Consider the following 116,293-nt stretch of genomic DNA (forward strand, 5'->3'; position numbering starts at 1 on the left):
ATAAAAAATAATTTATTAAACATAAAACATAATATTATAAGCTTATTATTATAGCATATCAGCTTACATAACCACCAGAAGTTGGTATTAATTTCTCTCTCCTCGCATTCATGACACTGCAGCCTGAGCAAATCCAAACTGATACCACTAATTATTCCAATTGAATACACACGAGCAACTGCCTCCGAGTGAAGGCCAAACCGAGGGGATTACATGATCGCAAAGTGGCCTAGCTGGAGGGCAGGGCTCGGATCCGGCTGAGGGAGTGCCAGTGCCCCTGGTGACATTTAAAAGCTGCAAGTGCATTAGTGTGAAACAAGGATCGAGGCGCCGTCTAAATTACAGTCACCAGATTCTGCCTCTTGGTTCCCCCAAAGGGAAAGAGAGAAAGAGATGGGAGAGAGGAGTCATCGCGATCAAGATCAAGTACCATTTTCAACGCTTCCTTTGGCGCCACAGTTCTGGGCTCGGGGTTCGAGCACCCCTTCCCCTTGCCTCATCTCCAGCTCATTTTGCCCAGGTTGCATTCCGTGATGCAAATGCGCCGGCGGCGGGGAATGGGTAAGTCTGCAGCTCGGCCGATAAGCAAAGGCACAGAAATATGCGGAGGAGATGGGACTGGCACTGGGACTTGGACGGCGACTGCGACTGCAACTCCTATCCTGAACTCTTTTCGGGCTTCATCTTTTCGGTCTCTGCCTTCCTCCTCGATAAGCGCCGCATCTTCAATCTTCCTCCAGCGGCGGCGTCTGCGGAAAGCGACAAGAGAGCGGCCCATCATCATCATCGTCATCTGTGATATGTTATACCATATAGCGACTGCCTGTGTGGATGTGGATTGGGATGCGGCATATCCATTAGCTGCGTAGCCATCTCGGAACGGAGAATGGAGAACGGAGAACGCAGAAGATAATGTGATTTCGGGTCCGAGAGCCGAGAACCGAAACCCGAAATGGAACGAGACGCGCGTGAGTTGTGATAAGGGCGTAGAGACAAGGGAATACCTTAACCCATATCCCCCATCCCGGCTCTCGGCCTCTTCCAAGGCAATCGCATTTTGTCTTTCGTGTGAATTCTTGGAATTTCGATATTTTTTCCTAGAACTCGAAACTCATTCGACTGTTCTGGCTGCAACTCTTGTGACGTCACTGGATCTCTGGGTGTGGTGTGTCTTCTGTGTACGATGATGACTTTGGCTTGAGGATGGGACAAGGAGCTTGTGGTTATGACCCAAGGTAATGAGCGGGAGTGGTTAATAATAATATTAATAACAATTTTAATGGAGATAAGAGAAAAAGTCAAGTAAGAGTCTTCTAGAGATAGTTTTTCAGAGAGTAGTAACAAAGAGGCTTCTAAAATCTTCATAATTCTGGTTTTTAAGTAAATGGTAAGTTTCTACATATATTATCTGTAATATATATATATATTTGCCAAATATTATTCATAGATCTTACCCTCTCATATGTAGAAAGATAATAAACATTCACTTATATATCAGAAATCTAATCAACTTCAGGCTCCTAGCATCAATTTTTATGTTATCTGAAGAGGAATGTTTAAAAAGCTTAAATATATAAGTAACTAATAGAAACCATTTTTTATTTTAATCTGCCTGTATTAGATCGGTCGAGCTTTGGCCAAAAACAAAAAAATTATACACCCGTTCTCAGGGCCCTCGTCCCGCTCCTGGCTCCCTGGAAAACCCAACGCTTGGGCCTGCCTTGGCTGGCTTGCGGCGGCGTCTGACTATCGGCTTTTATCTATTTTAACTGCGCGTTGTTAAAGCGCATTTTCGTGTCGTTTGTCGATTTGTAATGCCAGCCATGAAGATGACGCTGGCGATGATGGTAGCTTGCAGCCCCGGAGAAGATGCCCGCGATCCACCACCGAGCTGCTAAGCCACTAAGCCACCAACCAAGCCCTGGCTGCGGCTGCCCCTTTGAAGTTGGCTAAGTGGCGCCTCAGAATCGGGATCGGGTTCGAGTTTGAGTCCGAGTTCGAGGCGGGTTCAAGAGGCCGCCTTGCTAGGTGGTCAACGCTGGCTAATTAAATGCACCGAGGGAATGGGGGAGTTGAGTTGACAGTTTCAACTTTATGTTGGCTTTTATGCCGAGATGGGATGACCCGTGCATCTGAAAGACCATCCAGATCATATCTGGAAACAATCGTTATTCGCGGCGGCTTAACTGTTATTGGACATGAGCAAATGCGCGTTCGCCTTGGCCAATTGCAATTAACTTAATAGAAATTCAAATGCATGCAAGGCTCCGGAGATTAGCGGTTTCCCGCGTTCCGTTCGCCGCCGTCGCACGTCTGTCATAATTCCAGCGATAATGTCCGAGGAGCGTTGTTGCCAGTGATGTCAGGTGATGGGAGCTCGGCGGAGCGGTGCCTGGCGGGGAGTGGCATCTGAAAAATGGCGCCCGCTGTCGTATCTTGTTGCCTGTCACATTGAATTATTATTTTACAGTCTCCCCGCCTCGCCTGCAATTGGGAAATGGAACAGGTTGGCCAGCACTGGCCTGGCCCGATCCGCTGCTAATGTTTCAATCCGATGACGCCGCCGAGGATGTGCCGCCTGGCCACAGGTGCGGCGGCAATTAGTGGTACGCTTATTATGGACAGCGAGTTATTAAAGCATAAATGCAATTGCGATTCCGATATACATTATGGCTCCGACGAGGCTAATTAGCAAGCGTATTCCGGTAGCAGTTCTTTCTAGGGTGATTGTAATAAGGAAAAGGGTTTAACTATATCATAACAATCTTTAAAAATATTTAGGTGTAAAAAGTTTTTTAAAAGCTCTTAGTAATATGTGCTAAATTTTTAAAATAAAAAAGTCGTAGATTTAGGGATGATAAAGCATAAGAAAAATAGGGTATAAAGTTTAGATATTGTTATTACCATTCTTTCAATGAAGAAACAGTAAAAGGAATATTATTTATGAGTTGTATCTTTATCTTACCTAGTATACGTATTCGTTTTTACTTGGTTTCCTTAGGATTTCTTTGGTAAAATGGGTAATACATAGCTCTATACATAACGAGCTCAAGTTTTTGCCTAAAGCTCCTAATCCATTTGCTGGAAATGCCCAAAAATAGTACTTACCAGAGCACACCAGACCAGGCTAGTCCATTTCATTCCAAGCCATTCTTCCATTCCATTCCACTTGCACAACTTGACGCTGCGCACATAATTTTTGCCAACACATTCCATAGCTGCCGGGTGCTGGGACCGCCGTCTCATTACTCATTCGCACCCAGTACCCAGTCGCTGTCCAACGGAGGTCTCCTCTTAAGCTCGGACTCCGTCTCGTTCTGCGTTTCGGTTAACTTGGAGCGCCGGCCAGAGCGGACGCTAATAAAAGCGGTCGTAAAACAAGTTTGCCTAATTGATCGAGCGTACGCCAAAAACAAAAAGAAGGCTCGGACAAAGAGCGACGAGCCCGAGCGAAGACCCCTGGCCAAGGCGTTAATATTGTGCCTCCTTTGGGGGTTCGGGGCTCCGAGGAGAACTGGATTTGGGACTCCATCTTCGGGCGGCCGAGTCAGAGTCGAAGTCGAAGGCAAAGCCACAGCCACAGTCAGAGCATTTTTGCCATACCACCGAAAGCAGATCAAAGGCAGCGGCTGCAGGCGGTGGCGTTACTCGGCGGCGGCGTTGTGCGTCGACAGGCTTTTAAGCGATGACACCAAATCGCTATTTAGACACTGCTCCAGGGTCTCGCAACTGGCATCTTGGCTCTCTGATCTCGGTCCAGACTTGTTGGGGTTTTACGGTCTCGCTCTGTGGTCCGTGGGGGTCATTAAAATTAATTTGGATCAATTTGGCTGGCTGCCAAATTGTTGACAATGAAATATAACCAGGCCGGACGGACAATGGCTTTCGCGTCCTGGTAGAGCCATCAACGTCCCGCGTCTGACTCTTGCGTTTACAACTTATTTATTTTGTAGAATAAAAAGAGCGGCTTAAACATACAAAATCGTAGGCTTCTTTATGGGCTCGTGCTTCATTCGCTAAGCTACCTCTACAGTACTCGATCCCATCCGATCCGACGTGATCCTAAGTGGTTGGCACAAATCATTTCCATCTATTTGCTGACTAACTAAGGAGGAAGCCGGGCTGGGAAACCAGGAATCTTTTCAAGCCTTTCTCGTGGCCACATCTCCTCCTCCTCTTAACTGGGACATTGGTCTTTACATCGCTATATTCTAGGGCTAGGGCTTAAATAAATATTTTGGCAATCTTGAAGTTTTGGTTAGGTTTACGTTAAATTAGTTTAGTACGGAGTTAGGCGTAGATTAGCTTAATTATTCGAAGATCGCTCCGGCAGGCCAGTGCGCGTGATCACGCTGGGGGTCAGCTCGCTGTTGGCACTGCGCCCGCTCTCGATGCTGGTTACGCTGTGGGACACAAGAAGGAGAAGTCTCCATTAGAGATCGCTCAGGAATAGGATGTTCCTTGGACTTACGGCTGGACTATCTGGCGATTTATAGTCACCGTGCTCGGCAGATGCGGTGACTGGCTCTGTGGCGTCGACTGCTGGCTGTACGGCGAGTGGCTCTCACCGGTCACGTGGTGGCGAGCGGACATGTTCAGGGATCCTTCCGAGGTGGGCGGTGCCGCCGAGTTCAACGGAATGGCCACCACCCGGGGTCCACCAGCTGGTCCCGTCACCGACATGTCGTGCAGCTCCGGACTGGCATTCTGCTGGCCACCGCCTAGCATGCTAGGCACCTGTGACGGATAGAGCGGACTGTTGGCCATCAGATTGACACCCTGCGCCATGCCTGCGGTGAAGGGAAATCGGAATAGGCCAAGAGTTGGAATTAGTCTATGGTTCACTTAGGGTTTCTTTGGGAACACTGGCTAACCACTCTTTATGGGGACACTTACTTGGCAGCGGGGCCCGGTGCATGGGCGCTCCTCCGTTGTTCTTTGGCTTGCGCTTTCGCTTCTGGATGCCTTCCTTCTTCATTGAAAGCGGCCGGTTCATGTTGTGGAGCTTGAAGTACAGTCCGCAGGCATTGCACACGGGATTGCCCTCGTTGTTGCGACGCCAGAGCGTCGTCGAGTTGGTCTGACAGTTGGCACAGGTCACCCCGTTGCGCCGGTTGTTGGGGGCGGCGGCAGCCTTGGGCTTCGCCTGCCGTTGCGGCATCCTCGGCGGCATCCGCATGAATGGCGGGCAGTTGGGGCAGAAGTACTCGGAGGTGCCCTTGCGCATGAACGGCGAGTGGCAGTTCTCGCATTTGAGCTCATGGTTCGGAGACGATGTCGCCGAGGCGGTCACTAAACTGGCATCGTACTGGCCGATCCCGCCGGCGGGTGACCAGTGGGTGTTGGGCATGTTTCCGGACGCATACTCGTCGATCACCTGTGGGTGGAAGTTACCCTGTATAGAAAGGATGTATTTTTAAGGCTGAAATTGAAATTTCCTCGAAAATACTCACGAAGGGCACGTTCTGGTACTCCGGTGCGGCTGGCGACGCCCACAGGGTCTCGATGGTATTGCCGCCATCGGGAAATGATATCGCCTGGAAGGTGGTCGGTCCTGCCTGGCGCAGAGAGTTGAGTCCGGACTCGGACTTGGTCAGGAACTGCCCGGTTCCTGGCACAGTGTAGATGGTGTTGGTCTGCTGCAGGGCTGCCGCGTAGCTGTTGCTGCTGAAGCTGGAGCTGGACGGGAAAGAGGCATAGGCGTTTCCCAGGTCCGCATATGTCTTGGACTCGTTGGCATGGACGCTGCCCTCCACCACAGGCGCTTCGTAGTACAAGGTCGAGGCTGAGGTCTCCGGACCGGCGGTTCCAAATCGTCCATCCTCCGTCACGAAGCGCACAGCTCCGCCGTGTGAACTGCTAGCAATGTGTACAGCGGCCGTCTGGTGCTGGTGTGGCTGGTGCTGCTGCTGCTGCTGCTGATGGTGGTGATGCTGCAGTGCCTCCGCTTCGCTGCTGATCACCAAGGCTTCGCCGTAGCTGCCTCCGTTGGGCGTGGGGCACTGCTGCTGCTGTTGCTGCTGGTGTTGTTGCTGCTGCTGGAGCTGCTGCTGCTGTTGTTGTTGCTGCTGCGACTCGTTTGTCACCTCGCCCTTTTCAATCGTTTCGATCTTGATGGCCGTTACATCGTCTCCACTGCAAATGATCGGACCGGTGGAATACGCGTACAGGGTACCCGCAGGTGCTCCAGATGCCGTGGTCACCTGCTCCGGCACCTCAGCATTGCGGGGCGCCATCTGGACGTAGTGGGTAGCCCCGGGAGAGTGGTGGGAACCTCGCTGGAACTCGATGTGGCTGTCGGGTGCAGATCCCGAACTGGCGTTGCTGGCGTTGTTACTTGGCTCTCCTTCGCGGGCTTCGTTCAATTCACTAGGAAAATTGGATTGCAAAATGTAGGCACCCAAAACTCTAAAGAACTCCATAAGAATTCCCCCCAAAGGGATTTAGTACAGGATTTGATTCCTGTAATTCAAAATTACTTACAGTGTGCCCGCTGTGGTAAGAATGCGCCTCTGGATGCGAGGCACCACCACGTACTGTTCCTCCGGCTCGCTGACGCCCGCCTGGCTGGTCTGGACCACCACGCCCACACCCACTGATGTGGGAGTCTGCTGCTGCTGTTGCTGTTGCTGTTCCTGCTGATCCTCCAGTGCGCTGGCTGTCTGCTGGGAGAGCTGCTCGGCTCCGTTGCTGGCCTCTAGCTTGATCTTGTCCAGCAACTGGAGCTGCTGCTTGGTCAGGTTCTGCTGTTGCTGCTGCTGCTGCTGTTGCAATTGTTGCTGCTGCTGCTGCGTTGTCTGCGCTTCCATCTGCAACGAGCAAGTGACAAGTGTTGAATGCTCCGCTCGACATGGCTGAAAAGTGTGGCTCCAGTTCCGGCCACACAGTGCGAACTGGCCGCCCCGGTTTCCGCCACAAAAGTCAACAAGCCGCGGTCCGGGCCCAAGCCCTGGCCAAGACGACTCTGAGCCCGACCTGGACTTCAAACGGGGCCGCCGCCCGCTCTCGAGTCACAGCTCAATTTGTCGCCTACAACCATAAAGTACCAGAAACGGAGACGAACGCCTCTCCCGCTCAGTGTCAACATTGTCGAACACATTTTTCACTTTTATTTCACTTCATTTCCACCAGAAGAAGAAATGTTTGCTCACAGAACCCTAAACGCAATGCGGCCCGGTCTCCTCGGTTTCGTTTTCATTTTTTGTGTACCTATACGGGGTTTTTTTCTTCTCTTGTTTAGTATTTGGTATTGGGTTTTGGCGGAAATAAAAGCTGGCCATAAAATCGTTTTGCCTTCCCCGCCGCACGTCACTCACATTCGGTTTATGACCTCATTTCATTGGGGGTGGCACTTCCACCTCCTCCAGCTCTTCCACTTCCACTGCGGCCCCATCACAACCATCCCAAAGCTTGTGTCAACACCTGCGATCGTCACTGTCACCTGATTCACCACAGGCCTGTCTTCACAAGAGTCATATAACGCAAGGGCTTTCAGGTGAGTTTGTAACAAAACTATGACATAGGGGAACCATAAACTATGTTAGAGTTTATGCTAAGTACATACTAATTCGGGAATACCTAATGCAATGTTTGGGGACAGCACTTATGGAGAATTGCGAGTGCAGTTTTATCCAAGAAGGTATGTTTCTATGTAAGCTTTATGTTTCAACTCATACATCAATTTAATTTCTAAAAGCTACAAAATATTTTGTTTTCTCTCCATCCATATTTTGCAATAATTTCCAGCTTAAATGAAAGCATGATATTCATTTAAATAATTTGAAAAGTTCGAGAAAAAGGGAGTTTCCTTTTCAAAGGCAAAGAATAAAACCCACTGTTTAGTTATATTTTTGCAAGTTTCTATGCAGGGCAGGGCAGGAAGAAATAAGGCAGAATAAGTAACATATTTTCATTTGTTTTCGTAAGTTTGTAATTGGTAAAAATGTACTGTTGACCTTCTGTTAAATTATAATTGATTCATTTTACGCGGAAAGTTCTGTTGACTTTCCCGAAATGATTGATACATATTCTGTGCATGAATGGATACAGACTAAGGCCGACCGTGATTCATTGAACTCGTGGATGAGTTAGCAGGTCGTTAAAATGAAAAATTACCCGCTTGCTAAGTACAGTCCAAAGTCTGGCTGCTTTGAGCACAAGAAATGAGGCAGGAAATGGGGTTCATGGGAAATTTCGTATAAGGTTATGACGTCTAGAGAATCTATTACGAATTTTAGGCTTCTTTGGTCAAAGTTCGGAGAATTCCCTGGATGGCAAGAGGGCGAGATAAAGTGGTGCAAACGTCACTCTGACAATCGGCCGTCCAACTGCAGATAAACCCGACTTTGAGTGTGTATATAGTAGTACGATAGGTATGGGTATGGTATGCACGTGCCATGCTTCGCTGGGCCCATGTACCGCGAAAAGTTAAGATACTACGGCCGAACGATACGGACAATATCTTATCCGGCGCTATCAATGTACATAATCAGCTGCTGCTGCTGCTGCTGCTGGAACTGAAACTGAAACTGAGTCTGAGAGGTCATGGTTTCCCTACGTCATCGATGGGCACAGATAAATCCAAGAATTACAATAAGTTGGGCAAGCTCCGTCACCTTCTGAGGCGAGTGGCATGTGCTATTTGCTTGGCTTAGTCAAGACTCCGTTGCGAGTGAGTGCCCCAACTTATGAATGAAATCGCCCCAGTCACACCCACAGCCACACAGATACATATGTATGCCCGGACTTTATCTATATAAACAACAGATATTGGCTATATGTAATCGCACCTCGTTTCGCTTTCGTTGAGCTTGGGTTTGTGGTTGAGCAAATCTCGAAGGCAAAAGTGCAGGTCTGACCCAACGTTACTCTATTTATAATACCTTGGGTCGATAAAGTCTCAATATATTTTCATTATTATTTTAATTACAAAGGTAATAAAAAAAAAATGTCTTGTAAAGTTTAAGGGACATTATAAAAGCTTTAAAATGTATACAAAATTAAATAAATGTTATTATTAATAGAATTATATATTTAAACAAAATGTTTAATAATTTCAATGATTTCTTTTGATTTTAAAGCTTTGAATTATTATTTATTCACACGCCTTGTAAGGCTTTCTTATAAATATTTTTATACCCTTGCAGGGTATTATAATTTCAGTCAGAAGTGAAGGAGGCGTTTCCGACCCTATAAAGTATATATATTCTTGATCAGCATCAACAGGGGAATCTTTCTAGATATGTCAGGAAGAAATAGATTTTTTGGCCATTTTTGCAAAATTTTGTAAGGGGTTACATCATTAAAATTTTTAATTTTGATAATAAATTGAATTTTCAAAATTTTTAAATGAAGTATGCAGATTTATTAACTGTAGAAAATCTTGCACAGAACAGTTTTCCGATTTAAAATTATTGCTTTTTTGGCCGAGTTATTATATTTTTAATTTAAAAAAAAATCAAGAAGTTTTTTAATATAAAAAATCAGATTTTATAATACAAAATAATATATTTCTAAGTCAAGAAATCATTTCCGACCCCATAAACCATATATATTCGTGATCAGCATCAACAGAGGAATCTTTCTAGACATGTCCGAAAGAAATCGATTTTTTGGCCATTTTTGCGAAATTTGATAAGGGGTCATCATTAAAATCAGCAAAAATGGCCAAAAATTTTGATTTCTTAAAATTTTAAATTTGGTATGCATTTTTTTTTAATTAATAAAAACTAACACAAAACTGCTTTCCGAATCGAAATTAATGCATTTTTGGCTTAGTTATGATATATTTTAATTGTTACCTGCAAGGGTATACAAACTTTGGCTGGCCAAAGTTAGCCTTCTTTCTTGTTATATATATTTTTGATCCAAGTTCCAACGCATTACTTATCCACTTTAGAAATAATGGTTATTCAATTGTATAAAATTTTTATAAAGACCATTTATGGAAGTCATTTTTTGCGATTACAAATTCATTTTAATATGAGTAATGTGCAGTAGTTTGTGAAAGAACATCGGATATTATTAAATGGTTTTATTTAGTAAAAGCAAGAAAAATAGTAAACTCCGGGTAACCAAAGGGACTACATATATCCAGCTAAATTTAGATACAATTAAAGGAATTTTGAAAATAACGTAGAAGATCTATTTGAAAATAAACTAAAACCAATTCCTTTTTTATACCAATGTCAGACATGGCCCTGCTCTATCGCTGGAAGATCCCTCCGATTAATTAAAGTCCATTGCAGTTGGCTAATGGAAGAGCTGAGCGATAAGCGGTAACCCTTGGACAGCTGCATTTACGGCTCTATTAAAGGGCCATCAATTGCATCGCATCGCAACCTTTGCCCCGAGAGCCCTTTCCTATCGCTATCAGCTAGCGCCGTCAACTGGCGACGCGTGTCTAATAAAAGTATCTGCAACTGGAACTGCAACTATCGATGCCGCCATTGAGCGTCAGTTAAGGGACTGGCCTGCCATTGGCCAGTTTTTCACTTCCGGCTGGGAAAGTAACCCCAAATGGTCCCTGCATTCATTCACAAAAGCCACCCCAACCCCGAAGGATAGGCACGGAGCCAGGACTAGGACCAGGACCAAGGCGAGGTGATAAGATTGACATAAATTTCACATTATCCGTGCTGGCGTTAGGTAAGGCCCAACAAGGAATTGTCCTTTTTTTCATGAATGAAACAACTGACCGGCGACCGGCCAAAAGCAGGCCTTGCGTGTTTCACATTTTATTTTTCGTTTCGTTTTTTTCGTTAGTTTTGTCAAAGGTATTTTGACGCCACCTCCTCCGCCGATCGCAGCTGAATTTTTGGCCTCATAAAGATTAGCCATCTTTCCACATTTAACTCACTTTTTTGTTGCCTCGTTTTGGGTTTCGTTGCCTTAATGGGTTCTATTCGGTTCGGTTTTTCTTCTTTCAAAAAAGGTAAGTGTCGCAGTTTTGCCGCTGCATCCCAGTTGCGTTCAGTTAGATGAGTCATTCATTATAAATCAATTTGTCTTATCTCGTTGACGAGCCCCGTTCCCCGGCGCTATAACTGAAAAGTCCCAGCCAGCTGCCGTTTAAATTAAATGGCCCGAAATCGTTTTCAGATTTATTGCATTAAAGGACACTGCCTTTAACTGGAATCTCCTTTGAAAGCCCTTTATAAACCATGAATTAATACTTAAATTATTATATATTTATTGGAGCTTGGCGGCTGATCTATAAACCTTAAGAGTCTGGTTTTTATGACTCTATATATATATGGCTTGTCTCTTTAGCTTAATGAACTTGTGTGAGAAAACGTTAAAAACTTTTTATGATCTTGTCTTTTTAACAAAGTTGAAATGATAGATAGGCTTGTAGAGATCTCGTAAATTGAGCCTCAAAAAGATATTTAAATGTGTGTTAAAAGAGTTCACGATTAGTTGCTTAATTTTCTCAAATGAGCCACTTTGAATTCCCGCCTCATTAATGGCGGTTTTACATTAATTCTGTTATTAAAAAAAAAAACATCAAGAGATATTAACAGATACGAAAAAATAATTTAAAAGCTAACTAGGTAAGAAAGGACTGTTCTTTTTCATATTTTCTTTAATTCTGGATTCACTTGTTATTTAATATATATTTCTTAGAGTTTTTGTTGCTCTAATCAGTTATAATATTTTAATTTTCAAGATTTGGTGTACTACCCACCTTAAGCTGCATTGTAACACCCGTTGAGATCGTTTTGCAGACCATTAAATTCCGTTCTCAATTTTTGTTTTTCGGGGATTGTTCCTGCCAGCGTTTTATCTAAGTTTCGTCTTTATCACTTGTGTGTTGTGTTTCTTTACTCGACTTTTTTCTTTTTCTTTTAGAAAATTATCACATGCACTGCGGTGTTTTGGGGGTGTCCAGTGTTTTGGCGGCACTGCTGCCTTTATCAATGCGGAGCTGAAAAGTGGCGCGAAAATGCGAGGAAATCGTTGTGGGAGCTGCAATATCGATTGTATCATCCGTGGCCCGCGCGCAACCTTTAGCGAGTGCTATTTTTTCGAGACCAACTCTGGCCGGGTTCTGAGTTAGGGGTACTGTTTTTTTCTGGGTTCTGGGTGCTGCTGGGTTATGGGCCCGGGCTGGCTGAGCACCTCCTCGCTGGCTACGACTGGCGACGACAACAACGACGACGACGGCAACGACGACAACGCACTGCGGTGCCCGCCGCGCGTTCGCCTTTGCCGCCCAATTAGCCGCACACACAGACGCGGTACCTTCGCGCACATAGCACCTCTGCGGTTGGGCGGACCCACACCTGTGTGGGTGCCGTTCTGCATCTGTATGCGTGCGTTATGATTTATTCCGAGCGGTATTGGTTATCTTATCGCTGCACACCGCAGCCGGAGCAGATAAGGTGCCAAAGATAAGTATCCGTGAGCTACAAATTGCGCCTGCGTGCTCGGCTCCGAGGTGCCGAGGCTCCGAGCTCCGAGTTCCGAAGTTGATGTTCCGAAGAGTGGCGTCAAGAGCCACCAACCAACCGGCATAGAACCCATCCCCAGCCCCATTCCCAGCCCCATCTCCATCCACATTCCCATCCGCCCTGTTTGTCAATTGTGCAATTTAGTCTAGCGCATTTTCTAATTGCGCCCATAAAACACTTTTCTGGCAAACTAATAAACACACACGGCCAGGCGTTAGTCAACGTCAACAGAATGCCTTTGGATTGGGCTTGGGCCTGGGGCTCCGAGTCCGAGTCGGTCCGGAAAAGTGGGTCTCCACAAGGGGACCTGTCGCCGTCTGGGGCCTTATATGACCCCTTCCTGCACGCTCTCGAATGTGGGCCGCTTTGACAACACGCTCCAGTCCGCTGCGACTTCGCTCCACTTTCCCACTTCAGCACAATCGTTGGGCTCTCGAGTGTTGTAACTAATGAAATCGACAGATACACATACTCAAACGGATCGGGACAGCCACACGTGGTCGAGGATCAGGTGCTGGGAACAAACATATATTGCAAAACGCCTGAAATGTCAGATCGAAGCTGGCGATTTCGAGCGAGTGAAATGGAACTGGCACAGATACTTTGTACTTCAGAGATACTTTTGATTTATCAATACTTTTCCTTATAGTAAACTTTCTTAGATGAGGAAATCTGTTTAAATCATGATCAATTGCTTGTATTCCCCATCAACAGTTTAGCTTTCACTGCTTGGAACATCCGCAATCTCGGTGTTAGCCACATATCTGGGACACCCATCCGAGCTGGCACAGCTCCAGCCCAGCAAATCATAAATTGTTTATAGTTAAAGCCATAAAGCAAGCAGATATATGACGGCCATTAACATGCAAGAGTCGTCCCCCCCAAAGAGTTGCTTATAATGCCACAATTACGGGCAGCTCCTCCTCAACCGCGGTGTCCTCCTCCTCCCGTGAATGGAAATCACTTGGTGCGATAATTTTAATTGTTGCAACTCATGTGGCGCATAAATCATGGCGAAATCTTAAGAGCAAAGCCGGCAGACAAAAAGTATCTAATAGCTTGCCGTTGCAAGTAGTAGCTGCTGCTGCGTGTCGCAAAATATCTTCGCAGTGATTAATCACTCAAAAAGCTGACAGCAATGCAAACCAGGCCCCCGTCGTGCCCGAATCATTCGCTCATTCGATACCCAAGCCTGACAGCCCCGAGTCGCCTTACAAATGGCGCTACACGAATTCAACATTACAAGCGATTAATAGCGGAGTACGAATCGACTTCAGGGGCCCCTAAAAAAGAGCTGCACCTAAAGAAATATATATTTTGAAATGGATATCTATATCTAAATATGGGAATTATATTATATATTTTAATATTGATATAAATTTAAGAAAGTTTTAAAGTATAAAAGGCTTCGGACTCAATTCTCAGCATTGTCTATTCATTTTGTTCTGTGTAGAACTTGACTTCGATCGCCCTCTAAGTGAAAATCTAGAAGACCAGAACTGACTCACTGCCGAGGCTTTAACCTGGCAGAGCCGGGGCAATTAATACCCTAATTGATGGCACCGCCTCGCCTAGCTTTTGGGCGCTTTGCCGGCGAATTTACGACCCTAAGACACAGGACTTAGGGGCGGCAAACCAGACAGAGACGGAGACTTAAGATTGCTGACCGCTCCGCTCCGCTCCATATCGTGTCCGGGGAATCGCACACCCTTCAACTTGTCCATATCCGTGCAGTTTCAAGTGGTGCGCCAGCAAGCCAGCGAAGCCAAAGCCCAAAAGTTATCTGCCCATATAAGTGTTCTTGGCCAGGTGACAGTATCGCCGATCAGTGGCTGGAATGACGCTAAGGAATTTAATTTATATATTGTACAATTTACCTCACTTGTATTCTGTCATAATAATATTATATTTTTGTTTTTTTCTACGTTCTTTCCACTTTGTTTGGCGGTCGAACCGGACCGATAAGGGGAAGAACTCTTTGGAAATTAAACGCCGAGCGCCAACAAAGGCGTGCGCCATAGTTTTAATTATAGCCGACGGCAGGGGTGGAACGTATGTACGTACCGATCCCACCCCGATTTGTTGCCCAATCCCGGCCAGGCCGCAATGGCGTGGCTCAATCAAATAAAATGGGAATGGAAGTGGAAATGGAAGTGGAAGAGCTGTAATGGTTCTCCCCCTCGGTGGCCCCCTGCATTCTGCGCTTTTGGACGCAGGCAAATTGGGTTCATGTAAATTCTATTAACCCGCCTGGGTCTGCCCAGGGTCATAAATCATCCGGCCCAAGGCACGCTACCGACATTTTAGACATGAGTTATGAAGATTGGAATGAGAGCAGGAAGACAGGAGGAGCAAGAGCAGAAGCAGGAGAATCGGCTCTTCGGGAGGAACCAAATGTTAAGCTTTCTTTGTTTACGCTCCCCAGAGTTGTCACTTGGTTAACGAACCTTCATTCCGTATATTTATGGATTGGGTGGCACTCGGACATTGATGTATCTTTCGCGTGACTCAGGAGAAAGTTCAGATATCGAAGAAGAAAGGAGAGTTATTGTGCAAGTTCTTGATGGAAGTCAAGGGAAAATCATATTTTCATCAAAATTAAAATAAATATAGTGTAAAATGTATCTTAAATTATATTAATATTATATCTCATCTAATGTTTATAAGGTTTTAAATAGGGTTATACTCAAAAATAATATTAGACTTAAGAGGTTATAAAATATATTTAAAATATCTGAAAATGCTTTAAAAACTCAAACTTTTTCTGAGATAAATAAATAAAGTAAAGAATAATCTTGCCCCCAGAGCAACGCATTGACGTACGGCCATTCCTGTTCTGGGTATATCTACTTAGCGCTGACTTAGTATGCTATAAATGTAAATTAACATATGTTTCTGTACGAAAATAGACCCCATACAGGTTCCGCTTGTGTCCCCTGTGAGATGGCTTCGTACTCCACTGCCATTGGCAGTGTCTCCTCTTCTGTGTGTGTTCAATATACGCACCTTTGTTTGCCAGCGAGGCCAGGCCAATGTGACTCATCATTATAACTGGCAATGGCAATCCACAATAATCCGTAAGAGGAGCTCGGTGCGGAGAGGTGGCTGCTGCTGCTGCTATATTGTGGCTTTTGCACGAGCCAACGACGTGGGAAGTGGTAAGCGGGACGTGCCAGGGAGGCGACATCGACGCCATTAACGTTAACAATCATGGCTACTGGGGTTGATTGGGATCGCCACTGGGAGTGGGTAGCTGGTTAAACGACGACTCGGGCGACCCCAAAAAACATTATTTATTACTTATGAGAGCCGACATTTTGTGGCTGTTCGCCTTTTGTTTCTATTGAAGCCTCCAAACCGAACCGAACGATAAAACCGAGATGTTTCTAGCCCTGAGAGATTTATGGCCGGACTTTTGGTGTTACTGCCACCGATTTGGAGCCGGAGTCCGAGTCGCAGCGATGTGCCTTTTCCGCGCCTGCCCGAGGAAATGCTCCTCCGGAAAGCCGGGAAACCAGGGAAACACTAGCGCTGATTGCTCCTATCAAGCAAAGTGATTTTTCCTATCGTCGCCCCGCATATAATACGGCCGTATATATACATAGGTGTACGAACATATCGAATATCTGAGAATAGATAGTGGCCTTAGATAAGTTAACGTATCTTACCGCAGATTTCGACTCCCCAACTCTGGCGGCACTCGGCGGCGGGCCAGGCCCCCAACAAACCCAAATCGTAAGTCAATCGGTGGCGGCTACTTAACCCAGGTGCTGCTCCTCCGCGTGGACAAACATCCAGTGCGGAGGGCAGGAGCAGCGAGCAGGCAGAAGGGAGCTGGAGCATTTGCTTAACCGATAATGCTTGACGGGGGGGGAACTCTATCTGTGACGTCGCCGATTTCTTGGGGGGATGGGGACACGGCCGGGGTTGACCCAGCTAGATAAAAGTATCTAATCTTGGCTTTTTAGCGATACACGACCACCAATGCAGGCGCATTTATAAGATAATGAAGATTTGCTATCAATTCCTGGCGTTGACTTTGTTGTTGCTGCTGGTAGGATATCGGTATCAGTTTGGGGTATCTGCAGCCAGTTAGAGCTCCAGCTCCAGTCCCAGTCCCAGTCCCAGGTCGGGTCTGGGCTCTGGGCACATGGGCCGTGGGCATGGCGCTCTCTCCGCGGTCTGTATCAGTATATCAGTGTTTGAACTGATAATGTCCCAAGATAATAAGCGATAATAATTTGAATTTTTCAGTAATTCCTTAAGTTTGGACGCCCAGCGGCATGGAATCTAATCACAGTTGGTGAGTGTAACTGGGATTTTCAACATGGAAACATTGCCTCTGCGCGCGTTCCTCTCGGCGAGAAAATCGACAAAACGGAACTCATTTAGGGCTCATACTTCTGAATATTCCAGAGATCTGTGTATATCCCACTTAATATAAACAATAAAACCCAGAAGTGTAAAGTGAATAGTGGCCAATTTTTGGAATACTTGCTGAAAGCTATCTGAAAAGTGTGGAAAAAACAAAATCAGCACTTTATGTAAGAGCCAAATGGACAGTTATTGCTTTTTGGGAATGGAAAATTTGATCTTTGGCTCTTTGATAAGATACTATACTTTTGTGTGCGTATAAATTTCAGCTGCCAAAGCAGCGCTCAAGTAACACTTGAAAAAGCGAAAGTCAACTTTGGAAGTTAATTAACGATCCGCTGATTAGATTAGAGCATATTCATATTAACTGTGCTGCTGCCGCTGCTGATACCATGAAAGTACCCGGGCCAAGAATTCCGACGAAATCGCCAAAACTGCGGTGCCCCTAGGTGCAGTTTCAGTACCGAAAAAAAGCTTCTATCGATCTTATCCAGCCCCGGTGATCTATGGCCGATCGAGGTCGCTGTCTAGCCCCTGGCAGGGTTGTATTTCCCGCGTTCAGCGATGACATTATTACCAGTATTTTCATTCGAGTCCGATGTGAACGTGTACCGTGTACCCCCGACCCCGACTGTTGCCTGTGCTTCTGCCTCGATTTCATTATCTTAAGTACACATTCTGAAGTACAAACGTCAGTTGGCGATAAGGCCTCGAAAAAAACAGCAACGGCAACGGGAACGGCAACGTAACCACCCGAAGAAGACATCAAAAAGCAGTCAAGTCAACAACAAACAGAAAAGAACAGAGACGAGCGGTACGAGGGGCGGGGAATATATGCTCTAAATGCAATCTGTTTGCACAACTCAGACCCGGAACGCATACCATACTATTATATATATGTTGAGTTACCTACTCGGCCCGAAATCATAGCATTTTCACGCTAAATAAGTCCCCCGGCCAGCTGGCAAACATTTAATTAGGTGCACCACAAGGAAAACCCAAGGAAAAACCAAAGAAACTCTTATATACTATAGGTAGTATGTAGAAATATATCTCGCAGAAACTCGCAGCGACTTACATAACCTCAGGCTGCTTCGGTTTCTGCATATGGTAAATACCATTATCAAATCATATTATCTTATTTATAAGCATTATCGTGCCACAGATACAGATTGCCTATCTATGGAATGGGCATGTAAAAAAATCATATATACTCAGATATCTTACCGAGTGTGGTTATTTTGTGGCTGGCACAGTAAGTTTTGCACTTTCCATTAAAACGCGCTCCGTTCCCAGTCCAAGTCGGTGGCGCACTTGTAAAATAAAAAAATAATAATTATGGATTATAACCCTGGCGGAGGACGAGAGGAGGTAGGTCCAGATCGTAAAGTGACGAACCAGAAAAGTGCGAAAATAAAAACAAGTTGAGCAACAACAAAACGCATCTAATAAAAAAATTGAGCCATAAAATGGCGAGCGTCAGGCCGAACATGAAATCATCATAAATTACGGACTACAAAAAGTGTGTGTACTCTATATAAGCAAAGGCGGAGTGTGGATATATAATATAGTTAGCCTGAGGCCAAGAGCTTACAATTCTGACAGTCAGAGCTTCTATCTATATCCTTTTGATATGAGTGAAACCCCTCGAATTGTCAGAGAAATTAATAAATAAATTAAATGTCCCCTTAACGATTTCTGTATGCATCAGATGGTTGGTATTCAGTGCCAGTTCGCTTTCCAAGAAGTCTGCCGATAAGAACTTATGTGGCAGAAACGTGATAAAATGTATTTCTGAATCTCTGTAGCAGGTCTAGCAGATTTTTCCTATATAATAATTCAAGAACTCTTTATAAATATTAGTGAGTGGATACATATTACTTATATACCCTTTGTATGGTATCTATCTAGCCTAGTTTGCGCACGAATCGCTGACTTGTTTGCCAGAAGCAAACATTAAAGTCTAAGCTCTCATGAAATTAAAGTCAACAAATTCTGGCTGCAGGCTTAACGATTGCCAAACAATGATTCAATGTTGCTTAGACCTACAAAACAAATAACTAAGAAAATAACAAGGCCCTAATATAAGATACATACATTTATAGGAGCTTTAACAGGAAGCTGTAGAAATGGTTAGAAATTTATAGTAAAATACATTAGGCATTATCCCTTATTAAGGATTCTTGGATACCACGTTTTATTTCAAATTAAAATAAATATAAAGTTGTTATTTAGAATTCTTGGATACTATGTTTTAATTCATATTTAAATATAGATAAAAGTGATCAAATCGTTTTTAAAAATAATGTATTAAATAATTGGCTTACTTTTTAAAAGCTTGTCTATATTATTTACTTTTTAATATATATATTTTCAAAAGATTACAACTCAAAACATACATAAAACATATCTTATCAGGATTTGATATCTTATGTATTAAAAGACAAGGCTATCTGGTTGGCACTACCAATTCTTTATCTGGTCAAAACTTACTCTCTCTCTCTGATAGTGGCACCTTAGCCCGGCGCCTAAAAATAACAAATCTTACTAGTGAGAGTTTTTTACGAATAAATCTGTGCCACAACTGATTAGCCCAAGATTATGCTCTTAGCCAGAAAGGCGATGAAGTGAACCAATTATTAAATGAGAACAGCTGACGTTGAGCAGATGGTAAATCGAATTGGAATTGGTTATCATATGGACATTTTCACGCGGACGAAGGCTAATCGATCGAGGTATCAATCAGGCCGCTGGACGGAGCGGAGTAAGTACCTCCTCCACGGCGCACACCACCACTTGAGCGGTGCACGAGCGGCCCCAGCGACATGCGACACTTTTGTACAGTCACGTAGCCAGGCGCGGTTCCCCGAACCACAGCCAGTCCGCGAACCACAGAACCCCAATCCCCGCCAGCGCCGCACACCCTCCTAGCCTGTGAATCCCCACCCTCGACGGGCGAACAACCCTAGCAATAAACAAAAACTGTTTTGCCATATGAAATGACTTTCAGATTTTGTTGGTGTTGTCGTTTTGTAACGCGTGACTCCCATATAAAAAAACAACAGCTACAACAACAAGAAACACCAACGTACTGAAACTTTATTAAAAAAGAAATAGAGCAAAAAAAAAATATAAATAGAGGGACAGGGAGAGCAGGGGAGAGGGCGAGGGAGTGACAGAGACAGAACGGAGGGGCCTCAGCAATGCGACGTTATCTTATCACTGAAAATGTCGCTTTCGTAAATGGCGGCGCACAAAATAATAAAATACACACACAGCCCCCATACACATCCCCCACACACATCGCACAACACACTTTTACATACATACACAACACAATTAAACACAGACTCGCCGCTATATTGTTTTGTTCTTGCCTGTAATTGTACAATGCTAGGGTGGCACTTGGTTTATCCCTTGTCAAGGGTTCATTTATCCATTGAATATTAGCGAAATTTAAGTAAATTGTTATAAAGTATATATATTTTTATATTATTTATATATTTGCAAACTATAGGAGTATGGTATGATTCCTAATGTTTTTAATTAGATATGGTCTAAAGATTGTTATAAATGTCCTTTAACATTTGTATTTTTAAAAATTTTTATTTTTCTACTTGAAAACCTATAACCTATATAAACCTATAAAAACGTTTAACCATGAGGAAGGGTATTCATGTGGCTTTATTTTCATTTACTAGGGAACGGTGATTTATCAATAAAACAAAGAAATATAGGACCTCGTAAGATATAACTATTTCAAATCGCTTTTATGGAATAGGAACTGTTATTCAACTTGTTCTTTGATAAATTAAAAAATAAAGGTGCTTTTCAAAAAATGTTTTAGTTTGTATGGACTTAAATTTTATTTTTATAATGTAAGGATATAAAACAATTTTGTTCCTTTTTATTTACACATTTAATATTTTTACATGCTTAATAATAGCGACCTCTTGCGATGACGATCCACTTTGAGATTCATAGATATATAGCGATGGTAGAAGTGCCTCCAGAATGTTAAATACACAAGATATTATTCAAGGAATTTCTTACTACTGCCTTTAATATAACTTTTTAAATCAACGGTTTTTATAAATTAAGTCAATTAAATAAAAAATGTAAAATTAATAGTTTTCATTTTTACAAGTGAAAAGTAAAGCCTACTTCTTTGGGCACAACTCTTCAGCGTTGCAAATTGTGTTGCCTATTTTCAGGGGCCTGTCATATATTCAAGCAAATTCAGCGCTTACCAACACTAAAACGTCATCGCACGGAAGGAACATTCCACATACGCCCCATAGACTTCCTGTTGTTTTCTTATATTTATTAAAAAGTATTAAAAAACAAGCTTTTTGGGAAATATGTGACAGTCGTCATTTATTTGTTCAAAAGAAATAAAATTAATATTGCAAAAAGAGAATGTAAGAGGCTAAAACTTAAATTGCTTTAAATATTTATATCGATAATGGTATAAAAAATATATAAATTACTAACTAAATTGCATGAGATTGTTGGTTACTTCGATTGTTTTTGTTTTTGCTTTTGGATTTTTGTGTGTCTTTTGTCTTTGTTTGCTGGCTTAACTAACAGTAAAAGCTAATATCTAGGTGGAATTTGATTGTGGGAAATCTCAAAGGGTATTCGATTGGATAACAAATTTGGACTAATCTAGGGATCGAATCGCTTTTTGATGCTAGCTAGCATTGTGCTAAGAATTAAACTAGTTTTTAAATAACAAATTTTCGAGTAGTAGGCGGATTCGTACTTCGCCAAAAGTGGAAATGTCAATCAACTTGCTTAGGCGCTATGTACAGATAATGATGTAATAGAGTTTTTGATTGGCGGCGGTTGGTTCTTGGAGAACGCCTCCCTTGGTATACGTGCGAGACTAAGGGCTATAAATTCTTTGGAGCTATGAGATTTATGATGTAACAGCAGTTTCTTTGGTCCTGGTGCAGGGCAGCTCTCGCAGCCTCCTTGTGCAGCGTGGCCTACTCCATCTTAACCACCGTTTCCCGCTCCACGCCAAACTTGCGCTCCATCTCCTGCAGCTGCTGCTGTGCAGCGTGCATGGCATAGTTGGTGGCGGCCACATGCTGGTCATGGTGTCCCATCTGCTGCTGCTGGAGGTGCTGCTGCTGCTGCTGCCTCTGGAAGGCGGCCAGCTCGTAGTGCTCGTCCAGCGAGGTTGATCGGTTGAGCATTAGCTCTCCGTGCTGTTGCTGCTGATGGTTGTGTTGGTGATGCTGTTGATCAATCTGCTCCTGCTTGATTAGAGCCGGCTGCTCGTCCTCCTCCGCCGTCAGGTAGTAGGGCGGTGAGCCGTGTCCCGGCTTACACAGCGGCATCGCCGCCTGACCGAGTCCCAGCTGGTGATAGGGATTCTGCAGGCTAATAATGCTGTTGCTGCTGATGCTGTTGTTGAGGCTCAGCGAGGATAATGTGCTCGATGCCGTGGTCGGTGTTGACGTGTTGCCCACTCCCGCCGACGACGCCACCGTGGAGGATGGTGCCTGCGAGGTGAGCGACAAGGCCTCCGACTTGATTGTGTTGATCGCCGCCGCTGCCGCTGCCGCTGCTGCTGCTGCCGCCGTAATCGAGCTCGGCATGAGGTGCGCCAGCAGCTGATGCTCGCTGCTCCCGCTCCCGTTCCCGGTCCCGCTGCTCAGCTGCTGAGCTTGCAGATATTTCTGTATGAGTTTGTTGTTATTCTCATTACTACTATGGTTGTTGTTGTTGTTGAATAGCGTGTTATTGTTGTTATTGTGAAGATTATGTGTGGGAGAGGATGCGTTGTAGATGGAAGTGGGCGTGCCGGGCGTGCAGGATTGCTGCTGCTGATGATGATGATGTTGCTGCTGCATGTTGATGGGTGACATTTGGTAGGACGAAGTGGGCGACATGTCCAGTCCGGAGCAGAGCTGCTGCTGATGCTGGAGCGAATGCGTCTGATGTGATGTGGCTGAGGGCGATAATGAGGATGCCATGCTATGAGGCGAGCTGGCCGCCGATGAGTGCTGATCAGCCAGCAGCTGCTGCTGCTGCTGGAGTTGCTGCTGCTGCTGCTGAAGTTGCTGCTGCTGCTGCGATGAGTATGGCATGTATGGTTTCATTTCTGTCTGTGGTTTCATATCTGAGCAGGTGAACGGAGAACAAAAAGAAAGCAAACATCACGAATTAGGCATGCACTCGGACTGGCAAATCACCGAGGAAACTCACCATCATTCACATCCATCTGGCTGCTGTCCATTCCCAGGCCAACATTGTGGCAATTGACCGACAAGGAGCCACTCTCCAGCGTGGAGTTCAGGGCGCTCTTCATCTTGGACTTGGACTTTTCGCCCTTGGTACCCTTAGGCTTGCGCTTGCGTTTCTGTAAGGCAACGAAAATACATTATTAGTTTTGAATTTATTAATTGTAAATAAAAGTTAATGAAGTCTAAATTCATTTACTCTAAACTGTTTTAGGAAGGTCAAAAGCTTGAAAAAGACACTTTGATTTATGCAAGTCAAAATGTCTTTATTTTATTGAAACTAAAAGTTATAAGAGTTCCTTAAGCATACTTTCAGACTTACCTGTATGGTGTCCTTCTTCATGGTCAAAGGTCTGGCCACGCTGTGCAGCTTAAAGTACAGACCGCAGGCATTGCACACGGGCTCCCCGGCGGGATTGCGTCGCCACAGCGACGTGTAGGTGGTGAGGCAATTGGAGCAGGACAGTCCGGCTCGCTTTGTGGCACTCTGGAGGTGGGGAAAGATCGGAGGATTAGTTAATTCTGTACAATTAGGTAGATCGCAGTAGCTTTCGTGTGGAACAACTTTTCTATAGAAACACCAGTGGTGAATTTACGGATTTACAGGTTAGTCAGTGATTAGCAACGATTAGGGGCTAGGTTAGTGGCTCTACTCGTTCTACTTTTTCTCTGTTAGTGGGATGGCTTCTGGGAAGGGGTTCGGTGGGGAGTTTCGGTTGGTTTGGCTGGGTTTGGTTGGGTTTGGCTTGGGTTCTTTGGTTTCGGTATCGGTAATTAATGAGCGACCTACCAAGCGTCTCGAATTGGCGCGACTAACATGCTCGTCGAGCGTTGTGGCTGCAGTCGTTCCCGCTCCCGTTCCCGACGCCGCAGCCGCCGTTGCCGAGGTCGCACCCGAGGCTGGACAGGAGCCGGAGGCCTGCGAGCTGGCGGCGCTCGTGCTGGCCTTACTACGGCCACCGCCGGCCACATTAAATGAGTAGTTCTTATAGAAATCCCCGCCTGATTCAGCGGCCACTGGAATTGAGCAATCAGAATGGTTGTGGTTGGTTGTAATACACAAGGAGCAGAGGTGTCTACAATGTCTCGTTTCGTTACGATTCGATTCGATTGATTGGTTTTCGCATATTAAACTAATTGGCATTTCGTAATATAATAAATTCAATTAATTTTTGTTCGTTTCTCTCTTGGAGCTCTTGGGAAGCTCTTGAGGGTCTTGAAGGGGGCGGGCTGACTCTGGCGGATGCGGATTTCTATAAGGCTTCTCCCACTAAGAGACTAGAGACACTAGGTTCGCACACAGAAATTTTGTTCCACACAAAAGCGTTTCGATTTGATTGGTTTTGGTTAGTAACAATTGTTGGTAGTTTGTTTGGTTTGGTGTATTGTTTTTTATTTTTTGATTTACCAATCTTCGAGGCTGTTTAATTAGGGGTCGATTCATGCCGTTCATTTTCATGTACAAGCCGCAGGCATTGCACAGATAGTGTCCCGTGTTATCGCGTCGCCATAATGGGGTTGAAATCGCACCACAATTGACACATTCGCGCCCCTCAGTGAAATAATCGGCATCGAGAAATGCTTCAAAGATTTACATAGAAATATTTGAAATAAGTCATACATTTTTGCTATGTGTTTTGTTTGTTTTTTGTTGCTGTTGCGTTTGTTTTTTGTGTGTGTTTAATATTTAGATTTGTATTTCTATGGGTGGTTGGCTTTTTGTGGTGTTTTTGGTTTGCTTTTATCTCAAGAGTTGAAATAAAATTAATTGAATTTATTATAGAGACGTAGGCTTACAACTAAATAGATATATGTGGTATATATATAGACTTAAGGCTAGTCTAGAGAAATGAAGGTTATGAGGTGATAGGCAAGGAGGTATTTGGACAACAGCTGCGTTTGCTCAGGCTGTGCAAATAACTAGTGGCCAGGAGACGGGTTTCCTTCTCGCCTTGTGTGCTTGCTCACGAGGCTCTAAGGTTCTACATAAGACCCTGTGGCAGGCAGACGTAAAGGATCTAGGACCCGAAGTGCATAGTTCAATGAGTGCAAAGAGTAAGTAATCCTAGCCTTAGTTTATCTCCTACAACCTCATTCGACACTTACTTGCTGAGAGCGATGCCGAGGCGGACAGGAAGGAGCCCGGATCGACGCGACCCGTGCTCCCGTCCGCAGCCGCTGCGGCTGCTGCATTGGCCGCCGAGATGGCTCGTCCGTTTCGTATCACATTGGTGACCACTCCGGCTCCAACGCCCAGCTGGCCCTGTCCAGCTGCCTGAGAGTAACTGAGGGGATCAAACCAGCCATCGTTCTGTAAGAGAGTGCGGGGAACCGCGGTTAGTTAGTGGCTCAAACTCGGTATCCTTTAACGGGTAGAAACTCACCTGACCGCGGTAATTGGCCAGCGGAGCGTAACGATCGGCGCCACTGACTGGCCCATTGGCCACGCTGCTGCCATATCCACTGCTGCTGGGCACGATGCGCTGGAAGCCGGGTAAGGTGCCTCCACTGCCATTACCACTGCCTCCGCCCCCGCTGTGGCTGCTCCTCGGTGATCCGTAGCCATCCTCCAAGGAGCTGTTGTGGCCATTGACCGCCGCCGTGGCCGCTGCTACTGCTGCTGCCGCCGAAGAGCTCGAGTGGAGCAGACCCACTGGCCCGGGACTGCTGCTGCTGGAGTTGTGCTGGTGCTGGTGGTGCTGATGCTGATGTTGCTGGTGATGCTGATGTTGCTGCTGCTGGTGATGCTGCTGCTGCAGATGGGCGTGATTGTGGTTGGGCGACTGCATCCCGTACTGCATGCCATTGGCCGCTTGGGTGAGCAAAGGACCCGCGTAGACAGAGCTAAAATAAAGAGAAAACAAATGTGAATATTAATTATAAATGCTAAAAATAGGTTATTCTTTTAATTGTCCTCTTCAACTGATGATAAGCACATTAAAAGCTAAGAAGGGTCCAGCAAAAAAAACAATTTCAAGTTCAAGCGAAGGTCTTATTTGTTCTTTTATGACTTATCAGAAGTTTTTTCCATATATAAAATAAATAAAAAGAAATCCACGTTCCAGGAATCTTAACAGCGTTTCTAAAATTGTATTTATACTCATTAATCTGAACTCTAATGACTTAAACATCAATTTATAGCTATACAAATATTTGTTATATTCGGAGTGCGATAAATATTATCAATAAAATTCGCTTAAAATTTATTAAAATTGTTTGAATTCTTATTTTTAGTTTTCCTTGCTTTACCTATAGCAATAATTCTTCAGATACATGTTATTGTAGTTGGAGAAAAACATTTTTAATCCGCCTTTAAATTCCCTTTTTTAAATGAAAACTTTCGGGGCGTTTTAAAACGCTCGCGTTTCGGGGGCGTTTTTCGTTAGCAGCTTCTGTTAAGTGGCCGCTGTTATCGTCTCACTGGCACTGTTAGGAATACATTAAAAATTAACAATTCCTTGTTTTTGTTTACTTTACAAGAATGAGTTGTTGTTGGTGTTTCTGTTATTGTTGGCGGACCACCAGGCGGTCAGTTTTTGGCATGTTTGCAGTTGTGCCTGCGCGGAGGGTGTGGCCATAAAACTCTTAATTAAAAAATAAAAGTGTTTGCTTTGTTTACACACTTTGCCGAGCAAAAATTTACGTAATGCTTGTTGCTCTCTTTTTTCTCATCTCTGCTTTATTTTGTTTTGCTTTTGTTTGTTAGCCTTTCTTCACAGAAGCCTGTGCAAATATTTTTGCAAAAATACGGCAAGGCTTTTAGTAAACAAAATTAAGGGGACAGTCTTTAAAAAAATACAAACAAATTTGTGTATTAATTTTTTTTAGAGATCTTAAAAGTACTAATTAGCGATCAAGGATATCAAGATAGTGACATTGAAACTGCACAATTAAGACATTTAAAAGGGAGGTATATCCTGATTTCACTTGACACACATTTCGCCGACGTTTCTTGTACTTTCTTTACTTTTTTTAATCACTTCACAGATATTATTTTTGAATTGCCACAAAGTTGAGATTTTTTTGGGTAAAGACCGGATGTACTTGATAATGTAGTTGTTTTTATTCGCGAAATCAGGCCATTAGTCACACCCTCAACAACAAAGTTTGCCCAAGTGCAAACAATTGAAAATCCATCAATTAATATTTTCCATCGTCTTGTATAACCCTTTTTCTTTCTTGTTTTGTGTTTTTGAAAAAATACAATATTCTATTTATGATCGAACAGCCACTCTGGAGAGACGCGGAAGTGCTCAGCTCGAATTTAGCAGTTTCATTTTCGCATTGATTTATTTTTATTTCGGTTTTCAGTTTTAGGTCTTTCGCTTTTAGTTTTCAGTTTTGTTTCTGGCTTAGTTCTCTGGACGAGGCTGGGAGACGGAGTCTGATTCGGAGACGGAGTCGGAACGGAGAAGAAACCACAACCGAATCGGAGCACGCGCGTTTGCATAATGACTTGAGTCGGGTTTAGTTTTATGCCAGTGCAGTTGCAGTTGCAGTTGTCGACGCTGCTGCGACTTTTGCTTCTGCTGCTGCTTTACTATACTCTGCGATGACTGTTTGCCCAAAAGAAATCTCGGCGATAATGTGACAGAGTAAACTAAGCCAAAAAAAAAAAAGAAATGAGCCCTATCGTCATATGTCTTCATACGGCTATCAAACAAGCTGGCAAATGGCTTGCAAATAATTCACCCTTTGTTGCCAGAAATATTAATACGAGCAAAGAGTTTCCAGCAGATGCTCACGCTTCCCGATAACAGCGCAGATGCCCCAGCTATGGCCAATATATGTGCCCATATATGTGTTATATGCGGCCATATAGGAAGTCTGAGTGACAACAAAAAATGCACGACAACGATATAGTTTTATCACCATTTCTGTTCAGTTCAGTTCTGAGCTGAGCTGGGCTGTACTGTGTGTGCTGTTGTTGTTTGTTGCAGGTGAGTATTTTGCGTCGACTTCTTGTTTTTCACATAAATAGCTCGTATGTATGCGCCATTCGGCATGTGAGCCGTGATATCTTCTTCTGGTTTCTTGCCGCCGCTAAGCGAAACTGGCCAAAAAGTCACATACGAAATGGCGAGCACATCATCGTCACCATCATCATCATCCATCCGGAGATCATCGGCTCTGTTACCAGATATGCATATTTCCGTCTATGCGAAACCGTGAAACAGTTGGGGGAAAGATTGGGCAAACAGAGCGGGGTAAGTTTCACATTAAGCAGAGAAATTGAATAATATTGGTTTTATTAAGATGAATTATTATTCTTCTTGAGAAAAACTTGAAAACCACTTTTAAACGTTTATGATTTCATTATAACTTTGCAGTAAGATCGCCTCTTTTCAACTCTTTTCAACTATTTATAAAAACAAAAAAAAATAAAATCTGAAATTCTTAAAAGTAATAAGCCTGACGGGCGGCAAAGCTTTATTCTAAGCTCAAATATTATTCGATTTAAATATTTCAACTAAAAAAGCAAGAAATCTACCTAATGAATTCGTCTCAATTAGTTAATAAATAAAGCTTAAGTTTTCACCCCCTTTAATTCCTCCCTTGACTTCATAAATTTTAACTCAATGTGCATTCATGCCTGTTTTCATATATGCAAAACACGTTTTCAATTTAAATAACAACATAAGAACGGCAAACAAAACAGCCAAGTGAGGTGCAAAAGGTGGAAAAGCGAGGAATACATCACAGAATCGACAATGTGCGGGTGCTTTGGGTCCGCTGCCGCCCAGCGATCGCCGGAGAATTACCCCATTTACCCCTTTCAAGCCCCCTCCTCGAATAAACACCTAAACACTCCGAGCCAAAAGGCTTGCTGAGTCAGCTGCGGCTACCCTGAGAGAGCACAGAACCCAAGCCGTGGAGTTAAGCGAGGCATTTGAAGCAGCTTTGCCCGGTTTCTGAATTTGAGTTTCGCTCGGGGGTTTCTATGTCACGGGATCGGTTTGGGTTACCCCGCACTGCGCACACTGAGGTGTCCTCACACCGAAACACACCGAATAGAACTTGCAACCGAATACCCAAAACAAGCTAGAAAAATGCGCTTCAATTGCAGTTTGCGTTTTCATTGCGGCTCTAAAAATTACAGAATTTGGACTCGCCTCGATCAAATGCGGGTCACGCCCCCTTTTCTGGGTAGTTTCGGTGGGTTACTGCCTCAGTTTGTGGCACGTGTTGATGCCAAGCCAAAGGTGGCAACAACCTGGACACGTGTTGGCCACAGTCCGGGCCTCATCTAATGCTGGTTGGAAGCAACAGAGAGGAACTTAGCCAAACAGTTGAGACCCTTGGTTCTGCTCGGACAGAGATCGGCCTACGGGAAAACTCATGAGTCAGAAAAGCCATGCGCCCCTTACGTCAATAATTAAGACATTGCATATTCTTGTTTACGAAATTTGAGCGGCAATTTGTATATTTTTTCGCTGAGTTTCGGGCTTGCAGAAGAAGATTTCTTGACCAGGGCTTGGAGGAGACGACGCTAAACTGCCAAGTGCGAGCACAGAATGGGCTGCAAAAATGGTATTTATGTTTATTCTTGACTTGGACAAGGTTATTTTTGGTATAGAAACATAAGACGGAATTAAAATGCTACAGAAATCGCAGAAGATTGCAAAAATGACAAGATTTTAGACAGATAAAATATTATTTAAAGACTAACTTTAAATAAATAAATAAGAACTGAAGTAATAAAAAAATAAAAATTTCCCGAATACATTAATACCCTAAATCCCTAATCAGTCTTGCCCCACTAACGACGAAGACGTCATGGCCCGAAACATTTTCCGCATGGGACATCTGCGATGGGAACCCAACTGTGTTTTGTTTATGTTTTCATTCCGAGCGCTTGAAACACATTCCTCGGACGCAACTAACTAACTAAGTTGCTGCTCGCAAGTCGCAAGTGGAACAGATTTTTGCATTCCGCATATTGAGGAAACCACCTGAGAATGCCATAACGCCATAACCATAACCGAATGTGTTTGGAACGGATATTTGGACTGGGATTCGGACTCGGACTCGGATCTGTGCCTGAGCAAAGTCCCCGAAACAATGAGCACAACTCATGGGCCCTCCCGTGGGGTGGTTAGTTGGTTGGTTCGTCACTCCGCCAGAGAAACCGATCCGAAGCGGGAGAATCATGAATCAGCCGGTGGCGGTTCTCTGTGTTAGGTGATCGCTGATCGCTGATCGGCGCTCCCGATCATGACTTTTGGCGGTGTCGCGAAGCGCTCGAAAGGCACGTGCGCTGGCGGCTTCGTGATAGTGAGCTCATTGCTGGCCGGGAAGACTCACCTGTTCTGCATGCTGGGGCTCAGCTGCGTCGCCCCGAAGTAGCCGCCGTGCTCCGCCGGCGAGAGACTGTCGCGGTGGGTGGCGCTGGTCAGCTGGGTGAAGCTCTGCAGCGAGGATAGCGCATGCGAGGAAGAGGGCGAATCGCCTCCCACGGAGCTGGCGGAGTTGTTGTGCTGATGCTGCTGTTGTTGGTGGAAGAGTTGCTGCTGCTGATGCTGGTGCTGTTGCTGCTGCTGGTGATGATGGTGCAGTTGCTGCTGCTGTTGCTGCATGATCTGGTCGTGGGTCAGCGCATAGGCAATCCCGGACACTGGACTGGCCTCCTTAAGTGTGTGCAGGTCGGAGACGGAGGTCAGCACATGGTAGTTACTGCTGTGTCCATCGTCGAAGCACTCGTCCTTGAGCGTGTCCTGGATCACTTCGTCGATGTTGGGCGTGGAGCTCTGGGCGGCTGCTGCTGCCGCTGCCGCCGCCTGGGCTGCTGCCACCACATGCTGGGGCAGGGACTCATGACTGGGATCACTAACGCCTCCCCCTCCACCGCCGCCGCCACCTCCGTAGAAGCTGTACAGCGCAAAGTTGTTCCGCATTATGGGATCCGTGCTGGCGGCGTAATGCTCGTAGAGCTGTGCGGGCGGGTGACTTGACGGATAGTGGGACAAGTGGCCGAAAAAGTGGTGCGAGGCGGCCAAGGCGTACAGGTCCGGCTTGTCCGCTCCTGGTACCGATACCGCTCCTGCTCCGGCTCCCGCTGCTGCTGCCACCGCCGCTGCTGCCGCTGAACCGCTGGTCAGATCGTAGGCCAGCCAACTGGCTGCCGGATGAGCCTGATGCTGTTGCTGCTGCTGCTGCTGCTGCTCCTGGACCAGCTGATGTTGCTGCTGTTGCTGCTGCTGCTCCTGTTGGCTTAGAAGTTGCTGGTTGAGGAACTGCTGTTGCTCGTATATCTGGTGGTGTTGCTGCTCCTCTGCCTGCTGATGCGCATAATTGATCACTTTGATTTTATTATCAACACTTTCACTCGCGTCGTTCTCCGGCTGATTAGGATTTATCACACTTCGATCGTCACTGATTGCCGCTCCGGAATCTATTGCTGTTTCTGTGGCTGGTGCTGTGGCGTCAACCGACTGCTTCGTTTCGCTGTCAACTGCTGTGTGAGCCTGCGAACGAGTCTCAAGTAACGATAAATTCGCCGTCGTCGTTGCTGCTGACTCTGCCTGTGGCTCTGCTGGCGTCGCTGCCCCGCTCGCTGCCTGCGTCGCTGCCTCGGGCTGAGCCTCCGTTACGATCGCAAGTGCCGTCTCTTTCGCGCCTGTGGCTGATCCTGCTGCCTGAGCAGTTGCCGCTGTTGTTCGTCCTTGCTGCTTGGCCTGTTGCTGATGCTTGTTGTTATTGTTGGACTTGGCCGTGAGGATCTTCATATCGGCCGCCTTCTTCAGAAGATTCCCCCCTGCTTTGGGCCCCTTGTCCTTGGGCTTACTGGTCTTGGTCATACTTGCAAGCCACTGGCAATGCACGAACCACCCTGTTAGGTGCACTTTACTACGATGCCGACTCCGATTCCGATTCAATCGATTCTCCGGGATTATCCGCCGCAATCCACGTACGTGTCCGTGTCCGGCGCGTTTTTTAAACAAACTGAGGCGATTTGATTTGAGCGATCGACGAGCGCGGCGGCGTGCGCTTTAAATTTCGAAATACGGAACAACAAAATATAATAAAATCGTAAAAATGTTTTTTAGATTCCCGCACACACTGCACGCAAACGAGAACAAATCCCAGGGCGCATCCTCTCCCACTCTGTACCGCTCTCCCCATTCAGGCGATTACAGTTGTGCTCCACATGCCGTTACACAAGCGCCGCTCACAATCATAATCATCATGTACAGCTTCAAATTCAAATGCTGGGGAGCTCTCCCGGTCCCCAAAGCTCTCCCTCTCTCTTTGGGGGCTCTCCCCACTCTCTATATCTCTCTCTTTAAGCCCACTCTCCCCCTACTCTCCTGCGCGGTCGGCTTTGGGTCTGCTTCTGCTGTAGCTAACCTTATCGCACGCTTGCCTTTGCCTACTGGTGCTCGCTGCCTCTCGCTCTGGCTCATGTCCCTCGCCGCTGGTTGCCAGTTTTTAGCTACGCCTCTCAACACACAGCAACAACAACAAGCGCTGGCCAGGAAGGGGGCGGACAGGCGTGGGGCAGGCCGAAGCAGAGGCCATGCCGGATGGTTGTTGTTGCGGCCTGAACTGTTGCTCGATTGGTGTTGTTGTGGCTGCTGTTGTTGTGGTTGGCTGGCAATTGCCAGCACACAAATCTGAAAAATATTAAAATTACGAATGCAAAAGCTCAAATAAACAAACTACTAAAATTCCAAGACATATTTAAAATGTAGCCTCAAATCTACTTTAGAAATAACTAGGAAGCTAGGGAGGTGTGGAATTCAGCGTGAGATCATCAAGCTGCAAAAAATCTATAAATACCAGTACACTAGTGCAAAATTCTAGAATATTGTAAGAATCTAGAAAACAGATGTAAAAAACAATAACTGTATGGTAAAACTACAACTATAAAAATGAGTAAAAATCCTTAAATATAAGAAATATTAAATTTATAAATTAATTACCTTAAGCACTGTACAATACTTAATTTTTTTCAAGTAATTTTTACACATTTTATTGTTATTTATTTGTTGTTTGTTGTATTTGTTTAGAAAATAGTTTCTTTAGTTATCCATACTTAATACACATCTAATGACATTTAACAGAAAAACTTAATTCTTTCACAGCAAGGTAGTAATTTTGTTTTTATTATTAATGTTTCCCAATAAAAATAATTTATAAAAATGAAATAAAAATATACATTCGAATTATTTCTTATCAATCAATTAGTTTTCAGCTCTTTCAAATAAAGTTGATCAAGCCAAATTAACTTGGTGACCTCAGGGGCACTGAATAAGCAGCAGTGCTTTGGTTTAAGTAATAGTTGATTGGGCAAAATTAATCGATTCTCACTTCAACCTATTAATTTCGTTGTGGACAATAACCCCTCTTTACGCACTGATAAAAAAAAACAAGAATTTTGGTCATAAAAACGAGATTTTTCGGTCACGAAAATGGCTTAAGCATATTTTGGTCTTCTTTGGATATTTTCGGTCATCTTTTAAGTACTTTTTCATTCTACATTTGAGATTTTTCAAATATTATTTCAATCCTTAAAAAAGTTTAAAATAAGAACGATAAACGACCGAAAATCTTAAAAAATGACCATAACAAGGCTTAAATTAAGAAAAAAAAAAAAATACTACTAAACATTCGTAATACCAAACATTTTAAATTAAACATTATTGTGAAAGAATTTTTATAATCTGTAATTATAGAGCTAGAAATGATTATTGTAAATTAAATTAGTATTAGAAATTTTATTAAAAGCTACTTACATTTTTTTTCCCGGCTGGGATCCGAACCCATGTCTCAAAATTCACAGACCGACCGCTTACCAACTGGGCCACTGAGGCAAATCAAACACTAATGTCGGGAACGTGAATACATACAGTTCCAAGGACAGAGAAAACAAAAAAAAATGTATCTCCCCTCTGAGCTAAAAATAGATTTTTTAAGAATGGTCGTAAGAGCGAGACGGCACTATGACTTCCATTTTTGTGTGAGAAAAAAAGAGACAACACTAGAAGCCGTCTCTTCTGAATTTTTAAGATTAACAAAAATCTTAATTTACGATTTTTATTTCTTAAAATGAATCATTTTCGGTATTACTTTATGATTTTTTTTTCTTCTTATTAGAATATTTGGTCTTTTTTTAAGATTTTTTTTTTAAGAATGCCAAAAAATGTGCAAATCTTAAAAGTAGATTATTTTGTTCGTAAATACACCCTGAAAAATCTCCTTTCTAGAATTTTTGGTCTTATAGTAAGATTTTAAATTAAGAATGCGCAAAATCTCAAAAGAAGATTTTATTTTTTTTATCAGTGCGGTAATTCCTACTAATCGAATGTGAAATCTACGCATAAATCAGATCGAGTTATGAGTGAAGCGCACCCAGAAACCAATATGAAATTTCTTTAAATTTCAAAATAACATGCGTGTAGGATGGAGGGGAGCCTGGAGCCCAGGAACACTTTCATGCCTGTCGCGAGAACGCGAACATTAAAATCCATACGAGAAGCGTGTAGAATTTCAGGACCGGGCCAAAGGACGTTCCTCGGGGCGAGACAAGTGATCGCTGGAGCCGCGTCGTGAGAAAATCCTAGGGAAAGGCCTTTCCCCGAGACTAGACTGAGTCTCGTCGTTGGATCTTAGTGGCTCCGTTTTCTATTGCAAATTCCCGAGGCGACACGCCAAAAAATATCCAAAGAGGCTCGTAAAATTACGAACTTGAGCTGGGCTCTAATGGCTGGATTAAAAAATTGTTACAGTTGAACCAGGACCAGGAGTCGTAAAACGATTTTCGAGTGGAATCTGGGGAGGCTCGCTCGGTGATTTTATGGCATTTTTATCGTCATTTGAATAGGCGGCACCAACGATCTGTTTGGACATTTTGAGAACATTTTTACGATTTTAACGATCGTTGGTCAATTGGAAAAGTAGGCGACTCTCAAGTGGGTCGGCGTGGCTCCAAAACAAATCGGAATACGTATTCGAATTGAACACGCCGACGTTCATCTTGACATGCGTACTTGTACATAGACATAGATCGCATAACCTTTGTGGCCATTAAAACCAAATAAGTGTATGTTATTAAATATTCGAAAAATCGAGCTGATAACGTGCTCTTGGGATCGCTTCAGCGCCGCACCAAAGTGGGGGACTAGACCGGACCTTTCCCTAGACACATGGGGACTGAGGTTGACGCCTCGCCACTTATATAGATTTTTTCATTTATTTCTACATATAATTTTATTCGCCTTTGGTCGCCTCAACACTCTCGATCGGGAACGAAAAAATTCGAATTTTTTAATAAATCAACAACAAGTATTTTTAAATGTTCAATTTCAGCTCGTCTGTTGCATGTGTCTGGGCTCCATGGGGAACTTTGACCTTGAATTTAATAAATGCTAAGCTTGAAAAACTTGCATGGACGTCACAAGGGTGCTCGACCCAGTCTAACATGCGATTCGCGCATGTTGACCGCCTAAAAATATCACGAATACACAATATTCGAATTATTTTATTGAATCGGGAATTAAATATTTGTATAATTTACATTTTAAATATTTACAGGTATTTTATCAGATTTTTATTCTATATTTTATTTTAGATCAAACTAATTTATAAAATTTAATAAAATGATAGTTATTAACTATCCTGACTTTGTAAAAGGTCATGGGTGTTTTATATAACCCATTCACAACCCAAATATATGGTTATAAATTCCTTATTTAGCTACCTACACAATGTAATGTTTTAATGTAATGTTTAATGTAATGTTTAATCCCAAAACTGGAAACTTTCTCACACTTGCCTTCCAACTCCACCTTCTTGTAATGCCCAGCAAGCCCACTCTTTGTTCCTCCTGTTACCCCAAGCTGGCTATGTTATGCTTAGTTAAGTCTGATAAGTTTGACTATAAACGAAATGCATTGAGTACAAATGCAAATAACGGTAAGCGGCCTCAAAACCCCAACTAGAATACGCCTCAAAATGTGAGTCAGGGCTGAGTGCCCATGACGGGCTTGGAATTCTGAAGAACAGAGAACATAGAGCACGCATCCGTGTGTGTGTGGCGGAGTTTCGGAGGAGCCGAGTGTCAACAAACAAGAGGATCCCTCATAGACCTCTCCCAAACCTATAAATCACACAGCCAGGCAATGGCGATGCTATGCTAATGATGTGATTTATTACAAGTCCTCATAAAAAGGATAATCTTGTGGGTCTGCGGGCAAGGAGGTGCCCTGTTTCACACTCGATCTCCGACTGTCAATGGGCCGTGGCGGAGTTCTCCGGTTTTGTCAAGGGGAACTCCAAGCCAAACATATCGAATGCCCGATGTTTATGTTTATGGCGAAAAGTCGTTTAATAGGTTTTATATATGGATAAAGTACCCAGAGCATTAGTAAACCACTGAGGGCCAATTCAAACAGCAACCATACATAGTATTTGAATATCCCACGAGACCAAAACCAAACGATCACGTACACACGAGCCGGAGTGTTCTCCGTGGTACAAAGTTTGGCTTGAAATTATTTTGACATATTTATAGTGCCCGAAAATGGGTTGTGTTGTGCTCAAGCAAGCAAGTGTCAACTGCGGCGGGCAGTGTCTCACATATCAGGATGGTTTCGGTGCCGATGTATTTATGCATTTTTAATATTTTTGTGTACATCGCGATCATAAATATTGCCCTGGTAATCCAATACGCCACGGATCCATTTCATGGCAGGCTCTCTCGGTCGAACGAGAGCCTTATTCTTGATCTGAGGATAGAGTCCTTAAGCGCCAATTATCAGCATCGTTATGTGGTAGGAATTCGAATAAAACTCTTGCCATAAACCGGAGAGGCATCCAATTCAAGTGGCCTGCGGTCTGCCAAAGAGTTCTGGTCTTATCAAAACCCATTTAATGGCCTTTGAGAACATGTCTTTAACACTCTTTAAATATAGCGATAACAAAGTCAATTGTTTTGCTTTATCTGGGGAACCGGCTCGTGGATAGGAGAATGTGTTCATGGAGTTGGGATCCATTTTAGTTAAGTTTAACTGCTTTCATTTCTCAGAAGATTATATATTTTCTTTAAGAAAATTTTTAAAATATTTTTTATGGGCTGACTCCTTAAAATTTCAGTGTAATAGCAATTTCCAATTACTTACTAATATATAAAATCTTCCTATTTAACAAATAAAAACATTTTCTGATATGTTTGCTGTAAAAGTTTTTGAAATTTAAACAAACACAAGTACACATAACATTTAAAAATAAAATATCCCATGCTATCCATATGTCCTCCAGGAGTTCCTCCTCAGAGTTCTTTAATATTACATGACTTTCTCAGCTAATTGGTTAAGTAAACTCTGGCACATGCGGCTGAATTAACTAAATAAACACTTAGGCCACTATTAAGTAATATGGTCTGGAGCATTTGATGCAACAATCCCGGTAAGAACACATTTCATGCACATTTCCTGCGACCCTGAATTGTTTTTCCCACCGCCAGGACAAACAACAGGACCGGCAATTGAACCTATTTAAATAGACTTTATATTGGAAACTGTCAAGAAGCCACGATTAAGCCGCACTGATCAGTGCTAATCGGCCCGGCCAAGCCGCAGACGGCTGCCATTTGCCCCGGTGTCCGCACAGGTAGAAGGTATCTCTCATCATCACAACATCCCCTAGGTAAGCGGGGTCGTCTTGTGGTGGAAAAAGGTAAACAAGGACAAAATGGAAACACGCGCCGACACGATACAAATTGATCGTGACAAAGGAAGAGGACGACACTCTCAAAGGATGTTGTTATTGTTATGATGGTTGCCGCATCTCGTGCTCACTTGGGTTCTGCGGTCCCTTCGCTCTCTCGGCTTCAGCAAATAAACAACAATACACTTATGACTATGTTTTTGCTGGCCATGTCAGGGAAAATATCCTTTGTTGGGTTATATAATTTTTGGAAAATATGTTTTTACTTTCCTTCATCTTCATCCTCGCCCTTTGTCACGTACCTGGCGCTGGCGCTTTCTAACTAGGGCGTCCACTTAAAAAATATTTCATACTGTCTATTTGATGATTTTTTAATGGTCCGCCCAAGTGATGACATTCGCCACGGGAGGGCTCCAATCATGGGGAAGTTGTCGCAGGCAACAGGATAGGAAAGTATTTCTAGTTCTTGAGCAGCGAGGTATAAGGAAGACATAAATAAATATCCTCTAATAAAGAGTAGTTTAAAGGTATAAAGTTATAAACGTGACTTGATACAGTTTAGGTGCAGCCAAGTCCTAGATGAAGGGTTTAATAACCCATTTCCTATACCTTCAAGGATAGACTGCCACCGCTGGGAATTTATCAATCGAACAAATGGACTTTCCCCATTAAAAACCAATCCAAAATAGATGAAAAAATAGCGTTCCCATTCATGAAAAGAATGGCAAATGAATCAGCAGTCGGGAATTTCCCAGCCGAAACCCGAAATTTATGAATGGAAGCCGGGCTCCGGGCACCGAGTCCTAAACTCATTAATTTTTATGCAGCAAACAAATGCGGACAGTGAAAGTAAGGTTGGGCAATTAAAGTTCCGCAGTATAGAACAATGCAAGTCGGAACGATGACGGGGCATGGGTCTGGTAGTGGGACTGGGTCTGCGACTGGAACTGGCAACTGGGAACTGGGATTGGGCCTGGGCATATCCTGTCAAACACACATTACGCCGAAGGAGGACAGGTAACCCAGGTACCCCGGCAACAGGTACTCGCTGAAGACCCAGTTAAGAGACACGCGCTGATACCGCTCATCCTCCGCCCTGTGCACATACTCTAGGCTATGTTTATATGGAGTAGGTGCGGTTTTTCCTAGACTTTGGCGCACTCTCTGGCTGGATGTGTGCAGAGCACGGGCAAAGGGAATGGAACTGGAACAGGCACTGGGACAGGGACAGGGGACCGGGACATGACCAGAGCAATTAACGATTAAGACAAACACAAGTGTCTTGTATCTTGTATCTTGTCTTTGGCCGATTGTTGTTTACCGTGCATTATGTTTGCGTTTCGGAATTTCACAAAAATTCCTTTTATACTACAATTTCAACTTGGCTTGCTTGGTGTTTTTTTGTTAATGTTTAATGTATATGACTGTCTGTCACTGTCGGTTGTTTGTTCTTGGTTTTGGTTTCGGTTTTTGCGGTGTTTGGTCGCGGTTTCCTCCTCCATGGAACCCAAAAGCAAACCTCGCCTGTTTGCGGATGCATTTCGCCACGTACATAGATGCACGTGTCCAAGGGGGAGTTCTGAGAGGAGCAGGGGATCTAAAGGCTGGATTCCCTGGAAAATCACCAGGCTGAACAACAAAAGGCAATTGTCGGTTGCTAAATGCGACAATTAACTTACATATATTTTTTTTTATAATTAATTTCCAATATGGCTGACCTATGGCAGGAAGTCTTGGGTGTGTGCATATACATATATAAGCATGAATTTATATATAGTATAAAGACCCCACTACATTTATTTCTTTTGTTTTGAAATTCTCTTTGCAAACGCTTATTTTCTTCAATAAGTATTTCTTTTTATTTTTTTCCCCATATATTATGTGTGTTGTAGGGGCTGTTGATAAGGCCTGCGTTGTTGTCGCCGTCGCCGCAACTCAACGACCGCACAGGCAAAGTGTAGCCACCAAGGAGTGGAGGGCAGTGGGCAGTGGGGTTCGGGGATCGGGGCCCCAGCATTTGACTCGCATTTTGTTTTTCTGTTATGGGCACAAGTAATGCTCGTACACACTGCCAGCGCTCTATATACCGCCGTACATGGTCTCATTTTAAATGGTATATAGTGTGTATGTATGGCCACTTGTTGGGTGACACTGCCTGGAGCCCGGAGGCAATGCCCCCGCCCCCTTGGACGAGGAATGGACGGGGCCCAGAGCCAGAGTTTTGTACTTTTTGGGTTCGTTGATCGTCATGCTGGTTTCATGTAATCGTCATAATTCTTCCAGCTCTTCCTTGGCTGTCCCCCAGTTTTCCTTTGCTTTCCATGGCTACTGTTTCATGGTTTTCCTAAAGATATCTATAGTTATGAAAAGCCAACTTCTGTATTGGGGCTTTTAGGTTTTACTATGCTTAAGGTTTAAGTTGGTTAAAAATATATAATATTTTATTTTAAAGAATTTATATGCCGTGATTTACATATTAAACATTGTTTTATTCATAGAAAATAACCAATAAATATGTATGTTTACAATTATATAAGGAAGGACGTCAATATGACTTTAAAATTATGTATCCTTAGAGACCAAAAATTTAGAATTTGTAGGTAAGTCATATATAGAAAAGTCTTTTAACTGAACAAATAAAAATTGTATATATTACATTAAGCAAACAACTATATTAATGCATAAATAATGACTGAATTGTCTAGTTTTGTTTCGGTTTATACAACTGTTTTAGATTACTCAAGGTTTTTGAGCTTGATTTCAAACCACATAAATTCAGTCTCGACTAAAAACAAAATTATATAACTCTGTGGTTTTCGAATAAATTCACTTACCACAAAAATTCCTGGAACTTACCATAATATATAATAAATATTGTTATATAATATATAATAAACATTGTTTACGAAAAGACACGAATCAAGCTATGAATATCATAAGATTGGTTGCATCTACATAAATATTTCATCTTATTTTTACGTAATGTCTATATAAAGTTATGACAAATATACTAATGCAGAGCAGACCCAATGGTCAGCTCTGGAGAACTTACACATGGAGCTGTCTGGATTCCCTATTCCATATTCCGAGAGCCACAGTGATCTCGCTGCGCTCATTATGAGGGGCGTTCGGCACATATGGCTTACCGCAATGATGACCGAAATCCGGCTCGGAGGCCGGGGCATCTGGCTGCCGCACTAAGCATCCGTTAAATTTCGATTTCGACCTCAAGTGGGCGTCAACCCGCCAAATGAAAGTGTCACACAGGTCACGCCGCCGGATTGCAACTCTTTCGGGGGCGGTGAGTCCGCTCCGGGAACGGAAACGGGAACGGGGAACTTCCCGGGCGCCCGGCTTGGCCCATCTCTCAACCCATTGTGTTGGTTAAACTCACGCCGCTTTTGGTGGGTAAACACATTTAAAGGATTTTCCATGCGCCGGCGCAACTTTCCTACCGCTTTTCCGATTTATTTCATTTTTTTCATTGGATTTTCTTTGGTTTCACGCCCAGCGAGAGGGAGATACGGAGAGATCACAGTGATTATTGCCGGCCACGCCCCACGGATACCGGACCGCACCGTAACGTGTCGGAACGGACTCGACTGGACCCGCATCCACATCCGAGCTCCGACCTACTACTACAACTTTTCAAATGCTACTCGGTCGGGCCCGGAGCCACCCAAAGCAATATGCGAGTAAAATATTCTTGATTAAAACTTATCAGAGCACATTTCATATCACCTTTTCAAAAACGCAACAACAACAACAATTACACATCAGCAACGACAACAGCAAAGTAACGATTGTACTTATTATCGGCGACGCAACCATCGGTACTACTCATTGCGCCCCGTGTACTCGCACTTTGGCGTAGTTTGGCCGCTGATTGGCCGGCCCCAGCCAAGATATGGCTATCTGAGCCGGGTCCGGCTCTGAGACTGACAGCCCCAGCCACATCGACGCCATCCCCAGAGCAGGGAGCGAACAGGATTGCGCCAGAGATAGAGGAAGTGGGACGGGCGCGGGCGACTATGGGCGATACCAAGGCCCGATTTGATTAAGTTGCATCACGCGTCGGTCGCGCGACTATCCTTATCGGGGCACCAACGCAACTCTCCGGCACAGCCGGAGTATATGCCGCCAGGCGGCGGCCTCGTCGAATCCCTATCAACGCTCCCGTGCACGTTTGGCCAGATTTCAATTTGGTGACGACAAACTTAGCCGATTGCCACTATCGCTCCAGATGGCAGGCTCCTCCAGTCGATCATCTTAAGGGAGGTAATGGGAGAATAGGAATCGATTTTCAGCAAGGAGTAGTATAGTATGTAAAGCAGAGGATTAACAGGGATCAGAGCCAAGTATATGAATGAAATAAAATGAAATCAATTTATTAACAAAAATCCCAAGCTCAAACCATTTTGGAGATTTTATAAAATCTGTATATTGTTATTGAATATTAGCTAAAGAGCTTTACTAATAAAATAAAAATAAAATGATATCTTTGAAATTAAGAAACTCCAAAGAGTCCTTGACCAATGCGGATATCTTAATAAATACTAGGATAAAGATATAAAAGCAAGGTTTATTGCCAAACTTGTACTAAACTTTAAATACATTTTACGGTCAATTAAAATATTATTTTGAACGGTTTCCTTGTATCCCTATCTTGGGGCTTCATAAGCATTTAAAGTTTAAGTATAAACTAAAAGTCGGGAAGTTAAGATAGTCTACAAATATAAACAAAGTTAAATATTTATGTCTGAGGCTCTGGAAATTCCATCCCCTTCCTAATACTGATAACCAAGTAGCCAAGTAAACGACCTTGCCTTGTCTATCGCACTCCTTTTTCTGGCTCACTCCCCTAGTGATAAAGTGCGGCAACAACAACAAAATATAAACAACAATTCCACCAGGAGAACGCCAAACTGTCTGGTTAGGTTTGGTGTACAACAACAAAAAACTAAAAAAAAAAAGCAACTTCCAAAAAAAAAACAACGATAAAAAAGTGTCAAGAAATTCCTATCAAATAACAAAATGACGGTTCTTGTGACGTCACTTAGATTGATAACAGCCACAATAATCAGCAAAGAAAAGAAAAAAATATAAGAAAAACAAAAAAGCGGAGAACAAACATATTGCAAACAGCAACATTGATAAAAACCGAACGAATCACAAGCCAGTTGAGAACAATGCTGGTGCGATAAGGAGGTAAACAACCTGGTGGAAAACTTTAAGCCGGCGCCTATCCGTCGTCCACTGAGCCAGATCCTCGATCCCATCCCAGATCCGACCCTGTCAGGAGGAGGGGCTGGCCCTGGGGTGCTGCGGGTCGCGCATGCGGGGAGGAGCCAGCCAGCGCAGGAGGATGAGGACGCCGAGCGATAAAGATGCAAGGGTGCTGTGGTGCGGGTGCGGGTGTTGGCTATAGTTCGTGGTTATCAGCAGAAGCAGTAGCAAAGTCCGGAAGATGCCTTTTGGTCAAAAGATAAAAACGCCAGAGAGTGGGTAGGCGAATACACTTAAAGAAGTCTGCTAAGATATTGGGTTAAGTGGATGAAAATATATCAAAAAATGTATTAAAATTATCATCTTAACTACATATATGGACTTCTATAAATATATAAACGTAGTTCTACAGAAATAATTTAAAATGTACAATTTAAATCTATTCTTTATTACCTTTGTTTTTTCTTAATTACTAACAAAAATTCGGAAAATCAGATAAAACAGAAAATCTATTAAAAATCTTTTGGAAAGGTATTTAAGAGTATATAATATGAGGTAAATGTAATTTTTTATAACATTCCTAGTGATTTCTAAGACACCTCGAATAATATAGATATTTCAATTTGCAAAGCAATCATTAAATTACTTTAATTTTCGTGATGTATTTTGTTATATTATATTTATGTATTTATTTTTAAATAATTCAGAATTATTAAGGTATTTTTCGTATTCTCCCGGCTTTTCTTTTAGTGTACGAGTGGCGAGAAAATTATTGTGGCTTATCTGCTTCTGACTTTAGCTTGGCTTTGCTTTTGTTTTGTTTGAGCTGAGCCGAGCATTTAAATACACCATATTAAGGCCCATTTAAAAGGAATTTATATGTACATATATATATAAAAACAAAAAGGGGGAACCGCTCATAACGATAGTAGCGAGATAAGCCTATCCTGGACCAAGCACACAGCAACCAACTTAAGCGTGCAGGAATCTTGAATGCTATAGGAAAATTGAAAAACAGGCTCCATTACGATCGGGTCGCGTTTAGCGCCCCGCATAGACATAAATAATATGGATTTGAGTTATATGAAATAGTCCGAAGCCACATCATCGTGACGGCGCAGAGATAAGCCGGGATTTATACAAAAACAAAAAATACAAAAAACTACAGAAATTGAAATATAAATTGTGGATGCTGTGCGGTAAGAGTTCTACTTCATTTACTAGCTGAAGGCACCCTTAATGGTTGATAGCCCCATCAAATTCAAGGTGCTCGGGTCAGAGACGGACCGATCCGAGCGAGAATCGAGCACTAGCCAAGCAAACAGTGCCATCGATAAATGAAACACAGAATCGAACTCAACGGATCAGATAAGTTGTGACATTATAGAGTACATACTCTCGGGCCATTAGTCAATACAAGCAATAAAGTCCCAGGCGGGAGAGACAAATAAATGATAAGCGCCCAATTGGGCGCCCAATTGTGGGAGAAGAGGAAAAATATTTACTGACAAATAATAAATCTGTTTGGCAAACATTGGTATTTGCGATGATAAGAATTATGCTTTGAATTTACCAGCAGTGTACTTTGAATTTTAGATATGTATGTATATGGTGTACCCCAATACACCCTATAAAAATATTTCCATATTTATGGAACCATAAATTCAGTGGCTACTGTAAGTCAACGCTTGTTAATTCCTTTTTCGCCCAAAATTATGCACCTTTATTTTTTGTTTTTGGAGCAAATGCACTGAGAAAAATTGCAGGTAAAAATTATACATTTAATATATATTACTAAACAAAATTAACTGAAATATAAAATGGTTCACATATTAATTAGATATTAAAATTATTTGAATACGATTTTAATAATTTTGAATGATAAATGTAAACTGTGTGTTTTCGATTGTTTTCCCTAAAAAGTCCAAAAGCAATTAAAAACCAATTTCTTCCTAAATATTTTGTGGGGCACTTTACTGACTTATCTTATTTAGATTTCAGTTAGAAGTGTATAAAGTATATTCCATGTCCCTCTGTCCGTTTATATGAAAACCAGTCTTTCAGATTTTTGGCTTTGTAAATTAAACTTTGCAGATAGACATCTATCTAGTATTGGCAGTTTATAATTCAAAACGGTTTTGTCTACCCAAAAACAAACAAGCAAAGCATTAATTTAAGTTTTAGACTTTTGTTTTATTAATTATCTCTAAACTTTCCTGTTTTGCGATTACAAAGGAACAGAAGAAAAATTACATCCCAAAGCGCTGCCGAAAAATAAAGATATTCGGTTTGCATTTTAACTTTTTTAAAGTAGCCTAGAGAAGAACTCTTTACTGGAAGTCTTGAAGTGGGAAGCGGTCGTCTCTACTTTTTTAGTGCCTGCACAAAGTTGCCCAGATCGTATTCCTCCTCGTACTGATGCTCGGACCACAGCTCTGGCAGGTTCTCGATGATGGTGTTCATGGAGACGCCAGTGGAGCCGGATACAGCTGAGCCCTGCGGCTTGCCAGCATTGTCCTTGCTGCCGTTGAAGAGGTCAAAGATTTGCGAGGTGCCCATGGTCTGGAGTGAGGCGTTCTCTGCACTCACCACCGTATTGGCGGTGAGCAGCTTGAACTTTTGCAGCCCCATGATCTTCTCCTCAAGTGAGTTTCGCGTTATAAGCCGATAGACATTAACCACCTTCTTTTGGCCAATGCGATGGGCACGGTCCATGGCCTGCAGGTCCTTCATGGGGTTCCAGTCGTGCTCCACAAAAATAACGGTATCGGCTCCCGTTAGATTTAGACCCAGGCCACCAACCTAAAAAATAAAACAGTAAATGAGAAGAGTAATGAGAAGAGTAATAGTTTACTTACCAGTGTGGTCAGGAGCAGGACATCGATGCTGGGGTCGCTGTTGAAGTTGTTGACTATATCCTGGCGCTGGGAGGCGGGCACACTGCCATCTAGCCTAAGGTACGTGACGCTGGGCAAGTGTCTTCGCAGCAGATCGTGCTCCACAATGTCCAGCATCGCCTTCAGCTGACAGAAGATGAGTGCTCGGTGCTGGCTGACCGACTCTGTCTGGACCCCGATGCCGCAGTCGAGAAGGAGTTGTCTGCGGTAAAAATATAGAAAATATGAGAATCATGGAATATATGTATACTTTAGGATGTAGACTTACTTGAGTGCAGGCAGCTTGGCCGAGTGCTCTATGTCGTCCAGCGAGCTGTTGCCTTGGGCCAGCTGAGCGGCCACCTGGGTGAGCTCCTCTGACTGTCGCAACACCAGCTTGGGGTGGTTGCACACGTTCTGCAGGTAGCGCAGCGCCTGGAAGATGTGCGTCTGGGAGCTGAGATTCTCCGTCACCCTCGCCGGTGTCGACGAGTCGCCCAGCTTGTCCAAACAGTCTTTCAGATGCTTATTACTAAAGTCTTCGTAGAGGCGCAGCTGGAGCGGACTCAATTCGCAGAGCAGATCCTGTGTGATTTTCGGCGGCAGGTCCTTGAGCACATCCTCCTTGACGCGGCGCAGCAGGAAGGGCAGAACTTGGCGATGTAGCGCCTCCATGGCCAGCACTCCGGCCTCTTGTTCCTTGGCCGAGCTCTTGGCGTCCCGCGAGGCCAGAATGGGGCGGGAGAAGCGTTGTATAAACTGTTTCTCGGTGCCTAGGAAACCCGGCATGAGGAAGTCGAACAGCGACCACAGCTCCAGAACGTTGTTCTGGATGGGCGTGCCGGAGAGTATTAGTCTGTGGTTGGCCTTCAGAAGCTTGATGGCCTTGGAGCTCTTGGTCTTGCCGTTCTTGATGATGTGACCTTCGTCCAAGACGCAGTAGTTGAAGTGAATGCTGCTAAAGAAGTCAATGTCCTTCCGCACGGTGTCGTAAGAGGCCACCACGAGATTGCAGCTCGTTCCGATCTCGCTTCTCAGCTTCTCGCGGCCCACCGGGAATCCAAAGTAGTGCAGCGGGCGCAGGACGGAGTTCTGCGTAAGGAACTTCTCCACCTCGTACACCCAGTGACCCGTGAGGGTGGGCGGGCAGATGACCAAACTGGGAAGGTTGGCCTGCCTGGTGGCTTGACGATGCAGATGATCGCCGGCCAGGATGCAGATGGTCTGCAGGGTCTTGCCCAGACCCATGTCGTCGCAGAGAATGCCGTGCAGGTTGTACTTGTTAAGGAACCACAGCCAGTTGATGCCCGCCTGCTGGTAGCAGCGTAGGTCCACGCTGATCGGCACTGGCACCTGGTAGTCGGGAATGCTCTTTGGGTTGAACAGATAGTCTAGGAATTCGCGGTCGCGCGTCTTCCGTGCCTGCAACGGCTCGCTCTTCAGTTGCTCCGCCTTGCCATCCAGCGGCATTAACTGGACAAGATTGGCAAAACAGTGGGTGGCCAGTAGGCGCACCGACTCATCCGGATCGCTCATGGCTCCCAGCAGGGGCACCACCAACAGCACGATGTACGGCACCACTTTGATCTGCAGGCGGCTAACCACACGTTCGATGGCCTCCATCGCTCCCTGCCGGTCAATCAAGTACTCGATCTTCCCCAGCTGCGGCACCATGTCCTGGACCACAAACTGCATCGTCAAACAGGCATCGATATCCGCCAGCGCGGCAACGCACCGGGCGGCCATGTGGCGAACCGCTTTCAGGGGATGACGAACAATGTATCCAAGCGGCGACAGCAGGTCGAACATCTGGGAGTGTAGGGCGGTATGCAGATGCGGGGCGGCTGTCTCGATCAACTGGAGGGAGGTGATCAGCTCGTTGCAGGCTCCCAGCTCCGGCAGAGTGTTGGCCAGCCGCCACTCGTCCATTTCCCGCACAAACTGTGGCACCTTGCTGAACATCAGTTGCTGGAAAACGGTCACCTTGTCCACTATGTGCTCGCCGAAGGTGCTGCACAGCTTCTCGATGGCGCAGGTGGCTCCCAAGCGTTGGATCCGACACTGCCTGGCCTCCGCCTCCTTGGCTTGCTGGGCTTGCTTCAACTCAACGCTGGAAGCGGCGATGATGGCTGTGGCTAAAACTTCGCCGGCAGGCGGTCGTCCGGGACCACGGCCAGGAGTGGTGGTCGTTGGTGTGGCTGCTCCGCCTCCCCCTCCCCGAGAACTGGTGGATGCCACCGCCTGTTGCAGGGCCAGAGTCAGGATGCCGTAGTAGACACAGGTGCTGGTGACCCCCGGCGAGGGCGTCGTCTGGTGCAGTGTCTGAAGCGGCATTACCAGCATGGGCGTGTGCTCGGCATCGCTCCTCAGCAGGGTGCAGAGGTTGCCCAGGATCTTGTTGTTTGGACTAGGATTTCTATCACAGACCTGATCCATTAGATGGACCAGGAACTCTGCCGAAAGCTGCTGCAGCTGCTGGCACTGCTCCCGCTTGATGGACTCCATCAGTGGCTTGACCACTGGATTCAGCTTTTCGGGCAGGCAGTGCAGGGCACAGATTGCGCCGGCCAGCGCTGCCTGAGCACTGACATGGTAGGCACTCTGCTCGGTGGTCGTCTGCTGGTACGATGAATACAGACTCCTTCGCCGCTCCTCTAACATGTCCAGCATCTTGGGTTTAAGGGGATAGATGCGTAGATTTTCGGTCAACGTGGTGGCTACTGCTTCGATCTGCTCCAGAGTCAGTATTTTGGAGTTGTTAAAGTCATTGATCGGTATCTTGTTTTGCTTGAGTGTGGCTATGAAGTCCTGCGCTTCTTGGAGCAGTCGGGTCAGCGAGACGGCCACCTCGTCGTAGTAGACGTACTCGCTCACACACTGGTGCAGCTTCTCCTGGAGATTGGGCGGTCCTGGACGCACTGGCTCGTCCTCCAGTGCCCAAAATGCAATAATCAGGCCGCACACTATCCTCTGGACAGCCGAGTGGGCATTGAGATGACCCAGCAGCACCTTGGTATAGCACTCCGTGGGACTCTCAGTCTGCGGCGTGTAGACCACTCCCGGAGCCGGCTGCACTAGGTAGTGGGAGAGGGCTCCCAGGGCCCGCGATGAGGCGATCCGCGCTCGCATAAAGTTCGCCTCTCGCACTTCCAAGGGTGTCGCCTCGCTTCCGCCGAGGTACAACTTGAGGGTGGCATTAGAGTGGGCCAATGTGGCTCCGCCCAAGTCGTCACCGATGCGGGGCGTTCGTTTCCTAGAGGTGCCAGGATCTCCGCCGGCTTTGATAAGCACTCCCGGGTCGAAAGCAAGTCTGGGCGGCTGCATGGAAAGGCAGATCCAGGAGGAGACGTACGGACAGGCAGCGTGAAGCAGGGCACCTAGATCAGCATGTTCGATGAGATTGGACCAAACCTGACGGGCTAGGGCCTGGATATCCGCCTGTGGCTCCACCAGGATACGCTGGTATATATGACGTAACGCCTGCTGCAACAACTCCCACTTCCAATCGCCGACTCCAAAGTTTAACTTCATCATTTGCTGATCCGCCTGGACCTGATCCTTGTTCTCCTCCTTCTCCTCCACCTCCTTCTTCGGCTCCAATTTCACTTGATCGTGGACAGAGGTCAGAGTCAGAAGCGTCTTCAGAGTGGACCTTCGCACAGAGCTGGTGCTGTGCGAAAGGAAAGGCCACAAGCGGGGCACCAGCGTGGCCATGGGCTCCATTTGCACCCAACTGGCGGCCTTTGGCAGGCAGAGAATAGCAGCTAGCAGGCCCATAAAGCTGTTGCACGCCGATGTGAGCTCGTCCTGGTCCAAGAGAAGATCCCATAGCATCTTGACGATCGATGAGACTTGCGGTGGAGTCAGCAGCTTGGGCAGCCAGGAGGAGACGGGTATAAGGGTGGCCGCAGCCACAGCTCCCACATCGTCCACAACGTCCAGGAGGCCGATGAGGATGTTGTTAATGGACAGCGGCAGGTAGACGGGCAGTAGTTCCTCGCGCACCACAAACACATACTTCAGTCCCAGGAGTCCACCATGTCGCACCTCCCACTCGTTCTTGTGCTGGATCAGCTTCAGCAGGATATCCACGATCCGCTGCACCTTGGCCGCTTCGATCTCTTTCACCAGGGTGCCCAGCACTTGGGCGCATGTCTCGCGAACCGGTGCCACCACCTGATCCGAGACAAAGTCCCCGAATCGATCAAGGCACAGCACGCAGAGCAGGCGCAGAGCAGCATCCTCAAGCCAGCGGCTGTGCGCTTCATCCATTTGTTCCCGGCTTTGGTGTACCGCCTTGCCCGCTCCATGGGCATGCTGGTTAATCAGCTCCCGCAACGCGGTGGCCGCTCCATGGCGCACCTCCCATTTGGCATGAAAGAGATCAATAAAGAGGCGCGAGCAGAAATTTTCCAGTGGCCAAGATACGGCATCTACCCAAGTACCCGTGACATCTGGCACAGCAGCTGCAGGAAAAAGAAACTCCTTAATTATTTGGACTGCAGCCTTTATGACTGACCTTCCCCACTTACCATTTAAACTATAGAAGATTTCCTGACGATCCGTCGCCTTTAGTTTCTTCTTCTCTGGTTCATCCAGCGCAGATATGGCCGATGTGGGTCCGCCGTTGTTGCTGTGGTTACTGCCCGTGCTGTGGTTGCTATTTGAGTTCCGCCGGCTGCAAGTGGGCGTGACCACCGAGGAGGCAGAGGCAGAGGCTGTGGTATTCTGCCGGGCCTTGCGCTTGGCCCTGTTCATTTCCCTACAGCTGAGTTGCGCCTGACCAGCCCCATTGGCAGCTGTTTTTATGTTCAGGATTTGCTCCACGGGCGTTTTCTCGGCATTCACATTGTAGCTGCTGCCGCTCCTAGCCAGGGCCACGTCCTCATCTGTGATCATGTCGGTCAAATTGACGCCCAGCTTGGCGGCCGTTGTCAGACCCAGTTTATCGTTGAGCACCGCCCGCTGTCGACTGAGGCGACTGGCGACACTGTGCTCCTCCGCTCCGCCGCCGCTGGCCGGCTGCTCTTCCTGGACATCAAACTCGTTGCCCTCGGACCCGATGAGGCGAGCTCCCTTGTGCAAAATGTGCTGCAGGTCGAACTCGTCAAAGCTCAGCAGCCGCTCGCTGGCCGTCGTCGAGCTGGAGCCACTGGATTGACAGCTGTCCTCTTCGACGGCAGCGGTGTTGGCATCGTTGCCCGAGCGCTCCTTCTTCGGAACCAGCTGCTGTTCTGGCTGCCAGGGCGGTACCTGCTTCAGGATAGCCTCAACCGTCTGGGCCGCCGCAATGCGCGTCTCCCAGGATGAGCTGTGGAGGTAGCCCACCAGCCGGTTGAGCAGCGCATGTAGTTCTTGTGGATAAAGCTTCTGGACCTCGCCGATCTGTTTGGCGGCCGCCTGTCGTGTGGCCGCTGTAGAGCCGGATTCAAGTAGGATGAAAAGACGGTCGAGCCTGAATAAAATATAAGAGTTATTCAGCTGATTCAGGATTTCACAATTCACTTCTATATTTACCTTGATGTCATTATACAATGGTTATTTGTGATACGCTTTGTGATCGGTCGATCTAGTCTAAGTAACTAATCTGAAAATGAAAAGAGAAGGTAAGTTTAATTTTATTATAATACAGAATTGATGAATATACATTATAATCTAATCTAATCTAATCCAATTTGCTTTTCCCTTAACGATTCTACTTCACGTATGAAGATAATTTACTCAAATCTATAGTGACTGCCCCAAATATATATATAACCCTAGTTTAGACCTTTTAGATTTTATGTACGCAGTTTCAGATAAAAGGGTTTCAATCGAGATAACGCCACTTAATACTGCAAAATATGGCTAGTATTGTTTTTTTATTATAAAGAAACGCCGCTTGAAGGCAATGGAAATGCCATGACAACCTGTCAAAAGCCACCACGAGTACAGTGCGTTTCCTATGTCGTTTCTCTGAGAAATCCCTACTACTCGTTTTATTGTCAATTTAAATGAAGCTACATTACTTAATTAAACCATATTAATTAATTGTGAAGCTTGACGACTGCTAATCTCAATTGATGGAGAGGCTATTATTAAGATTCTTCGGTCTGTTATTAACTGTTGGGGCTATTAGGCAGTGACGCACTGTACAGTGACCGCATATAGCAGAGCGTCTGGCGCAATCGGAAAGCAAACCCTTCTCAGAGCGCAACTTAATCGACCAATAAGCACCGGACACGTGGTCGGATAAGACCGCCGTCGTCACCAGGCAGGGATGGGTTGGGTAGGATTTCCTGCACAGGCTAGGGTAAAAGGCTCTGTGTAAATTGAGTCACTCAACGTGAATGGTTTAGCGAATAATGGTTTCGTTTTGTTGCCGCTGAAGCGTTCTTAACAGCTCGGGGCAGAACGTGACAATTGAGCAAATTACGCCATTTCCATATGTGTATTCCGGGACAAGCGCAACCGTATTACGTACGTACGTAAGCCTACGGTAAATCCAATTTGACGAGGACTGAAACCGGCTCTAGAGATCGTTCTCCTCCGCTAATACCGATATTTCAAAGTGACAAGTACTTTTACTCTCTAAGCGTTCAGGTTTTGGTTCTCTTATCAATGCATCATCGTGTGTTGTGTGCGCCAGATAAGCATTCGTCAAAATCACAGGTTCACTGAACCACGGCCAAGAACCCAAGCAGTCACAGTCGCAGTTACAGGTGAGAAACCAACAACACCTACGCTTAGAATGAGCCACAAAGCAAGCCACAATGGTTGTTTGCGAGGCACGTGTAAATTTATTGTCAATGTTTATCCCATAAGTAATCAAGCCATTATTAATAAGGCAGGCAAGTTGCATAAATAACAACGAAACAATAATGAAAACATTTGTATGGCATGTCGCATATATCTGACTGACCAACCAACCATAAAGCCAATCTATTGCCCACAAATCTGTTGTACTTCGATTTGTCAACGACCTTGTTGACGCCACCCATCAGCACCCACCTACTGAGAGAATCGGATGATCGGCTTGGCGTGGACCTCTGGAGTCAGGAAAATTCCGCTCAGACTGGGTAATTAAATTTCCATTAGATGAACATCGACAGAGGCGAAATTTTGCAATCGCAATCATTGATTTTACCAATTGTTGTGTGTGTCGCTGCTGTTGGGTCGCGTCGCGCATTTATTTATACATTTTCCAACCAAAGATAAGCCATGAAATGTGCACACACTTTTTCATTATCACCAATATGCTTGAATGGACGATTAAGTGGAGGACAAATGTATTTCGATTTTTGTGTTTTTCGTTTGGAATGGTTTTTATAGTACTAGCTATAGAAGGTTTTTGGTGTACAGAAAAGTATTGGGGTTGAGGCATTCAATCCATTTTATTTCAAACGGGAATTGCCCATTGAACAAATAAATGTACATAAATAGCGATAAGTTATAGCCATGATTCACTTGAAGAAGGGCTATTTTTCTAGAGTTTAGAATCTAATCGCAAAAAAGCAAATAAAGTGTTCAATTAAGCCTATATTTCTAGTAATATTGATTATTTTCATGCCCAGTTTCAGAATATTTCAGCTTAATTTTTAATATTTATAGCTAAGAGTTTATGGCACATTTAAAATAAGAACAATATGCCTAGCACTTCACATTATTTCTATATATTTTATTTCAAGGAATTGGTTAATGTCTTTCTTGGGTCATCTGAATTATTGCTTTGTTTAGTTGAAATTGGCACATTTCGAGGTATTTGTGTTTGAACTCCGGAGAGTTCAATATTTATATATTTTCAATGGTATTTGGCTAATATTGTGACAGCTGTCGCTGTCTCGATCGAGATCGGGATCGGGATCGAATTTATCGACGGAGCTGCTGTTGTTTGCACAGCACACCGATGATAAACGACTCTGCAGAGGTGTTTAATTTAGCCTCATCATCGTCATCATCATCATTATCGTTATCGCCCCCCAGTCAAGTTCTGCAAGTGAACTTTGCGTATTTAAATGTTCTCGACGAACAAACTGTGACGACAAAGACTCACAAATGTTGCGAACTGGGGGGAAAATGGCAAACACGAAAAGAGCACACAAAGCACAGCGAAAAAGCGCTGAAAAAGCCGAGCTCCCCCGTTTGAAACTAGTTCAAGTGCCCTACCCCAAGAGGGGTCGGCGGAGGCTGCAGTCGATTACGGCAGCGAACCATAAATAAATACAGGTGCTTGCTTGTACCTGTGCCGCCTGAATATCGTATTGTGTTTGTGTTTTTCTTGGCGAGCGCGCAATGTGGACGCTGGATGGTTTATTCCATACATTCCGCCCACTGAAATCGGAAAAAGAGCCCAATGAATGGACGACACAAATAGCGGACGGCAAGCAAATTGAGCAATGTGCTGCGACTAAAAATACGCGCACTAGAACGAACGGGCTGCCAAGAATAGAGGCTAAAACAAAGCGCGAGTGATTAGCTATGTTTTGTGATATTCTCTACGGTGCATGAATCCCACTCTCTGGCTCCCCTTGTGTAAGGATTTGAGCTACTTTGCTGCGTTGGCGCTCTCCATACTCACAATTGAATTAAACGCTCTGCCTCTCGAGAGGCGGATCCGCTCTCTTATCACAACACAGCGTGTCCCTTGGCCCCACGCTCGGCTGCACGCACCCATGCATGGCCGGAAGCGATAAGAGATTCTCCCCCTCCCCCTTAAAATGCAGTCGAGGATAAGGGATATGGCGGTCCCCGAGTGTTGTGTCACCCACCTTTGGCAATGGTTGCGCTCGCCTCTCGCTCCCTTCCCTTTCCGGTGCGGCAGCAGTCAGCTTTCGTGGGACTGCCACAGTAGTTCATGCGCTCTGCATTTTCTAATTGATTTGTTTTTTCTCTAAAACCGTACAATCGATGCTGCGCTACCACGGCGATTTGCGCTTGTATTGGTGCAGGGGCTCTGCTGCAGCGTTTGCCTATTTCTTTTTGCCAGCAGTGCTTCCCACTCACTCGCACTCACGCACGCACATTGATTTTTCTCGCACACTGACACACGCGGTCACAGCCTCGGTGGCGAATTCTACCAGAACGCGGCAATTGTCGTTGGTGGGCGTGGGCGGTCAATGTTTTAACTTAACATTGGGCTTCACGCTGCTGCAAACACACTCCGACCGCACTATATTTTTCAGTTTTACTATTTTTTTCAATTTACCAGCAGCCATGTTCGCCCGTCGCGAGTTGCATTTATAGTGTAGGGTGACAGAGTGGGAACATACGGTTTTTAAGCGGCGCGAGCGGGACGACCATAGCGACAAGCGAGAAGGGTAGATACATTTTATGAAACAGTGGTATGAAACTTTGGTATCGAAGGTGGGCAACTTTACTGTAATCAAACCATTCATCGATGTTTTTAAAATTTTTGTAATACTATTATGGCCCTATGACACTGTAATTCAGTTTTCATTAACCAGCTACTTCATTAGGACCTTGAAAGAGACAACTATATGTGTTATTTTCTTAGATTATTTGGGTAACACGACTACGGTGACACCGATCGAAAAAGGTAAACAATATTACTATGAATTTCTATATTCCTCGTCGAAATATTCAAGCATAAATGAATGCGGAAACCTTTAAATTTATGTTTTAAAACTACAATGCCTACAATTTTTTTAATTATTACCAAATAAAATTATTTAAATTAATTTTACAGCGCAAGAACCTTGCTACCGAAAACATTAAATTCCCTAATTTTCTAATATTTTTTCAGTTCAGAAACCAGCAAAATTAAATAAAAATAAAATTCTCATTGCGAGACCACTGTGAGTTGAGCCCTCTAATGAACTGGCTGATACACATTTCAATTACAATGTTCTTCAATAAGACCGTATTTTGTTATTGAGATATGTAGATCCATCGATTTTCGCGGCAATGAAGTGGCTAATGCATTCTGCTACATAGTCATCTTGCTCGCTGTCAAATCTTTAATGAAATCTCGAACTAGTTCAAAATTTGAACAACATAATTTACTCATTTAATTGTATAGCCTAGTACTCTGACGAGAAAAAACCGCTGTATAAATTTAGACAGCGGCCAAACTCCATATAAAAAAACGGTGTCGAAAAAAAAAGAAGAAGAACTTTTAGACACGTCGTTTTTTTCGGTACTCTGACGACGAAAATGAAGCCTGCGAAAATTGAATGGCGTTGCCAGATCAAGATAGTAAACAGCTGATATCGCGCTGTCTAAATAATTCATTTGATTTATTTAGACACCCCTAATGGAGGGAAAGTTGAAGGAAAAAGGTGGCATTGATAGGGGCTGTCAAGGGGAAGCCCATAATACGGAATTTAACCCACAAAGGACATTTTAATGCCATATTTATTAATATTTTTTAAAAATATTTGTTTACAAACAGCTGTCCAGTGTGACCAAGGAAAATCCTTAATCCATAAAAAGTACATTTTCATGGAATTTCAGGATTTTCCTTATTTTTTTTGGTCACACTAGCTCGGTAGCGAAATAAACAGCGATTCCGCTGTCTAATTTAGACAGCGGGTTTTTCTCGTCAGAGTACTAGGCTTATTGTTTTTTTAATTTTAATTAAAAATTAAATTCCGTATTCCGGAGTGTTAATCAATTAACACTACAGCAGACAAATTTTCAGAACAAAAATAAGTACATTTTTGACTTAGTTATGAAATATTTTATAATCGGCCCAGCGATTTGATTGAAGCTGGAAGGGTATACAAACATAAGCTTTCTGAATATAACATCCTTTCTATTTTTAAATTATTTCACAGCACAAATATATTGCTAGAATGGTAAAAATATTTCAGTTACGAACCCGATATCGATCAATGTTTTAAAGTATCGCGATAGTACAAAATAATCGATGCACTTCCACCGCTGTCAACAAACTATCGTCGTTGGTCCAGCCCTAGCGTTCAATATTGGCTTTTGGCGTGGAAAACTGAAGAAAAAATTGAGAAAAAGCCTGCAAAAAGTGCTGCACCATGAACACACTGGGTCCTAAGAAGGACGGAAGTCCGAATATTGACTTTTTCCAGTCCCCGGAGACGCTGCAGGGCTTCGAATCCATCCGACAGTGGCTGCAGAAGAACTGCAAGAAGGTGCGTACCCCAACAACAACGCCGCCGCAAACAAAAATGGCGCTTGTCGCCGCGAAAAAAACAATAAGTAATGAAGTTGCTTTTCCGCACAGTATCTGGCGCACAGCTCGGAGCCCATCACGAAGGAGTCCCTGGCCCAACTATTGATCCACTTTCTGCAGTATGTGGAGGCGAAGCTCGGCAAGAATTCGGCGGAGCCGCCGGCGACAAGAATTCCGGTTGGTATTAGTGTGAATGTGTGCGTGATACAGGGTGCCCTGTGTCGCGTGTGTACACGTAAATATTAACCCAATGTGTTTCCATGGAATAGAACGAAAGTAATGGATGTAATTTTTTGTGAAATAAGAAAAGAAATGATCAGATATTACTGAAATTAAATATATATACCTGAGTATATATAGTGATAAAAGCATTTAACTAAATTTAATAATTCTTATGAATTTTTCCGAGCATAACTAATTTAAAATTTATGTTTGCCCTCCAGATGCGCTGCTTTCTGGACTTCAAAAGCGGCGGTGGGCTGTGCATCATCTTCTCGACCATGTTCCGCTTCCGGGCGGAGCAGCGCGGCAAGAAGTTTGACTTTTCCATCGGAAAGAACCCCACGCGCAAGGATCCCAACATCCAACTTCTGATCGAGATCGAGCAGGCCCTGGTGGAGGCAGACCTCTACCGCATTCCGTACATTTACATCCGACCAGAGATCGAGAAGAGCTTCGAGGGACGCCTGCGCGAGATCCTTGACAACCGGCGGGTGGAGATCGTTTCCGACGAAGAGGAATCCACCCACATTGTCTACCCCGTCGTGGATCCCCATCCCGACGAGTACGCACGGCCAATCTTTAAGCGCGGTGGCCATGTAATGCTGCACTGGTACTATTTCCCGGAATCTTACGATTCCTGGGCTGTAAACAGCTTTGACCTGCCGGATCACATTCCGGAGAACCCCGAGTCGCCGGCGGAACGCTGGCGCGTCTCTGCCTCATGGATCCTGGACCTGGAGCAGTACAACGAGTGGATGGCTGAGGAGGACTACGAGGTGGACGAGCAGGGAAAGAAGAAGACGCACAAGCAGCGCATGTCTATCGACGACATCATGTCCTTTGGCGACGAAAAGAAGAAGCCTGCTACTAGCTCCGGTGGCGGCAAGCAGAAGCGACGTCGCTCGCCATCACCGGCCACGTCTGCATCTACCTCGTCCTCGAAGCCGGGCAAGCGTAAGCGATCCCCGGCCGTTGTGCACAAAAAGTCCCGCAATGACGACGACGACGAAGACCTTACCCGCGATCTGGATGATCCGCCGGCCGAGCCCAATGTTCAGGAGGTGCACAAAGCTAACGCCGCGCTGCAGTCAACGGCCAGCCCGGCTCCAGGTGGCAAATCTCGTGGCGACAACGATATGATGCCCATTAAGGGTAAGTACCTAATTCTAGATTTCCCCTGGCGCGTTCTGACTTCTTTATCCATGTATGTAGGTGGCACCATGACCGACCTGGATGACGAAATGACTGGGGGAAGCGCCGCCCAAGCAATGTCCACAGGGGATGGGGACAATTCGCAGACGGGTAAGACGAGCGACAACAGCAACACCCAGGAGTTCTCCTCGTCGGCCAAGGAGGACATGGAGGACAATGTCACCGAGCAGACGCACCACATCATTGTGCCCTCGTACTCGGCCTGGTTCGACTACAACTCCATTCACGTCATCGAGAAGCGAGCCATGCCAGAGTTCTTTAACAGCAAGAACAAGTCCAAGACGCCGGAGATCTACATGGCATACAGAAACTTTATGATTGACACCTACAGGTGGGTTGGGCTTAAACCTTTTCTCTGAACTATTCCTGATTGCACTTGCTTAACTTTCAGGCTCAATCCCACGGAGTACTTGACCAGCACCGCCTGTCGGCGCAATTTGGCCGGAGATGTGTGTGCTATTATGCGTGTCCACGCATTCCTCGAGCAATGGGGACTGATTAACTACCAGATCGATGCGGATCTACGTCCGACACCAATGGGACCGCCTCCGACCTCCCACTTCCACATTCTTTCGGATACACCGTCGGGCCTGCAGGCTATTAACCCGCAGAAGACCCAACAGCCGTCGGCGGCCAAGACTCTGCTCGATCTTGACAAGAAGCCACTGGGCAAGGATGGAGGGTTGGAGCTGGGCGACAAGGGTGGCCTGGCTGGCATTAAGACAGAGGCTCTCGAGAACGGAGGCGCTGGAGCTGGAGGATTGAGTTCCGGGGTTAGCCAGTTTGGCCTGAAGTTGGATCAATATGCCAAGAAGCCGGCAGCCATGAGGAATCGCACGGCGGCCAGCATGGCGCGGGAGTGGACGGACCAGGAGACACTGCTTCTGCTTGAGGGACTCGAGATGCACAAAGACGACTGGAACAAGGTGTGCGAGCACGTCGGCTCGCGAACGCAGGATGAGTGTATCCTTCACTTCTTGCGGCTGCCCATCGAGGATCCGTATCTAGAGGATGATGGTGGCTTCTTGGGTCCATTGGGCTGCCAGCCAATTCCGTTTAGCAAGAGTGGAAATCCCATTATGTCCACCGTGGCTTTCCTGGCCTCTGTAGTCGATCCTCGTGTAGCTGCAGCTGCCGCTAAGGCTGCCATGGAGGAGTTTGCTGCCATTAAGGTAATTACAAGCTAACTCATATTGACATGTGGCGATATATACAGAAAATTCTCTGTTTTAGGACGAGGTACCCGCCACCATTATGGATAACCACATGAAGAATGTGGAGAAAGCCTCTGCAGCCGGAAAATTCAATCCCAACTTTGGCCTGGCCAACAGTGGAATCGCCGGAACAGGCAACGATAAGGAGGACGAGGAAGGCAAGGAGGGAGCTTCGGCAGCAGCTGCCGGCGGATCAGATGAGGACATGAAGGATCTAAGCAAAAAAGACGGTAAGATATCCTAGAATATACATCATATGAGGGTTTCTTGAAGGTTTATCAAATAGGATATCAACGAAGTCCTTTTTTGAGTTATTTATCTTTTAATTTTTGTCCCGGAAATCCATCTCTGTGATCTCTCTGCATCGTTTTTGTTTTTGTAAACTCTTGCGTTTTTATTGTACTCAAAATTTGCAACATGTCTATCCATTTGGCACTGTACTTTTGTATTTTGTTTCGTTTTTGTGTTGCGCCCAAATCTACCAAAATCTGCTACCAAAAAACCACATCAACACCATCACCAAACCCAAAAAACCAAAACCACAACAGACGATGCCAAGTCCAAAGACAAAACGAAATCGGATAAGACCAACACGAACACAGACTCGGGTTCCACATCATCTTCGTCAGCGTCAGGCAACACGAATAACACCGACAAGAAACTGAAAGAATCGTCCGCCTCCTCGCCCTCGGGCGACAAGTCGGCCAGCAAGTCAGAAAAATCAACAAACAAATCCTCACCCACAGACCCAACCGCCTCTGCCGGCGGAGCCGCCGATGTGGACATCAAGACGGAGGACAGCAGCGGAGATGGCGAGACCAAGGATGGCGGCAGCGATGGCAAGGAGGGATCAGGAACAGGCGCTGGTACGGGGGCTGCGGCTGCAAAGGAGGGAGCCTTTAGCGAAAACAATATGCAAACAGCGGCGGCGGCCGCTCTTGCATCCGCAGCAGTCAAGGCCAAGCACTTGGCTGCCTTGGAGGAGCGCAAGATCAAGTCCCTGGTGGCGCTGCTTGTCGAGACCCAAATGAAGAAGCTGGAGATTAAATTGCGGCACTTTGAGGAGCTGGAGGCCACAATGGAGAGGGAGCGCGAAGGTCTGGAGTACCAGCGCCAGCAGCTTATTACGGAGCGCCAGCAGTTCCATTTGGAGCAGCTAAAGGCCGCCGAATTCCGGGCTCGCCAGCAGGCGCATCATCGCCTTCAGCAAGAGCTGCAAGGTCAAGCGGCGGCAGCCGGGACGATGATTCTCCAGCAGCAACAGCAGCTGCCACAACCGCAACAGCAGCAGGCACAGCAGCAACTACAACAACAGCAACCGCTGCCGTTGCATCCGCACCTTCCGCAGCAGCAGCAGCCACTGCCACCACATCCGCACCAGCTGCCGCCGCAGTCGCAGCCCCTGGCGGGTCCCACCGCTCAGCACCAGCCGCTGCCGCCGCATATAGCAGGCTCCGTAGCTCCGCCACCCAACGGTGCGCCCTTCCAGGCGCCACCCGCTGTGGCCGCCGGTGGACCCCCTCCGCCTGGAGCACCCTCGGCCCTGGCCGCGACACCCAGCGAGGCAGGGGTAACAGCAGCAGCCGCGCAATCTCAGGGACCCACACCAATGGGTAAGTTTTAAATATAAATATTAATGTTATGTAAAAATTAATCATCTTTTTCAATAGATACCACACCGCCAAGCAGCGTCCCAGTTGCAGAGGCCAGCGGCGCCCCACCAGGCTCAGTGCCCCCCGTTGCCGCCGCCAGCATTCCTCCTGCAAGCACGGCTCCAGTCGCCGGCACAGCTCCTCCTTCTTAACTCCTACTTATAAGCCAACAGCAAGCGTTAAAGTAATTAGTTTTAAGTCGTACGCTCTCAGTATGTAATATGTATACTCCAATCTCTAAGCCCAGCCTGTCTCCTTCATTTAAACCCCAGCTTGACGAACATACATCCGTGTCCCCTGTATTACGTGTAAGATTCGTTTCGTGTCTGGTCGCAACTGCACAACTATTAAGTACCAAGTTTCCAAGTCCCGAAAACAATGGCATTAAATTAAAATCTATTTAAATATACAGAGTACGTGAGTTGTTATTTATTTCAAATATTTTTGAGCTGGCAGGCAGCTACTCGTTTCACTAAAGGTCAATTTGAAAACGGCATCAAAGACATTTCAGTTCGGACCGCCCCATCTTCTCTTTGTTGGCAGAGAGCGCTCGTAGAGCCGACAACTGTTTGGGATGCGAACCTCCTGGATAATTGTTTAAAATTGAATATAATGACCACAATTGTTTTGAAAGCTTTTTTTTTTGTAAAGTTCATTTAATTTATTTGAGATTGAATTCATTTGAGTAGAGAATATTCATTTACAATGAGTGAGGCGTGTTTCAGTGAAATCTTACTAATTATTTTGTATGTAGTGCAGCTTCGTAAAATGTAGCCAGCCAGGGTGTTGAATGTGTCTAGTGAAACTTATTCGAATCAATGGAAGCAGGTGCGTCGCCGAAGGATGTTGGGCTGCTTGTCAGCATGGATTTCGTTGCTGGAGACACTGCGCTTCAGATTTAAATTCTCTTCTTTAATTATCACCCTCGGAGATCGGTTGATGGATTCTGTCAGATCTAAGCTGGAGCAGGATCCACTCAGGCAGATCTTGGGCGGTGGTGGCGAGGATACGCTTATGTTACCTCGCATGCGAAGCTCGTTGGGCACTGTCTCCATCAGAACGGTCACGTTCTTTCTAAAGGGCGACAGAGACTTGGGAGGTGTGGATTGCTCGCAGCGCAGGTGCAGCCCGTAACGGGCCATACTCCTCACGAACGTTGTGTTGTAAAAGCGGATGATATCCACGGTCTGGCCATTGCCCAGACTGACCTGCCGGTAAACGCTGCTCTGGGCATGTGGCTGGCGACGATACTCTTGGATGATTTCGCTAAAGCTCAGACGCAGATCCTCCAATCGGGCGTGCAGATGGATGGCGCAGAGTAGCAGCAGGTCCAGGTTGCGTTGGCGCAGCAGCTCGCCGCCCTTGAGGGTGAAGGAGTACTCAGCCAGATGCCATATACGTGGATACGCATCCACTAGTGATAGCCTCTTGCAGAGGCCCAGTAGACGTCGGTGGGCCAGAGCATAGAACTTTCGCAGACAGATGCCTGCGCCGGTCGACGGGTTCTCCTTGTCCTCTGCCTGAGTTTGGACCTCCTGGTAGCTGGGAAGCCGATCGTTCTTCCCAAAGTGTTGCCACAGCTGCGAGTTGTCGCGAAAGATCAGTGTTCCCAGACACTGGTCCTCCACCGTGTGCAGGTGCCTAACCAGCACCCTCCCCAGCAAGCCTTCATCGTGGCGAACCACCAGCTCTAATATTTTTTGAAAATCGTAGACATTCAGCGAATAGCAGTCGAGGACGAAGGGAAACCGCACTTGATCGACTTGCTCATCATGTATGTGCAGAGCCACCTCCAGGCAGCAGGCAATAAGGGCTGTGGTCAGGGTGTATTGTTTCAGCAAGCTACCCAACTTTAATTGGGGCTTCAGGGCCAACTCAGAGGCCAATATCTTTTGCAGGAACTTATAGAAGAGGCCTCTAGCCAGATGAAATCGCTCTGCAGCCACCTCCTCGTTCATATGGTCCTTAACGGCACTGCTAAACGTATGGCCCAGCCTGATCAGCAGCTTCTCCACGGGGTGAACTATGGTATCATAGTTCTCTCCTTCACCAAGCGCTTTAATAATTGGGGGCATGCTCTGTGGTAGCTTGTGGTCCAGTAGTTTCTTATATGGTGAAGAGGCCGGCCGTGGACTGCTCTTGGAATCCGGACTGCTCTTATTCCGCTCTTTCGCATCCTGGCAACACAACAAGACCCTCTCATCCATCTCGCTTATGTCAGCCACATGGCTCGAGTATTTACGATTAAGGGTAGCCAAGTTGACGTCCAGCATTCCCTCCTTGAGAATCTCCCGCATGTGGGTGTCGTTGCCCAGCAGCGTCTGGTCCATGAATAGCACCATAAGGGCCTTCTGGAAAAAGGCGTTCTTCATCTGCTGCACCCCCCTCTCCGGCAGATGGGGCAGCAGGGCTCCGATGGCCTGCAAGGCGCTGTATTTTTTCAGGATGTCGGAGTCAAAGTACTTGGTGCCCCACATCGAAGGTAAGCGCGGAAAATCCCGGCGGATAACCGGGGAATTTGGCACCTCTAGCATGTTTACATACAGTAAGTCCATGCTGCAGACGAGGACCTGACAGCCGTTCACCAGGTTCTCGGTGGCAAAGCCAGGCAGCTCGTTGCGAACGACCAGGAAGAGCAGCCAGCCAAACTCGTAGAGCGAATGGTAGAAGGCAAGTGCATCCTCGTCCTCGGAGGGCTGAGTGAACAGGCTCTGGAAAATGCTCTTGTAGTGCTGCAACAGGATCAGTGTGACGCTGAACCTTCGGCGCAGCTCCTCCACCTCCAGCTGTAAAACCTTCGTGTTCTGGGCCAGCCAGTTCCAGTGCTCCATGCAGCGAAGGAACACCGACCCGCTCACCTTGAAGCAGCGCAATAAACGCGTTAGCGACATATTCCAGCAGCGGTTCCCGGTTTCTTGGAACTCGCCCTTAATGTCCCGGATCTTCGCTAGCTGCAGTTCGCTGTATACGGCGCAGCAGAGCCATCCCTGGGCGTCGTCTCCACTTCTAGCCAGTCCACCGTCCACCGCCAATCGTTGGTATGTATCGAAGGCGCTCTGTTGGATCCCCGAATCCAGCTCCAGCTGCGCGCAATTGACCTGGAATCGCTTCAACAGAGGCCCGATCTCTTTGGCCTCCCACGCGTCCATATTGTGGATATCTCGACTTCTGTTTGTTTATATTGTGAAGGATTTCTTCTTCAATTTTAAATAAATGTTTTGACTGTACAAAATGAAAATTCTGCGAGGGCGCGAACGATTCCGATAACAGCTTCTACCCGGCTTGTTATTGGATTGCATCCCTGCCAGGTAAAAGTATTTCCGATAGCCGCTGCTATCGATATCAATTGTTATTTTAAGATGTTGCAATCAAACCACGTCCTGCAAAAGGAGCAGATTGAGCTGTTTTCCATCCAAAGGAAGCTTGAGAAAGTCCTTCCCGTCATCCAGGAGACTCTAAATTCACTGAAGGTACCCTTGTTCATTTACATCCCCAAGACAAATCCAACATTTTCATGTGTCGCAGGTGGAGGAACTGCATCTGAAGTCTCTGGGGCTACAGAACAACATTATTCCGACTCGGGACCCACTGCACATAGACCTGGACGGGCCGGAAATGCAACCGGTCCTGGTCTCCGAGTCTGAGCACATCAACAATCAGCAGCTGGTGGACCTCGCGTTCCAGAAACTAGAGCAATACGACGAGGAGATGGACTCGGACTGACTGAAATATTTATTGGTGGCACTCTGGCGGCGAACCACTCATTTACATGCACATGGGGGAACTTAAATATTAAATATGTACGTAATATTACAATTATATTCGGTAAAAAGTCCACTTATTGGGGCGACGGCTAACGGGGGAGAACTAAACTACTAAAGCTATGCGCTACGAAACCAAAACCGGGCTCTCAACTCCTACTCCTGGTCGTCGGAGGAGTCCGCCGAACTCTCGTCACGTTTTTTCTTCTTCTGGGGCGCACCCTGATCCGGATCTTCACTGCTGTCGCTGTCGGAGCCGCTGGAACCACTCCCGCTAGAGTCTGACGAGCTCTCATCGGAGTCCGAGCTGGAGTCGCTCGAGTCCGAGGCGGAGGAGGAGTCTGACCCGCTGCTGCTGTCCGAACTGTCTGACGAACTGGAGGAGGAGGAGGAACTCCCACTGGGCTTTCGCTTGCGTCTGGCCTTCTTGTTGACCGCGGAACTGGCGTCCTGGGCGTTCTCGCCCGCCTTGCCAGCCGCAACGTCCTTGGCTGTCTGTGCCTCCTTTTCGGCCAGGTGCTTGCTCAGCTGCTTAGTCCGCGAGTTGCGGTGCACGTACTTGCGCTTCTCCTTGCACTCGTAACTCCAGTGGCCCATCTGGAGGCACTTCTGGCACCGGACGCCGTTCGGAAAGGCCGCCGCCAGTTTGGCCGACCTGCGGGACGAGTAAAAAAGCATTCCAGATTACGGATAAATGCCGGCTGACAACCCAAGCGGTCTCACCTCTGCTTCTGCGCCAGCTTGCGGGCTGCTAGACCCACCAAAGTCATCCTTAGGCACTCTTCCAGTCGGTGTCGGGAGGAAATCTTGACGGGGAGGGAAACCAACGTGGCCGGGTGTGAAAATGCTTGGAAAAATGAGTATCAAAAAGGTTTTTAATAATTTTTTTCGTCACATTAGCGATGGGTAACTGTGGCTTATTGAGCGTAGAGATGGAACAAGCACGAGTCACGAACTCGCCATATATCGGGTTTTTTATAGTTTGTTTTTCGAAATACACTAAGTATTTTGAGATCCTGGAATAGATTTTTAAGTAAAAAATGTTTTTGCACGATTTTCCAGGCTTGTTTTAACAACTTTAATTTGTTTTTTAATTAGGCGTTTGTGCTCGTGACACGACAGCCAGAGCCCATCTCTAGCCAGCTGCTACCTGATTGTTGTTTAATTTGGTAAATTCAGGATCTTTGTTCATATTTGAATGCAAAGTCCTCTGTGAATATGTGCGGAGCTGAAAGGGAGTGAAAGCAAACAATTTTTAGTTATTTACACCTGCTCTGAAGCCTAGTATTGGATGTTGGCATTTTGGGTTTCCAAACAATAACAAAACTCGGCTGACACGGTGCTGACTAAGCGGCGAAAGTGGTTGCAGCAAAGTCCAAGTACTATCAATTGGTAAGGTCACCATTGCAGGCCACACATATCCCTCCTAATAGTTGTGCTTTTCTCGAACAGCTTCCGATGGACACCAGCGAAATGATTGCACCGATGGCGAACGCACGCCCCATGCCGCCCGAGGAGCTAGCGATGCAGTCGCTCACCAAGCAGCTGTACAAGTCGCGTCTCTTCCGCGGTCACTATCTGGAGCGCTGCCTGGTGGAACAGGTGGGCGGCTACCGGGACATAGTGGTGTTGCAAAGCAGCGAGCGGGAGCTGGAGAAGCTGCTGCACAACAGCGCAGCCCAACTGCGGATGTTTTACCAGCGCTTCGTGCCCAACATGTGGGTGGGCATAACCAGCGGCAGCTATGGCAATTATAAGCACACATCGCAACCCGGACAGCTGGAGACCTGTATTTGGGCGGAGCTAAGCGATCTGGCCTTCGGCGAGTACTGGTTCAGCATAAAAACAATACGTTTCCGGGACCAGGAGGTCCAGCTGAAACTAAAGATGGTGCGAGCCGTTGAGCCAGAGCCACTGGTCACCCCGAGACGATCCATTTCCGTTAACAGGAGCAGCAACATCAACAGCAAGGCGATAACCTCGGGCGACGAACCCCCTGCGACCGATGAAGTCGCGGATCAGCTCCAGCTGGGTCTAAACGACTTCCTGGCCGTGCTGCAGCAGTGGGGAGACGGCGTCAAGCAGACTGTCTACGACTTTATGGCCAACGATGTGAACAAGCGGAACATAATGGGCACCATCCGGTTTTTGGCCCTGCTCATCTTCTCGGTCATTGGCGGGGCAGCAATGGCGTTGCGATTCTTTGGCGTTTTTGCTGTGCGCTTCATGTTCGAGCTGAGTCGCTTCACCCACACCGCCACGCCGATCGTGTTCAAGGTGCTCGAGTTTCTGAACAAGATTGTGGGCGCGATCTTCATACTACTCACCATGATATGGAAGGACCTTGTGAACAGGGGCCAGTCTGTTCCGAAGCAGCAGCAACAGCAGCTGGGGGCGAGCACACGTTTCAAGAGCATCGCCTACGAGCGTTCAGAGCCGCACCGACGAAGCGAACGCTGGTGACCAGCAGTAGCCAGGTGTTATAGCTTTGTAATTAGTCCTGGGTGGAAGGGCATCATTAGGTCAATGTCATTGTGTTATTAGCCGTAAGATAAGCGAAGCCGCTGCACTCACATCATATCCCAAGATAGAAGAAGGTACACCTATGAGATTTCCTGATCTAAGCCAAATGCAATATTGTAAATTATTTTTGTTGGCCTGCCGCCCCACTGGCAGACAATCACATGCTTTTTAACACCCACTGTTAATTCATTGTGCATTGTTCAAAAACTGTTTATGTGTTCTTTTAACCCATTTAGCGTTATATTGAAAAATTTGTGTGAATAAATTGAATGCAATATAAATGCGAAAACCGAAATGAAAGAGCTGGGTGGGTTGTCGTTTAGTTTTAATAGTTATACACTTTCCCTTTATTACGTTAGTTGATTTTAATCTCGTTAAATTGTTCTCATATATATTTTTATTATGTATATACTCGTGTGTGTTCATGGTGTTGTTGTCTTCGGTCGGTCTGTCGTCGAACTTTACAGTATTTCTGTGCTTGGTTTTCAGGGTGTTCGTGTTGTAATCTCTTCAGAGAAACTCCACCTGCTTCTGCGCTCTACATTGGAGTGGAAAATGTTCTATGGCATTTCGAGGAGTGTTTCTCTGCTGTCTCGGATGACTAAATTTGCATCCGGACGATGCTTGGGGGCATCCTCTGGTCTGTCTAAATATTATCAATCATTAAACAACTAAATTATACATTTTGTTTCAGTTTCTCTTGGGTTTTTTTTTCGGGGTGATATACTTTAATTAGTACATATACATATATTTTGTTCATTTTGCAATGTTATATCAATGGAATGCTGCTGCTGCTCAACAAACTTTCGTAAACGTTTTAATTTAATTGGGTTTGCATTCTGTAATAAACTGTTTTTGCAGATAATAAAATATGCGAAATATGCCAGGAATTTGATATATATCTTTTGGGATTCGGTGTGGATCGGGTCAAGGTTGGTTTGGTTTGGTTTCTGCCTTGTAAAATACATATGTATGTTGTCAACGTCATTACATTATTTACCTTTAATTAATATTTATTGTTATTATTATTATTAGTTAGGTTTATGCACTAATCTGCTTGTCATTGTGTCGCCAACATGTTTTAAAACGCACAAAGTAAATATAAATTTTAAAATTTCTTTAGTTTCGTATCATCGCCATATGCCATATGGCATATGCCATGCCGTTTCTCGTGTGTAAATACATTTCATTTGGTTTTAAAAGTAAATGTACAATATACAGTTTAATGTCATAACTTTTACTTTTTCCGTTTCATTATCGCTTCGTCAGCTTGCTCTTTTAAATATTTTCATTTGCCACTGGTAACAAATAATGACACATATTTATATAGCATTCTCATTTAACGTGTTAATGTTTTGCCTGCGGAAAATAATTTGGTTTTTGGTTTTATTAACAATTAGTTAGACATTTAGAGCAAAAACATTGATAATATAGAATTTGTTTTGTTTTTAGTTTATGCATAAAAATTTGTCTAGTGAAATATATATAAATATATATGTGTATATATTTGTTTCAAAAGGTTTTGAACTGCTTATTGTTTATAATTGCGTGTTTACTTTTCATTTGTCATTTGTCATTTGTAATTTGTAATTTTTAATTTGTTAATTGTTAATTGCGTTTTTAGTCCAATTCAGAATATTATTGTTTTGGCATTTTTGTTTACTTGTGTTTTTTGTTTTTAGTTTCGTTCAAGGAAGTTTCGTGTCTCGTTAGTGGAACAGCAAGGTGAGAGTTGTTTAGGAGAAAAATAAAAAATATTTGAGAAAATTTAGTCGAAAAGAAAACTTGTTGGCGCGCCTTAAATTGAGCTAAACAATAGGTATTTTATATTTATATGCATTGTTATTTATTTATTCTTCAACATGTCGTTTAAGCATATATCAATCAATGATGATTTATTCAACGTTTAATATCTTCTTTCTTTGACTATCAACTATTTGTCGAGGGAGAAATAATACTTTCGAATGCGTCCTTATTTTCTTGATCTCAAAACTAATGAATTGCTAGGTTTTATTTCGCTTGTATCTCGATTTCAATTTCAAATTCGTAAAGAAAAGATCACTTTGAGAACTGATTCTCAACTCAAAACGTTGCAAACATTTATTTTGGGTGTCTCTCGTATCTTTACATATTTTATATCTATATCTTTATTATAATAATTTTTACACATTAAATTCAAATGCATTAATTTATCTGTATATATATATATATATGTATATATATAGTTTATATATATATAATTTATTTATAAATATAAATAACAAAATTTTCCCTTTGAAGCTTTTATTTGTTTTTGACTTTCTGTTGGTTTGCTTTACTCTTTAACTGTTAGTCACTATATATTCAAATATGATCTCTGCGTCTATATAGCATTAGCCAGTTTCCCGATTAGCCTGCAAGTACTTATTGATAGGTTACTGACCGCCAGATTCTCGGATTTCGTGTGCTGAACAATTGGCAAGTAATTCCGACGACTCCCTACACTCCGCTGCCACGCGGTGTTTTTCAACCAAATAAAAGAGAATATATAGTGGATATTTTGTATTTGAATACCGGATTGGCTTGGGCTTGGTTGCTTTGTTATCTTTTGTTGTTGGATTAAAACGTTAAGGGTGAATAAAATCGTTTTCATTTGGTTTTAGTGTCTTATATCATGTCAGAAGGAAACTGAATAGAACGCTTTGCTCTGGGGGGGCCAATAATGGAGTGGGTGTTAGGTACATTCTCAACCAACTTTTCCAATAGGCCACCACAAGGCAGGCCCCTGGGGCTGTGGACCACCGCCGGCACTAGAAGAGCGCTGGGACGGCCTCGTCTCATGGATAGCCCAACATGGTGCGCTTTAGGCACTTCAAAGTTCTGTGGTTTCGAAAGTATTTTTTTTAGATTGGTTTGGGTTAACAATATATTTTTTTTTGGGTAATCAATCAAGGAGGAAACAAGGGTAGAAAGGAATGGAAAGAAAGATAAAGTAAAGATAGTTATAAACTTAGAGCCAACTTAGAAGAAACTACGATATAAGCTCTTAATTACTTTAAATCATCGGTATCCTCAATTAAATCGGCGTACTCCTCCCAATCGTTGTTAGTCGAGCGTGTGCGCAAGTTTGATATTGTCGGTTCATCCTCCTCCTCCGCCTGGGTGTCCTCCTCCTGTGTGGCCTTTCTTCCTTTCCTACGTCCTCCGCCGCCGCCGCCGCCAGTGCCGCCCTCGTCCACCACCTCGTAGTCTTTGAGTTCAGCTTCCAGATCCTTTTCCCATTGTTCCTCTGTTCAAAAGACGGAGCAACAAGCAGAGTTTCGATTAGAATATGCGTGGCTTAGCAGCTCGGCAACAGATATATCGGCATATGTAGTAAGGATATATAATATTGGATTAGCATACACGGTTTACATATATATCGTATAGTTTATATAGGTTTTAGTAGTATATCAAAGGTGTCTATAGGCAAGCAATTGAATTGTGGTTAGGTGACCATCCCAAGCAAGTACATGGTTGTTCTCGGTTTTCAATCATCTTTCGTTTACGTTTACCTGCAGCTAGTCTCTGGGGTTATAGCTAAGACATAGACTTTCACACACTGTAATACGTTTGGGTATGCGCACCGTAACTGAATAATAGCCGTCTACAAAAATAGTTGGAAATTTGTTGTTTATTTTTTCACTTAGTCAATTATCAAAACGAATGGTCAGACACCAATTTATGGGTTAGAGTCCCAGGGCGGCAGGGACAGGGGCGGGGGCAGGCTCTAGCACTAATTAACGGATAGCGTGCACCCAAAAGTGGCCCAGTCCCAGTCCATGACTTGCTTGTAGTCCCGAAACACCAATTTGTGGTTTGGTTTGCTTTATTTATTACGCTTTTATCACACTCCATCAATTAATAAAATGATCACAACCAAAGATAATATATATATAATATATATTGTGTGTATTTACAGCATTTACGCATAAAAAGCAAGCAAACTTAGGATAATAATACTTGTATACACACTTGGTAACCGACGAAGCTTGCCAAATATGAAATATTCTATTAAGCTGGCAAAGAATATGATTTGAACATTAATTAACTTAAAATGCCATGTAGAAATAGAGAGAGAGAGAGAGTCAAGGGAAAGAAACGAGGTCTAGGGCTTATTCAGGTATTTCTTCTTGCCAAGTAGAATTTCTGTCGTTTTGGAACGCTTTTTCATATAGATTTTGTGTGGTGAGTTGGACCATAAAATATTATCTTTCCATATGTATTACATTTTTGTGCAGTATAAAAAAGCATTTAATTATCCGAAAGAAGCGCCAAATGTCCATCAAAGGTTTCTTTCTTTCTTCTTTCCCTCCGGCAGACCACCACGCACATCAATGAAACACTAAATACTATACTCTGAATATGCCAAACTAAAGATTGAGGCCTTGTTCAGCTAAAACAAATAATAAACTAATGAAATTTAAGGACACACACATACTAAACATACACAACAACGAGTAGTTATCATAGACACAGACAGGAGCGTAGAGGGAAATGATTGAGATTGCAACTACTTTGTTGGATAATATTTACATACAATATATATATTGCCGAACAGAAACTTTATGCAATTGAAAACCAACATGGAAACGATAAGAATCACAACTAAAACTTGTTGCCATTTTGTATATTTTCTTTTTGTTTTGTTTTTGTTTTAATTCAACCAACAATTTCTAACTTACCACACAAAATTTTGTTTCGGTTTTAGTAACTTTTTGAGGGGTTCTTTCTTTCTTCGGTTTTATATGTATAAATAATGCGTTTTCTGGGTTCAACTCAAATTATCATTTTGTTGTCAAGTGAATATCTTTATAAGTATTTATATAATTTTGTTTGTTGTAGTACTTTTTCTTTTGTTTCGCTTAACAATTTCATTTCTTTCTTGTGGGCAATTTTGTAGTATTTTCTTTTTTTTTATAATTTTGTTAGTTGTATTTTTTGTCTGTTTTTGCGTTTGAAATTTAGATTTAGCATTTGGTTTTTTGGTTTTAATCCATTCAATCTTCTGGAAGATGATTCGATTCGTAAATAAATCAAGAAATACATGAAGAAAAATAAATGTTTTTTGGTTAAAAATGTTTTCCCATACAAATTCATCATCAAATATTATATTTTGGAAAATTTTGTGTATTGCTAGGAGAGGAGGTTTTATTTTTGTGTCGCGACCAGTTAGGGTTTCTTTTTTTTTTTTTGTTGTGAAAAAAAATGTGTAAAAATAAAATGGCAAAGGGAAAATGGGTTTGAAAGAAAGAGAGAGGAGGAAAATAACAAAAATTACATCTAGCTAATTTTTTGTAAATGAACTGGAATTGAATAAAAAGGAGGAGAGAGCACGAAATTGCAAAGAGAGAGAGAGCGAAAGTTGTATCAATAGGATATATATGTAGTATATAGGAATTTCTTGATCAGTTTGGTCATACTCAACTTGTTCGAAATTTGATTTGTGTGGCTTTTAGCGCATTCTGAGACCGTTCGATACTTGAAATCAAATTGTATTTTATTTATTCATTAATTTGCAAATGGCAACGAAACTTTTGACCCGAGTTCGATTTTATCCAGGATATAGTATCTTTAATATATTTATACGTGTTTAAATAATTTATATAATACTTCTGTTATCCTTTAGTTGATTTACTTCTATATTTAGTTATTTAAGTGATTCGGTTTATTCGTTTTATATTCGCTTCGATATTGATAGATTCGCTTTAGTAATTAAATGCCAGAGCTTGAGTTGGTCGTCACATAATAGATATATATAGTATATATAAGTAAAAACGATTTTCATACAAAATGTAATTTACACAAAAGAAAGAAACAGAGCAGAGGAGAAAAAAGAGAATTGTTCGGTTTTTACACTTGATTTGTACACACATTTTTGTTGTTTTGTTTTCATGTTTTTTATATTATTTGTTCTGTTTGTTTGGTTTTGTTTTGTTACAAAAAAAAACATAAAATCATATATGTATTTCGATGTGTTGGCTTTGCTTGCAAATATAGAATGAGAATGAGAATTGGAAAACAAAATACACGCGACTCAGACAAGAGACATCATTATCGTGTTCAGAGAGAGGCTAATATGAAGGTGTGTCCGGATACTGTTTGGCCATCATGACGCTCTAGGATGCGGATGAAGATCGCTGGCTAAGCAATATCACACTATACTACACGTTAGGCTTTCCAGTGTTCTATATGTCATGTGTGTTTGTGTGTGTTTGTGGCATGTGTATGTATGAATGAATGTTTCGTGTGTGTTCCAGAACACCAATGAAATTCAGCTGATCAATTTCATGGGACGGCCAATGTATGTACAATAAATGTTAGTCTTTAAACCAAATTAAAACACAACAAATGGGAAATAATAACAAATAAATAAAAGTAAAATCTTACCGTCAGTCGTGGCCAAGGCCTGTTGGGTCATACTGTCAATGCCCAGCTTACGCATGCCGGCTTGGATCTCAGCCAAGTCCGATTCGCTGGTGGTCTGAAAGTCATCCGAAACGAACTCCGATTCGGAGATTTTCTGATCCAACTCATTGCCGGCGGCACGAGCCTTGGGCTGAGGCTGCTCTTGGGCCTCCTGGGACTCAACGATGGCCTTTGGCTGCTCGGCAATGGGTTTAATCAGGCTAGAATCGCTCTTGGCTGGTTCGGCAGTCTTGGTTTTGCTTTCGTCATTAATGACCGCTTTTTTGGCTGATTGTTCGATACAGTTGTGTTTTTTAATTCATAAAAAAATCAAAAAAGGAAGAATAAAAGGAAAATAAATACAACAAACTAAAGAAAGAAAGAATAATAATAAAAGTAATTCGATTTGAGGTGAGGCGCTGGGCGGCTGGCGACGTTCGTGGAGCGATTTTTAATTGAGCTTCGAGGCGGCGCGATTGAGATGATCATTTTTGGGGGGGGAAAGTGAGGAGGAATAACCGAAAGCCAAGGACACTCGGGTCCAGTAGTGTAGGGGAAGGAGGGACGAGGGACAAGTACAAATCAAAGGGTTAAAAACAACTCAAAACTGGAGCAAACTCTTAGGCGGTGTAGTACAGACGCTAGCCAAGTAAGTTAGTTCGAGACTTGAGGGATATAGTAGTAGTATGTATTAGAGTTAGAGAGAGAGTTAGATAGAGAGGAGCGAGAGAACGGAAAAGATTCGATATCGATACAGCTAGCGTGTGTGAAAAGGACTAAGAGGAAATCATATGTTAAACAGGCGCGTGTGGCTAAAGTGAACCAAAAACGAAAGACTTAGACGTACAGAAAGATAGACAGAGGTTGGTGGGGCAGATAGATACAGAGATACGGGTACAGATAGATAGATCGAGATAGAGCGCGCGAGTAACGAGTGTGAGTGTTTTCGTGAGCTTGGACAGTCTGTTTCCCTGATATTTCTTTTCCCGCGTGTAGCTAGGAGCTACAACCACTTACCATCTTCACCGCTGGAGGCCTGGCCCACGCCATCGGCGCCCAGAGTGCCCAGCTCGGCGGCCTGGATGATCAGTGAGACGCGGTAGAAGTAATTCCGCCAGAAGTTCTCCTCAGTGATGCTATGGAAACACAGGAAAATGACACTCTTTTCCATTTCGAAAAGCCAAAAACCGTTAAACTCACATCTTGGGCACCAGCTCGAATCGCATCGTCTCGAGCGCCTTGTCCTCGGCCATAATGGCTATGGCCGTGGGGTAGGCGGTGTCATAGCTAAACTCAAAGTCCACGCCGGCGGGCGGGGCGCGCACAAAGTTGCGGCGATCCTGCGACAGGCCCAGGATCTCCTCCTTAATCTTGGCCTCGTTGGCGTGTCCAATCCAGGGGGCTGCCCCATTGCCAACACCACCCTGTCCCTTGATAAAGGCCTCCTGCTCCTTGTTGAATGAGTCGAGAATGGTCTGAAAAAAGGATATTTTGCAATTAAATACAGTCTTCGTAACGGAGCGAAGTCCACTCACATTATCCTTGACTGTTTCCTTGATTTTGCTGCCAGCCTTGCTGATGGCCGATGACAAGAAGGATCCAAAGTGTTTGGCCTGCTGTGTTACTTTCGTGGTAACTGTCGGGGACGGATTCAAGATCGATAAAGGTTAGCCGAAAGCAGCAACTATATTGCCATCATCAAACACAACCGCATAGTCGCGGCTGCAAACCAAAACTAAACTAAACTAGACTACAAAGCAAACGATTCATTCACTAGGGAACTCTGAGTGGAGGGGGGATTTCTGAACATTCAACAGGGTTTAAGAGTAAACTACAAGTAACTTGGGGTTAGTAACCTGTCACCGCTTTCTATCTCAATTATTTTTGAAGTTGTTTCTTTTGTAATTCTTTTCATTTTTTTTTGTTTTGTTACCAATCAAAGTGTGACACGTACTTTTGACTTCATCGCCCTTACCCTGTCCGATTTGACCCTCGTCGCCGGTGGGCGTGCCACCGCCGGATGCAGGATGCGAGTCGGCGCCTTCTGTAGCACTGCACAAGTGAAGAGAAACGAGAGGGGAAAAAAGGATAGATTATGTTATTAGATTCTTAGTTTTAGGTTGAAATTATATAGTCATAGTGTTTATAGCTCTAGGATTATTTCATGCAGCAGGCAGCAGGCTTAAAATTGTTTAAAATAGGGTACAAGCCATAATGCCCAGTGTCATTATGCCGACGAATTATCGTTAAAAATAACTTGCATATCTTTAGCTGAAATATTTAACTATTTTTTGAAGAAAGATAACATATTGAACAATTTGCTTTTCTTATCGTTAATTTCATTGATTCTTTACCCACTTTATAAAATTATAAAGCTTTTGGCTTAATGACACTGGTCACTGTGACATAAAGTATGCATACAGGCTAAAAACTACTCTTATAACAAAATCAAAAAGAATACATCTCATGCCAAACCATTTATACATACAGCATGCACTTGACAAAGAAAACTTAATACAGATTGGTGGGGTGGTTCTGTCTCTCTTATCCAGCTAAAGAAATTTAATTTAAACAACAAACGCTTAAATTTTGTATTATTTTCAAAGGATATGCATGTTCTTTCCAAGCACTGCATCAATAAATCCTTGTTAAAAACATCATTCTTTAAGATTTGATAGTACTGCAGGAATTATTATCTTTAAATTTGGATAAATATATACACCTATGTTTAATTTACACGTATTCATATGTTTTTGTATACAGAGATATTCATTTAAAGTGTGATTTTTTTCAGTTTGATTCGTGAATGCAAAATGGTGTGATGGAAACTAATATGAATGTCCGGATGTTTGATGCGGAGAGACAACTGAAGGGGAAAGTAAACCGGTAAGAGAGCACACTAAGACGTCATGCAAGGACACAAATTAGCATCATCATGAATTCATAATACTTCTATTCATTTGCCATTTTCAGGACTTTTAAGTCGGTCCCCGGGAAGGACAGATGGATACAACATAGACAGAGAGAAGGTGGTCGGAAGGATGCTCTTGGCAGCTACACGAACACAAGACCAGGGGGAAGAACAGAAAAACGAAATGATACACAGAAGGAGAGAGCTACACAGCAAAAAAAAAGAGAACAGCGAGATGGTGATGCATGGGAGACCGGGAAATCAAAGCACTGTGATTATTATGAGACTGATAGTGATAATGATCTCGGAATAATGACAATGATAAACATCTACCAACAACAATTAGGTTTGAGCTTGGGTTTATTTCTTATCTACTCTGTACGTAGCCACAGGACATTGTTCCAGATGGGTTTGTATGGGTTCCTTGACCTGGTTTGATGGGCCGCTCAATAATGATGGAATCTGATACTTTGGGCAATCTCATCAGTGAAGGTTAAACACTCTTTTTATTTTTCATTTGGATCATCGAAGCGTTCGATACATAAATTTAAATGAAATGACTCAAAATAAGCGAGATATAGATGGTACTGCTAAATGTACGTATGGTGTATGGTTTTCATGTGTGTGTTTTGTGTTCAAAAGAAGCCCTAAATCATATGGAAATTGTTCCTTGATAAAAATGAACTGAATGAAGTGATTTGATGGAAATTTCAGTTATTGTTTCGTGTACGAATTTTCAACAAAATTGTGTCCATTTCAAGGTTGGAACCAGGCGAAACTTACCGGTTATTGTATGTAAAGTATCAAGGACAAGAAAAGTCCCTTAAAAACTATTATTTAAATTAAATATAAATTAAGGTACATTTGTAACCCATCTAAATAGTTTCCAACTTCCTTGTAAAGGGACAAAATTTTGATCTTTAACCAATTTCAGGCCGCAATTATTCAGTTTTATATACAAAAACGTTGAAACGACTTACACATGTGGTTAGTATTGTTTTATAGATGGGTAAGATATAGATTGGAGTCAAGATTAAAGGGGTTTATAGAGAGACAGAGTATCGCATTTTGCTTTGTACAAAAAGTTATTAATATATATGTGAGAAGGTGGAACTTTGAATCAGCACAAGAGAAATAGTGTTAAATAAATAGGCAAATATAATTGTATATATTGGTTAAGAGTGAAAATGCGCAACAATATCTCAACTAAATGTAAGAAAGAGTCTCTTTGAGGTGTGGAGTATATAGGCAAATTGTAAATAGTAAATAGTTCATATATAGTTGGAGAAACTCGTGTGTGGTATTATATTGGTTAGTATTTAGGTAAACTGTGTGGAAGAGGCGGCTTCAACGGTTGGTTTTTGGCAAACTAATGGAAAATAAAACCAAAGAAAACTTCGTTTCCTCGGTTCCTCCGTTTAAAGGGAGGAAAAAGTTTTCCGGCAACTTCGACTTCAAACAAAAGGCACCCGACAAAAAAGTTAAACAAAAGGCTAAGCTTAAACGGAGGTTAACCGAAGACGAAACCAAGAGGAACTAAAATACAAACGCGCTTCTCATCTTCATCTCATAAATTATTTCTGTTTTGTTTTTGCGGCTGCTTCGTATTTAATTCCGTCATTGTTAAGCTGGCACCCATACCTAATATACCTCGACTTGTCGTCATCCTCGCCACCACTCACGGCTCCGCTGGCAGCGGCGCCGCCCTCTCCGGCGGCAGCTCCCTCGGCGCCCTCGGCTCCGTCGGCTCCTCCCGTTTTGCGAAGTCCCGGAATTGATGGTATCGACGGCATCGCTGGCATGGCTGGCATCGATGGCATCGACGGCATGGCTGGCATCGACGGTATCGAGGCGTTGCCCAACCAACCCTTGGCGCTGCCCAGCCATCCGCTGCAGGAGGAAGGAACCATGGAAGAAAGAAAAAGCAGAAAGGGAGCATTAGTGGGGTTTTGGTCCTTGGCGATTGAGTGATTGAGTGACTGACTGACAAAATGACAATCAATCTTTGCCCTAATTTGACAATATTCAATGCTTGCATGTGACTGGCTTTGGCGCTGGATAAGGGGGCCTGATAAAAATCTATAATGTACCATGTGAAACAATAAGCAGGCGGCGCCTCCACTTGTCAGCCGCTTGTGCTTATGTAATCTGGCGCATGATACAATTATACAAGGTAGTCCCGTCGGCTGCTGAAATCGTTCGGATTTTCAGTGCGTGCTCGCTTGTTGAAGGGAAAGGTTGTGTGCGGACGCATTTTTTTCCGAGTTTTTAACCCTTAGTTGGAAATGACTTTTTGCAATTGTTGCCGACGGCATGTGCACGGCGTGAAATTTTTAAGGGCCCGTAAATGTTTCTCATTTCAAACTCAAAATTATTAAAAATAAAATTATAAAAATTATTTTAACTGGTTTTATTACAGAATTATTAAATATAAAATAATATTACAAAATATTCAAACTCGTTTTATTATAGAAGGCGACTTCAACCCCCATCCGAAACCTAAGGGTTAAAACTCACACTCTATTGTCGTCCCACTCGCACTCATTAGTCTGAACTGCTCTCACTCGCACTCATTGTTTTAAGTTGTAGTGTACCAGAAGTTGCCGACGGGACTACCTTGTATAATTGTATCATGATCTGGCGCATACAGGGTGTCATGCTTGCTATGATTATGTGTTTAGTACTGTAAATATCCTTATTGAGGCCTCCATGGGAGGCACCCTGTTTGCAATCTGGCTTCCGCTACGTTAATAGTCCTGGGCGATTCAGTCAACCATTTTTACGGTGTCATAAATAAGGTCCCCATGACACCTCCTAGCAAAAGCACGCGACACAGCTAAATCATTCGCTTTTAAAGATGCCAATGGAGTTGGCTTTGCCTTAAAACATGAATGAAGAATACAAGGTAGCTTAGTCGGCGGCAGAAAAGTTGTTTGACTTTGACAAGTCGGCCTTGTGCCTTTCTACCAAGCCTTAAACATTGTCTATTGTCGGAACTGTCAACACCTAGTCGCTCGAAAAAAAAAGAAAAAAATCAAATGAGAACTGAATACAAACTGAATACAGATGATATGGCCCGAGATCCTTGTCCAGTGTGCCGTGGACGGATGAGAAACAAGGTGTGCACGCCCTGCCAGCACAAATTCTGCAAGCGTTGCCTGTGCAATGTCTACCGAATGTGTTCCTCCAACACTTGTCCCATGTGCCGGGATCCCTTCGAGTACTACGTGGTGAGTCCCTCCTGCATTTGCCTATAGGAACCATAGTCCAACTTTAATCTTCTTCTCCGCAGCGCAAGAGAAATAATGGCATAAGGATTGTATTCTTATCTTAGCTAACAGGAGATGGTGGTCGTTTTTGAACACACAAATTTTGTTTGTTTTTATCGCAGAGTTATTGTTTTATTTAATAGTACAAAATTGGAATATCAAGTTATTTTTTAAATAAATCGTTCAGTTTGTGTTGTGTTCGAGCTAAAGTAAAGTATTCAGCGAAAATAAGATTCAGTAGAAGCTTGAAAGCTTTAAAAACTGATAAAATGGCTTAGGTAGCCCTTAGACTGCGCTGCTGACAAAGCCTTTTAAGTCGCAGAGCGTCTCAGGACCTTAGTCAGCTACCAAACAGACCCCTTCTTCTTAACAACAATCGATTGGAGACTCATCCTCTTTCGGTGTGCTTTTCTCGCTCAGATATTCCATGCACATATTGCAATATTGAATGCTCGGCCTGCGGCGGCACAAGGCAAAAGGGACAACTGACTTGGAATGAAAAGAAGGACACGCCCCCTCTGAGCCTGGCACATAGATGATGATGATGATGATGACGATGATGTTGATTATGGTGCATACAGGGCACGCACACATTCCCCCACAGAAAAAAAGGGCGAGCGAGCGAAATAAAATAAAACTCACAATGAAAGGCAAAGGATTTCAATCGCTATGCGACTCGGGTAATGCTGCTGCTCCACTTATATGTACATATCTATGGATCCATATGCATTATGCTTCATTATGACAGGGCAAGGCCAACCAAGTAGTGGCTGGGTATTGCGCATACGCCACGTGCTGCGAGCGCGAGGAGCCAACGATGCGGAACGAAATCTCTGCCGTAAATCGAATAAAACTGCAGCGAAACCTATTAAATTTGCGGAGGTTTTTTTTAAATTACCCAACGACTGCACTTAATTGTGGCGCCAAATGAAATTTACCCAACTGGGTCAGCAGATTAAAGAAGCATATGTCGGGGAAAACATAATATGAAGCATACGTCATGTTGGCCAGCCGGCCCAATTAGGGCAAAAACTCGATGGGACATAAAGGAAAAGTTATTACGTATCAGTGGGACGACTATCGTGAAGCTTATCATTAGCAATTGGCCAGGCTCCAAAGGGGAAGCTGGCTGCCCCAGCCCTTTGTGATTTATGTCCTCGTCATTGGCGACGAGGGCAGGATGCAGGAGGGTTTGGCTTTTACGCAGCGGCAACAGTTTTCCGTTCTTATTTATGGCTCCAAGGATTCCCATTTGGGCATTGCATAACTTAGCCAGGAGCCAGCCGATAAGTGGTTGGCCATCACTCTCCTGAGGAATGAGGTATATGCTTAAAGCCCTCACTCTGTCTGGAAATTGCTAGGGAATTCCTTTTTAAAGATCACACATTTTTCATCTGCTGCCATTATTTGACACGCATATTTTCGGCCCACAAATTCATATCGACTTTCTGCCGCTCTCACAATCCATTTTTTTTTGTCTTCCCGCTGGATTTTTTCCAGCGAAAAGTTTTAATTATAAAAGTTTGGGCCAATGCTGCTGCGGCAAACGCATAGAACGAGAAATACAACATGCCGCAGCAATACAGAAAAATGCAAGAAAAAGAGTGAGAGGAAAGTGTAAGGTAAGGATTTTCCCATGGAGCAGCAGGGTGACCTCAATTCTCCAGACATCTTCATCATAAACATTCATTCAGGGGGTAAACAAGGCCAGTGAAAAATAATTAATTGCCTTTACTGTGAGCACCAGGCAGGAATCGATGGGAATGGTTTCCCAAGATAAATGCTGTTAGCAAATAAATTCCGCGTCAAAACAAAAGGATTAAATGGGATTTACCAAGCCTCGGGGAAGCAAAGAATTCAAATGATTTAGTTGTTCAATGGTAAACAATGGTTACTCTTTCATCTTACATGGAAATGCTAAATTTAGCACATTTCTTTTAATATGTTTCCATAAGATTCTTCACAATGGAATCACAAATTGTTAGACATTTTTCAAGCAGAATTTTCCAGAATATTTCTCGCTTCAGCATTTTTATTGCGACATTGTCATGCAGAGTCATGGTGCGGATACCCTTCGAAAAAGTGAATGACAAAACAACAATCCACGCACATGGCACTTATGTAAATTGCAGTCTGCCCGGGAAAGCGAGCTACGAGAAGTGGGCTTCATTCCGGCGCCAGGGATAGTAGGAGGAGCATCCGACGGAGACGGGGATGCACAATTGCCACTGCCAAATGGAGAAGTGCAAATGTGGCAAAAGGGCGACAAGGGATTTCGGGTGTTTGGCTGCATTTGACATGGCTTGACACCACTACCCCGTCTCTGGAGGAGGAGAAGGAGGAGGTACCACACCACCACCCCATCGGATCCCAGTTCGCTGATGCGAAAATTGCACTGTCAGCTTAGAATGGCGTCAACTGTTGCAGTTGCTCCTTTTGTGCCCGCGCACATTTTTTTACGGCTTCTCCTGGCGTTGCAACGACGATTTTAATTGTTGCACCAGCAGATAATTGGAGTACCATGTAGCACTGGTGCCGCAACTCCCGTTCCCTCTTGTAATTGGATTGAGATTTTCCAGAACGAGAGAGAGATTTCTCCAGTTTCAAAGGGTCTAAATCGGAACGAGACACGCAACTAACAGCCAATAACTAAGGGCTCTGGCAACGCCATTCGTTGTCATGCTGAGCCCTCTTCCATCTTCCGGTTCCCCCCACTCCGCTCCCTCGTCACACAATGGCCCTGTATTTAAAGATAATGCTTATAGGAAATTTATTACATTTACCCCGCAACGAAGACGAAAAAAGCAGCAGCGAAATAAAGCTAAATGCGTGTATAAAGCAAAAATAAATGATACCCCGGCAAAAGGCACCTGCTGAGCTTCCATTTCCCCCCCATCCACCAGGCTCAGTAGCTGCCAAAGAATCTCCGCCATCATCATTTTCATCAGTAACCCCCACACAAGAAGGCAGGCTTATTATGTGGGCAGCTACGTGAGTATTATTTTCGAGGGATATTTAACAATCTTTAATATTGTATTAAAGATTAAGAAGATTTAGGTTTGCAGAACACCTCGAACTCTACAGAAAAATGTATGATCTCTTACGAAAACTCTAACAAACTAATTTTATCTTTTAGATAAAATATATGCAAATTTTCGGACGTTTTTTAGCAGCTATAGGAACCGAGCTCTTTTTGGTATACTGTTAGAACTGCCCTCGCCATTTAGCAAATGCCGCACTCTGTCAGAGGCGCAACAGCCAGCGAAGTAACGCCAAGAAAAATCCACATTTGACAAATTACCAGCAGGCAGGTAAACGTAAACAGAAGGCGGATAAGCCCTGCCCTGAAAAGCGAGACTGCGGAAAAGCCACAGGCGGGGGTAACCCAAACGAGGAGCCAGGATAGCAGAGGAGGACTAAGCAGCCTGGCGCGCCGCGGACCATCTACACATAAGCATGACCTAGCTATTAATAAAAGATGAACGAAACATTAAACGCCTGCATAAATGTGAATCATCCATCCATCGAAACGCCCGTCGTATTTATATTATTTGGCCATGTGACATTTGACTTTTCGTGCTTAGCAGATTTCCATTTGAAAATGCTGCCTTTGAGCACGCCCATGTTTATTTACCTTATGCGTTTTTTCATTTGATTTTATTTTCAATTAAAGCGAGTTGCACAAACATAAATATTTTCCGGGAAGTGCGCCATCAAATATTAATCGCCAAATGGGCGCAGAACAGGGGAGCAGGCAACATGCCGAGCATAAATTATTCAAGACGAGAATAGATGAACAAACTGGCCAGCAGAGATTGAAGCTCGGCCCTGTGAATTAGTCCAATCAACGAAAAGGAGAGCCGACGGGTCGCCACTTTGGCAATCTTTGTGTCCACAAAGCTTCGAAAACAAATCAACTTTTAACTGATTATAAAGTCTGACCCGCTTTTTTTTTGTCCTTGGATTATTTAACTTTGACGTTGCCTTCTTTGTCCGCCTTTCATGTTTTAAGCAGGATAATTACAGGACTCGTATTTGCACGCCTCCATAAACACGAATAGTTGCCGCCTTTCGTCGGACATAATCGTACTTGTATAATTAAGCGCCTCGTCTACGCTCGTCTAAGCCATTATGCCTCTTAATATGATTGCCTAACGGCCCTGTCGCAGCGACGATTGTGGCTGTGACATTAAAGGAAACGAGCACCTAAGCCATATCCATTTAAAGGGACTACACGATAAGCTCCGAAATACGACAAAGGAGCGTAATCATCAAAGGGAGCTGGTTGGGATAGCTTTGTCCATAAAAATATTATGAGTAGGTAACTTCAAGTGGGTGTGAGATTCAACACTTTAACCATTTTAGAGGATGAACCAGGATACGATACTCTTCTCCCGAACATAATGAAGATGAACAAGGTTAATTAGGCTAAATGCTGACGAAGGCACAGTCTAAAAATAGGAAGCGGAAATAACAATAGTGCTCTGCATGCAAGTGACAGGTGGAACGACAGGTACAGCCCAGTCCGAGGACCATTTCACATCGGTTTCTGTGTCGGCAAGACATTTTACATTTGCTGGGGACACGCACACCTGCGGTGTATGCCAATTGTGGCTTCTCTCTCTCTGGCTTCCATTTGGATGCCTCAAACAAAGGGTATTGGATATTTTGAACGGAGAAGTGGGCTGTGGTTGGCAATAGCTGGAAGCCCAGCAGGAATTCCCTTATGGTTATTGATAAGTGAAAAGGCAGACTTTAAGGGGAATCTTACTCTGTAGACCACTATTATTGACAGGTGAAAATAAGACAAATATAGTGACTGCACATTTGAAATTCCAAGCCAAGACACATGACTAACAAATGCTCTTGAAGTTGCCAAGCAACAAGAAGTCACAGGTATGTGTGGAGGGACGGAAATCAAAGTAACCCTCTTAAACAAATATGGAATTTGATAACCAAATTCTGTCTGTATCCTTTAAGCTTCCCCTAAAAACCTGGTTATTTTTTTTCATTTCCTTTTGAAAAAAATCATCCTTTAACAGAACTTTGCTGCTAAGCAAACACAATGGCTGGCATTCGCTCAATAATAAAACGATCTGATTGAAAATGTAGTATAAATAGAAGGCTGTCAAACAATTGTATTTCCTCTGTCAAAGGATATCCCTTTTTTGGCGCTCGGGCTGATTGACTGCTTCATGCTACAATTTCGGCTTATACACACATTTATTTATAGCCCTTAGCTGACCATCCCTTGAATGTGTTATGCCAGTGACGGCGACACAACACTGGTCGGTCCCCGACGAAATGATAAACCTCCCGAGGTGAACAGTTTCGGGACAATTGTTGCCATGGGGCTTTGGCTCACGTTTCCCCGGCGCTCAATCAGGAGCCGAACTGTGCCCAGGAGGCGGCCTCAAAGGGCGCACGGCGGAAATAAACTGGTGCAAAAAGGTGCAAAGTGCTGGGAATTTTATGCGCATTAATTATACGCAGCGAGAGCACGCCCCATAAATGCAAATGAATTATTTAGCCTGATATTTAAGCTGATTGAGATGAATTAACTTGAAATGAATATCAAAGGAAGGGGCAGCACAATGCTCCGCTTAATGCTCAACACGTGGGCGAGCCATTAGACTGGCGGCTCGAGTTTCCCACGGCGATTTGGTAGGTAGCACTCCTCCAGGGGGATTCGCGAGTGTCACTCGCATGTGAGAGGGCTCGCCACTCGGTGGTTTACCACTTTTGGGCGCAATTAAAATGGCAGAGTTAGACTCTTACCCTTGCGATTATGTCGAGGCCTTCGCTAACTGTGGATCCTTTGGTTTTATTTTTTGCTGCCCCCTTATTTTTGTACACCACTCTGGTGGCTGAGCTGGCAGAAAAAGTTTCTGTGTTAATGATTTTACGACTCTCTGGCAGCTAAACTTTTGCTCTCACTGTTTTGGAAAAATAGTTTTGATTGCTGCTGCGCCCAAGGAGTGGGATAATGGCCTCTAATTAGGTATAATTACAAAAGTATAAACGTAAAACTAGAGGAAAAATAAAAGTACAAAAAAGAACTTACGTGGCTTCTGTGACAAATGAATCAACCATGGATGTGGACTTGGGAAGGCTACAAAATAAAAAACAATAATAAACAGAAGAAATTAAAATAATTAAAACAAAATATACATCGAAACGTAACACATAAACTGAATAATGAACACATCCCACACAATATTTTAGGGCTTAAACATATGATTTTCTGTTACCCGCTTTGCCGGCATTGCAAACACTAATAAATTCATTTAATTTCGCCTTGGAAACACCTTTCTCCTATCCGTTTTGTTCACATCTCGTCCGCATAATTACCTGGAAAAAGAGTGAAAAGTTTTCAAAAGTTAATGAAGATGTATATCGCCAGCGATTTTGAATGTGTTAGGCAAATTAATTAGACAATTTCGTGTTGGTTCTAAAAGAAACGCCCAGCCGACTCAAAGCGCTTCCTGACCTGACCCTCTAATTAAGCCAAGGGATATGATTACAGCTGTGGTTGGGGTGGGGGGCCGGGATATAACATGAAAGCGAAATAAAAGACCAAAGTTCATGCGCCAAGCGGACCCAGTGGGCCATTCGTAAGCACGTATACTTTATTTTATATATGTATTCTCGTAAATCTCAAGCTGAGCGAAGAAAAACAATTCTTAACATAAATCAACTCAACGTGGGAATTGTGTATGTGCGAGTGTGTGTGTTTTGACCGATATTTATGTAGCGATTTACCGGCAAGGACAACCAGCCAGCCATTGATAAACAATACGAATCGAATTGTATTGAATTGAATTGAATTGCAGGTGGGTTGGATACACAGACAACAAGGACAACAACAGAACTTTCCAATCGAAATATAATGCAAATCGCGCGCGCCCTGACCTTGACCCAGTGCAAATGCCACACGAATCGCGCCCCGTGTCCTGTGATACAGGCATTGAAACGAAGTAAAACAACATTGCTGGTTGCATTCGAACAACTTGCAAAGGGCAAAGCCAAGATAAAAGTCTAAGCTGGCGGAGCACACATCGCGTATACGTAATGCAGCGAAATGCATGCTAGCGGCAAGGCCAGCGGCGTTGGTAATGGAGCGACAATGCTGGGGATTGCCCTGACGCCTTGTGCCTGACCCAACCATGCGTAATTTATGCGAACCGATACCGCGGCGGCAACTGCAAATTTTATTCAATTAAGCGAAGCTCTGCATTTTACCCCCGACACCGTCGCTGCCACCAACGTGCTTGTTTATGGCAAATTGTCAGCCACAGCAACGTTGCAAGGAGAGCGAGCGTGCACATCCTTTGCCAGTTTCCGAGCTGCGTCTTTTTTACATAACGTAACGCGCATTCATTACAGGGCTAATTAAGTATACGCCATGTTGTGTGATACAGTACTTTGTGCAATGTTGTTTTGTTGTTGTTGTCTGGTGTTATTCTCGGGGCACAGCCAATAGTGGCGAACGAGCATATGGCAGCAACATTTTAGTTTTGACGAGGTTACGCCTGGGAGTGATGCGATAATAATATGGTTTATTGCGCTTGATAAATATGGCGCAAACAGGCAGATCCTTCAACTGGAACAAGGTTGACGTTGATGCGTCCATATGGATTCTCGTCACTGTACAAAAAGTGCACTGGGGAAATGTGTGCAAACAAGAATATTAAATATACAACTATCAAAGCTTTTAAGTAATTTAAGGAGTTTATAGCTTTCAAAAAAGTATAAATAATCTTTGTTATTGTTGATCGAGATCGTTACTTAGGGTACCTACGTTATGAAGCATCTATAAACTATATAAAACAAGGTCAAAAGTTTAATTACAGAATGATTCAGTTTCTTAAAGGAGAGTTCTTTGTATGAATCAGAAAGAAAACAGATGAAATGGTATTGTAAGCTAGTCCCAAATAAGTAGGCAACATTTCATTAATTTCAACATTTCAATTTCATTTTTTTGTTTGTGGCAAGATATTAACCATAGTAATAAAGACTCCTAAATAAGTGACAATCATGGCAGAAATATGGCATAAATCTGCAAAGCCCCTCTTAATTCGACACATTTTCAAAGAACCTTTTTATAGAAATCAAAGGTAATAGTAATTTCTCTATAAAAATCAGTCCAAATTAGAGGGAAATAGTTTTCTATAGAAAATAACCGACTTGGCAAGGCGATTGCGACGGTGACGAATGTAAACCATACGCCGCGTAATCCGAATTGGCGCACCCCGACGATGGAGAGCATCCAAGGACTGCGCCATCATGCAGCAACGCGTTGACCTTTAGCACACTTTCCGCAGCAATCTGTCTCTCATTCTCAGTCTCACTCTCGGGCATTAGCTTAATTGGTATGCAGGCCAAACTGGGTAGGTATTGGCGCTGTTGGCCCGGCTCTGTGTGACTTGGCATATTTCATTACTCAATTACAAAGCAAACTGTTTGAAGAGCCCGGCGAGTCATACGCCAGGACTAAGCCGTTTGCTATTTTCAATTAACGGACAAGTTGCACAATACACAGAAACACACTCACAGCACACACTCACACCCAGAAATTGAATCGCTGGAATGAATAGTTATAAATGAATGAACGGCACTAACACAGCGCCGATTTAATGAAAGATGCAATATGGACGAATGGGCGTGTTGGCCCTGATCTAATGCAAAGGACACCCACACCGAACCGAGGTCTCCATTTAATTAAGAAATGCTTTGACTCTGGTATGCGAACTCGTTTTTCGAACCAACAAGTGGAAAAATACCTAGTACACAAGACCGAATCGATAATGTTCCAAGGAAACTTTGGCAATCAACAGGAGTTTATTCAATAGAAGTGCTGCGTCTGAGATAAAAGAACAGGAAAATAAACACTGTTAAGCATTCAACTAACACTTTTAATTCCTGAAAACAAGCTCTTAAAAGTTTTAGTTCATTTTCTGTATACAGTTTTGTGTAAAAGCTCGGAACGGCGGAAGGCGGCATGTCTTTAATTTCGCTTTGGGCCACAACTTTGACAGCCATTTCTAGATAAAGTCGGGGAAAACCTTTTAAGAAGGTCGCTGGGCACGAAAATCGTACAGGTTCGTGGCGTAAGTAAAAGGTTCTCGCCCGTCACGTACAGCCCCGGGAATGTGTGAATTCTCACTTAAAGGATTGCCTTATCGGGGACATTTTCGGAAGCTGCGAAGGCAAACAACATTGGATAATGTCATTAGCAGTAAAGTTGAGTAATTTTGTTTATTGAAAAGTCGCGAGAGGGAAAGTTGCAAGGATACGGCGTGCCGAGGAAACTTGATTACAATCGCCGCCAAATCACAAACTATGCTCATTAAAAGTTATATTTTTCTCTCCCCCACAAAAAGGTCCCCAGAAAATGGCCAAAATTGGATTAGAGGGGAGCAGCAGCAGTCCCGAAAGAGTTGAAATGTCACCGTTCTGGCCTGGTGTTTCTGCCGTTGGTGTGCCATTTAATTTGCAAATTGTGCGGCGCAGAAAAGCGAGAAAAACGAGGCACCAAAAACCAACCATGGCCACCAGCCGTTCGCCTAAACTGACGGACCGTTAGAGCCTGCTGTTGTTGACAGTATTAATTGGGCACGTTAGCGCGTCGCCTCGCAGCGGAAGCCGAAAATTGAATCGGTGGCTGGCTACGTGGCTGCCAAAGGATGCTGCCAAGCAGCCAGAAGGATGTAGGAGCCTGCCGGCTGCAGCCCGGCCTGAAATTGAATTACGCTTGTTTTTCACTCCCTCTTCCAGCCACAGAATTGCATTAGCAAAGCGGGTAACAAAAGCCACAGCAGCGGCAGTGGTACACAGGCTTACCAATAATAGGCGGAGGCTCAACTGATGACCGGAGACAACGAGAGTTGTCCTGTTGCCAGCCGACAGCAGACTTTCCTGCCACAAGCCAGATGGCTTGTCTTCCGGCCGCCTACACTCCGCATTACGTATACGCACCGTCATTGTGATTAGGCCAGAGCCCCCGAAAAAGCCCAGCCATAAATTTCAACTGCAGAGCCGAGCAGAAATTTATGAACCACGGCGCAAAACAAAATGGCCGCCCTGAAAGCTCAGGGCTATGTGTTTTACACTCGACCAAATCATCGCACACACACACACACCCCTCCTGCTGGAATGGAGAGAGGGGGAGCTCCAGCCCAAACACATGAGCAATTGGGACTGGCTTTTAAAACTGGCAACTGAGCTGCCATTAACGCAATGCAAATAGAACCCTCCTCTGGACCAATGTTTCCTCCCCTTGCCGGTGGCTGCTTATCAAACGTTGATGTTTTCTACTTTCGCCTTTTTTTGTGTTATTACATTTTTCGTTCGTTTTGCTGGCATTTTATAGAGCGTGCCAGTTTTATGTAAATTTTAAATATTACTCAAGAGGCGGTTTATTTGCTGGAACCATTGGCTCTATGACTGTGACTGACAGGCGCCGGCAGCCCCCAAAGGGGGGTAGGGATTCTGGGGAATGATGTGTGATAAATACGACCATTTGCATAGTTGGATAAGCACTGCAGGATGTGTACTAAATGAGCTACAAAATACCGGAGATAAGCGAGGTGCGCTTTTAGGGATACATAGTCCTGGCACAATCGCACTTTTAATGTGTTAATGTTAAAGATTTATCCGATTAAACAGAAACCTTAAAATGGATAAAAGACTAGTTAAGGGTAAAAAACATTTGAACAGAATAAGAAAGAATGCATGGTCTTCAAAGATGTTTGGGCTTTAAACGTCTCTTAAAGAAATCTTCTGGCAAGTCTAAAGCAAGATTTAAGACTTTAAGGTACTCATTTGCTTAAAGAGTTCCATCCCCAAAACGGATGCCTGTTATTTGAGTTTTAGACTTCCGTTGGTTCACATGAATTCATAAACTGAGAGACTTTGGCTAACAGTTTCCAGCTCCCAGCTCCAGTGACACCCACGAAACTTTTCTGGCAGAACATATCTCATGCGGCGCTAGCAAACGGAGAAATAGAAACAAAACACGTACGTACGTAGTCGTCTGCCGGGCTGCCGTTTTTACGATACGCCGTAATTTGCTACTTTGAGGCAATTCCTGAGAGCTGCCAGGAGCCGGGAGGATACGCTTGCTTTTATGTGTGTGCGTGCTGCGCCCAGTTCCGTTCCCGCTGTGCCACCGTGTCCCCCCTTTTTGGTTCCACGTCTGTTGCATCGTTTGTTGCCATTACCCGCCTGGCCTGTCACTTCCGCGCTCCGTTAATATTTATGTTTTGCCAACGCTTGTCTTCGCTCTTAACGCAACTTTATCATCGTCTACGTCTGCAGCAGGCATGAGAGAACCCTGGAACCCGGGCCCAGCATCGCAACATTATCGTGAAGGGCTCAAACAGAAACTTTCGCCAGTGACTGGGCTTCCTGCTCTGACTCGCTTTAGTTGACTTCCGGCCGTGCACTTTGCCGTCCGGCGGACATTCAATTTATCTTTATTGGAGCGCAAGGCAAACTGCTAACATATGTTTCCCGCCCCCGGTTTCCGCCATTACCATATGGTCCAGGCCCGTGTCCTGTTTTCATTAGACTTTAAATCGGTCGATGGGTCGAGCATCTGCATCGTTCGCACCTAGGCCAGCCTTGGGGTCACTTTACGAGCGTGGCATTAAATTTTATATATATTCTCCGTTTCGCTTTGGCAGCGTGTTGGGGCCATAAAAAAAAGTGCGCTTGCCAAAACTCATGGCACCACACCCTGCGTCCTGGCCTAATTGACCGCCAATTGGCACGGCAGAAGTGGGGTGGGTCGACACGGGGCCGAAAAGTGCATCAATAAAATCGGTGTTAAGTTGATTGGGCACTTTGATGGGCCCTTTGATTAGCAATGGATACGATCTGGCAGTGATGGTATCGGAAATCTTGTTTTTAGCCAATTACTTGGTAAAATTATGGGAAAAAGGCCAAGAAAATTTAATCTGTAGGAAAGGTAAATGCTTTCCTGCCAGCAGAAAAGGGAATATTTAAGTTAAAACTGGAACTATCAATGCTTTTATATGCCTAAATAGATTTGTAATTGATTGAAATCAAATGTGTTTTCAGCTCTAAAGCCAAATTTACATTTCAAGGATGTTTCTTAGAATGACACGTATACAATTTTAGTCTTTTAATTTAATAAAGGTGAGAGAGTATGCAAAAATCTGTAAGGTTTAAGGCAGTGTGAAAAAGCTTACATTTCTGCTTCGGAAATCCAAATATTTTCATGAATTCTAAGATTAATTTCATCACATCACCCATAAATCATTTTTAAAATTAGAAACCCCCACTAAATTCCACAAACTAATCTAGCGTGAGTCAAGCAAACACCAAATTAAACCACTTGCCATTTCAATGGCTAACAATTAAGTACTGAAAAATTCGTGATAAACACTTAATTTGCATAAAAATTAGTATTTATATGCGGCACGAAACAAATGCCCAGAGCTATAAATATTAATTTGTGGCACACACACACATAAAGTCTTGATTTAAACACAGATAAAATACCACGAAAACGGTGTCTAAAAAAGGACAGTGTAAATTAAATTAAATGCGACAGCTGAAATAATATACACAAAACAAATAGTTTCGACTGGGGGTCGACTGGTCGACTGGTGCCCACCCACGGCGCAGGCGGCAATTAAGGAGCCGGACCCGAGCAGCCCGGAGTTAAATTGCACACACCGAGTGTGCGGAGTGGCACAGCAATCACCGCGCTGGGCTGACCACAGAAATTGTTGCTTTTGGGCGGACCGGAGGAGACCGTTAATTTAGCTGGCAAATGGTAAATGGCAAATGTCAAATGGCGAGCGGTCGAACGAGGCATCGTTAGCACCCACGCTGTAGGGCTATATCCTGGCAATGGCGATGGCGATGGCGATATGTCCGGCCGTGTCCTGCCTTGACATGAAATTTTAATATCGCCTTTAAATTTAAGTAGCCCAGCGAGGTTTTTGCATTCAGCTCTTGGCAGCGTTTCAATTGGACTTTCCCTTTTTATTTTCTCTTCTTTATTTATATTTGTATATCCTTGGGAAATGTTAGTATGTGTGTGTTTAGGAGGCCAAATGTCGCGTCGATAAATTTCTTGTGGATTTGCCGCCTTTGGCTGACTCCGATTTATTTATTTATATTGAGGCCGCCGTTGCTTTGATTTTATTATGTTTGCCGCCGTCTCCAGGTGGGCGTCCTACAAACAAACCAAACCAAAAAAACAGAAAAAAAAAAACAGAAAAAAAGGAACCCCAGTTTGGCCTTTGATTCCCTTGGCGATGGCATTTCACCCAAATATAATATTTATATAATTTCAGCAGAATTGCGACGAAAGAGGGATTTCTATTTGCATACAGAAAGCATATTTCAATCAGGCCAAATCCGAGGCGAGCGACATGTGCAAATATTTGTTTCTTAACTTTTGTGTTTGCCAGAGCCTTTGTTTTGCTAATGATGATGACCCGAAAAGGAGCATATATGTACATACATATAGAAATATGTAGAAGGGGCAACTTTTGGTCCTGCAATCAAAAGTTGCGTGTGTTGAGAGCAAATTGTGTCAAGCGGCGTTAAAAATGCATTGTACACTTTTCTTCAGGAGCGCTTGTCGCCTGCTCGCTGGTCCTGTCTGTTTGTTTGCCAAGCAATTTGGGCGCAAGATGAAATAGTTCTTACTCTTTTGTATTTTCTTTTTTTTTTTTTTTTGGCATAATTTTAGCAACAAAGGCAAGGGCATGCACACAGACACATACACGAGCACACTCGCACACACACACCCGAGTCGCAGAGAGCAAGTGCAAATAGTGTAAATGTCCTTGAAAGAGCCAACAACTTTGGCCCTGGCGCCTGCTTGCAACAAAAACAAGAGGGAAAGGCAAAACACAGAAAAGGGAGCCAAGAAGCGCATGTACAGGTGAAGGATTTACACGATTAAATGATGAAGTTACTCCATGGCATAGCCCACTTTTCGGGGCAACGCAATCGATTTTGCGGCTAAAGCAATTTCTGGCCATAACGAGCTAAACTCGTGTATGCACAGCAGCGAAAATTGAATAAATTAATTCATAGAAAATTATAGAGATTTAGCGTTGATTGCCGGGAAACCAGGGGAAATGACAGGACTCAGGACATAGGACAGACACAGGCAACAAGCCCGCGTGGCGGAGCGACACACGTTTTCTGAATGCACAATTATTAAATAGGCTGACAAAAGGCTGACGGGGATTGGGAGTGGGTGTGGGGTACGGTAGACAGTGGTGAGCGAGAGGAGACAGCGGGGGGCATGGCGTCGTTTTTACTCGTTTTGGCCACATCACATGTGCACATTTCGCAGAGAGCACTCGAGAGCGCTGCTCCTGGCTCTCTCGTATCGATCCGCAAAACGAGCAAAAGTCAACTGGAAACTGGAAAGCAACCACCGAAAAGAAGCAGCACATCCTGCTCCATGCCTCCCAACCGAAAACGAAACCCAAACCGAGACCGAGACTGAAACCGAGTGCGAGGACGAGTACGAGTCTGAGTCCGAGTCCGAGTCCGTGTCCTCCTCTCGCCTCCTCGCCGCTGACATTGGTGACAGTTTTTCTCTGGTCAAAAAACTGAATGTACAAAGCCCAGGGAGGAAGGGAGGAGGGTCGGCCCCAGAATGACTCAACATTTTGTGGTTATGCAGGAGCCACGTGCAAATTATTTTTATAGAAATACAAAAAAAAAAAAAACACAACCACAACGAAAGCTGGCCCAACTTGTCAATGTCAATTGATAGTGAAAGCAAGCGAGGAGCAGCTGGAGGATGGGGCGTGCTAGGCGTGACACATCACGGACTCCGCCAAAGACAACGGGCAGCAGCTGTTGGCAGCTGGCTGGAAAACGTGCTCCCCAGGATTGACATCCTGGCATAGCACAGACACACAAACACACTCACACAATTAAATATTAATGCGCGAAATTAAGTGAAAAACGGCAAGGGCATTAGTTGACTTGGGCTTGTCGAAAGGATTAGCCAGCGCAACTTGTGGCATTAGCAGGCCATCACACCAAGCTTAACTTGCCGAAAAAAGCTACCAAATTGGATTTTACTTTTATTTTTGTCTCCGTCGTGGCAGGAATTGAGGTGCCTCTTTTGTTGACACGGAACGAAAGAAGCTAAACTGAATTTTTGGGTGCGGATTGTTTGCCGGAGATTGATGAAGTGTCCCAGCAAAAACAACAGGGGCTGAGAAGGTCAAATGATACGAAGAGTGGAGAGGAGTAAAAATGTGGAAACACAATCAGTCAACTTGAGGCGGAAGAAACTATGAACACATAGCAAAACTGCGGTTTGCGGAGACAGTTGAAGGATATGTCAAGGGGTTTTTTCATTAAGTAAACCAATCTTGATGTCAGAAAAGACGAAAATTAAACTTTGTACTTTATAGAATCCAAGAACATAAGTTTCCTAGTAAGTACCTGTAAGGATTTAAAGCCATCAAATCGGTAAATTTTATAATATCCGTTCAGAGAGCAGGACTTAGATTATGATTAGGAACAGCTACATATTAGTCTGAATTCCCGAAATAATGAAATTGAAACTCGCCTTTGAACTCTCCTCGCAACTCAATTAACAATTCCACGAACCATTGCAATTCAAAAGCAATTTAACCAATTTTCTGTGCATTTAAAACGAGAAGGGGAAATAGAAATTGCTTGCCATAAAAGTTGAGGCCAGTCAGGGAATAAATCAACTTGGTCCGTGCGAAAACGAAGCCGTAAATATACGGGATATATGATATATAGGAGACGAAACGAAATTATCGGGCTTTTGGTTTTTCAGTTTAAGCAATTATGTTCGGTCACGTGAGAGGGTGCGGAATGCAATGAAATATGCAGGAGGAGCCGCTGCTGACTGCCAGCTATGATAAATGTGGCACGGAGGGCAGGACCAGCGCCTCTGCCCAGTGCAGTGTTGGGCCAAATGTTAAAAGGTACAAATTGCAAGGTCACATTGGCACGCCATGTCAAGAGTCGGGGCAAAGTCAGGATTCGGAGTCACGGAAGACTAGAAGAGACTACACGACGGATGATTCTACGGATACAAGAACGTGGAGTCAAACACACGCTACTCACCTTTTGCCAGCTTCCTCGCCCTCGAGTCCCTCGCCGCCGGCGGCTGCTGCTGCCTCCGGATCAACAGCGGCGGCCACCGCCTCCGAAGATGTGGAGGCGGCTGCTGGTGCGGCTGCGGCCGCCTCTCCTGTGGGCGCGGGCACGTCCTCGTCGCCAGCGCCGCCCTTCACGGCGCCCACCAGCGACGTAAATTGATTTGTTAGGCCCGAAAACATGTTCGCTACTGGTTACTGGTGCTGGTGCTGCTCCCGCTGCCAAGGATTAGCCTGCTCGCTGGTTGTGTGTTGGCTTGAGTGTGTGAGAGGTGGCTCCCAACCAGAAAACGTGCGCACGTTCGGCTCTCTCGTCGCTCGGTCTCTCGCTCTCTATTGCCTGGCAGATGCTCTCCCGCTCCTTGCGCCAACTTTATTACACACTGGGCAGAATGTATTTTGTAATGGGTTTGCTGATTTTCGTTCAGTGTTTCGCACCACAGAAGTTTCACTTTCAACGCTCGGCGTTATGTAAATTCTCGCATTTAACTTTTTGAGACTCGCTTTTCACGCTGCAGCAAGACGGTCGGTTGGATGGATGGATGGATCAATGGAAGGGAAGAGAAGAGCCGAGCTCAGGTTTAGTTGCAAAATGACGTTGCACAGCGTTGTGCGTGGCGGCGGTGGGGAAAATCAATAAAACGGGCATAAATTTTGAACGGCCTGAAAAACGGGGCACAATTACACGATACTATGTACTACGCTACGATTCGATCGATTTTCCACATGGACACGCTCGAGTTTTTCTTTTCTTTTTGCACATCGACAACAATGACAACAAAAGCAATCTCTGCGTCGCAGCCAATTACCACTTGAGCTTTTTTCCCTGCCAAAACTGTGGATTTTCTTTGCGTTCAAGGAGACGTTGGATTCTCGGCTGCCCACTTCGAAGGTCCTCTGAAAACTGACGGAGCAGCGGAATGTCGTTGGCTCAAATAGCGAGCTGCCTGCTGCTATGGCGTTGGGCTTCGGGCGTCCTCTCTCTAGCTTCGCTTTCTCCCTGGAAAAGCGCAGCTTTCCCACTCCGCCTGTTTCCGCTGTCTTGGCTGGTGGTGGGTTTTCCTTTGTGCACTGGAATGTCCGTCGCTGGGTGTGCGCATGTGCCGTTTTTTAGCGTTGTTAACTCGCAATTAGACAAAGCATTTGACACGTATAAAAACAAATAGTACGCAGCAAGAATCTTTGTTATTGTTTGTATATCTGGAAATAAAATCGATTCTATAATCGACTATCGAAAAACAAATAGTCGACCAGAGATGGGCAGCTTTCGATAGCAAGAATCTGACTTTGTTCTTGAATGAATCGATGACTGATGGCGCCTATCGGAACTTTAAGCGGTTGTTTGGAATGAATTTTTCCAATATTAAAAAGATACAAGCCGAAACTATAGACCCTTAAGGGGATTACTACATCCTAAGTCGGTTAGCGAGCTAAGTTTTAAAGCTATCACGGTTCAGGTCCCTAGCAAATGGAAACACGCTCAACATCATGTTCGTAAAACTCTATTTACACCAACAGACTCTCAGTTTTTGTACTTAACATAGTTTTATATCAATTATCAGCTAATTAGTTCGATGCGAGGCAATTTGTAGTTTCAGCGACGCTGCCGCGCCCTGCTCTGCGTCACCTCCTCCTCTGGCGCTTCCGCTGCAGCCTCCGTGGCCTTCGATTTCGGCGTCTGCTGGGCCTTTATCTCGTGATCTATCCGTTCCTTGGCCCGGAAGACTTTTGACTGGAGGTAGAAGGAGCCGCCCTTGGACCGCTCGTTAACGTTAAACAGATGCTCATAGTTCTTGACGACGCCTTCCACGTTCTTGGTGTCCTCCACGTTCAGTATCTGCTTGGCTTCCTCCAGCGTCATGCCTACAAAAAAGTTGCCTTAGCATTGCAGCTTTGCTTGGAAAAACGAACTCCTTACCTGTACGCAGGTTGGACTCGGCGCTCTTCTCGCCCTGCTTGCCGCCACCCGCTCGCCGAGCGGCCTCCTGTGAGGCGGCAATCTCCTGTCTCAGCGCTTTGGTGAAGGCCCGTCCCACCGCCTGGGCGCCCAGCACGATGATTTGTGCAATATACTTGGCCATGGCGGGTGTGTTTTTGTTCCGTTTGCTGCTCGGCCTTGGACCTTAAACTTGTGGCAAGCTGGGATCCGGCTGAATTTCGGGTGCCTCGAAAACGTGTTGCTGAAATTACGCAATAGCTGATTTACCACCGGTGCTGCCGCTTCCAAGTTGGCTTTACCTTTGCTGAAAACAGAAATAGAGCGCTGTTAGAAGAATAAATGCATTGATTAATATTATTATTTAATTACCAGCCGCTGCAACGAAATTGTTACGTCCGCCAGGTAAATTTCCAAAGTTTGTTTCGGTGAAAAGAAGAACAAGTTGGCAGCGCCGTATCTTGGAGATGGAAGTTGCCCCCAAATATCGATATTTTCAAGCTTTTTTCAAGCTAAATTTAACTTTTACTGTGTGACGACAAAACTTTTAAATTTAATTTATTTTAAAGGGTTTAATAAATATTGACATTTAAATATTTGAATACCCACATCAATGTTTATGTTTCCATGAAAAATAAATATATAAATAATCCCTAAATATATTTTGGTGGCAACGCAGATAAATCTTTTATAAATAATAAGATCCTAAAAACAATAATATTTTATGTAAAAGTAACTAATGAAGACCGAAAAGTTTTTAAAAATATTTTATTACAAATTCTAGCTATCTTATGAAATATATCGTCTATCGATAGTTGGCGGCAACTTTCTGCTACTTATAATTTTTCAAAATTTCAAAATTCGTAAGATAAACAGATGGCATGGCATTGGGCCCGAAATGGGAGAAAGCCTACGAGCGATTGGCTCAAGCGCACTACCATGACCAGCAGCAGGTGGAGATCCTGCAGCGGCAACTGCAGCGACTTAGGGAAAAGAGGCATTGCCTGCAGAAGAATATTGAGTATGAGAGTCACAACACCGAAGTGTGGATGCAGATAATGGCCACCATGCGTCGGGAAGTGGAGCGGGTTCGGAGGCAGCGTGATCGCCTTTCGCCTAAGAACAAGAAGCTGCTGCAGCAGATCCTGCGACAGTTTCCAAAGGACAGATTTGAGGACAGGGTGCGACTTATGGAAGTTTCCGAAAAATTAATGGCCAAGCCGTGTACAGATGCTTCTGTTGCGAAGGCAAAGATGGACTTGGAGGCCTCCAACAGAACTGTGCCTTCTCAACAGAAGCCCTGTGATATCAAGACCCAACCTAAGGTGGACAAACTGCTGGCCAGGATTAATGCCGATTTGCGAGAACTACAACGGATCGATAAGGAGACAATGGAAACCATGGCTGACATACGCATCCTGAAGTCCACCATAGAACATCTGAAAGGCGGCACCAGTGTTAAGATCACTCCCTATGTGGTCCGGCGCAGTTTCTTGGATTTAAAGAAAGCTTATCCAAGGGATATAAAGGCCACCATCGGCATAACTCGAAAGAACCGGAAATACATTACACGGGAAGAGTTGGACATCCGGCCTCCATACATTCTGGACCATGTGCCGCAACTGACGCCCGACACCTTTAAATTTCTGCAGATGAATTCCAAGCGCAAACACTGATCCTCTGCTTCTCTGGTGGGGGACAATAATTTATTATGCCAAGAATTAGTCTACTTAATCATAGTCTAAATGAACATGTTCTATGCTACGCTAATCCTGTCCAGCTTCCGTTTGATATTTACAATTTACAATAACAACTAAACTCAGTGAACATCCCAGGTCCCTCTCCTCTGCAGGATGATCATTGAACTGAAGTTCCGGGGCTTGGCTCCTTTGCGTGGCACTTGTATTGGATCTCCCTCTAGCGGACACCCCGAACTCCTGCTAATCTCGGATTTTGTGCAGCTGCTCGTTCCCAACGATATCTGCTTTTATGGCCTGCCTCTGTGCTTTGTGGTGGCTTCTTTCCGGACATCCTAACAGAAGCCCGGATTGGTGTGCTCGATTATGCAGCGCTTGCAATACTTCTTGACCGCCCGGTAGCCCTCGATGGACACCGGGCAGTCCTGGATGTTTAGCTGCTGTAGTCCGCGGCAGTAGTAGGCGATACACTGAACCCCCCGGTCCGTGATCATGTCGCAGCTACGCAGGCTCAATTTCTTCAGGTTGGGACAGCTCTCGGCCAAGGCCCTTAGTCCAGCGTCGCTGACATCGCACTTGCCAATATCCAACGCCCTCAGCCGGGGACAGGAGCGGGCGAGGACCGTAATGGAGTCATCGCTGACGGCCTCGCATCCTCGGGCGTTCAAATACCTGAGCTTGTAGCACCGCCTGGCGATGACCTTTAGCCCGGCGTCCGAGACCCGTTCGCACTTGGCCACAGAGAGGTAGCGAAGCGCCGCTCCCAGCTTGGCCAACTCATATAGGCCAAAGTCGGTGATGTTCAGGCAGTCGGACACGCTCAACTCCTTCAGTGAGACGCAGAAGCTGGGCACGAACTTTAGACCCGCATCTGTGGAGGATAAAAGTTAGTACGATTTAGATGCAGATCTCCGGAAAACTTACCTGTGATTTGTATGCAGCGCCGCAGGTACAGATACACCAGCTGTGGACAGTTCTTCACCACGATCTTCAGGCCCATGTCGTCGATGGCCATGCAGTCGGTGAGGTCCAAATACTGCAGCAGCAGGCGTCGCGGTGGCTCTACGTGAGGATTGGGACTGATGCTGCTTACCTGACTGCAGCCTGAAAATAATAAATGGTTTGTATTAGTAACCCACAGTCTCATCTCAATATTATTCCCCTCTCACCTGTGACATCCAGATGCTGCAGGTTGCTGCACTTGGTCAGGGCCTCGACCAGTGCCTGGTTCGAAACGTCCACACAGGTCTGCAGCTGCAGGTGAGTCAGTTCCGGGCAGCGACGCGTGAGCAGCTGGAGTCCCTTGTCCGTGATGCGGCAGCCGTCGCCAAGCATGACACGCTCCACCTCCGGACAGGCGCCGTTGCAGCTCTGGCCGCACAGCTGCCGGAAAATCATCTTCAGTGTCTTGTCGCCGTTGAGGTGCTCGCCCCGCAGCGATATCACCTTCCACAGCACGGGCCGCCAGGCGAGGTGCTCGAATCTCCGGCAGACCCGCGCCACGTTACACAGCTCGCAGCTGTCCAGCCAAGAGAAGATCTTGACAACGGCCTCATCAGGCAAGCGATCGAAGAGCGGGCCGCAGCGGAAGGGACCCTTGCGGTTCCAGGGCGGCGGCCCGATGGCTGTACCAGGTCCCCCTCCGCTGCTAGAGACTCCTCTCCGCGGCGTTGTGGCCGGCGTGCTGCTGGCCATGATTCCCGCTCCACTGGCAGTGGTGGAGCCGGTCACATTGCCCGCGCCACTCGAATGGTGACCTGTGGGTGAGGGCGACACCAATGTGGCATAGCCCTGGTCCAGGCTCGGCGAGAAGCGCCCTAGGTTGCACAGGCCGTCTGACAGGCTCTGACCTTTGGTGTGGTGGTGGTCCAGCTGGAAGGCGTTGGCGGGCGAGTTAGTGCTCCGGTTCAGGAGGTAGCGGTCTGAGCCGCTCGTCTCGCTGGGACTGGAGGTGCGCGGGTGGTGCAGGCGTTCTGGAGGGGCAACAAGGTATTTAAATTAATAAATTATATAAATAAATAAAAATTCGAATTCCTCACCTGGCAGTCGCTCGTTCCCGCTGCCGCTGCTGTAGTCCTCCAGGTAGTAGCGCTCGTTTTGGTACTGACTCGCCTCGGCGCCCAAAGGCAGGGCTCGCAGGGCATTGCCCAGATACAGGGACTCCATCTTCTTGTCCAGAAGATACTGGGCGCCACTGCTGGCGCTGCCGTTGCTGCCCAGCACAGTGGGTACACTACAGCGTCCGCCTTGGACGCGTCTTCTACCGGCTCCTCCTGCTCCTCCACTGCCACTCCCCGTGCCTCCACCTGCATTGTTGTCACTGGAATCCTCCGTATCGGCACTGTTGCCGTGCATCCAACTGGGTCGCTGGGCTCCGAATTGCAGGACATGCTCTAGGGTGAGGAAGTTGCGCGGCTGTGGCACAGGCGCCACGTTTCTCGTGGCAGGGGCGGGCAGCTCGGGTGACTTCTTGACGTGCCGTCCCACAGAGGCAGTGGAGTGGGCTCCATAGCTGGCCTGTTCCGGACGGGAGTGGCGACTTCTTAGCTCAAAGGTGGCAGCCTTTTGCTGCACCATGTGAAGCACTGCTGCCGCTGTAGATGAGGCGGTGGCCTGCTCATTGGGCGACGTGGAATCCATACCAGGATTGGGTGACTTCCGAGACATCATTTTGTAGGCCTGTGGGTCCAGCGGACTGGAACTTAACGGATGCGGGTGATGATAGTGATCGCGCACCGCATTGCTGTTGCGGCCCAAGGAGGCTAATGGACACTCCAGGTCGCTGGTGCGACGGCTGCCGGTTTTGTGCGACATGATTGGATCCTCTTAAGGACTAAGCTGTCGGCAAGTGGCCTCTAAAATGGCGATGAAGTCTGGAAAAAGAGAAGAGATTGGAATGTATTGGTGAGTATTTGATATATTATATATCTGAGAGCTTAAGTTTAATGTTAATCATTTAACTTAGCTAAATAGATCTTTTGACTGGCACACCTTCAAAATCTTTGATGACTCAGAATTTCCCCAAAAATCTATACCAAACTTGAACTTTTAAATGTATCAAAACAGAATTCTATAAGGTCGTAAACCCAAATCGAAGTCTGACAGATAGACACAGACATTTATCGATGGCCTGAGCTTGTGTCGCAGCCTGGAAAATGGAATTTATATCTGCGATGGCCATGGGAACCATGGAATGTGTGGTGGACGCGTGTGGGCAGCATTTAGTGGGTCTGCATACCACTCGCAATTATTAGAGAAAAAGCACTGGCACTGGAGAGTCATAACTGGGAGTCATAAAGTGTGTTTTTACTTTGACCACTCCTCCAAAAGTTTACTGCAGTTGACCTTTCGGATCCATTCAGCATTCAAAGCTCTCTGGCAATTTGTGGGTGAAATGAGCTTGGGACTGTTGCCAAACAAATCGCTCTGCGCACATATATATTTTTACAATTAATAAGGGGATCGCCCACGCTCGGATCTTTGAATCCGAAATCATTGGTTAGTTTTTTGGGGGCTGCTTTATGTGTGTATATATCTTTTATTTGGCCACACGTATGCTGTCATTTCCATTGAGCCCTGGCTGGCTGGCTGCTCCATTCATCGTCGGGAACCAGTTTGCTGCAGGTGGGGACTGGCGGAGGAGTTGGAGCCATCGAGGAAGCGGCAGAAGGCGTGGGCTGGCTTGTGGCCATCCGCAATTTGGCCCGCTGTTATTGGGCTAACCTTAAGACCTTAAATTAAGCCGAAAGTAACCCAATTCGGCTGGGCGGGGGGAACAACAAAAGATCTCTTGTTCCCGCAGAAGCCATAACCATTCTCTTTACAGATTCTCGGGGGCTCTGCATAATTTACTCGGCCAGCTATCTAAATAGAAAACCATAAATTCATATCACATTTTTCGTGGCCAAGTCTTCCCCGGCATTTCTGGGTGGGGTCTTGGCCGGATCCGGGCACGGGGCACACCTACGGAAAACGGGGACTGGCGCGGCACACTTCGGATCTTCGGGACGAGTAAGTCAAAAAAGCAGCTCACCTAGCCTAGCGATCTCTGTTTGGCTTTGGCTTTATTTTTATTGTAATCAAATTTGAAATTAATTTCGATTTTTGTGTTGTATCATTTCTGGCCGCGCCATAAATAAACACAAATAGGCAGCAATAATAACACTGGGGCCTAGCACACTCGGAGCACAGCCGACAGAAATATGTCTTGTCATTTGGCTTATGGCAGCTGATTAATCTTAGCATCTCCGAAACCGAAACCGAGACCAAATCCCCATAACCAGACCAATACCATAACCAAAACCAAAACCAAAGCCGAATCCGAATCCGATGTGAAGTGGAGCCGCCGCCTGTCGCCTGTCGCGCCTCATATGGAATGTCGCTCAACTGGTTCGAACTTCCCAACGAAAAAAAAATGAAGAAAAAATCAGGGGTAAAGAAAGGAAAATGCTCCGAGCCAGAGATCACTCCACTCCACTCCACTCGAGAGAGGTATTTGATTTTCTCCTAGGCCATGGCTGTGCGTTGCCATAATTCACAATAGTTGGACAATAAATAATTAATAAAGCACGCTCGGTGTGTGGACAAAAGTGTCAAATGGTTCATTGGGCAACACAGCATGGAATTTGCATAAATTTACATGCAAATGTAATACATTCTGTTTGTTTTTTCATTCTTTGTCTACGGCTAGAGGGCTGGAATATCATTAGTAAAGCATTAAGCCTTGTAAACAACCTACACGGAGCTGGTAGAGTTCTTGTTGGCCAACACATTAGGGTTAGATTAGGATTTTAACAAAGTCTTTAAGTAAAATGTAAAAAGGAGAAAGTTTTCTATTATAAGTATTTCCATTTAGTGTCTAAATAAATTAATTTAAATGTCTATAAGAGCCTTTAAGTTGTATTGGCTTACCAATAAATTTAGATATTATTAAATGACTAGTTAAGACGCTTCAACTAATTATGTTTGCACAAATATTCACCGTCTTATCGGCAATCAACGATAGCATTCATGTTCTCACAATTAATTTTATATCCCGGATTACCTTCGTATCTGTCAAGTTGCCCAATCAATTGCCATTCAATTAAAGCGCATATATATTTCACAATTTTATGAAGCAAATAAAAATTGAGAATCCACAGCTAAGGCCAAAACACTCGGCGTCCGGTCATCATCTGTTGGAAACTGGTCCATGTCCGCATCTATCGCGATCCGAGTCGATGTTCCTATCTCCATCTTTACGTGCTTGTTCATATTTCCCCGTCCAAGAGCCGGAGCCAAGCCTCTTCAAGTGCGCTCAACGAGCACACAAACGAGCACATAAAATATGACAACAACAAGTACTAATTATTTAATATGCTTAATGAGCAAATGTCGCCATGCTGGTTGCCCACAGTGCACTCGAACAAGGCGAGACAGCCTCGGCACAGTGGGGGTTGCAGTGGGAAAGTTGTAAAATATAACTACCGGCCATGTTTAATAATAGTATTAAATGTGATCTCAATTTTCGGTAAGAGTTGTGGAGTTTTAATTAAATTCATAGAAGGGTAAATTAATATAATTAAATAGTGTTTTGGAAATCTATTTACTATTAATATTATTTACTCCTGTCTTTTAAGGCTGCCTATTCTTCATTCATTAAAGATTTGCGGATTTATGAAATACCATTTTATTTAAATTAGAAACAATATACTTCTTTCCAAAATAATTAATATATATTTATTAATTAGTTCCATGAATCTAAGTCGTTACAGACTTGTGGTACTAAGTAAGACATTTATCAAAAATAAATAAATAAATCTTAAATAACTTTATTACCAAAAAAAGTCTACAAACTTTTAATTTGTCTACCTGAAACTCAATTGTGTGTCAAATTTGTAAGTACTTTCGCAACTCAAGACTCAATGAACAAATCAATGATTTTCTCCACCTCAGCGATTAACTTTTCCGAGGCAATCTCTGCGCTCGTAGATCCCATTGGCCACACTGTGCGCTGTGTCAAACTAATAACTGCTATTTTCTACGTTTGTGTGTGGCGACCGTTGTCTGCACATGGTTGAAATCTAACGCCGAAAGGCAACAACAACAGCAGTAACAGCTTGGCGCCACACCGAGGGCAACAACAGCAACCATGCGGAGTGAGCACCTTTTGGCCTCCAAGCCTCGGCATGCTGAGCGGCTGGCCTGGCCCCAAGTCCGCAAGTCTGGCCCCAAAGCGTGTATGCACTTGGAAAACTACTTAGCTAGAAGCTAGAAGGCTAGCAGCATTCCCAAATCTTTTAAGCTTAAAGCACAGCTTGGAAATAAGATAAAGATAGATCTAACATAATCAAACGAATTATTTTCTCCTTTCCTAAACTTTAACCAAATTAAAAACATTTTTTCTAATTAAATGTGATATATTTCTTCGAGTGTACGTGAGTGTGCGAACGAGTATCTGTGTGTGGCTACTGTATTCTGCAGCAATTGCCGCTCTGTGGGTTGGCTTTTTGCATAGTGTCAATTTTGATTTAGCAAAACGTTGCCTTTGGTATTGAAGTTGCTGTTGCTTTTCTCGTTACTGTTGCTTTTGCAGTTGCTGCTGCGGCTCCAGCGGCTGTCAGCGCACCCGCCTAACACCTCCTGGGCATATAGACACCCACACACGCGGACAGCTCGGCGCTGCCTAGAAAGTGGGTGGCGCTGACAAGTTTTTATATAGTTTTTTTGTTTTTCTTGAAAAATAAGCAAAACTCATAAAAAATATTTCTTGCGCATGCCAGCGAAATACAAACTGGGCGCAGCATCTACTTGATTTTCTCAGCGATTTCACAGAAAATGCAATTAGCCAGGCATACCTTAACTTATTTAAGTCTCATTTATTATTTTTGTATTTTTGCTACAACATTATGTTACCTAGATTGCAATCTTTGTTCTATTTAAGCTCCATCTTTGCTGGTTTTAAAATTAATTGGCAAGGCAAACCTTTCGGCAGCGCCTTTTGGTCTCAAAATTGTTGCCATTCCCAGCACCACCGAAGAAGATGAATCTCTGACAGCTCTGGGACGTGGAGTTGTAGAACCAATTGCGCAGAAGAGCCTTCCCGGAGCCCTGTTCTAGTGGCTGAAGGCATCTGCGTTTGACTAAACATCCATTAATTATTATATTACCATATATTTTGTGGTAGAAACCACTTACTCGAATAACCGGGGTGCAGACAGAGTACCAAGAGAATAAGCACCCACGAAATCTTCAACAGCATGGTGTAAGAATTGAAACTAACATGGCAATTCCATTACAATAGCTTTTATATCATCAAAGATTCTTGCTCAACTGGCAGTAGTTATTAAATCAGGTGGCACAATGTGCTATTGTAACATAAACTAATATTTTGATAGGTGCTTGTTTGAAATCATTTGCTTTTTATTTGAACTTGCTTTATTGACTTCTTTAAAGTCATAACAGAGAGTGACTGAACTATAAAAGGTTAGCAGTGACAGGTGTTACTTTGGTGTTGACAAAATTACAATGTTTATTATTTAAAATGAAAGAAATTACAAAATATCACATAAGAAGGACTATAAAATCTTTACAAATTACTCATTTAGAGAATTGCATATTTCTATGCTTGAAGTTTCCCAAATGGTATATATCTTATTTTTTGCACTTATTTATGCAATTCAATCTAGTCAGAAAGTTATTTCCATTTCCAAAATTAATTCCACAAAAGGTGAACTTGAGGCATCTGTTCAGATTCCATTTATAGTACCAGCGGGTTCTACAAAATGTACCTATGCCAGTTTTCATTGGAAGACGGCAGGTAAGTAATTCTAAGTACCAAAATGATTAGAAATAATTTGAAATACAATATATTTTTTCGAGCTCTACTTACGACTGCTGGGAGGTGTAGAGACCATTAAGATCAGATAGAGATATAACCATTTTAACAGCATGATTTATGTGGGACTCGTTGTAAGCTGATAAATGCAAAAGGTACGAATATTAACCCGCTTTTATAGGGGAATTAATAAGCCATAGACGAGTCTCGAATTAAACACCCTATAAACCTTAAAACGTTAACGATGCGCATTTTTATTAAACATTTTAAATAATCAGTTGGTTGTTTTATGGCCGAATATTGTTTAGGCTAATCTAAAAGCGAGCTTACCCCACTTATTACCTATAAAAAGTCAAAAATATATATTTATTTTACGGCCTTCTGCGCCAATTAGGCGCTCTTTAAACACCAAAATATTTATTTTAACACATTTAATTGGCCGGCACAACAAATGAACTCGGCTAACCGTACATTTAAGTTAAATGAACTTTATTCTCGCCTGACTCGGTGACTCCTCGTGTTTCTGTTGTGTCTATGCAAATATGCGAAGAAAAGAATTGAAAGTTGACACAGTTCACAAAGAATTCGAAATTTTTTGCAAATATCTACATATATGAAAGGGGTGAGAAGAGAATGTGTTGGCTTTATTAAAAATGTTTGTCTTGCCAATGAGATATATCTTTGCGTATGAATGCATAAATAGGCATTCATTATGGGTATCAAGGTAGGGTTCCAGCTCAATAGGCCCGCTGATGGGATATCGGTGAAAGAGATCGATCTGGGTAGAAAGTATTGAATGGAACGAATGAAGATTCATTGTGGTAGCGGAATTAATTAGAGCATTCAGCCGGGCTCAGAGCTAGGCGATTCTGCGGATGTCTGCATATTCTCTCAACTGTGCCTCCCCCCACCCCGCTGCTAACTGTAAATTATTGGAATTTTGTCTCAATTTGTAGATTCTGCAATCTCAATTACTTGGGCAAAAAACTTTCTCAGGAAGCTGCTCAGTGACTGTGGAAAAACTCGTTTAGATTTCCACTTTGCCATCGCTCAATTTTGCTTCTTCGGTCACTTTTTTGTTTTTTTTTGTCGAGAGCTGATTGATTTGATAGTGCAAAAAATATTAAATATATATATCTAGAAATTGATTTCTTGATGACTGCGCGGCTATCCATCAAAATTGGAGTTGCCACAGTTTGTGGCTTCGCTTCTCGTTTTTGTGTAAAGTCTCCTTAATGGTTTTGTGCCATTTCTTTCGTCATTATCTGTAACCAAAGATTTCACCGGACCCATTAAAGGGGAACGCGCAGCATTTTAGTCAAACTAATTAAACCGCATCTTATATAATGAACCGTGAACGAAACGGCCAAGAGGGAAGGCGAACATGGCGATGGCGATTGAAACATTGAGACTGTCATCAATCAAACGCAAATTCTTGTGGAGCTTCTTCTGCCCGGCTCTCTCAGGCATAATTCAAATTCCAGGCGAACCAGTTCGTTGCTTCAGTCTTTTGTTCTGGCCGTGGCCCCGAAAGGCAAGAACAAGCCCCGCACTTTTGGCAGCAAACTGCAGATAAAGCGTGGCTTAGCCCGAAATTAAATACCCAGCCAGGGCAGCCAGGGCGGTCAGAGCGGAATAAATCACAAAATAAGACACAGAAACGAGGCGAACTCATTGCAAATTACATGCTGTTCCCAAAAAGGGGAGCGAGGCTGTGGTGGAGCGCTGACGTTGACGAGGCCAGCACAGTTTCGGACGTGAATGATGGCACGGCTAATCCCCGGATCGCCAAATCCCCGAATCCCAGATCTCCAGATCCCCAAAACCGAGACACATAAATCCAGGCCAAGTCAGAGTCCAATAAAAATGTCGAGCAAATGCAAAAAGCGACAAATGCTTGACGGACCAAATGTCACAGTTAATTTATCTAAAAGCTTTGCCCGACTTTTCAAATATAGACAAAGAGCCAACCCCGCAGAGCCGAAAAAGAGAGCTAAGGGGGAGATCGGAAAATTTTAATTAAGACAAAATATTTGAGATTCTGCACAAGACAACGAGGTCTCTCTAACAAGAAGCCAACAATTTGCCGCGCGCAATTTTTCAAATTACATTTCATTAGACAGAGAGCAAGAGAGTCGGAGAGAAAGAGATGGCGGAGATGATCGGGTGATAAGTGGAAGAGAAAATCCAGCGAATGTAAAGCACCGTTTTGCCTCACTCTTTGGCAGCTTTTCACCTGGAGAAAGAGACGGGCTAAGAGACTGAGAAACTGGTTTATCTCCGGACGCCCGCATGCTGGAGGCCATAAGACGCCCGCATAGGCAACAGGCGGCGACTGCTGAAGAGACCGAGACCGCTCCACTCGGCTCTTTCTGCCATCTAATATGCCACACATAAATTTGTTAACAAATTCAATTTTAAAGTTCAGCCCGCAATGCCCTGCGACAACAGCAACAGGCCGCAATTGCGACTGCAACTAAAGCAGCAACTATGTCAGTCACTCGGCAACATTGCCAACTAGCAGGCGAAACAACATTCCAGCTGCCTCCTGCCCCCGGTCCGCCGGTCCCTCCCTGCTTCAACCTGTCCCCCCTCGTCAAGTCTGTAACTAGCTGCAGCTACAAGTTGCCGTTTCTAATACAAAACTGTCGCTTGTGGCGTGAGAGACCGCGCTAGACCAGCTCTCTTGGCCACGATTCGCGTCGAGCTTTGGCTCTGGCTCTGGCTCCACGGCGAAATAACAAAAAATGAAAATAAAAATAATGGAAAAGGAAAAAAATATATATAAATAATAAAAAAATACGTCGCATTGCATTTTAGTATTTGCTGATTGCGCTGTTGCAAGAGCTATGAAATCATACAAACAGACACATAAATACCCGCAACCCGTACATACAACCCGTACGACGGGAGACATACAATAAAAGTTGTGGACAAGAAAGGAAAGTCGATTAGCCGGAGGTGAACCTCGAATGGGAGATACCCTGTGGCTAACAAATGCTAATCAAGTTCCCTAATATAGGCATTAGGATCTAGGCCTGCACTCAAATATAATTGGAAAGATAATGATCACTAAGATAGTCCAATGATAAATAGCTGGAAATTTTTGTATATGACCTTGTCTTGTGGGCTTTTTATGAAATTCTTCTTTGCACCTGTTTTCAATTAATCAAGTTCTGAGCTTAAGAGTTGATTAAATCCGCTTTGAAGCAAGTATAAATAAAACATCTAGGTCTACGCCACGGAATTGAATTGGGCTTATAAATAGAATAACTTTTTAACCTTTTATGAATTTGGTTTTTTGTACCATAAGCTTCAGAAAAAACTGAACATATTTCTTTAAATACTTTTTTAAGAACTCTGATAATTAAAACGAGTATGTTTTCAAATCAATAAGTTGGATTATAATAAGTATGTTCATATTTTAAATTTTCCATTTCAATAAATCACCCAACTTCTCGCCACAGTTAATGGACCCGAAAGAGAAAAGTTAAAAATATATAAATACGAGATAAATAACGACAAAAACTGTTGAAAATCTCATGAAATCGGCGAGTGGCTTTTCCATGTCTGAGACGGGCAGCGGCGACGGCGGCAGCCTTTTGGCTTGAAAGCTTTTTGGCTCTGATTGCCAGCTTTGGGTTTATGCTTGGAACTCGGATTGGGATTGGGATTGGGGCTTCGGGCCATGGCTGACTCTCCGAGTGGCCAACTGGCCGGCTGCTGGTCGCTGGACGCTGTCACGGCATTGTGCATATGTTGACATTTTTGCGGAAAATACTTTGAATTGTTGGGTAAATGCATAAATAAATGGACGGCATGGAGTCTTTCGGCGCTTTCGATTCGCCGCTGGCAAGGAAAGTGTGGGTCTGTCTGCCAAACTGTTGTGGCAAGCCGGCTGACAGATATCAAATGACCAATTTGTAATCATTTAACATGCAAAAATTACAAGGGAGAAGCAGACACAATAAATATGTTGCCTGCTGGTTTTCGGTTTGGGTTGGTGTATCCATATGGTTTCAAGGGGAATCCCCTCGGGCTTTTTGCTAATGATGTGAATAGCCGAAAACATTTGCCCGACACGTGTGGAACACGGCTTGAACCGAGACCCAGAAACTATTTACGATTCATGGATCTGGGAGTTTCGTGGAAAAATATAAAAATATGGCCATCTTTGCGGGGGAAAAAGGAAAGTCGTTTGCCGAATAATTGCCAGGCGAAATTCAATCAGTTGGCCATAAACATATCCGCTGCAGCAACTCCTAGTTGAGTTAATGACCAGCCGAGGCATCCCGACTTCCTCAACGGCTATAATTTGCATGCAAACGCTGCGCCGAGAGGGTGTATCTGAATCTGCATCCGTATCTGTATCTGTATCTCTATCTGTATCTGCATCGGCATAGGTAACTGCGTCTGTGGTGGTGCGAACGAGTTATATACCAAAGTGGTGCATGCAGCAGCAGCAGCAGCAGCGACGACAACAACAATAAATATATATCTCCAGAGGTGTGATTTTAATGTGACAACTTTTGCAACTGGTTCGTGCGTTCGGTGGTTCGGGTTCGTTCGACTGGAGTTTTCCACTCTTTTGGCGAGGTGTCACAGGGAATAGAGGCGTTCGTGTACGAATAATTCCATTAAAGTTTTACGATCGTGCAATATTAATAAAGAAAACAAAGGTATATGCATGTACATACATATATTGTTGCCCCCCTTCAAAGAAACCCTACAAAGGCAAGGCGAGCGAGAGGAAAACACAGAGAGCAACACAGAGATGGAGGGGGGGACTGAAAAACCTGAAACTGGAATTGCAATTTAATAAGTTGTGATCAGTCTCCTCTACCTTGATGATTATACACGTAACTCCCTTCGGGTTCTCATTTATGCATCGCATAGCACTTTGTTTATTTGGCAGTTTTTGCAGCTTCATTTAATTTCCATTTATTTTCGCTTATTCTTCTCCTTCTTTCTATTCTCTGTTATTCCACAGCACACTTTTCTCTACTTTATTTTCACTGCAGGTCGCGTGTGAGTGTGTGCGTCTTCTTTCTCTTTACCTGCTTCTTCTTCTTCTTCTTCTTCTTAAACCGCAGTGTTATCTTTTTTGCGCTCACTGACTCACAGGCACTGGCCTTGTCTCACTCGCACTGGCACTTGGCACACACAGGGACACGTAGGCAGCGGCGGGCACGCAACGCGATGCGGCGCCTTGAGACTCAGTCCGTTCCAGTTGCGTCCGCTTCGACGCCGGAACACCTGGATGACCGACAGCGACGACGACGACAGGTAAATGGCAACTGAGCGCTACACTACTCGCGACGCTCCACAGAGTGCCCAGCGATCGCTGAGGCCACGAAAGAGAGGCATCCGCTCTTGCACCACGAAGAAATCCACCACGAGTGGGTGGGATAGAGCGAGCGAAAATCGAAAGACTCAGGCAACGAACTTGTTGAATTTCGAAGAGGAGATTTCAAAATTTGGAAATTTAACAAATATAAAATGTTTTCTGGGAAAATATTAAATAAGTTTTTAATTCTTAATTGAAAACTTTATTTTAAAAATAAAATATTTTAACATTAAGGGAGTTTAAAAATAATTTTTATTTTTTCAATTAAAAAATAACATACTTTGGGTCAAAAATTTATTGTAATTGATGTTTTTAGATGGTTATGGAGTAAAATTATACATAAAATATTTTTATTTATTTATTAACAATCTGTCTTTTGACAATAGGTTAATTTTATAACTAGGAATATAAATTATTGAAATTGATTGTTGTTAAAGTGTTGAATACTTGTTGAATATTCACCACATTCCCAGGCTCCTTGCTCTCCCAACTCACTCCTCCGCCCCCTTCCGCTTCACCGCCTGTTGAACGTGTTGTGCTACTTTAATGTTTTTGTTGCTTCACATCGGAGTTTGCGAAAAATTTCCACCTTGGCATAACTAAATATGCCTGTGGGCTAAACTGGCATACGAAAAGAGAGCCAAAAGAGAGCAGGGAGATCAACGATCGTGGAATAACACCTTAAGAGCACACCTACCCACAGGTACAGAGAGAGAAAGAGTGTGTGTACATGTGAGCTGGATTACAGGCGCGCATGCTCAGCGCACGCCTCGCACCCTCTCCCTCGCGCATTCGCCTCTTTTGTTTGCAATGGAATTTCTTTCTTTTCATAAACATGTTTCTGGCCGCTGTTGTTGGCTTATTACAGCATTTACGGGCCAAGAGGGCCGGGGGAACTGGCGGCGGAGGAGCACACACTAAGCCAAAGTGGCATGAAACAAGTTCAGCGCGCTCGACAGCTCGGCTCTGGGCTCTCCGCGGCGGCTCTACCTTAGTTTTAGCTCCAGCTCCAGCCCCGCTTCTTGAATGACTGCGGCGCTGGAATGCAGTGTTGTAAATAGCTGAGGCTGCTGCAACGCAACTGCGACGCCAGCAGCGCCTGCGAGCGGTTGGGGCCCAGATTGTTGATGTTGTTGTTGTAGTTGTTGGCCGCAGAATCAGAGCAAGTCGCTGCCAAGATCGCGACAACGATCACCGCAGAGAAGAGCTGGAGCTGAGAACTGGGAGCTGGAGCTGCAGCCTTGCACTGTAAAAAAAAGACCCAGAAAAGTTTATCTAGATTTTATTTAGGTTAAGGTGATTTTTTTCTTGTTATAGGAAATTACAGAAATATTTAAATCTCAGGTTAGCAGATTTTTTACCATTTTCTGAGGCTTATTTAATTGAGGAAAACGAGGTTTTTGAATTTTTAACCAACCGCCAACATAACGAAATATAATGATTGTTAAATAGGAATATTAAATCGGATATTTGGAGGTTTACAATGTTTTAATCATATTTTATAACATTAGTTCTAGTACTTCTATTAAATTTCAGTCAATGGAAATCAGAAAAAATAAGTTAAATACTGACTTGAACATTTTAAAAACCTTAATAGAAGGGCAACTGATCGTCAGTTGCATTTGTTATTTTAAATATAAAAACAAGAAAGGAAGCTAACTTCGGCACGCCGAAGTTTGTATACCCTTGCAGATTGGTTTTGATGTTTATTTTATAGATTTAAATGCTGAAAACACTCACAAAACAGAGTTTCATTACATTTTACCTATACTTATTATGTTTACAGTTTGACAGTTACAGTTTTACATTCTCAGCTTTATATATTTTATACATTTACCGATCGCTTCTATGGCAGCTATAAGATATAGTTGTCCGATTTTTATGAAATTTATACCAAAATTCTAGAATAATAAAAAAAACGTATATCTCAGAGTAAATAAAAATGCGTTGAAAAACAACGAAGCTATAATTTTATTTCTATTAATTTCTCGATCGTTCCTATGGCAGCTATATCATATAGTCGTCCGATTTTCATAAAATTTTTACCAAAATTCTGGAATAATATAAAATGGCTATATCTCAAAAATGATGCAAAAATATTGAAAAACAGCCAAGTTATACTTTTTTTTCTAAAAATTTATCAAACATTTGTATGGCAGCTATATGATATAGTCGTCCGATCCGGCCCGTTCCGACATATATAGCAGTGAGAGCATATAGAAGACTATATGCAAAGTTTCATTCAGATAGCTTTAAAACTGAGGGACTAGTTTGCGTAGAAACAGACAGACAGACAGACGGACAGACGGACAGACAGACAGACGGACAGACGGACAGACAGACAGACGGACAGACGGACATGGCTAGATCGACTCGGCTGTTGATGCTGATCAAGAATATATATACTTTATAGGGTCGGAAACGTCTCCTTCACTGCGTTGCAAACTTCTGACTGAAATTATAATACCCTGCAAGGGTATAATAATAGATAGTAAAATATGTTATAATGCATCCCAGGAAAGGCACTGATGAAAACTTCTTGCAACTCTCGAAGATTTGTATTCAGCGTCTTTGGTTCTATGTTTCTGAATAATACAAAATATATAACCACCTCTGACCTCTATATAACTAGAAGAATTTCTCTGATATTTCCCAGTGCAACTGAAGCGTTTGCTGTTGCCGGAGCTAAGGCCAAAGCTGGAGCTGGAGCTGGAGCAATGAAAATTGCTGAGAGCGCCCCGAGGGCCTGCAACTTGGATTGCGACTGGACATGGCTCGGGTCTCGGTCTCCGGCCAAGAGCAGCTCTTGACCACGATCGATAAGGCTCACACACACCGGAGCAGTTGGGTAAGAGGTTCGTGTAGGTTATGTTTATGAATTGTGCTGCAGATTTCTGCACACGGAATTATGCGTTTATCTCAGAGGGTTAATTTCGCTGGCCGCCGCTCTTATTGTTGCTGTTACTGCGGCTGCTGTTTTCCATAGTCGGGGTAATTAAATCGCAAGAAGCTGATAATATATGGAAAAGGGCTCAAAGTGTAGGGGAAAATGGTTTATTTTTTGCCCTCTGCTTCTTTTTTTTTTTTTGGCCAAAAGGGTTTCTGGCTCTGTGGCTGCTGCTGCTTTTGCTTCAGTTGCTGCTGTACATTTGCCCGCTAGGAAA

The 116,293-nt window shown here is 44.3% G+C and overlaps 14 protein-coding genes across 36 annotated transcripts; 5 read left to right on the plus strand and 9 right to left on the minus strand.

Annotated features, from left to right (window-relative positions):
- Positions 1–3,925: 3,925 nt before the first annotated feature.
- On the minus strand, positions 3,926–12,204 carry GATAe (endoderm-specific GATA factor). Of its 4 annotated transcripts, none has more exons than XM_070286333.1 (7): positions 11,687–12,204; positions 6,484–6,809; positions 5,454–6,369; positions 4,897–5,395; positions 4,472–4,790; positions 4,269–4,403; positions 3,926–4,217 (listed from the first exon to the last, which is right to left on the minus strand). In XM_070286333.1, exons 1-6 carry the CDS (start codon positions 11,729–11,731, stop codon positions 4,307–4,309), a joined length of 2,202 nt encoding a protein of 733 aa, XP_070142434.1. In that variant the 5' UTR covers positions 11,732–12,204; the 3' UTR covers positions 3,926–4,217; positions 4,269–4,306. The 4 variants fall into 4 exon arrangements, with proteins under 4 accessions (XP_070142434.1, XP_070142433.1, XP_017031552.1 ...); XM_070286332.1 differs by having other exon boundaries at positions 3,926–4,403; positions 11,687–11,926; positions 12,121–12,180; XM_017176063.3 differs by having other exon boundaries at positions 3,926–4,403; positions 4,897–5,377.
- Positions 12,205–21,186: 8,982 nt separating this feature from the next.
- Positions 21,187–41,374, minus strand: srp (serpent). 5 transcript variants are annotated; one of them, XM_017176056.3, is made up of 8 exons: positions 40,800–41,374; positions 30,386–32,694; positions 25,465–25,924; positions 25,187–25,391; positions 23,871–24,097; positions 23,403–23,567; positions 23,046–23,199; positions 21,187–22,959 (listed from the first exon to the last, which is right to left on the minus strand). In XM_017176056.3, exons 2-8 carry the CDS (start codon positions 31,876–31,878, stop codon positions 21,818–21,820), a joined length of 3,846 nt encoding a protein of 1,281 aa, XP_017031545.1. In that variant the 5' UTR covers positions 31,879–32,694; positions 40,800–41,374; the 3' UTR covers positions 21,187–21,817. The 5 variants fall into 5 exon arrangements, with proteins under 5 accessions (XP_017031545.1, XP_017031546.1, XP_017031550.1 ...); XM_017176057.3 differs by lacking the exon at positions 23,871–24,097 and adding an exon at positions 24,489–24,661; XM_017176058.3 differs by having other exon boundaries at positions 22,071–22,516; positions 40,800–41,373.
- A 3,771-nt stretch (positions 41,375–45,145) lies between these two features.
- Positions 45,146–55,066, minus strand: Hel89B (histone acetyltransferase 1). Its single transcript, XM_017176127.3, has 6 exons — positions 54,597–55,066; positions 51,367–51,436; positions 50,382–51,304; positions 46,139–50,315; positions 45,832–46,072; positions 45,146–45,775 (listed from the first exon to the last, which is right to left on the minus strand). The coding sequence occupies exons 2-6, from the start codon at positions 51,375–51,377 to the stop codon at positions 45,338–45,340; spliced, it is 5,790 nt and encodes a 1,929-aa protein (XP_017031616.1). The 5' UTR covers positions 51,378–51,436; positions 54,597–55,066; the 3' UTR covers positions 45,146–45,337.
- A 1,554-nt stretch (positions 55,067–56,620) lies between these two features.
- On the plus strand, positions 56,621–61,711 carry mor (SWI/SNF- related protein mor). 2 transcript variants are annotated; one of them, XM_017176233.3, is made up of 8 exons: positions 56,621–56,954; positions 57,047–57,172; positions 57,439–58,369; positions 58,430–58,760; positions 58,821–59,601; positions 59,663–59,873; positions 60,192–61,256; positions 61,314–61,711. In XM_017176233.3, exons 1-8 carry the CDS (start codon positions 56,838–56,840, stop codon positions 61,445–61,447), a joined length of 3,696 nt encoding a protein of 1,231 aa, XP_017031722.1. In that variant the 5' UTR covers positions 56,621–56,837; the 3' UTR covers positions 61,448–61,711. The 2 variants fall into 2 exon arrangements, with proteins under 2 accessions (XP_017031722.1, XP_070143428.1); XM_070287327.1 differs by having other exon boundaries at positions 56,625–56,954; positions 60,390–61,256.
- Positions 61,712–61,946: 235 nt separating this feature from the next.
- Positions 61,947–64,577, minus strand: Rbf2 (Retinoblastoma-family protein 2). The gene has a single exon (XM_017176022.3). It carries the CDS (start codon positions 64,442–64,444, stop codon positions 62,111–62,113), a length of 2,334 nt encoding a protein of 777 aa, XP_017031511.1. The 5' UTR covers positions 64,445–64,577; the 3' UTR covers positions 61,947–62,110.
- A 33-nt stretch (positions 64,578–64,610) lies between these two features.
- Positions 64,611–65,116, plus strand: LOC108081059 (uncharacterized). Its single transcript, XM_017176038.2, has 2 exons — positions 64,611–64,765; positions 64,821–65,116. Exons 1-2 carry the CDS (start codon positions 64,655–64,657, stop codon positions 65,016–65,018), a joined length of 309 nt encoding a protein of 102 aa, XP_017031527.1. The 5' UTR covers positions 64,611–64,654; the 3' UTR covers positions 65,019–65,116.
- On the minus strand, positions 65,005–65,979 carry LOC108081058 (zinc finger CCHC domain-containing protein 10). Its single transcript, XM_017176037.3, has 2 exons — positions 65,780–65,979; positions 65,005–65,711 (listed from the first exon to the last, which is right to left on the minus strand). The coding sequence occupies exons 1-2, from the start codon at positions 65,824–65,826 to the stop codon at positions 65,213–65,215; spliced, it is 546 nt and encodes a 181-aa protein (XP_017031526.1). The 5' UTR covers positions 65,827–65,979; the 3' UTR covers positions 65,005–65,212.
- A 217-nt stretch (positions 65,980–66,196) lies between these two features.
- Positions 66,197–67,860, plus strand: LOC108081057 (uncharacterized). Its single transcript, XM_017176036.3, has 2 exons — positions 66,197–66,448; positions 66,509–67,860. The coding sequence occupies exon 2, from the start codon at positions 66,515–66,517 to the stop codon at positions 67,517–67,519; it is 1,005 nt and encodes a 334-aa protein (XP_017031525.1). The 5' UTR covers positions 66,197–66,448; positions 66,509–66,514; the 3' UTR covers positions 67,520–67,860.
- A 27-nt stretch (positions 67,861–67,887) lies between these two features.
- Positions 67,888–97,544, minus strand: Sap47 (Synapse-associated protein 47kD). 14 transcript variants are annotated; one of them, XM_070286918.1, is made up of 11 exons: positions 97,143–97,543; positions 96,302–96,845; positions 86,250–86,297; positions 78,558–78,806; positions 75,960–76,057; positions 75,541–75,641; positions 75,206–75,480; positions 75,023–75,141; positions 73,988–74,293; positions 70,613–70,847; positions 67,888–68,938 (listed from the first exon to the last, which is right to left on the minus strand). In XM_070286918.1, the coding sequence occupies exons 2-11, from the start codon at positions 96,514–96,516 to the stop codon at positions 68,902–68,904; spliced, it is 1,683 nt and encodes a 560-aa protein (XP_070143019.1). In that variant the 5' UTR covers positions 96,517–96,845; positions 97,143–97,543; the 3' UTR covers positions 67,888–68,901. The 14 variants fall into 14 exon arrangements, 10 of the variants coding, with proteins under 10 accessions (XP_070143019.1, XP_017031521.1, XP_017031517.1 ...); XM_017176028.3 differs by lacking the exon at positions 67,888–68,938 and adding an exon at positions 68,948–70,438 and having other exon boundaries at positions 75,981–76,057; positions 78,567–78,806; XM_017176026.3 differs by lacking the exon at positions 67,888–68,938 and adding an exon at positions 68,948–70,438 and having other exon boundaries at positions 78,567–78,806.
- On the plus strand, positions 79,883–80,399 carry LOC108081060 (E3 ubiquitin ligase TRIM40). The gene is made up of 2 exons (XM_017176039.3): positions 79,883–80,146; positions 80,209–80,399. The coding sequence occupies exons 1-2, from the start codon at positions 79,955–79,957 to the stop codon at positions 80,248–80,250; spliced, it is 234 nt and encodes a 77-aa protein (XP_017031528.1). The 5' UTR covers positions 79,883–79,954; the 3' UTR covers positions 80,251–80,399.
- Positions 97,545–97,819: 275 nt separating the features above from the next.
- On the minus strand, positions 97,820–98,847 carry blp (mitochondrial import inner membrane translocase subunit Tim16). 2 transcript variants are annotated; one of them, XM_070286277.1, is made up of 3 exons: positions 98,666–98,847; positions 98,252–98,596; positions 97,820–98,196 (listed from the first exon to the last, which is right to left on the minus strand). In XM_070286277.1, the coding sequence occupies exons 2-3, from the start codon at positions 98,412–98,414 to the stop codon at positions 97,928–97,930; spliced, it is 432 nt and encodes a 143-aa protein (XP_070142378.1). In that variant the 5' UTR covers positions 98,415–98,596; positions 98,666–98,847; the 3' UTR covers positions 97,820–97,927. The 2 variants fall into 2 exon arrangements, with proteins under 2 accessions (XP_070142378.1, XP_017031338.1); XM_017175849.3 differs by having other exon boundaries at positions 98,252–98,576; positions 98,642–98,847.
- A 224-nt stretch (positions 98,848–99,071) lies between these two features.
- Positions 99,072–103,459, plus strand: LOC121502901 (uncharacterized). The gene is made up of 5 exons (XM_070286276.1): positions 99,072–100,852; positions 100,908–101,086; positions 101,149–101,955; positions 102,013–102,870; positions 102,932–103,459. Exon 1 carries the CDS (start codon positions 99,151–99,153, stop codon positions 99,943–99,945), a length of 795 nt encoding a protein of 264 aa, XP_070142377.1. The 5' UTR covers positions 99,072–99,150; the 3' UTR covers positions 99,946–100,852; positions 100,908–101,086; positions 101,149–101,955; positions 102,013–102,870; positions 102,932–103,459.
- On the minus strand, positions 100,302–102,780 carry Fbxl7 (F-box and leucine-rich repeat protein 7). The gene is made up of 4 exons (XM_017176234.3): positions 102,006–102,780; positions 101,136–101,939; positions 100,891–101,070; positions 100,302–100,837 (listed from the first exon to the last, which is right to left on the minus strand). Exons 1-4 carry the CDS (start codon positions 102,778–102,780, stop codon positions 100,302–100,304), a joined length of 2,295 nt encoding a protein of 764 aa, XP_017031723.1.
- Positions 103,460–106,837: 3,378 nt separating the features above from the next.
- Positions 106,838–107,412, minus strand: LOC108080873 (kappaPI-actitoxin-Avd3c). The gene is made up of 2 exons (XM_017175776.3): positions 107,143–107,412; positions 106,838–107,087 (listed from the first exon to the last, which is right to left on the minus strand). The coding sequence occupies exons 1-2, from the start codon at positions 107,204–107,206 to the stop codon at positions 106,912–106,914; spliced, it is 240 nt and encodes a 79-aa protein (XP_017031265.1). The 5' UTR covers positions 107,207–107,412; the 3' UTR covers positions 106,838–106,911.
- Between the last annotated feature and the right edge of the window lie 8,881 nt (positions 107,413–116,293).

Source organism: Drosophila kikkawai, chromosome 3R (assembly GCF_030179895.1).
Source record: "Drosophila kikkawai strain 14028-0561.14 chromosome 3R, DkikHiC1v2, whole genome shotgun sequence".
Taxonomy (NCBI): Eukaryota; Metazoa; Arthropoda; class Insecta; order Diptera; family Drosophilidae; genus Drosophila; species Drosophila kikkawai.

Excerpts from the sequence above, each read along its gene's own strand:
- GATAe (XM_070286333.1), bottom strand. The coding sequence starts at position 11,731 with ATGGTCTGCAAAACGATCTCAACGGGTGTTACAATGCAGCTTAAG. Across the intron at positions 6,810-11,686 it reads GTGTTACAATGCAGCTTAAG|ATGGAAGCGCAGACAACGCA; the intron begins GTGGGTAGTACA and ends TGCTCGTTGCAG. Across the intron at positions 5,396-5,453 it reads AGTACCAGAACGTGCCCTTC|GGTAACTTCCACCCACAGGT; the intron begins GTGAGTATTTTC and ends CTTTCTATACAG.
- srp (XM_017176056.3), bottom strand. The coding sequence starts at position 31,878 with ATGACCAAGACCAGTAAGCCCAAGGACAAGGGGCCCAAAGCAGGGGGG. Across the intron at positions 25,925-30,385 it reads AGCCCCAGCATGCAGAACAG|CTCTGTCTACGCGGGTCCTT; the intron begins GTGAGTCTTCCC and ends TCTTTATTTTAG. Across the intron at positions 23,568-23,870 it reads GCGCCAATTCGAGACGCTTG|AGTGCCACAAAGCGAGCCGG; the intron begins GTAGGTCGCTCA and ends CCCCACCTCCAG.
- Hel89B (XM_017176127.3), bottom strand. Across the intron at positions 50,316-50,381 it reads AATCTTCTATAGTTTAAATG|CTGCTGTGCCAGATGTCACG; the intron begins GTAAGTGGGGAA and ends TTTTTCCTGCAG. Across the intron at positions 46,073-46,138 it reads GCCAAGCTGCCTGCACTCAA|ACAACTCCTTCTCGACTGCG; the intron begins GTAAGTCTACAT and ends TTTTTACCGCAG.
- mor (XM_017176233.3), top strand. The coding sequence starts at position 56,838 with ATGAACACACTGGGTCCTAAGAAGGACGGAAGTCCGAATATTGACTTT. Across the intron at positions 56,955-57,046 it reads TGCAGAAGAACTGCAAGAAG|TATCTGGCGCACAGCTCGGA; the intron begins GTGCGTACCCCA and ends TTTTCCGCACAG. Across the intron at positions 58,370-58,429 it reads CGATATGATGCCCATTAAGG|GTGGCACCATGACCGACCTG; the intron begins GTAAGTACCTAA and ends CCATGTATGTAG.
- Rbf2 (XM_017176022.3), bottom strand. The coding sequence starts at position 64,444 with ATGGACGCGTGGGAGGCCAAAGAGATCGGGCCTCTGTTGAAGCGATTC.
- LOC108081059 (XM_017176038.2), top strand. The coding sequence starts at position 64,655 with ATGTTGCAATCAAACCACGTCCTGCAAAAGGAGCAGATTGAGCTGTTT. Across the intron at positions 64,766-64,820 it reads AGACTCTAAATTCACTGAAG|GTGGAGGAACTGCATCTGAA; the intron begins GTACCCTTGTTC and ends CATGTGTCGCAG.
- LOC108081058 (XM_017176037.3), bottom strand. The coding sequence starts at position 65,826 with ATGACTTTGGTGGGTCTAGCAGCCCGCAAGCTGGCGCAGAAGCAGAG. Across the intron at positions 65,712-65,779 it reads AAGCTGGCGCAGAAGCAGAG|GTCGGCCAAACTGGCGGCGG; the intron begins GTGAGACCGCTT and ends CTCGTCCCGCAG.
- LOC108081057 (XM_017176036.3), top strand. The coding sequence starts at position 66,515 with ATGGACACCAGCGAAATGATTGCACCGATGGCGAACGCACGCCCCATG.
- LOC108081060 (XM_017176039.3), top strand. The coding sequence starts at position 79,955 with ATGAGAACTGAATACAAACTGAATACAGATGATATGGCCCGAGATCCT. Across the intron at positions 80,147-80,208 it reads ATCCCTTCGAGTACTACGTG|CGCAAGAGAAATAATGGCAT; the intron begins GTGAGTCCCTCC and ends TCTTCTCCGCAG.
- Sap47 (XM_017176024.3), bottom strand. The coding sequence starts at position 96,516 with ATGTTTTCGGGCCTAACAAATCAATTTACGTCGCTGGTGGGCGCCGTG. Across the intron at positions 76,058-78,557 it reads GACAAGTCGAGGTATATTAG|TGCTACAGAAGGCGCCGACT; the intron begins GTATGGGTGCCA and ends TCACTTGTGCAG. Across the intron at positions 75,481-75,540 it reads AGGAAACAGTCAAGGATAAT|ACCATTCTCGACTCATTCAA; the intron begins GTGAGTGGACTT and ends TCCTTTTTTCAG.
- blp (XM_070286277.1), bottom strand. The coding sequence starts at position 98,414 with ATGGCCAAGTATATTGCACAAATCATCGTGCTGGGCGCCCAGGCGGTG. Across the intron at positions 98,197-98,251 it reads CGAGTCCAACCTGCGTACAG|GCATGACGCTGGAGGAAGCC; the intron begins GTAAGGAGTTCG and ends ACTTTTTTGTAG.
- LOC121502901 (XM_070286276.1), top strand. The coding sequence starts at position 99,151 with ATGGCATTGGGCCCGAAATGGGAGAAAGCCTACGAGCGATTGGCTCAA.
- Fbxl7 (XM_017176234.3), bottom strand. The coding sequence starts at position 102,780 with ATGTCGCACAAAACCGGCAGCCGTCGCACCAGCGACCTGGAGTGTCCA. Across the intron at positions 101,940-102,005 it reads CGGGAACGAGCGACTGCCAG|AACGCCTGCACCACCCGCGC; the intron begins GTGAGGAATTCG and ends TTGCCCCTCCAG. Across the intron at positions 100,838-100,890 it reads GCGCTGCATACAAATCACAG|ATGCGGGTCTAAAGTTCGTG; the intron begins GTAAGTTTTCCG and ends TATCCTCCACAG.
- LOC108080873 (XM_017175776.3), bottom strand. The coding sequence starts at position 107,206 with ATGCTGTTGAAGATTTCGTGGGTGCTTATTCTCTTGGTACTCTGTCTG. Across the intron at positions 107,088-107,142 it reads TCTGCACCCCGGTTATTCGA|TCAAACGCAGATGCCTTCAG; the intron begins GTAAGTGGTTTC and ends ATGGATGTTTAG.